We start from the raw sequence: 144,179 nt of genomic DNA, 5'->3' as shown, positions 1-144,179 counted from the left end.
ACGAAGATTATTTTACGTGCCAGGTATTAAGAAAAATTGACACTGTAGGAAGCCATCCTTATATTTTACAAATATGCTGTAATGAAGTAACAAATTCCAAAAAAAATGTCATTATATACCCCCATTTGATATTTTGATGCAAAGATAACGGACCTGTGCAGGCAGAAATTGATCGTAAAATAATTTTAAACTTCCGCAGAAAGAAGGTCAAAGTACTGGAGTCGTGCCTCTTTTGTAATACGCTCGTATATTTCACACATATGACCTGAATTTGTATTACAAACTAAAATACTGTATATATATTTGTGTAGTAAAAAAATTAAGAATAAAAATTGCTAAATTTACTTCGAGATGATCCTTTTTTTAAACTTTTTTTAAATTTTTCATCAGTTTTAACTTTTGCTAGCAAAAATTATGGGGTGGGCACCAGACTTCTATACCGGTCCTTCTTGCTTACCCCCAGGTTTACAATCGTCACATGCATCCATACATCTACGACTGTGCCGTAATGCATTTTAATAATAATAAAACAAGCTTAATTCATTATTAATTCATTAGCAAATAGCACTTTGCGTCTATAAATATTTGACGAGACGAGACGATCTTATATTACTATTTGAAATATTCCATAATTAAATATGAAAAGCGATTTTTTTACTTTTATTCGGAATTTTTATGTACATAGATACGAGTTACCCTGGCTTCTATCTAGTTTTTAAAGCATTTCTTGGATAATATATGAAATGTTGAATCTATTGTAATCTGTTTTTTGGATATTAATTAACGTAATAAAAAGTATATTCAATTTTTTTACTTTTTTTTATTTTAATGTAATTCCCTCTTGGGGAATGAAATATTTAATATTTTCATTTTCTTGGTGTAGTAACAAGGCAAAGCCCGGCGTTGGATTCTGCCATTTAACACGGAATAACTCAGAATTCGGCGAATGCTTTGTTAAACTAAAAACATTGAAAAAGCTTAAAATTTTCAAAGTCAGCTTCAATTGAAAAATAAATATTATTCAAGTTCAATTATTTAAAAGACGTCAACGGCGTCTCATTTCTAACAACTTGTTTATAAACAAAATACAAGACAGAAAAAAATATGTTAATTTTTCTGTGTCTTGACGCAAAAGCTGGGCCGTATTTTGTTTTAGCAAACAGTAACTCTTACTTTGAAGCTAAGTAAATAGTATTTGAGTACACAAACGCAGATTGTTTAACTTCACATCGGAGTGCTATGTAATAAAGAGCAAATACTACGTCAAGTAATGTATAAGCTACTATGTGGGTAGGTGAGATTGTTATTGTTTTGTTTTTTTTATCTATTTTACTCATACTGTCTCAAGGCAGTAGGGGCCAAGTGCGGCGTTAAGTTCCGTTTGCCTGGTCTGCTATTTTCGGAAAGGTAAAAAAACGTAAAAAAATAATAATAATATAGCTCAAACTGAAAGCTAGAAGTCAATGTTTACAATAGAAACCCGAGAACGAAGCGTTATGGCATTGAGGATAACCCGCACATACCAGGTTAGACAAAGGGAACTTGGGAACTTAGTGTTTTGACACTATATCTCATTGATTATAAACCAAAACTGTATGAAGTTACCAAAACTGCCAAATTGGAAAATATACACACATAAAAACCACCAAAGCATAATTAAAAACGACAATGTGATAAAACGTAATGAACTCTACATTATATTACAAGCTGAATATAAACAATAAGTTACGTTGCTTATTTTTACACCTTTTTCCTTAAAGCACGCTATTAATTATACAATTTTAAATTTATTTAGACAACCCAATCATATTTACTTTCCGGTTAATATCCATACAAACAGTTCTGGTTGATTATTTCTCAATTTAATGTGATTCGTGTATGCTATAACTTCAATGGAAATTGCTGTTAAAATATGTTTATAATATGTACTTCAATTTTGAAGTTGGTTATAATAAAGAATGAGGCCATCGTGGCCCAGTGGGATGTTTCTGATTTTAAACCTAGACTTAAATTGTTTTTATTTCCTTATTCAGGTGAGCAAAGGTCGGCGTTAAGTTACGCCATTCAATTATGAGATGTCTCGAAATGTGGGGTTCCATCTGGCTTACCCGCTATCATTTCTTATGATAGAGTAAGTTAATTTTGGAATATTATTAAATTGTTTCACATGAACCGCCGTGGCGCAGGGTACAAGCGTACGACTGTAAACGTAACAGGTAGTGGGTTCGATTCCCACTTGGGGAAATGAAATATGTAATATTTTCATTTCCTCACGGCGTGTGCCAGGTTCCCTCTGCTTATCCGGCTTATGTGCGTGAAACAACGTAATGCAAAAAATAACATACATTTATTTGAGATCGACGCCTTTAATCAAACAGTCAGCGTTGTGATAATGTCTTGGTAAATATATGTAATAGATCTGTTATAGGTTTAAGTAATTTGGAAGTGGCATTATCGAATGTTATTATATCTATATCACTTTTATTTTTATTTAATTTTATATAAATATAGCTGTAAATAATTTCTTCTCGGGCGCATCGTTTCTCAAACAGTATTTCCAATCGTTATGAACTCTATTTACATATATTAATTATAGATTAATATCATTTGTAATACGTTTTTACTCTAAGGACTATATATAAACATAAAGCAGCATTATTGAAAGCATATAGACACAGTATTATGAAATATTACATAATTTTTACGTTAAATTACTTGTTCAACTTTGCTATATATATATATGTATGTTTTATTATGATTGATATGTTGATATATACATACATCAGTCGTAATATTTTCTATGCTATATATGTAGCATATATCTATATAGATATAGAAGAGAGAGATTTCAGGTATCACAAAAGTTAAAAGTAAATTTTGTCTTCAGCTTCAAGCAGTATCCCGCATGTAGCAGGGTAGACAAAGTGAGCCTAGTGTTGAGACTCTCCGCGCCGCCACATTCTAGAGGCATTGCGTGTTAAGTGGCGAAACTCAACGCCGCGCTCGCTTTTACGAAAATATTCAATATTTCATTTCCCCAAATGGGAATCGTACCTACGACCGGTCACGCTTGTGCCTCTGCGCTACCGATGGCTTAGAGTTTTCTATATTGTGTTTTAAATTAATTAATATAAAAAAAGAATACTGATATACTAAATGCAAAATTTGAACCGTTATCTTTATTTATTAAGGCCATTCTTACCGATAACGTGAAAGAAATTAAAATAAACGTAGTTTTTAAATTACTAGTAAAGACGGAGTATTTAAGTAGCTTTGCAATAAGTTCAAGTTTTTTTGCCGAAAAACGAAATCAATTAGATATCACATACTATATACTAAACGAAAATAAATAATTTCACGTGCTTTGTCACGTTTTGTTATACTCGTGTAATTTATAGGTAGGTGGCGTACGTGACTTAACGTGACAGGTTGTGGGTTTAATGCCCTCTCGAGGAAATTAAATATTCGATATTTTCATTTAAACTTAATATGCAATGCCTCCAGAATTAGGCGAAAAATAGGGAACGTAATATCTAAACACTAGGTAAGTAACCTTTGCCAATCAGTTTGTTTAATGATTAAAGACACAGACCTTTCCTTTAACATATTCACATTAAATTATTTTTGTTTAGCTTCATATAGCAGCCAGGGTACGCACGCAGAATCTACTGTTCTGTCTGTTCAGATACTCTATTTTCCTTCTCTCGCTTTAATTTGCTAGATATTGTGCGTTCAGTTGTGGAACTTAACGCCGCTGTTTTTTCTTCCAAGACAAGTAGTGAAAATATTATTCTCGGATTCGAATTTATAATGATCCTAGAGCCAAATGTAGAGCAAACACATTAAAAAAAAATTTTTAGAAATGTATAAAAACTTAAACAAAAGATATTAACAAAAAAAATAAGCTTAAAGAAGCGTTGTGGGCTCGATTCAATTGTTTCTAAAAATTGAAAGTATTCCTTAATAATTACCAAAAGCTTCGTGACGCAACTAACACTTAACAAAGAAAATATTTTGCACAGATATTTTGCACAATATTGTGAAGTTAGTCTAGAACGCCATTACTTTTAATTTAATTATTGTAATTCCTTCTGACGCATAGAGGTGCCATTGTCGTAAATCAAAACGTTTGTCGTCATTGGCGCCTCAAGCGAGTTGATATTAAAAAAAAATATGTAGATATATAATATTTGTCAAAAATATATCATAAATCTGGTTGTAATACAAATTATGCCATAAGAGGAATTTTAAATAATAGTATTATAATAGAATTTTAATTAATATTTTGTAATAAAGTCAAAGTTTATATAAAAAAAATTAATTTCAAATGTCAAGTCGCATTTTTCGAATTATCTATTCGAGAAGTTAGGAGATTGGGGAGAGGTGTCAAAAATCAAATAATAGGACAATATTTTGAATATTCAAATATTTTGTGATTCTATGACAATCCCACTTAGAATTATTCAAGTGAACTTGAACTTCAGAGGCGTATGTAACTTGTACAAAAAATATTAAAGTATAGTTTTATACTTTAATATTTATATATTATTTGTATAGTTTTATATATTATAGATTTTTTTGTATTGATCATTCAGTCATACTAGTTCCGGCAAAAATTAGACATGTAATTCACACAAATTTCATTCAAATATCTAAATAAGAAATATATCAAAACGAGTGATAAGTTAAACTATATACATATACCGATACTCCAGATCTCAGCAGGATAAAAAAAAACTTTCATTACAATATATTAAAAAATTAAAAAAAAATGTCATAGATCAATCAAAATTTTCCATCTTCATCTGAAATTAAATCACAAGGTTTAAAAAGCCTCTCTCTTTCTCTCTGTCTCTGTCTCTCAACAAGGCCAAATTAAACTACATACGCATCTATACAGGTGGATCCTATGCATCAACATCAGGATGGATAACCGACATACTGAACTTTTGACCAGAGTGACCTTAGCATTTCGGACCACTGTCACCGTTACCGCTGGCATTCATAATTTACTAACTAATAATTGCGTCCATAACTTGTTTTAACAGTTATTAATTTTATTTTTGTTGACATATTTACTGAACCTGTATGTGTTGCTTCTTTGTAGTCTTTTGTGTTATTAATTTGATAATTAAATATTAAAATTTGTTTGATTATAAATAATAGAGCGATGTTAAAATGGAATGGGTGTTTCAAGTGCTAATTTGGCGATATTATAGCGAAAAATTACTTATTTCTAAACATCCTTCGAATTAAGGGAACGTAATTGTGTTCTTCTCCTTCTTCTTAATGTGCCTCTCCAACTAGTGAAGGTTGGCAGTCAACTTGTAATTGTACTAAAGTATTGTACTAAAGTACTTGTAAGTGTACTTGTAATAAAACCCCGAATAACCCCGAGTTGGACGCATCTCAACCCTGTATTTCTAAGTCACCTCACACTAAATGTCTAGGATAAAAAATGGCAGTGTGTAAATAATTAAATCATAATATATAAATTCTAGAATAAAATACTAATAGCCCAAAGGCAATTCCCAAGGTATCATATAAATACTAAACAATTCTATATTAACCTTTCAATATTTTAGATGACACAACCATTTGTTTATATTCCTCGTAACCTTAATTAGCACTTAGATAAAAATTAATACAGTATCAACAACATTAGTATGAATTATAATTCCTTATTATAAATAATACAAAATTGAGGCCATCGTGGCGCAGTGGCTCTAGTTTGTGACTTTAAACGCGACGATAGTAGGTTTAATTTCCACTCGGTGAAATTTGTTAATATTGTGGAGGGTAATAAGTGGCCTACGTTACCAGATCGAGGATATACAAATATTAAATACCTTCTTTGCTTGAGTGGGAATTGAACCCATGACCTGTCGCGTTCACAGCCTTGTAAGTAGTATAACTAGCCAGTAATAACTTTCCTGATTTAAATAATGGAATTATCTTATTCTGGAATTCTTTGAGGAGTATCCTGAGCGCTATAGTAGGGGCTATCAAGCAAGACCACACATCTGCAATCTTCTGAGGTCCATGGGAAAAAGTATTTACTTATTACTAGGTGGTCCTTTGGCTTTCCCCTTTTTGCAATAAAAAATAATTAAACAGTAAATTAAAAGGAACATATAATAACCCTCTACACAGATAAGAATGATTAGAATTGTCTTATATACAAATCTATACATAAACAATATTTTGAATGTAAAAACACTAGTAGTTGCAAGAATGACCGCTTCAACATAAAAAAATAAATTATATTAATTTATATAAATGACAGAAATTAATTTTCGTCTCGTTATCATTCCGTTGCGGCCTCTGTGTGATGTTTGTTTATTGCGCACAATATCTAATTAGTAAATGAAATATTATGTGAACTTTTCAATCATGGCCATCATCATGTCAAGGTGCTGGAGTGGATGGGTTTTTATTAAATTTATCAAAAGAAATATGTTGAATCGATTAACTAGTGATTGAATCGTACTCTTCTTGAAAAAAATATACTTAATATGTTAAAGCTCAAAAGCTCAAAATTTTCATTGACCGTACTAATTTCAGGAACTATTGAATGTAATGGAAAACTCTTTGAACTTAAACTATTATTTCTAGAATAGTTAAAGAAAGATTTTATAATTTTGAAGTCGGTGTCAAGTAAAACGCCTTAAAAATTAATGTTAACAATTAAGTGCAACTTAAGTTATCTGTGCTTTCGAATAAATGTAGCATTTTTAAAGATTTTTCATACTCTTGCATTGTTTAAGACGATAGAGCTATCCTTATAAATTAAAGATATAATATAAAGAATATAGATATATAGTAATAAATACATAGACATAAATATAAAATTTTGATATACTTTCTCCACTATTATGACCATCTTCCTTATTCTAATCAGCGTGACAAGTGGTCGGCCGTTGTTTGTTTTGGTTTTAAAATTAATTTAAAAACCATTTGATACAAAATCTGTCTATAGTGATACTATAGTTATTCTTAAAATTGTGTATGAACTGGCTGACTGTACACACAACGGTTATAGGTTTCCTATTTGGGGAGTGATTTTTTTTATTTCTCAACCTAGAAATCCGAAATAACACGGTGTTAAGTTCCACATTCATCTTGAAATTTCGAGGGAAAGTGGCAAACGGGTATCTTGTTTAGGTTCCTTGTATCTACCCTACTATATGCGGATTACAGCGTTAAGCTTCATTCCAGTTTATGTATGTATATGTGATAAATTCTTCTTCGATTCTGAGATATCATGCACATAATGCCTTAAGTGAAAAGAAATTCAAGAAAATACCAATTAGTTTCTTCCGTAAGCTATATAAAATAAAAAAAATATCTCATTTTTTCCATTAAAACGGCTGTTTTAATAAAAAAATATTTTTTTTTAATAGTAAATAATAAAATAATATATTTATTAAATTAATATTTGATACATTACAATACAACTTTAATCGTTAATAACTGCAGTAGTATAAACTGTGTTGCAGTTATTAGCTGATATCTCTTAAGGAAAAAAAATTATGAAAAACTAAATAAGACAGACAGTTTTTATATAATTAATAAGTATCATTGGCTGTGGTCACTTAAAATTATAGTCAGTCGTAATGAAAGAAAAAATAATTTGTTAACCTTCACCTTCTCTTAGGTATCAATAGTTCGAACGGAAGGCTTATACCGGATATCGTTTAAAATGCCTCACATTATTGAGTAACTTGTATTTTATACAAAAAAAAAATATTTTGTTGTTTTTCTTTTATTTAAAGACAAACTTCCTTTTTCAAGTAAAAATATTAAATACACACAAGAACTTCTTTCTTTTAAATGACATAATAACTTTATATAATTTTCTGAATGTTTCTAGGAGTATCAGCCAGAAATGAAAATAATTCAATTTTTTTATTTTCGCAAGTGGGAATCGAACCTTCAACTGGTAGTGTTTACTGACGACAGGCCTCACGGCAGGACTTTTAATATATTCTTTAAAATAAACTTAATAACATAAAATATCTCCAAAATATGTAAAATTTAATTGTACTTCATCATGTTTTGTATATAAGTAATAAACTAGAAGAATGGGTAATCATTATTTATATACCTTATTAGTATTACAGTGAACATATATCATACTTTACGCACAAAACTAATTTAAATATATATTAATTAAATATTTTTTTTATTCCGAAAAGCTTATATACTGACGTCAATGTATCTTTCTTTTTGATTCTAAAGAATTGAATGGCGATGTTCTGTTGTTTTTCTTTTGTTGTTAAGTTAACTTTTTTATGGCATGCATGCTTTTATTGTTCTCTAATTAAGTTCGTATCGATAAACTTCAAGCATTTTTCCTTATCGTTTTTATATATTGAAGATTTTAGTTGTAAGGCAAGATAATGGAAGAAGTTAATAATCTATTATTATTATTATTTTCATATAGGTATTTAACCTTTAACTATGGACGTGATTTTTTTATAACATACATATGGACGTCGGGTCTGTCAGACCAGTGTATTTATTGGTCATATTCCGGCTGTTTTTTAAAGGAAGAAGACAACTTTATGTTTTAATTTACATGAATAGCCTCAAATCAAGCAAAATCAATATAAATAAAATCGCTTTTTATTAAAGTTTACGCATCACAAAGATTTAAGTAACTTAAAGTCACAAATTCAGTCTTTGGCCACATGGGATGACTCTTAAGAAAATAATACTATAAAAAAAAGACAGATAATAAAATAAATATTTTTTTAACAAAATATAAAGTCTAACAAATAAAAAAAATAAAGAAATTACATCTTATGTTATAAAATAAAAATTTTGACAACACCTCAAGATAAGGTATTATTGAACGTCGATACACAATGGCTTTCAACATTGTTGGCTAACAGGACGATTGCAGTCAACATAAGTATGTGTTGTCTTTCTATATATCTTATGGGGGCAAAGTATACATGTTTTTCAAGAACCCAAAACTATTTTTTTAGCTTCATGTTCAATAAATGATAGATCAGATCGCGAAACGCGAGTCAAAGTCATTCTCAATTCTTAGAGTAGTTTAGTATACGAAAGGCGTCTTTTTATTTGATAAAGTGCTATTTTCTTTATAAAATGTCGTCGTCCAATTCTTTTGTTTGATGTTGATTATAAAGTACCGATATTTTTGTCCCTGACATGCTAGGTCGATCATTTTTTTCCATTTTATCATAAAAACTAAAAAAATTGAATCTTTTTTAGGTAAATAATATTTATATTACTAAAATATATAACAAACAATGCCAAATAATATATGATATAAAACAATAAAAACATTTGAATACAAATAATACAATTAAAATATTAAAGTATATTTTGTAATATTATAAAAATATATGGCGTTTTGAAATCATTAATGTATGGGAAACATGGACGTCGGGTCTGACAGACCCAGGCCCCGTTTAGAAAGTTAAATACTCACGTGTTTTGAACCCAGAGACACAACCACTGCTATCTACATTCATTTTGTCATTAAAACGAAAGGTACTGAGAGACTCAGTGGCGGAGGTCACCGAGAAGTGGCCGATTTGTAGAATTCGTAGAACTGTCTGGTCTGTCAGACCCGACGTCCATACTTAAAGGTTAAATGGGTTAATTAAACACGCATATTTTTCTTTAGGTCTCTGGCATATGTTAGATAGGTAAAGAAATAAAACTTTTATTCTTTTTAAAATTTTCTACTCATTTAGGGAAAATAGGAAATAATGTAAAGGTTGCTAACTTGTAATTTTTTCACTATTTATTTTTAGTTACATCGAAAATGAGTGAAGAGAGAAAAGAGAGAAGTGACTCGGTAAAATCCTAAATCTGATTGACTTTTTTGCATTCAATGATCACACGACGTCACTTTACTTTGTGAGGTCAAACAAGATATATCAAAAGTACTGAAGACATAAAAAAACAATAAAATAAAGTAAGGTCTCAAGTTTATATGACATTTCAATTGTAAATTTATAAACTTCTTATCAAATGTTCCAATCAAAATATTACTCAAAATCGAAGTTAGCAACCACTAAAAGTAAATCTATTGATTGAAAAGGTCACCCCCCATTACACTATATCATTAATATTGTAGTATTATAGTAATTAAGAAAAATATATAGAGATTTCAAGGTTAAAATTATCTTTGTCATTTACACCCTAATCAAATATGTAAATTATAAGTACATAAATTATATGTCATTAGTTCCTGACGAATCCAAAACTCTAATTAGTGGAGTGGAGCATCGTAAATCGATGCATCGATTCTTAAAAACATCAAGTTTTTGTACTGTTATCAAAAATAACCTGATTTTTAATCTTAAATTACAAATTTATAATGTTACTATGAGAATTATATTTTTGTTGTCATGTTATATTTTTAGTACTGGACATTAAGCTAAAATAATATAGATTAATTATAAAATATTATTTACTCCCGTATTCGGTAGATTAGGGTAGACAGAGGGAACCTGGGAGGCTAATGAGAAGACACTTCGTTCCCATTAAGACAATTCCGTCCCCATTATCCACCAAAATTCTGGGGGCATTAATTATATTAAATCATTATATAAATATAAAATAATGAAATATAATTTATGGAATATCTTAGTCACAGTTACGTAAACAGCTTTACAGAAATAACTGTATGTTATATAAATTTCGCTTATGTATTTTCTATGAGAGGAAAATTTGAGAAAGTATCCTGTAAATAATGATTTATTTTATAATTATAATTATCTTTATATATTTAGAAAATTCATTAAATTTATGACTAAGAACATGTATGAATATATTGGAATTACCATTATTATATAGTGTGCTAAGTGAAAAATTAAAAAAGTAAATAGTGTAATGATCATACAGTGAAATTAGAGCGGCATTAAGGTCCGCCACTCAACACAGGCAGGGTAGGAATTCCTGTAGTGGGAATAGAACCCACCACCGCCGCTTTTATAGTGGCAAGTTTTTTCCCCTGCTCTATGACGGAAAATCAATGTGGTAGTGGATAATCCACTAACATATTTACTGTTTCTGCTGCTTTCAGCATTATTACTGCTGCATGTGTCATACAATATATATACATATATGTACCATACCATACAGAACTCCCATTATATACCATACAAAACTCTTTATTCCAATTTGACCACGCCGGTGAAACCGCACGTAGAAGTTAGTATTATATAAGGCTTTAAATCTTATAAGTCAAGGCTCGATTTTATTGCGATACATTCTCACACCGGAAACCATAAAATATTTATTCGAGAAATGATCTTTTAGCTTCAAAAATATTATTATTAGTTTACTATTTACTTTAAATTATTTAATTAGTTTTTTGTGTTAGATGCCGATATAGAAATAATTAGTAAAATTTATGTATAATATACAGATCGAGTTTTATAATGAGGCTATCGTGGTATAGTGGCAATATAGACGTCATTTCGCTTTCCTACTTTTGTAAGGCGAAACTCTGAGTTGAATTCCGTCACTCAACACGAAATTTTTGAATTCGGGCAGAAAGTGCACTAAATTTTTTATGATTACTCTGGTGAACGAGATAGAGCGTGAATATAATAAGTTTTAACTAGATTTACTATAATAAGCTGAAAGACATAATTGAACTGCCTTTCCATACGGTGGTGGTTTTCTGTAAGACTAACACTACTGACATTTCTATGAAACTTGACGATTCAAAAGTGCTTCTTTTAGCCTAAACGAATAAAGAATATTTTGATTGAATGAAATGAATAGTTAATCAGTGCGATGAGTCTTTCCATTGACATAAAAAATTTAATTATTTTTATTTTATTTCTCTTTCTTCTTCTTTGTATATCTACCCTACATACATCTACAAGGAAAAGCACGAGAAGCTAGTAAGCATATCATCATAAAGAACAATTAAAATACATGTAACGTTCTACGAAATTATTGAGTTACTAAAAATAAATTTCACATGAATTATCTGTTTATTTCACTTAAAACAGAGGAAAACGTTATCATAATAATACATCTGACATATTTCATTAGAACCAGAGCGTAAATTATACTAAGAAAAATGGACACACTCGACATTAAAAAAGAAGGTTTTGTTTTTGTGTACCCAATACTCAAGCGTTATATGCGTCAGAATGTTTGAGAATCAAAGTAAGGTAAACACGCAGTAACTATTATGACTTACAAACATTTTTGAAGTCAATATTTTCATTCACTTCCATTTAAAGTTAAAAGACATCAGCTTGTTGAAATTTCATGGCCACACAATAAAAACGCTAAAGTGTATGACAATTTTTACGATTTTTTTTCATTGTAACAATATTGAGTACTGATAGGACTAGTGTTTTTTGAAGGAGGACAATGAATTATTTTAATACTAGAAAATGTATAAATATTTATTATATTTTTTTTATTTATTTATTTAAGTTAATTTGTAATTTATCTTATTTTGACATTATTGAAACTAAAGTGAATTTTAATACTTTATGAAAACTCTAAAATAATTCAATTCCCATTAAAACATTAATTTGAAATGAGAGCCAAGTTAAATGTTAAGTTCTTAATGTAAAGTAATGCAGGAGAGTTATAAGGTTACCGATTTCTGTGTTCACTCGGGATAAAATTCAAGCCCTTCAACACATTTACAACCTATTTCTAAATACAAAAAAGACGTTATAATTTTATTTACAAATCAGTAATATATGTTTTTACTTTTCTTATTATATATACTTTACACAAAAAAATATATATTTTTATGTTAATTGAAAACAGGAAATACGGAAATAATTTTAAAGTAACTAAATAGCTCGGAAATGACCCACACCGATAATGTCATACATGATTGAGATAATATCAAAAGGGTAAATTTGTATAAAATATTATACATATATATGTATAATATAAAAAAATATATTTTATGGCATATAATATGTCTTACATAATTAAGAGGTTATTTTGAGGCATAAATTTTGGCAGAAATGTTTTTTTTTTAACGGAAAGAAAATATAAAATGTGATACCTGATATACAATAAATTGTTATTACTCATACTCTTGTGCCTCCATCATCACGTTGTAATCCATGTATAGCAGGGTAGACAAAAAAACCTTATGTCAAGACACTCCGTCCTCCATCCACATAGATTGGAGATATTGCGGAACTCAACGCCGCACTGTAATGAGAATATCTCATTTCCCTGATTGGAATCGAACCCACAATCATCTTTAACAGTCAGTACAGTAGCTTACAGTCACACTGATCTCAATTTGTATTGATGACATACAGGTGACAGATAGAGATGTGAGAGAGTGAGAGAGTGTTGACAGCTGAAGTGTCAGCTCTTGTGTTGCCATATAAATGCCATAAAAAGCAAAATTATTAATTTATTAATAACTATTAACTAAAGTAACTAGAATATTTATTATACTAACATTATAAATGTGAATATAAGTCTGTGTGTGACTTCGCGGTTGAAGCTGTGACTGAATCACTAGTAAATTAATAAAAGATCTAAATTTAAAGTAAGCTTTAAAAAGATAAGAATCAATGTCTTTAAATTATTTATTTCCTCAAGGAAATGGTAAATCAATATTGATGATCAACTTTCTAAGAATTAAAAAATATATATATCAGTCCATTTGTTCTATCATCTAAAAACAGTTTAACTTTATTTTCACAATTAATTATAGTGTCAATTCTGATACAAACAAGTGATTAAAAAGCGGCATCGCCTTTTAAAAAAAATATGCAACAACACGTTTAATTTATTACAAAGACAATCGAAAGTTAAAAAAAATAATTTAAATTCATTTTTAAATATACATATTATATGTTTACAGTTTCTCTTAACTAATCGCCGTCGTTTTCACTACCGTTAGGTAGTCTGTCAACCGGCGCTATAAATTCGAGGATTTGCCTCGTTTAAAAGTTCTAACATATTTCTATTTAAATATCTGGTCATCATATAACAGTAAAATTTTAAATTTTACATCACTTTTAAATACGAGCAGTAAAAGTGTTTATATTAGGATTTAATTGGATTGGATTTGGACCTCCAGGTCATGGCGTAGGGGCACACGAGCGTGACTGAAACGTGAGGGATGTGGGTTCGATTCCTACTTGGAGGAATCAAATATTTCATATTTTCATTTTTTCGCTCTGGTAAAGAGCCAAAGTGCGGTGTTGAGTTCCGCTACTCAATATGGAATGTCTCAGAATTCGGCGGAAATTAGATAAACTTAGCACTAGGTTTCCTTTGTTTTCCTGTCCTATCTGGGAGATACAGTATTACGTTTAAAAATGTAATGTATTATATATGAGATAAAAGAACTTCATTTATCTATTATATATATATGTTGATGTAAAAAACGAAAACAACAATTGGAATTGAGTGAATTACCCTTAAAAATTAAGAAAACAGAAAAAAAAATATTAAAATAGAAAAAAAATACAAGGACATTGTATTAAAGAGCTTTTAAGTTACGTAACATGTAACTTAATAACAGTATAATATTAGTAATATTAAATATTAGCAAATGTGAAAAAATCAAACCACTATATTTTGTCATATTAGAAATAATAAAGATATATATATGACTAATTTACCTTAAATTAAGCTATATTACATAAAGTTATTTTTTTTTCTATTTAATTTTCATAACTTATAATAGCATTTAATAGAACAGAATACAAGCTATTTTGGCTGAATTATATAAATTTCTTAAAGAAACCCCCGCTGAGTGCCGCTTCTCGCTTGATTATCGAATATTACAAGTAAAATGTATCTCGTTTTACTCACAAAGCAGTTTGAAATTATGTATATTTCATACTAAGTTTCTTGACCTCTCTAATTAATTATACTCTATTAATCGTGGACCTGTTGTATATAATATTTTTATGTACCTAAAAGGTTTTCTTATAGAAAGAACTAATTTACATCGAAACGATTAATATTATATAACTTTAAGATAAATGAGGTCTTGGTGCAGGAGTACAAATTGTGACTGGAAACGAAACAGGTTATGGATTCGACCCCCACTTGAGGAAATAAAATATTTAATATTTTAATATCTTCGCTCTAGTGTCGAGGCAAAGCGCGGCGTTGAGCTCCGCCACACAACACGTAATGCCAATTCCATTCTCACACTATAGCGTGACGTTAAAAAAATTTATAAATGGACTATCCTATAGAAACACATTTTTTTCTATTCGAATTAATCATTTCTAAGATTTATAATATTAGTGTAGATGTGCTTATATTGAGGTTATATTATACGCCATTGAAAATTCGTTCGTTTGTAGCCAGTCACGTTGTCTCGTCACGGGTTATGTAAATCCACACGACATTGCAGACAGAGTGGCAGCGCCCGTATGATGGAGCACTCCCACATTTTACTTTGTAATATTGACATTTGGACCTTTAAATTATTACCTGGCGTTAATTAAAATCTTGTTCTAGATGATAATTTTTCGAGTATTGACTCATGTTTGACATATTTTTTTCCTTAAGCGTTTTACTATATGGTTTTTCCGTGGGTTCACTTGTTTTAAGTTCTTAATTATAGAGTAAATGTGTTAAGTATTGTGTGGGCTTAGTGATAAATGTGAATAAATTAAATTTATCTGTTCTTTTAGTTACTAAAATAATAATTTATGAATCTACAGCTTTTTGCTGCAATCGTGTTTTTTGTATGGATTCGTTCATATCATAGAAGAGGTTATATTTTGTTAAGCTTTACTTCGCTTCGAATGTCTTCAAAATGTCTTGATATTACTGATTTCCTGCCAGTAATTTAATCATTTTTCTCTCCGTTTTCCATTCAAATTCTAGACATTGCGAAACTCAACGCTGCGCTTGGTCTTACCAGAGCGAGGTATAAATTCGATGAATATTATGAAATTCTTTCACAGAAATGTTACCCGCTGTTTTACGCTGTTAAATTAAGTGATTAGTTTAAATGATAAAAAAATGTACCAGATCCGATGATGAACAAAAATTAAAATATCAAAAAGAAAAATGTCTAATTTGTATAAATTTTGTTATAATGTTATTTGTATATTAGTTATTATTATTGTTATCAAAAATCCTGTTTTGCTTAGCTCTATTATACCTAACCTTGGTATATAGCGTACACGTTACATAATACTCGACAGTATGGGCTCGTCAAAATATTATAATCTGTTATTTATAGTTTGATTAGTTTTTTTTATAGATTCCATGAATTCGTAGAAAATTTTTACTATCAAAAATACCTTTGTCATTTAAAAATATAGCTATTTTGGTTAATGTATTATATACTTACTACGCCACAGATGTCTACCGAAATGTAGAAAGCGGAGAAATAAAAATAATTCTTGTTCTACCTGACACTATCAAGATCTGATTGCCAGGGTTGATCTTTTGATTTAACTTTGCAAGGTCTTCAATGTCCTCGATGGTTAGTCTATTAGGAGTCATGTCCTGCATCACGTCATCCAGTCATTGCTGCTTTGGGTGTTCAGGATGTCTAACTCGAAGGATAGACATAGCAAGGTACTTCCGTGACCATACCATATCAGGATATTATAGGAGCCAAATATCCACCAAAGCAATTTAACTTCAACTTATTAATGAATTAATTAGAATTCTTAAAAAGTTTTATATTAAAATTAAAATCATTATTTTATAATATAAATAGACAGAACATTTTCACACAGTCATATAGGATTATTTTATAAATTTAATAGGTAACTAATTTATTATATGAAGATGACTTGTATATTTTCAGTAATAAAATTACGATACAACTACGCATTTGTAAAATGTAATATATATATTTATATGAAAATCTTTTTAAATGTATTGTAGTTATTTTTCAATTTCAGTTTTTTTTTCACTACTATTTAATATAAGAAGAGTATATCCCATATATGTAGGGAAGACACAGGAAATATAACGTTGAAATTCTTCGCCTTCCCGGAACTTCTTTTCTTTCTTTTTCTAAAGCGAATATATTAAAATAATTAAAAAGTGCTATCTAACTTGTCGAAAAAAATTACTGTCAGATTTCTACTGCAGCGATTGCAGATTGTAATCTTCTCATAGGTTAATTAATATTAACCTTATTTTAAACCCGTAAACACCTCATTTACTCAACTACTACACACAGTGGAATATTCAAAACAGTTGTAAAAAATATTAATACTAAAAAAACAATGAAATTTAAAACAAAACACAATATTGAGAAAATTCTTCGAATAACTTATATATAAATTATACATAAATAGCCATAAAAGAAAATATTATGTATATTTTATTAAACTTACACATGTATAATAAAAAAATTGAATTAAAGAAATGCTAAAAAACATGGTTTTTTTACGTTTTTGTATGAGTTTACTTTAGCACCTTGTTAGCCTTCAAAGGTTTGTTCGTCGTCGAGCCGATACGGCAATACCTACCGCAGCCAACGACAATATATGCGTAATATTTAAAAGTAATTTTTGGGTTCCGCATCAAAAATGATTTATGATGATGATGATGAAATCAATTACAATAAATTTACCCAATCGTACGTACATCTTATTATCGCACTTTAATTCTAATTGTTTGAGACAAAAGTGATTTATGTATGTATTTTTTGTTGTAAGTATATTTATAGATTTTTTATTGTATTTACTTAAAAAATTATTATTATTGAAGCCGTACTTCAGACCATCGTTCCTTCCCTTGTTAAGGAGGCGGAGCACAATTTGAGTTCCGTCACTCAAAACGGAAGTGTCTTTATGGGAAACGGAGTGTCTTTATATTATGTTATCTCAGGTTCATACAGCGTGAAGCTAAACAAATGATAAAATTATGTTTAAATCATATTTTTAAAGTATATTTAGTTAAATAATTACACATAATATTGAAAAATTATAAACCTAGATCGCGTCGGCGTGAATAAAAAAGAAATATTAAAAATATTTTTTTGCCTATATCTAATCTCTAGTATAATCCTTCTTAGTAAACTATTCTAGGATCTTAGTTGTCGTTTATTGCTTATTTGCTTGTAACTTGTAAATACATTACATAATTAAGACAAAAAAAACCATTCTAATAAAATAAAATATTTAAAAAGACTTAAACTACCTAAATTTTTAACGTGGTAAAGTAAGCGCAAAGTATTGTAATAAACATCTAACTCCATGTTTCACCAATATCCCATATTAAAATATCCCCGATTAATATTTGAACTCATTACTATTATATAATTTCGTCACGAGTATGATTTATAAAAGCTAGCATATGCCTATTTACTTTACTGCAATTTCATTATTTTTCCTGCATATCAGCGAAAATTGGGATTTAGTGTCAAGTCAAGAGACTCGGAATTAAAGCCAGGGCGTGGTTTTAAATTCTCTTCAGTCTTTTCAGAGCAGAGCAATAAGATGAATTCTTTCTCTGAGTGATAATCGAACTTAAACCTATCATATACTACTATATATATTAAATCTACAGCTACATTTCATAAATTACAATATTTTTAATTATTTCGGAAAGCCAGTTGACTGGCCAGTCACTGAGGTGTTGGTGTCACCAGCGCGGTAATAAATTCGATAAAAAGGGAGTGAGGAGGTGACTCAGTCATAATGAATGATGTTCCCTTCCGAATAAATTAAAAACATGACTCATTCACTATTTTAGTAAATTGATGACACCAGTAATAGGCTACGAATACACTGAAAGCGAAAAAGAGGAAATATTGTAAAATTAGTTCTTTGCTTATGGCGATAGGTTCGAATGTGCCCACTTATTTCTTTTTGTTTTACTTTTATGCTGTATCCCACACATAGTAAGATAGGCATAAGGATTCTGGTAACCTATATATTAAGACACTTCTGCAGAACAGAAGTTAGGCAGTGGACTGGAGGAAGTCAACCAAAGTCAAAACTACCAGAGCTCGGAAATGGAAATATTAAATATTTAATTTCCTCAAGTGGAAATTGAACCCACAACCTGTCTCGTTTAAAGTCGCACGCTGCACCATGACTGGCCAGTTGTGTTGATTTTACGTAAGTTTTGAAGGATTTGACATCTTAATATTAATAACAATGGAAAAGGTGAAAGAGACATTAAAATATTTGCCGTTTTATTATCTTTACCGATAACAACAATGTAAAATTTAATAAATAATTAATATTAATAAAATTATTTTAATCATTGTTTGCTAACCTCAGCTATTAGTGACTTCAAACTATATAAAATTTTCATATTTATAGTAAGAATTCATAAACATTTTGGATTATTAGTCAGGTGAAATTTATAAACTTTATTATAAACACTCAGACCATAAACACATTTACATATCTATGTACAAAAAAAATAAGCATAAATAAAAAAAATATGATGAAATACTTTCTCTTCTATTTATAATGCCTAAAAGTCACCTAGTTTTAAATATAAATATATTTTCTAAATTTAAAGCTAAATTCATTGACGTCGTCAGCCAGTTGTAGCGCAGGGAGATCAGCGTGCAACTGGGTTACTTCACGCAACTCGCAAAGCTTCCAGAACTCGGTCGCAGATGAGATGAAAATGTCTTAATGGAAACATAATGGGAAAGTACCCAGGATCTCTCTGTATACGCTGCTATATGCAGGATACATACAGCTTGAAGTTAAAAAAAATAAAAAAATATTTATTTACTTAGACTAGTTACATCACTAATAGTGATTTTTCAGTTCAAAAAATCACCAGGTACTTTAAATTAAACTATAACTTATTTCAATGAAATAATAAACAGAGAAATAGATGTACATACAGTTTTTTTCTGAATATGAAAAATTTCTTCTGCATTATTATTGGGAAAGAAGTTTTTTAAAATCTTTACCCTACTTCGTTCGTTCAAATATACTAAGTGCTTGTAAAGCTTTCAATTAGAAATATTATAATAATTACGATAAAAATATGACATATGCAAAAATAATTTATAAATTACACTTTCAATTTTTAAAATAATTTAATATATGATACGAGCGCCAAAAGTGACATGTGACAAGTGACAAGAGTACCAACAAAAAAGCGGCGAGAACTTTCTCTCACTTTCACTTCAATCGGCCTTGTCACTTATGTATGTACTTTATTATAATTGAAAACTTGTTTTAACAATCATCATATATTACAAAATATATATTAAGGTATAGCGTATCGCTTATTATCGCCAGTGGATTACAATATTTACAACTGCCGTGCCTAGGTCAATAGTTCAAGCGCATTATCTATAATTCATCTGGTTTTTAACAGTTTCTATAGATATTGTATATTACTCGTACATTCAAACGAGATAGTAAAACAGTAAATGATCTCAGTCTTTCTGAGTCATGTCTTTTTTAAAATAGTTTATCTATAAAATTTTATATAATAAAATGTTTTTTAAATCCGAAATGGCTTGTAGATCTATTGTTTGCTTATTTTATGTAGACGTAGGCAGATAATTTGTATTTCTTTTGGAATAAATTTACTCAGTTTTTAGAGGCCGGGAGAAGCAATTATTTTCTTTATAATCTCACATTACATATATATATTTTTGTTTCCTCGTTATGGTAAAAAGGCACGGCGCGGCGTTGAGTTTCGCCACTTAAAACGCAATATGTATAGAAAATTGGTGGGATATGAGAAATGATTGTCTTAACACTTAGTCTCTTGCTGACCAGACTAAAAAGATATGTTTCATTCAGCCAGCTTTTGATCATGATGATTCAGAATGATTTTCTTATACTCGTATTTGTAGTTTAAATAATATTTTAAAAGTATTTTGTTCAAATGTGTGTTTTTATATACAAATATGTATATAAAAACATTATTATAAAAAATATAGTAGCCGTAATATAAAAAATGCTAAGAAGACGTGTTGCCCACTTATGCTGTAACTAATTATATCATTCTGAAAAAGATGTTTTAAAAAAGTGTAAATTCGATAACATCGTTATTTTTTTAGGGCTTAAGAATATTTGTAATAAAAAAGGTAGTATGGAAACTAATATATATGTAGTGGAGTTCTGTATATCACTAAAAAGCGTAAGAAGTTTTTAGAATTATTTTTTCAGCTGTACGCTGTATTCCGCATGAAGCAGGATAGGCAGAGGGCGCATAGTGTTAGGACACTCCGCTTCCCACTGTCCACCGAAACCTAGACTAGCTTTGCCTCGACCAGGACGAAGAATTCATATCCTCGAGTGTCAATAGAATCCACAACCTGTCGCGTTTACACTCACAAGCTTGTGCCCAGGCGTCACAACTGGCTTCTATAAGGATGAAGTTAAAGCTTAGTGTGTTTTTGTTACATTTCAGTAGTATTTCAGAATAAAAGAAGTATTTTAATAATGGAGTTTCATTTAAAAAATTAACAGCTAGGTGTTGCCACAACGAACTTTAAAAAAAGATTGTAGTACAAAAGAATTTAATCATTTTATTTTATTAAGGAAGCACTAGAGAATCCTAAGAGTCATCATACACATCACACACAGTATAAGGAAACGTATATATTGTATTAAAATATATAAGAAATAAAAACACGATATTTTATGATTAACAAATACAAATGGTTAGTTTTTGTACTGGAGCCACAAAAACTGCGCAAAATATGCCAATAGGTCAAGACGGACCTCTTTATATTAAAGTACCCCTTTAATATAAAGAGATCCGAATCCTTGGTTTTTTGCGTTCTACAATCATTAATTAGAAGTATTTATGTCGTGACAGCGGCACAGTATACGACTGTAAGCACGATGGTTTTGGGTTCGATTCCCACTTGGTGTAATGAATGATTTGCAATTTCTCGCTCTGGTAACAAAACAAAGTACGACTTTTATATTTGAGTGTTAAGTACACGTTATATCTCGAAAATTGGGTTAAACAGAACAAAATGTATCAAAAATAGGTCTCTTTGGCCTACTATTGTTTCTGACTATATTGTATGTACATATATTATTCCTTTATTTTTTTATTTAAATTTCTATAATAACATTAGAACCTAAAATATTTTTAATTTTAAATACGAGGAGAGTGGCGAACGGAATGATATATTATTTCTATCTATCTGTTTATATAAGCATATAAATAATAAAGTTAATAGTAATAAGAATTTTCTACAGTATCGAGTGACAGATTTATAGTTCGCACATTTTGTAACCTTCCTGGTCCTATAGTGATGATGTTTTAAAAATTTATTAGTCACTTTTATGTGTAAAATTTCCATTGAGAAATAATTTAAAGACATCTTATTATTGCCCAAATATGAGAGTACCTTAAATGTTTTTATTTACATACATAAGCTGATTTTTAGCGACACAGTGTATCCTGCTTATAGCAGGGTAGCTTAAAATTACCTGGTATGTTACTCAACGCCACGTTTTCTCTTGAGGAAATGAAAATAATTAATTCCTCCGTGTTAGGGTGGAACCCACACCAATCACGTTTAGATTGAGAGGCCATCCCAATTAAGCTTTTTATCCTAAAAGACGAACTCCTAAACACAAACAAAACGAAAATTATGAAACACTGTTTAAAAGGATATCGTAGTACTACGCAGTTTGGAAATATTTGTCTATTTAAATGAACATTAAGTTTCTATTTTAGGATTCATCAGTGGTTAAATTATGATTCACATTGATACATATATGAATTTTATGTGTGATGTTATTTATATTTATATTACAAAGTAGGTACTAAAGATGTCAAGAGACCGCATTGGCCCAGCGGCACAGCATCTGTCTGTAATCGCGATAGTTGGGGGTTCGATTCTCACTGGAGGAAATGAAATATTTATTTAAATTTTTGCTTATATTTCTTCGCTCTGGTGTCGAAGCGTTGAGTGCCGCCACTCAACACGCAATGCCTCCAGAGTTCAGTGAAAAGTGAGGAACGGAGCGTCATAAAACTACCGTGCTGTGTGCGGGATACAGCGGGAAGCTGATTTTTTAAGTCATTCAGGTAGCGTGAAAACTTACATTACGAATAATTTTTATTCCAGAATAAACATTATTCGTGAAGACGACGACCTTAAATAAACGACCTAGTGACTATATTTAAAGAACATTTTCGTTGTAATTATTATCAAAAGACGCGTTTACATCTAGTACAAGCGATTAAACGTGTAAACGTGTACCGGTAAAGTTCAAAGACGTTATTGTTTTTGTATTTTGTTTTATATTATATATATGGTATGGTTCATACAATTGTAGAATCTTCTTTTTATAAATAATCTTATCTGAATAAAAGCAAGATTATATAGGAACAAAAACTAAATTAAATAGAAATAATAATGAGGGTATCGCGGTGAACACCTCCTGGTGTCTGACTGTAATAGCGATGGTTGTGGGTTTGATTCTGATTTGAGGAAATTACTTTATATAATTGTTTTTCACTTTTACCTTCTTTTCGCCGCAAAACCTCGAATTATGCGCAAAGCGAAAAAAAACTATTTTTCGCTTTTCAGTGTCAAAAAAGCATGTGAGATGAAACTACGTATATTTTTACATAGTTAAATTAAAATATATATTATATATTACAAGTAGGAAAAACAATCTCAAAGCTTTGAATATTCTTCAGTATTTTAATCAGCTTAAACACCTTTTCCCATTCTGCATTCCACTCGCGCGTGCTTTTAATAATAAATAGCTTGTAATTATCATGTAAATTTAACCATTGTAGCGTAATGTGAATGTCTTGTATCTGAAGGTTGCGTATTCAAAGCCAGCTTGGGTATTTATTTTGAATATACTTATGATAACAAAGTGTATCTTATAGTTTTTTTATTGGGAAAAGTGTATGAGAACTGTGGCGATTTTATATCACATTCTTATTATTTATTTAACTTATCGCATTTTTCTACTTTCTACTACTATATTTCGTGTTAAACAAGTGTGTGGAGCTAGAAAGGTGAAAAAATACAATAATTTGAAAGTCGATCTTTTACTTAATTGCCTATGTCGTTTCAAAATAACCTATGTATTGTATATAGGTATTTTAACTTCATACTGATATTGACAAAAAAATAACCTTTTTGTAGTCGATTGTCGGTACGTTTCTTTTTAAGGTGTTTAACATATTAATTTCCGTGTTTTAATAAGTAATATATTGATGACTAACTCCAAGCATTTCTCACTTCTACACATGAAGTATTTGTAAAGGTCAGGGCACCTCAAAGTGCGCCGTAATTAAAGGTTATTTTTGGCGATAAACATCAGTAAAACAGTTACATACGTGAATGAAATAAAAAAGCCGATGGTTCCAGTCCAAAAGACCTTGGTATGAAGGACCGAGTAAAAAGACAGCCCATACGTATATCACCGGCGGTTGGTGCATTGTCGAGTTCAAGAAAATTTCGGTTTCCTCAAAGGCGGTAAGCCCTTTATGTCCGCAATTATATCGTTTTAATATTTATTTACATGTCGTTTTGTGAATTCCGCGTAAAATTTTTATACATTAATTATTTTTGAGGTGTAATAATTTTGGCCGTGATTTACATTTTTTGTTTTGCGGCTTCACACTGTATCCCGCTCACACTAAGGTAGGCAGAGGAAACCTAGTGTTAATACATTCCGTTCTCCATTTTCCGCCGAATTCTGGAAGCACTCAATACCGCGTTTTGCCTTGACATCAGAGCGATGTATTAAAAATATAATTTCTCGAGTGGGGATCGAACCCACAACCAGTCGCGTTAACAGACATTCAGACTTCTGCGCGACGACTGGCCTCAAACGCGGAGGATAATCGTGATATCATCGGAACATCATAAATATTTTAGAAACAATTGAATTGGCTCGGAAGAGGACATTCGAGAGATATATTTACTTACGATAAATTAACTTACCCAGGAACCCGGCATTGTCTCAAGGCGGCTAAGGCAATGTACTTGTAAGAGCTGTGGAAATTGCTGATTGATGCCAAAATAAATTTGTAAACATTGTCCAATGACCATTTATAGAGTTTTTGTCAACGCGACAACTTTATTGGGATTTTTTTTTGTGTTAAGGGAAAATTTATCAGCTAAATTAAGCAACTAACTGTATTTCTTTCTTTTTGTTTATTTTTATTGGGATTTATAATATAATATATCTAGAAAATCATAATAGGGTTTGTGGAATAACCTATGGAATAAAAATTACAGGAATAGAAGTTAGCAGAACGTCAAAACCTATTTATCCTGTTTAATTCGAAAAAATAACTATTTTAAATATACCTATATATTTTTCTGTAGACCACTCAAATTGCATTTTTCTTAATGAACAAAGAAACGAAAACAAGAGAAACCAAGTAGACATTAAAATTTCTAACAACATTATCGCGTGCAGAAAAATAACAGTACAATATTCTGTGTAACCAGAGAACACAAGTTGCACACGGCAGTAAATACGGTAGCCGTCAGAGCTGTCTCTGCTAACTTTAAAGTACGGATCGGCGCAAATTAAAAGGAAAGAATTAAAATTGTGATTTATGAACGATATTATCATACAATGGATGTACTGGATTTATATGTCTTCATTCAATAATATTAAAAAAGTAAAGGAGAATTTATGGAACATGATAATTTGGTCCTCTAAATTGACAGAGAGAATAAGAGAATGTTGATCTTTTTTGAATTAACATTTAAATTGATACGTAACTGTTAATATGTGTAATGGCCGAGCTGTTCTAATTAGATGATAATAATAATTTTTTATCACCTTCTCGCTATATAACATAGCAGGATAGGCAGAGGGAACCTAGTGTTAAGACACTCGATAATGGTAACTCAACGACTGATAGAGACTGATATTACCCTATTTTATAGGAACAATAGTATAAAAACATATATAAAGCTGACAAGGTTAAATACAAATTGAAAAATGTATAAATCAATATACGATATAGTAGGTACAATAGTAGGGTTGGCCTAAAGAAATCTAGAATATTCTGCCTAATTGTAAACAATTTGATAAGAATATGGGAATGAGAATAATAAAAAAAAATATTCCTCGAAGTACGAATACAAACCATAGCATTCCACGTGTATTGTACTTGTATCATAAGAACCTGTTCCAATGATCAATAGTCACGAAATGTCACCTACTAAAAAAAAGTAAAAAAAAATAGAGCATTACATTTCTGATTTTCTTCAAAAAGAGGAATAAAATGAATGAAAAAAAAAATGAATCACTACCAAGAGCGATCCAAGAAATGTGAAACTGAACTAAAATGTAAGATATAAATCATATTACATTTTATTATTCAATTCTGAAGTTAAATATTTCTGATAATGCTATTCAGTGTAGACTCAATGGCGTCAGGTCGTTTTATATACAGCGAGTGTAGAGTTACAATATAATTTATGTTTTTATTTTAGACTCTGAGCACCTATCACTGTGTTTTATTAATTCAATTATTATTAATGTGTATTCTATTAATAAGGTTAATAACACGACAAGCAGGTATTAATAGTTGAAGTCATAATATTGATCATTTGTAATAACGTAAGCCAATCAAGGTTTTTTTTTAATTTATTTACCATATATGGTAAATTACAGCAATTATATTCATACGTACATTCTAGAATATAAGTTTATACCTAATGCGAGCATTCACATTATTTAATTATTTTGACGCATAGAAGCTGTTCTGTTCTGTTCTGTTCTTTCTATTATGGCGTTCCGAGCGTGCCAGTTGAGCACAAAATCACTTCACCAGTCGCATAGAAGCTATTATTTAATTTTCGTTTGTCAAAAAAAGAACATTTAAAAAAAGTGGCCTAGAAATAAAAAAAAATATTATAATGAGTCCTAAATTTTTTTTATTGCATTTTTAATAAAGTAATCAGAGAGATATCAAATTTTATTAACTCCACACGAAGAGACAGTATATATTTGTCATTTATAATAATAGACTTTACGATATGTACGGACAGCTGGAACAGGTTTCAAATCGGACCAGTTCTAAACGTTTGTTTTATCTAAAAAGGTATATTATGTAAATTCGTCATTCCATTTTGGTGGCATAATTCTTTTCTAATGTTAAGTAAAATGTATGATTCATAATAGACTATTTTTTTTATTATTTCATGCACACTAAGTGATTCGAGAGGTGACATTCTTGACCCGAGTCGAGTCGAGTCGAGTCGAGTCGGGTTTTGGATTTAACGACGAACCTTTAATGATTTCGGTCTAATGAACCAAATCGTGTAAAATCGTTAAAATGTTTAAATATATTAATTTCATTAACATTTATATTTGTAAAGCTTTTAAAAAGTTGCATATTACTTTAGTTTTTTTTTCCTTAATCTAATCGCTACTCTCACTTAGTAATGGTTCTTAAAAATTCACACTTACACTTTCTTTTAAGATAAATTAATATGAATCAGCGCAAATTAATAGAAATTTCCAATAATTATTACCAAAACTAAAGCTTTTCCCTCTTAAAACAATATAATATTATATAACTAAGACTTTTTATAATATAGGCATTAATTATAAAGAAAAAATAAACATTGAACAAATATATTTAAGCTTGATCGAATGTTACGCCTAGCGGAGCTTATTATAACACTTTAGTCTATAAAATACATTAAGTTCTTGTAAAGTTATTAAAAATTATACGAAAGATGGCGCCACAGTAATATGAAGAAAGCTTTCGGTTATATTCGCAGTATGCGTAGTAGATGGCACTAAAGTAAAACAATGCGAAGCCTTAGAAGCTACAATAACAAATTTCGGATCATTTTAATCGAGAATAAATGTACTATATTTATTTTAGAAATTTAAAATTTAAAATTACGATCTCGTTTTAGTTTAGCCGTAGTCATTTGAAAGTAATTCAATAACAACTACTTTTGATCACAAACTAATAATAGACTCATCTTGGAAAATATTATTATCTTGTTTTAGCTTTACATGTTTTTCACATAATGTAACACTCTTTTCAATACTTTAAGCTCAAATTCAACACTGTGTTGAGTGTTGAGTGGCGAAACTGTAGGTAGAGGCTGGCTTATAGCCTTTGTGGGGCCTTATCATTGATATAAAAGTAATGGGAAGGTAAGGTTCCAATAAAATTCATTTATGTATAAATCTATATAATTATAAATCGATATAATTTAAATTAACTTAAAATATCATTACTTATTTATTATTATTTAAAAACATATCAAATCAATTTTAAAGACATTCGACAAAAAGTGGATAGCAATTTTCTTTTTCATCGGCAACCGCTCGAGCGATAGGCGCGTGACTATTTCTCAATTTAATCATAGTATTATTATTGAGGGTTACGTTAGAAAATGTCTCTATAATAATATTATTATGGGGATGCTTAACTTTTAGTGATGGGAGCTGTTTCGCATGTCCCGATATGAAACCGAGTTCTCGACAAATCGATTCTAATTTGGATTTTGTATGGTTTTGAGTCGAATAGCATTTCGAGTACCACACGCCGTGAGATCGAACGATCACTTCTCCAATGCCGTGGCTGGAATAATGTAATATATTTAAGTATACAAGATAGTAAACGTATTTGTATGTATATTATTACAAATTATAAAAAATCTTATTTTAATTTTTTAATTATATTTTTTAACATACTTTTCGGTTTATGTCAAATATCTAACTAAGAACTCATATCAGATATACTAATTGGTAATTCTATATATTAATAAATATTAAAGTAACAAATACATAAGTAGAAAGACGATATGACTCTTCAGCTATGATTTTAAAATAAAATAAAATATAATATTTTTTTAGCTTTACTTGGCGGCGTAGGCAAAAGGGGCCTGAAAACCTAGTGTTAAGATATTCCGTTCCCATTAAGATTATTTCCGTTCTTCACTTATCGTTGATTTTTGGAGGCATTGCGTGTTAGATAACGGAACTAAACGCTGTGTTTTGCCTCGTTATCAGTGTTTACAGACACACACTTGTGCCCTTGTATCAAGAACTCAACTGAATAATAAATAACGTATAATAATCTACTCATGAGTTAAATACATACGGGGTCCCTTTTGGTGCGTTTAGTCCCATGCAAGCATTCTCATCCTCTCCATTAGGACAGTCGCGCACACCGTCACACACCATGTCCATAGCCACACAGTAGTCCTCATTACTAGATATGCCAGCACACCTAAAATATATTTTAACATGAGATTTAAGAGTTTTAAAAAGAGAGATAGAGAGAAAGAGAGCGAGAGATTTAAAAAACATTTAATTTTAATATGATAACGTAACTGAAATATTTAATGCTATAAATTTAAAGAATTCAAAGAAATCGTTCCATTTGTTTTTTTTTAACTTCAAGGTATATTAGGCACATAGCATTGTAGGCGGAGGGAACCTAGTGTGAAAAAAAGAAAAGTGTGAATTCTGGAAGATTTCCAGAGGGAAGAAATAAAAATATTAACTTTCATTTTGAATGGAAATTGAACCCTGCAACTCACCTGCGCCTTTAAAATATTTATTTAAAAATATTAATAATAATTATATTCTTACTTATAATTTTTCTTTGCGAAACATTTACAGAACATTGGATCCTCATCGCTTCTGTCATGACACTGTACGACGCCATCGCACAGCCTCGAAGGCATCACTCGCCTCAAGTAATCAGAACAGGTAGTCTGTTTCGGTTCATCTGTACCATCGCCACAGTCATCTTTGCCATCTTTGAACAGCTCCTTTGGTATGCACAAGCCGTTGTGACATTTCAATTGGCCAACTGGACATTCTGTAAAAAAAGCGTTATACTATATTTTTGCCTCTTTTTTGTATTATATATGTATATTAAATAAAAATATAAATTAGTCAATATCTTGTTACATTAATAATCCTTACTCCTACATATTACGTTTAAAAATGTGCTTAGATATTAACAAATATTTGAACATAATTTATTTAAAAATCGTCACGCTAGCCACAAAACAGAAAACAAATCCTATTAAATACTTCCATTCCAAGCTAAACAAAAAAGCACCAACAATTTTCCTAAACTTAATAAAACTCTCAAATATCATTTTCAAAGGTTCAACAAATTAAGTAAGCAGAAATCTTACCGCAGCCTCTATAATGCGGATCTCGACTACAAATCTCGTGTTTCTTTTTACAGGATTCCTTGAGCTCATCAACGCCATCCTCACAATCAGTGACGCCGTCGCAGACTGAACGCAATTTAATACACGAACCCCTTTGACATCGGACCCCTTCACAACTGTCGAATAAGTTTTCCTCCATGGAATCTGATAAGTGCTTTTCTGGAGATGAAAGAATATAAATATTAAATTTCTTATATTCAATTTTTACAGTTTTTCAAAAAGACACTTTGTGCCTTTGTGCCCCTGTGCCATGATTAGCCTCAGTTTTCCATTTTAGTCAATCAAATATAAAATTAAAGAGAAAAGTGTTAGGTGGAATTATTTTGCATTCATCTATCCCTTGAAACTCAGAAAAAGCTTCAATATGCAAAATACATTTACACCAGATCGATGATCTTTTTTATACGGTAACTAGGACATTAAAAATCGATCTATCATTACAAAACGATATGAGAAATGAAATACTACAGTTATATACATATATTACCTTCATAGAATCTTATTTCATGTTTCAGGTTCCCAATGTCGGTGGCAATGATCTTTTCTTCAAAAGCGCAATCCCCGTTAGCCTGAACAAAGGAAGCTGCTGGATACCATCCTTGCTTTGTGTGACAACTTATTATACCAGGCCATTGTCGTTGCGAGTGAGACTGTAAGAATTTTAACTAACTATAACGGTTGATGACACGATGAACGGGTGACAGACAGACAGACAAAAGGACAAAGTGACGAATGGATTGCGGAATCTTAATAATAGGGTTACGTTTTACCTTTTTGGTACGGAACCCTAGAAAAGGAAAAAGAAATCGGTTTTATAGTTTATCCCAGATATCAGGCTAGGCAGCAAATGTTTGTTTTTTAATCATTTTTTAATATTATACTGTAATTTTGTCTCAACCATTCAAAAATCTATATTGCTGATATTATGTATATTCAGAAACTCCCCATTTACATTACAATGGTATACGTATATGGATTTTCTAGTAATAAAATGAGAATTGAATTGAGAGTGAGGATCTCTGTTTGCTCTAGCCAAATTGTATGGAACTTACGTATGTATGTATTTAGGTATTTGTATGTAAATAGGGTGAAGATGCTTATAAGAAATATTCGTATGATAGAATATTAAATCAAATCACATATACAAAAGGTACTCTAAAAATGATTACATCAAGACCAGGCACAGAAATATTTTTTTTTATCAACTTACATAATATTATAAGAAAGTAATAAATTCGAAAGTGATTAATTTTTTTAATGGTAACAGAGTGTCTTAACATTTGGTCTCTATATATTCTGTTTAAACTGCTATATACCAACATTCCAACACAAACACGCATTCGTAAAGTGAAGTTCTTTTTTTTTTTTAATTTTGTTGTAATTACACGCCCGTAAAAAACTATTGCGACTAATTATTGCCATATAAAAAAATACTATTTTAAGATTATTTAAAAAAAAACTAGTCAAAAATAACTTACGTGGCAGATACTAGAGTTCTCTTGACGAACAAAACATCGATGGTGTAAGTCGCAATTATTAATTTCTTTTAGGAATACACTAAAAGTTTTATTTAGTTTATCTTGTCCGACTGCCACACATTTTTTATATTTATTATCATCTGAATGCCTAAAAATAATATTTCTATAATGATACCAATAAATATAACTGTTAATAATAGTTTTCTTTCTCATGTCACATACATAGTCAAAATCAAAGATTGATAGTAACATTTATGTGTCTCTATCGCTAGTCACTCCGTTCTCCATTATCAGATTGTTAGTTATTACATACATGCTGAATAACGACATATTTAATTGTTCTTCATATGCTTCAGGAATCGCAAACGCGACTATTGTGGGTTCGATTCCGGTAAATATTAGTAATGTATTAAATATAATATTAATAATTATATTAGTAATGAAGACGGCATTGACTTCTTCCTTCTTAAAAAATTCTTAGTCTGTATTCCATAAGTACTTACGATGACGTAATAACCATGGGTTTTACCATCGCCGAATAAGCACCTGGTTGTTTCAAATGTAAAAGCATTACTTTACTTCTATATAAATCTTTAACAGCGTCGACCTGATACACTTGCTCGTACGGACCTATTGTAGCATCTAGTGTTTTGTGTGATCCGAGAAGTACTGAAGCGTAGCGATGATTTAATCTGCAAATAGGAAAATTACATGCATTTTTACTTTGTTAAAATAAAACTAATATTATTTGACCTCATCCATTCCTTGCCTTTAACAGTTCTCTCATTTTTTTATAATAAGCTTACGAAATAATAATTTACTTAAAATTTTCTTTTATTTTTGTTATCCTCTTTAAAAAAAAGAATATCTCTTTAGCAATTTAGTAAAATTAGGACAAATACTTACGTAGCACCTTGCATACACATATTATTCACTAGAACCCACGACAGATCTATTAAAACGCCAGTGCATTTATATTTCCCATCAATATAGAACTTCGCAATCCATGGCCAGTTGTTCGCCATACTGTGTACTTCCTTCTTATCGCGTATTCCTTGACTTATAAAATTAAAATCAGTAAATAATGAATGATCACAGAATATATAAAGTGCCATACAAGTTTTAGTTATATTTGGCACACATTCCTCTTTTATTAATTCTGGGTTTGGTATAGTCCTTAAATCATCTTTTTCACTTGATCTATATGCAAAGTGTACAGGAATTTTTAAATCGACATTTCTTCTGTTTCTATCTTCTATAACATCAAGATGGAGATTGTTTTTCATATTTACGTGTTTTATAAAATATCGATTTGCGGAACTGTAAAACATAATGTATATAATATTTAGAAATTCTGGTCACATAATAGTTATTATTATTCTTCAACTAACTTTCTAACATACTTTTTTTATTGCATTTGTAAACATCTAATTTAAATAAATAATTTATAAATTTTAAAGTAATGTGACTGACCTAAATCCTAAATATCGACATATATGAGAGGCTGTTTCCTCTTGTTGAAGTATAGACATGTCGTCTCTACACATGACGTGCCATTTACTATTGTGCCTTTCCGTAACGAAACCTTCCAAATTGACTTCTGGTCTACCATTTAAATCATAAAGTATATTTATTCCATTAGACAACGTATCTAAAAAATAACAAAAAAAATATTTATAGTAGGAGAGTACTATAAGTTTAATTATATTTTTTTATTTTGTTTATACTAGTTTCCGATACAGAAATGTAATAAACTCACAACAATCTAATTCATCTTCTGCAAGAGGGCATTGCGGTATTCCATCACAAACAAACTTAGAAGCTAAGCATGTTTCACTGTGTTTACAAAGAAATTGATCTTCTTCGCAGCTATCTACAATTTACAATAATAACAAAAATATATAGAAATATAATATTATTAAAATTGTGAATGTCAAATAAAAATGTAAGAATGCAGAAAAAAATAATTTACTCAGAAAAAAAATATTTTATTATAATGTAATTATTTTTTACTTACTATAAAATACTTACAACAGTCAATTTCATCTTGACCATCAGCACAATCGAAGTTTCCGTCACATATAAGTTTACTGTCAAACGATGTCAAATAATCAAAGCAATTGCAACCTAACTCATCAGTTCCATCTTCACAATCTGCTTTGTGATCACAACGGGTACTGAAGGGCACGGTTTGGTATATCCTAAATGAAAAAATAATTTAAAAAAAAAAAACAAATAATTTTTTTTCCGCTAGTATTGTATAGTGGATTAATGAAAATTGTTCTTGAAAAAGAGACCAAAACCTAGCTTGTTAGTTTTACTCTTAATATAAAAACGTAATTGGAAATTATTTACCGTTTACATTCAAAATCTAAAGGAATACGATGTTTTTTTCTGATTTTTGCTGGTTGGAGTTCTGAAAGCGTAATAAGATCTTCTATTCTATTTATATCTTCTTGACTATCTAATAACTGATTATAGTTAATTTTACGATCCAGTTTAGTTTCAGCTTTGTCTTGATCTTCCTGAATAATAGTTGTGTTTGTTGATGTCATTTGCGTTATTTCCTTGTCAAATTCATTTAAATGAGGCAACAACCCAATAATCAGTCCTTGTGTTTCTTTTTCAGAATTATTTTTATGTATAGACATATTTTTATCTATTTTTTCTGTATTTATATTATCAGTGTTCGTTAATGCATTGAGACTTAATTCATGTTTTGTTTCATTAAATTTGTCAATTTGATCTAATTTAGGATTTGTATTGATTTTTGCATCATCCCAACGGACATCTAAAGATGGTGGAGATGTGAAAGGCAGTAACCGTTCTGTAGTTATTATGAATTCGTTGCTTTCTAGCCTAGTGTTATTTCTTCCATGTACAGAAGACATTGACTGCAATGTTTCTTTTGAATTTTCTGACATTATTCCAGACTGTTCAAACATATCATTAAAAACAGGATCGGCAGTTATATTTTCATCGAGATTTTCTTGTGAACTAGTGTTTGATATTTCTATTGTCGAAGGATGCTTAATATCGTCGTCAAGGTTATGAATATTTGGTTTATTGTTTTGTACTTTTTTATTTGCATGTTGAAAATTAGATTTATTTAAATTCAGTATTTGTTCAGACCCCTGTTTATCTCCTAAAGTAAATATTTCACTTTTAGGTGTATTTGCAAACGTTGGTTCAGCAGTGATATTTGTAATCCCATTATTTAAATAAAATTCAATAATTCCTTCAGCTGAAGTAGGCTCTTGGTTAAAAGCAGATATATTTTCATTAATATTAACTATAGTAATATTCTCTTTTATTTCTACATTATTCTTATCTTTAGTAGAATTATTTGTATTACCATTGTTAAGTATAATATCGTTTTTAATATTATTTCCATTTAAACTATAAATTTTATTGGCTTTTATACTCTCACTGGGCAAAACTTTGTTTATATTAATTATTTCTATAATTTTCTCCTTGGAATTAATATTATTATCCGAGCTATTCATTTGAACCTCGTTTTTAGCATCAGTTGTCAATGAAGCATTAGTATTTTTACCTAATTTTGATTCCATTTCAGTTTTTATACTCGCTTTTCGTGCCAGTGAGTTTTCTATAGTATTAGTTGCGATATCCTGAGGTATACTTTCACTGTCACAATTGAATTCGTCTTCTCCATCGAGACAGTCTATTATTTTATCACACATTCGTTTCTTTGGTAAGCACTTAGAAATCCCAGAATCGCATCTAAAGCCTGGACATTCTTGTTTAGGCTGGATTAGTGGTAATGTATTGGTAGCTGTTAAAAAATATATATATTAGTTTTGTATACAACAAAAAAAAATTCTAATGATATAATTTTGACATTTCAATATCTGCCAAATATTTAATTACTTACACGTGTGATATCTTATCCATGGAACGAAAAGACTGACTCGCGTATAAACACCTGGTTCGCCTTTCCTTGCACATCCGTCGCCATGACTTACTATTCCAGCAACATACCATTGCTGTGTATTTGCAGGATTTGTACATAGAAGAGGCCCTCCACTATCACCCTAAAAATCATATTAATATAGTTATTAGTTAAGTAAAATATGTAGCATAGCAAACCATATTACAAATAATCGTGGTATGTTGGGGTATCTCTGATGATCGCGTGCAAGCTATGTATACAAATTCGATTCTCATTTAAAAAAATATCATATTTTCATAATTTGATTTTTTTCACCAATTGCATAATATCCCGAAATTGGAGAATCATTTAATCTAGGATGTCTACCTTATTATATATGTAAGAAGAGCGTGAAGCTAATTTAATTTTAGAATGTTTATAATACTGTCCATATAAAATAAACATTTTATAACTTTATTTTCTTGGAACTAAATTCACAAACTTTACATTATTTTCTTACTTGACATGCATCTTTTCCGCCTTCAGCGAGGCCAGCACATATTTCTTTCCCAGCTTGATCTTCTTCGTGTTTACAATTTTCCCAAATTGGCACTTCTACTTCTCTCATATGGTCAGCTGTGTAAATAAAGTAAAATTTAAATTGCTTCCAGTGTACCTTATAAAAGAAAGCTACTTCATTATAGTCATTTGCAATGGTGATATTTCAATTATATTATTATAGCAACTGCCAGATTACTTATTGTAATAAATGTATACCTAAGAAATATCTAATGTTAATATCGTATTTGCTATGATGATTTGGCTACAAAGGTAAAACTAGCCATATTTTCCCATAAAGTAAAAGAAGCGAAAGGTAGGGCGAAATTTAAAAATTAATATAAAAAGTATCTTTGTGTATCCTCATTTCAATTTTTGATCAAAAATCTCTCCTCCTACATCTGTAGGAAAGATTTTCGCGTACATCTATACGCGTAAATCTTTTGTATTACACGACACATTTTATTGCAGTTTTCACTAAAACATGGTCATTATATAACAATGAAGTCGAAAATCATATATTTTCAATGTGATGCCGTAAAAAATATATAACTAAATTCACAAAAGAAATCGAATCAGTCGAATTGATGGTTATCAAGGTTTCCTTTTCTTACAGAAGTCGGTTAAAAAGCTATAATCGTGTAATCCAAACAAGAGAAGCAGCAAGAGGAGTACTAGTAAGCAAATACTTACGATCTGGTCCTTTCTCAATGGTCGCTCCCCATCCTACAGCAGTACAAATAGTGCCCGCCTTCGGTCCCCACATAAAATCGTTGCCTGCTACTTCAGGACTTGGTAAGCAAATAGGCCTGACCCAACGACTAAATTGTATTCCTGGCTTTACTCGTAATAGGGATAAATCATTTTTCATATCCTCTTTGTCGTAATTCTGATTGACTATAATGTGGGTCACTCTATGGTTTTGTTCTTGAGGAGAGAAAGAAAAACGTCGTAGCATTCCAACTTGAACCTCGTAATAATGTTCCCAGAATCTAAAAGCATTATGCAGCACTATTTGCTAAGAATACTTTTTTAATCTTATAAGTAATATCTATTTTATAGATTTCTAACTCAACGTAAAAAATAATATGATAAATATCACACAAATTTTAAAAGATCAAAATACTTGAAAGCTAATTGAATTAAAAAGGTGAATCTGTAAAGTTTTTAATTCAAAATCTCAATGTAAAAAAGTTGCAGAATCAAGTCATACCTAGTCATAGATCGCTTATATTTAAAATATAGTATTATGTTTTACGCTTTATAATATCAAGACATTAAATTCTAGTCTTGTAGTCCGAATTCAAAACACTGCGAGTTGAATGTTGGAACTCAATGATGCACTTTGTCTTACGTACTACTTGTACGGAAATTTGGTAATTATTAATGTCTTTTTCATTAATACCAAACCTAGAAACAAGGCATTTAAGATCCTCCTCCTACATCCTCCTAACCCACGTCGCCACAATGACCTCAAAAGATATTTTCGATCGAATATACAAATAGCAAAAAAATAATTGATTTCTTTATATTTATTCTTACTACTAAAAGAAGTAAGTGTAAATATAAAAGATATTACTTATGAACACAATGAGCGGCAGACATAATCCAATTCTGATTTACGATGACACCCCCGCAGTGGAACATGCCGTCTCTATACAATGCGACAGTCCACGGCCAGGCAGCAGGCTGACTAGGTTTCCCACCCACGACCCTGCTTTCTGCTCGTTTCTTACGAATTTCATCTATTTTGTGAAAAAAATCGAGGTAATAAATTGTAATAAAGTTTTCAAATATTTAATATTACATGTTTGAAACCTACTATGGCCAAAATAAAAATTATATATATGTTTATTTTGAATTTATGACCGTAATGTTTTATTATAAAATTAACATTTTCATAACAATTTGGATATTTATTTCCATATGCATAATACCAAATCAGTAGGTTCAATAGCAAGTTTGTGTCATTTCTTTTTTAATGTTGATTAATTTTTTAATTTTGTCTTTTTTAATGTTGAGTATAATTACAATATCTACACTAAATATTTTTAATATAAGAGAAATATAAACAACTTTCAAATTTTTCCTATCGATTTCTAGTCAGTACTTATAGCACATTTTATAAAGTCAGCAAACTCAAGCAATAAATACTATAAATAGATAACTTTTAACTTTATTAAACGTGATCTTACCTAAGTAATTCAAAAATGTTTTAGGTCTCAGGCTTTCATTTGTTACGTGTCTCTTCGTTCGATCGTAAAAGTTCGCAGGATGTGACCTTTGAAGAAATCTTTTGTTCCGACCGTATAAACGACTTTCCATTGCAGCGTTCTGCAATAAAAATGTCGTAAATTTCAATGTAAAGATGATAATAATAACTTTGTATCAAAGGTTTGCTAAATGGACTTAAAATATATACTACTATACATATATTATTTAACAAGTCAAACAGGAGATTTTAAATTTCTCATTCAATAATTATTATATGGAAAGGATAGACTTGGACAACGGAACCGGCTTTTTATTTAATTTCTATAATTTAGTAGTATAATTTAAGCCAACCATTATATCCTATCCCAGTCTTATTAGTACAAAATAATTTATCCTTTGAAAAATGAAATTTGGCATGCAGATTTCTCGATGATTGTGAGAGGAACACTAAAGGGAAAAACGAAATTGCAAACTAAAACTCGTTCCTAATAAACGTACTAAGCTTAAATACTATACCAACACAATTAAACATTATAATAAACTCGGCACTCACAGCCTTAACGAGGTAAACTCTCCAGTTGTTACCTACCTCTAGTAGCTGTGAGGCGGTGAGTACTCTCGTCCCGCACAATAGGTCGGGACAAGTAACGTATACGGCGGATGAGTTCATGCACGTGTTACTCGTGTGCACGAGACCTCCTGGCGCTGTGCTTATGTAGTTCACTTTGATTAAAGGATCTATTTGCAACACTTGGATGTAAGGTGGTCTGGAAGGAATGGATATTTGTAGTTTCTAAGGTCTAAATACAGATATATAGTTCGCACATTTTCATTCTTTTTGTTTTTCAAATTTGTTATTTTTTTTTTAAAGTTTTTATGTTTACATACGAGTATATTGATCAATTTTTTTTAGCTCACCTTATTATAAGTCCAGTTTCTCGGCGACATGCGTCATGAGCCCACATATAAGGGTTAGAACATACTGCATACCAATTGCCTTTGAAGTTTCTATGTAAGAAGCCTTCTGTGTTCGATACAGAAAATAGCTGAAATAGAAAAATAAAGAACTAGCATCCTAATGAATAGAATTGTGATTTCAAAAAAACCCCTTAACTACAATAAGGTTTCTTTTTAATGACACAAATGCTTACACTGCGAGGCAATCTAAAAAAAATCCCTAATTAACTATAAAAATTCCCAGTATTTTTTTATATTCCCTTTATTTGTATTTCGTTCTTTTTATCAACGAGCAAGGAACATCTAATTATACTAAATTTCTTATTCAGTAAAAGTAGGTTTACTTACAGGTTTTTTATGTAAGGTCGGAGCTAACATACTGCAATCAATTTCATCTTTACTATTTGGGCAATCAGGAATATTATTGCATCTTTGTTCTTTAGAAAAACAAGTACTTTGCGTGTGCATGTTTATATCTTCACAACTGAATGTACCTTCCCTACATCCTGTTTTTAATATCAATATAAAACAATTTTAAAGATTAAGAAAATGTATATAACGTTTTTATATTAATATAATTTTCTTCAAGTTTTTATTTAATAATATTTCAATAAAACGAATAAATAACTTTTAATATAATTATAAAATTTATAACGTTATTAATCAAATTAATAATATAAATAGCTTATGATCCTCATTTTATTAAATTCTTTGAATGTAACTGGAATTAACTCGAAAACATTTACCGTAGCATCCCATTTCATCTTCACCAAATGGGCAGTCAAAATAACCATCACAGATCCTCGATTCATCAACTCGTGATTTGCATGTACATCTAGATTCGTCGCTCACATCATCACAGTCAACGTTGCCATCACACCAATCTTTTTCACTTACGCATTTGTTTCCATTATCACAGGAAACAGTTCCATATGGACATTCTATTTCGTTGATTGATGAATTTGTTGTTGCTTCCTTAGAAGTAGTGTCGTATCTGTTAAATACAGAATTTTTTAAAAGAATGCCAAAATGTATATAAATGAGCCACTTTGCTCAAATACTAGTTGGATGTTGAAATTAAATCAAACGAGGAAAACATTAATAAAATAAATATGTACATATAAATATGCAGCAGATAAAATATTGCATATAAAATACACTCAAAATTAATATTTAGTTAAATATAAGATGTAATTAATTACTTTGACATAAAATTCATTGCAATTTCAATATCTTGAGGATGAGGCTTATGTTTGTGTTCTTCTACTTCCCTCGCCTGGTGGTACGGAAAATCAGGAAGTTGTCTGAAATACAAATACTTATAGATAAGTTATGTCAGTATCATCATGACTCAATGGCACAGCGTGTAAACTCAAATACTGACGCAATATGAAGCTAAAAGCTAGCCAAATTTTTTCCATCATACTTCTACGTACCAAATAAAAAGTTTTACCGTCTTTATAACGGTCAAAAATTCATACTTTTAAACTTCACATTCGGAATGAAAAAGCGTGGCGTTGAGTTCCACCACTTAACATGCAATGTCTCATAGATATGTCGGACATTGGGAAAAGGAGTGTCTTAACACTAAGTTCCCTCTGCCTACCCTACTATATGGGTAATTATATGCGGGATACAGCGTGAAGCTAACAAAATAGTTAAATAAATTTTTAAAAAATATTTTGTGAAACTTTAAAATCATGAAAGAATTTCTATTCATTGATACCAGTCAACATTAACTAACCTTGGGTATGCTGGAAGTAATGGATATTCGTGATGTGGAGCATCATATACACCTTTAAAGACATGAATAAATTATTGATTATCTAGCATACATGTAGAAAAGTGGAGCAATTAAAATAAATTGCCATACATTAAAAATGCTTTTTTTTTAAATTACCTTGCAAATCAGGGTTGCCTTGTCTCATTAAGCGGGATAACAAACAGTTATCTGAAAATTGTGGATTAGTGACGTCACGTGGATATGCCATAGGATGCGGAAAATTGGAGTGTTCAGGTATACCGTAATTAGTATCATGGTCAGGGTTCAATGAGATCAAATTCTTCATTGGTCTTAACAAATTATGTATATGAATAGGATTTGTATCTCTTTTTGATACATCTGTTGGAATATCTTCACTCATATGCCTTTTGTTCTTTTCATTCAGCACACTCTCTGTACTTCTTAAGTCATTTTTGTCATCTTCATTATTCTCATGATGATTCGAAAAATTATTCTCTGTTAAAGATTTTATTTTCATTACAAGTTCACGGCATACGTCTTTGTGATTTTCTTCATTACATAAAACGTCGTGCTCAGCTATTAATTTTTTAGCTTTTTGTATGTCATTATCTTTAAATTTTACGTGATTCAAATTATGTTTATATAAAGGTATTGTATCTCTTTTCTTTCTTTTATTTATATTTAAAAATGATTTGTGTATTTTTATTAATCTGTAGTCATTGTCCATTATAGATGTATTCTGTGACTCTTGTAGTTCTGTTGCTATAATTACTTCGGTATCTTAAAAATACAAAGATGGCAATTTAAGATGTTATATAAAACAATATATTATAATGCATGCGTAAATGATTATTTTACAAACCATCTTTGTGCAGTAGCGTAAAGATCAAGAGGTAGAGTACGACAATGGAAATAATTAACAATGTGATGGCCAGTACTTGTTGAAATTTGGAAAAGCATTTTGGACGACTCGCTCTACTCGCTCGCTCGACTCGCTCTATAACATAAAAGAAGAAAAGTATCATATAAGAAGAAAGAAGAAAAGTATAACTAAGTAGTACAAGTAACATATTCAAATGGTTTTAGTAATAGTATTTTAACATGTAATATATGTACATAATTTTAAAAACTATATTTTGCGAATCAATTTAGTTTATTCATTAATATTAAAATTATCATGTAGAAGCAATTTTCAAACAATATGCTAATGTTAAAAGTAGATACAGAACATAAAAATTTAAAGTTTACATTACCATTAGAATTCGTCTCGGCCAATCCCAAAGGAAGGAGACCGACTATTTTCTTTTCTCCTGTATTTTCACTCATCATCTAATGAAATGGAATGAATAAGTAAGCAAAGACAAAAGACAACCGACATTAACTTTTAACAACATTTAAGGAGAGAAATTAGTACTATTTTATTTTTAAGATATGAATTGAATCTAGCTTGATGGCTTATCGAGCATAGTTGGGTGTTGAGATAGTACTCGTACCTAGTTTCAAGAAAAACTGTTCCCACTTCCCTGAACTAATGACATTGCGGGTTGATAATAAGTAATTCCCTCAACCTCTAATCTATTTTATAACTCATTGAATTTACTGTGCTACTTATGCTATGAAGAAAATTCACATAATTTTACTAGTATGTGACGACTAAATATAATTTAGAAAAAGGCCTGCATATAACATATTATATGGTAAAAGTTATCAGACGACAAAGTATGATTGGTTATTTGGATTCCAATAATAATAAAATGTTCTCGTCATCTATTAATATTCATATTGTTTATTCAAGGGATAGTGTTATACATCTTGTATTTGCTGACTGTTTTTATACAAATGTCGTATAAAAAAATTGGTACCTGAAAACCTTGTACCTCAAGTAAATACAACTCCTTTATTTGAGGTACGACGTTTAAAGGAAATATATGTGGATTAAAATTTTTCAATAATATATTTCTTTCTAGTCCTAAATAAAAAATATTATATTGTATGATATGTACCTATATCCTAAGATTTTATGGTTACAACGTCGCAGGCGACTATTGCACACAGTATTTGAACCTGTACTATTATATAATGCACGTTATGTATGATTCAAAAACTTTTATACAGAAATATCAAAGAACACAAATTCTTTATATTTTATTAAGAGGAAACTGAAAAGTTTCCATAAAATATAACGAAAAAATAACTCGCAAAAAACTAATTCGCAACTAACACTCGAATAATCTATACATCAATGTTCTTATATTTAAAATACTCACATTTACTCTTGTAAATTGAAACTCTACACAGTCACCAAATGTTATCCATATTTTTCATATAAAATTATTATATGTACTGGCATATACCATGACCAAAGGCTACTGTCGCGATTTGCTGTACAAAAATTCAGGTCGTGGATTTTGTTTATGAAGACGTTTGCAAAACTGCTGACAATATTACATTGTTTTATTTTATTTAGCACACAATTACATTTTATACTTGATTGTGGTATTTGCTTTTTATTCTTATAAGTTTTTTGTTTAATTTATATCTCTCCTTCTATGGGTTCCTCATGAACCTCATGATGGAACATGCGACATTTCAATAGACATTTCAATATATTATGTATTTCAAATTTGCTATGGGTGCCCTTAAGCCTGAGTTTGGCTTGCAAGTCTCAGACGCTGTTTTGATCTTCGTCCCGACATCCGTTCTTCTCTGGTCTGATTGACCTTGACTGTGAGTCATCTGTTACTGACAAAGACTAATTAAAAAAAGATTTCACGTATATCACGTTTTCATAGCTTAAACCTAATCTCCTTACCAAGAAGACAAAGGCTTCTAGTTTTTTTTTCAGCTTTACACTGCATTTCTCAAATAGCAGGGAACCTACCCTCTGCCTAAAGGGAACCTAATGTTAAGACACTACACCTAATTCTGGAGGCATTCATTGCGTGCTAAATGGTGAAACTGAACACTTCGCTTCGCTACTAAAGCGAAGCAATGAAAATATTAAATATTTAATTTCCATAATCTTAGCACCGATCGTCTGTCTGTATTGCCGCGTACAACATTAAAAATGTAAACTTTATATTCTTATAGTGCTCGGCTTTTAAAAGGAGTGGGCAGAGCACACCCATTAGTTAATTGATGTTCTTTGATAATATTTTCTTTATGTAATAATTCTTCCATACAATAGTGATGTTTAACTTGGCTACTATCATAGATAGTATCAGTCTTATATTTAAACATCTTATAACGACGTTAAAATATCCATGTACTTGTGTAGAGAAAGGGATCAAAGCTCTGCTAATTTATAGAAGTAAATGACAGTTAAAAAATGAGTGACACGACACACACAACATATCCTGACTAAGTTAAAAATAGCAAACAAGTTTCCCCTTAGCGTCACGCTGTATCTCGCACACAGCAGGATAGGCAGGGGAAAACTAGTGTTAAGATACTCCATTTTACGCTTTCTGCGGAATTTTGGGAGCACCTGCGCGTTAATTGGCAGAACTCAACGGCGCGGTTTTCCTCGACACTCGAGTGAAGACATGGAAATATGAATTTTATATAAATATTTTATTGCCTGGAGTAGGGATCGAACCTACAACCACTCGCGTTTACAGTCAGACCTTGCGCTGAAAAAGTATTGATAAAATAATAATAAAATCTTTTAAGAAATTAGTTTATAAATCATTGCAGTAGAATCAGTCACAAAACATATATTTTTCTAACATTTTCTCAATTGTTTAAATATTATAATATAAATCTAATTATCCCACTTTTATCTATCAGTTTCAAACATTTAAACTATAAATGTATTTTAATTTAACAACAGAAATAAGACACGTCCGTATAATATGTAATTTAACTTTCATCAAAGACTTTTATATTGAAAGGATCTAAAGTGTCCAATGACATAGCAATTTTAAAGGTCGCTGTATAATTTTGGAAGTTATCTAATATTTTTTGAATAAGTCAAAAGAATATTTTTTTTATTGAAAATATTGGATTGGTTCTTTTTATTGTGTGAAAATATTGTCAGAAACAAGGAAACGTAGGTAATTACTTTGTAATAATTAATAGGTGTGGATTATGGATTCCATTTACACTCAGTGGAATGAATGATTGATCATTTCATAACTCTGGTAACACAACATTCCTTTTTATTTCCTCTAAAGCTGATGAAAGTGATAAGTAAAGTCGTGACATGTTGCTTCTAGAGTCAGATATTGTAACTCCTACTCACATTTAATTTTTTTTATTCAAGGCCATAATCTTTTTCTAATGCCTGGAAAAGTGCATATGTCCTCCCATTACCTAAACATTCTAAATCTCTTCTTCCTGGCATTAATCCCGGCTATTACCAGGGTCTGCCTTCCTACTTAACCTACTCCACTTTGCACGATCTTTTGCGTCCTCGGTGGTTAGACCATTGGCTCTCATGTCCTGCATCACGACATCCAACCAGCGCTTCCTTGGGCGTCCGGGAGGTCGCGCCCCAGGAACTGGTATAGCAAGGCACTTGCGTCCGACATAGTTCTTAGGCCGGCGCGTAACGTGGCCAAACCATCTCAAGCGACGCTCTTGGAGCTTATCCGCTACGTCACGGACCCCAAGACTACCTCGAATGAATGTGTTGCGTATGCGGTCAGACCGCGTTACGCCGCACATCCACCTCAGCATCTTCATTTCCGTGACGTGAAGCTCCTGAGTGTGCCGAGATAGTGCTGGCCAACATTCGCTGCCGTATAAAAGAACCGGTCGGACGATGCTCTTGTATATCAGCCCCTTGAGCTTGGGCGGTATTCTGCGGTCGCAGACCACACCAGTAACCTCCCGCCATTTGGCCCAGGCAGCGCTTATCCGGCCATGGACTAAACATTCTAAATCTATTCCCTTATAACCTGAAATGCCATGCCATCTAATGTTGAGAAACTTTATGTGGCTGAAAGAAGTGATCGCTATTTCGTATAAGAAATCATAATAAAAATGATTCATTAGAGTCCAGTGCAGCTTTGCTATGCCTATCCGGCTAGACCTATGGACCATTATTGTAAAATGTCAGAACCTGACAAAGAAATGAGACATGATCGGACATTGAACCGAAAACCCTCGCACGAGAGCTATCCCACTTCGCCACTACAGCCTTAATAAAACCGTATACGTATATCCAGAAGAGAGACAGAGAGATATATATTTTTTGATAAACGATATTCATTTTACTTAACATAAATATACAATAACATGTAATATTTTCTCGTTGGCCGACTTCGTCCCCACAATTTGCCACCTGCCGTGCGGATATTAAAGCGACTTGTTTTTGATGTGATGAATTTGTGTAAGTATAACGTAAGAAATGTCAGTGACACGAGTAGTTTGGATAATATTTGGTAAAAATAATAATTACTATTATATATAATAATTAATATTATTAATTATAATAATTAATTATACTTAATTATTTTTATCAAATTTGATCATTATAAAAAACCTTCATGGCACAGCCTATTACTGTAAACGTTGCAGTTCGATTGCCAGTCGAGGGAGTGAATTGTTTTCATTTCCTTGTTCTGGTAAAAGCAAAATGTATGGTGTTGAGTTCCGCTACTCAACACACAATTTCTCTGAATCTAGGAAAGTAGGGAAAGAAGTGTGTATATATCTACTAGGTTGCTTCTGTCTACCATAATTATACTCATATTTCTTTCTGACGACTGAACCTGCCAACTAATTCAAATTCAATTCCTTATTGTAATTAAAACAAAATTAATAGTTAAAGATCAAAGATTAATTCTGTATTTTCTGTCAAAACTAAGATATTGCATTCTTAATGCCGTAATTTGTCGAAAACATTATAAAAATGATTCACCTTAATTCAAATTTGAACCTCTTCCCACCTGCGAAACAAAAATTAGAACAAATATAAATATAACATTCCTAAAGCTAATATTATATGAACTGGTGGGTAATACCCCATTCTTACAATGCGCTGACCGTCACAGTCGCGCATATATAACCATATAGGCAATTATTAACACTATTTGGTAGCCATGTAGAAAATTACTCGCTTTCTTTTGCTTTACCTATAAAATAGATATCCTAGGATTTAGTTCTTATTTGTAGTGTAAACTTTATCAATGTTAGTGCAACAGGTTAAGTAAAGCTAAGTAAATTATTAGAGAAAAGTGAAAAAGATTCGTATTTCGTTTAAACAGGATTACGAATATAAACATACATTTTATTCGCAGTTGGGTAAGTAGAAACTGGATTCCTTAATACATGTATATCCATGCCTAATACTCACTTATATATAAGTAATTTAGGCATGTAATTTATCTGAAGAACTTCTAGGGGATCCAGGGTTTCTACAGTGGGCACAAGAATGTTTTAGAGTGGGCACGACCTACTAATGGATAGTCGATTTCAGACTAACGATATATCTTATCTTTTTAATTCACCAGCTAAAACTATAACATTAGGCAAATTCTATGTAATCTTGTGAAAAATAATAAAAAATCTATAACTTTACAGTTTTCACAAAACTCAACACACGTGCAGGAGATGGCAGTTATATTCTCGAAATGAATTACGTGACTTTGAAAACGTTTAAAATGAAATTCACACTTCTTATTATGGCCCTGGTGGTAGCTGCTTGCTGCGCGGAAACCGATACGGATACATATTGGAGTAAGTTTATTGCGGATTTGTGGCTCGAAGGCACAGATGTTCTGAGGATCATCTGGAGAGACTGCTCTAAGAAGGTAAATCAAATTTATATTATCACCTTCAAAAACGCCATGTTGTAAGCCCGACTGGGAGGATCGATCCTCTCGGAGGAACTCAACGCCGTTTTTTGCCTCGTTATCAGAACGAAAAAATGAAAATAATAAATATTTCAATTCTTCGAGTGGCAATCGAACCCACAACCTGTGTCAATTTTATTATATGCAATTTTTTTTTTCTCTTGCCTACATAGTACTACATATATAACAAAACCAAATGTGTACACTATAGAAGTGAAATGAAAACTATTTGTATAACAATTATTCTGTTTTAATATTTCATCTCTATATTTATTCAAGCCTTATAGTATTCGCAATAAAAATATAAAACCACAGTCAATTAATGCGAAGAGGGTGAATAAATCATATATTCAATAATTTCAATGAAACGTTTTTTGTGTCTAAATAAACTTTGTCGTTGATATTACAATATATTTTTTAAATTGAAATACTACAGATTTTTCAAGTTTGATTTTTTAGATTGACTTCTAAAACAGAACAGTGAAAGGAAAAAGAAACTGAAAATAAATAATTATATATCAAAATAATTGAAATTACCCATTTTAGTTTTTTTAACTACCTTAAAAAATAAAGTTTGTCGTCTTTTATATATTTAAAAGGAAAGTTTAATAATTTAAATCTGAAATACATATATAAAGAATTCTTTCCACTGTTGATATACGAAGGAAAACAATTTACCTCCGAGTTGCTTGTGTCTGACACAGTAATTTAATATTGTAGCCGTGTTCAAATAAAATGTAAATGGGCCTTTTTCTCTTTTTGCTTCTTTTTTACTTTGGAACCCAAAATATCTGATGACGTAAAACAAAAATAAATGTGAATAAAAATATTATTAAAAATAAATTAATTAACTGACTCTAACTAAGCACGAGGGTTGTAGGTTCCATTTCCATTCGAGGAATAAATTGTTTTCATTTCCAAGTTACCAAAAAAGTCTAACAAAAGTAACTATTTCATATTTTTATTTCTTACATAAAACTTTAAATTAATTTTAGCTAAATATAATACATATTTTAATATTTGATTACATATTTTTTATATCTTTTTGGCTTATTTATACCTACATGTAGTTTGTCATTAAATTAATATGATTTACTAAACCATTTTTATCTGAAGTTGACATACAATAAAAATAAATTAAAAAAATCTTATTATAACTTAATTTTTATGTTATTATTTTTTTATTTTAGCTAATTGCTGCTAAAGTCGTCATCGACCAAAAGGAATATTTTCCAAAATTTGCCAATTGCATAAAACGTAAAACGTTGAGAGCCCTAGACCGCAGCCTTAGCCCAGACGTAGTGCCTATCGCCGACGGAGTGAATCTCGTCAGATTTGAACTGGTTGACCAATCTGGGAATATTATACACGAAAATTATACCAGGTTAGTTTTGTTTTTTATCTTTTTTATAGCAAAGTATTTATTTCATTTTCCCGCTTTACACAGAACGTGGCGCTGAGTTCCGAGCGGACCCAAGCGAAAGCCAACGTCGAAACCCAATGTATTTCGTCTTATCGAAGCAAAAGACTGAAAATATTTTTAAATTTAACCATACCCCTGAATGGGATTCAAACCTAAATTCACTGTGCTTAATTAAAATCAGTCTCCATTATTGTACCATGATGACCTAAAATTGATATAAACGTACAATAATTATTTAACTATTGTACCTATCTGTCACAGTATATTTATTTTCATATAGTCATTTTAAACCGCGGTTAAATGGTTATGCTAAATTTGAACGATTTCAACCGCTATTAGATTATCTGTAATTATTCAAACCAACACTCAATTACATTGTTGGTAGAAGTTTCAGAAAGTTTTCGATAGCTATGTACATAGATAAGACATGACCTTAGTGGATATATATATGGCGCAGGGGTACAAGTGTGCGCAACCCAGCCATATTTTGAGTTCGATTTCCACTGGAGGATTTTATTCTGCGCTTTCTAAATAGAAAGCGCAGAATAAAATCCTCCATTAATAATACTACTAATAATTAATACTACCATTTATTAATGTCTTATTATTGTCTCATTTTTTTTATTTAAGGCGTAAACAAAAAAGAACTTAATGGAAAAAACTTCTCCTACCCGCTCGCGGGTTCGCCCGCTTGAACCGTACAACTATTAATTTACGAATCTGATTTTTTTCTTGTTTCCATAATATCATTATAAGGACAATATCTATACATAGATATCTAAAATTTTATTTAATTTAATGAAACAGTTATTTTATAGTAGATAATTTTGTCAAACAAAACACTTTATTACTAATTTATTTATGAACCGATTTATATTAAATAAACACTAAATTTCCAGAGAAGCCAAAATAAATTAGTGAAAATTGTATTTAAAACAGCTCAGCCGTTTCTGACATTACCGCCAACTATAGAGACATTACCTATGTAAGACCTATTGAGAATCTTATACCCTACTTTCTAAACATAGCATCGAACCTACAACCAACGTATGTACTCTCGAACACCCTAACTATGTTATAAGGGCGTCTATTTTTTTTATATTTATAAACATAGTGAAGTTCAATCAATAATAGTTTACAAGAGTTCAGGTGAATGCACGCGAAATAATTTGTCAACGTCAAACAAGTGGGTCTCGAATACAATTGCGTAAGCGCTCTGATTTCGTTGATGTGACGAAACGTTTAGTAGGTAGAATAAATATGCTACTTTGCTATACGTGTTTATTATAACATTTATTATTAGAATTATGAACTTACTTAAGTAAGTAAATATTTTTTATAATTTGAATGTATAATTAAAATAATATTTTATATTGAAATAAAATGAACTCAAAATGGCGTCATTTTAAGTTCCGCTATGCAGCTCATAATATCTGTCACATTCTACTCAAGTTATTTTTTTTCGCTTCGGACTCTTCTGTTGCGTGTCGAGTGGCGGATTTCAACGCCGCGATTTGTCTCGTTATCAGAGCGAAGAAATGCAAATATTAAACGTTTCGTTTCCTGGAGTCGAACGCACAACCTGTCGCGCTGACAATCGCACGCTCGTGCCTCTGCACCACGACTGGCCTCAAATATAAATGATAGTATTTATATTAACAAAATACGAGTATATGCGAAAAAATATCTTTTTAAAAGATATCCAGATAACTTTATCCAGTTTTCTACAGCTTTAGATTAATGATTTCCGGAAATTATCACCAAAATAAATTGAATACATTTTGTACAAAATTGTTGATGTTATTTAGGAAATCTAAGCAAACTTTAGATTTTATTTTGGAAAATTATATAAACTTTAGATTTTATTTTGGAATATATGAAAAAGTAGATAAAATCGCGGGCTCTGTTAGTATGGACAAAATGCTTTTAACACCAGGCGACGACGCTTGTTCGGATAATCTAATAGCTACTTTGATGTTGAAGTAGTGGAATATATAGAATATGATGTTACTCAAAAAGAAAATTACTATGTAATATGTCAGTAGAGCTTTGCCTGTAAATTCCATAAAATATTATAAAAATATTATAACGACAATGATTCCACCGTGGTTTCATCTGACAGTGTCTTCGTACACTACGTTTTCTTTTCCTACTCAGGTATATGTATGTGCCATTAAACGTGAAGGTATAACAAAAAAATATATTATATATATATATATTGCACTTAAAAAATTACATATAAGTAAAACAAAATTGAAAAATTAATATTATTCAAATTATACAAAACTATTAAATAAGAAATTTAGCTAAATTTATATGATAGTAAATATATAAAGTAAAGTATTTTAAGTAAGGATCAAACTGACAACCTCTGGCTCAGTACTCAACTGTAACCACTGACATATTAAGACAGTAAAATATAAGAAAGTTCCAACACTCTCTTCTATATTTCTCTCTTTAATAATATTCAATAGTCATTCAATTCGTTTTAGCTATGACCAATAAAACATAAGTGTATCGGAATCGCGTAAATTGAAATATGAGTGTAATACTCGCTGAACGATCCGATCCATATTGGAGAGTGGGTAATATGTTACATATATGATATATGACAAGTGTTATCATGATATCGATAATTTCAATTTTAATGTCGTCATAATATATTTGATAACTTCACATTTACTTATTGATAACTAAGCTTTTTATTAATCTACTTTTATACTAATTTTATGGGGGGTAAATCTACCTTTGTGGGGGCAATGTGACGATTCTCACTCGAATGACCTAATTTTTTTTACTTTGGTAAAATTTTGTGTAGCGTTGAGTTCCGCCAATGGAAATGTCTCAAAATCGAATGGAAATTGGAGAACTTAATGTCTTGATTTAAGGTTATCTCTACTAGTATTGTAACATGGGAGAAGACAATGATTTCTTAAGTAACATAGATAAGGTGGAAGTGAGACTTGTTTACTTACCCGGAGATTTATGAACGTGAACTTTTGTTTTAATTATATGATTTCTACTCTATAACCATCGAAGTCGCGTGTTGAATGACAGTGTTAAACGCCGCACTAAGCTTTAACAGAGTGGGAAAACGAAAATTTTATTTTGATTACACGTCTAGGTTGTGATTCAAAATCTTTCCTTTATTCTAGATTTTCTTGTTTATTTTAATTTACACCCTACTGCACCACTATAGCAAATACCTTAACAATTAAATTACTTATTTTAAGTTATTTTTACAGTACATGGTCAGAACAGGAATTAGAAGAAGGAGAATGGAAAAACCTTGCATTACAAAGAATGGCAAAAATGCTTCGGACACATGTTATCAAAATCGACTTCGATGACGTTAAAGCTGTTGATAAAGGTAAATTTACGTAGAAATATTTATATAGCAAACTTGCAGGAAGTGGTGTTTCTAATAAATGTTTAGATAGCGTTATCATCATACCGTTTATTTAACGCCTTTGGATTTTAAATGGGAAGTACCTACTCGATAGTTCGAGTGGGTTCGATTCCCACTACGGGAAATATTATTTATTAATATTTCCATTTCTTCGCACTGGTGATTAGACAAAGTTAGGTTAGGTTAATAGTATTCGGCGGTATGTGGAGAACGGAGTATCTTAACACTAGTTTCCTAGGCTCCCGCTGCCTCTTCTGCTATGTGCGGCATACAGCTTGAAGTTAAAAAAATGTTTTTTAAATATTTTGAATTACAATTGTTTGTATTAATGAAATCATTGTTGCTTCACTTGATGTCATAATCAAAGACAGTAAGTAGTTCATTTACAAATACAATTTGGTTTGCTTCGTAAAGTATTTTAAAGACTAATTAGTATTTACGCAATATGACTTGCGCTTTTTAAATTCAATTCATTTCAAGAAAGTAGATAAAAGTCGACTGATTAAGTAAATTTGCAACTATTGAAAGTATCTACGGACAGCAAGAGATAGTAAACGTCTAGTATCCAAGCATAAGTTCAAGATACTTGTTCAAGTTATTTAATAACGTGAAATTGTTTTTATTGAAATATTACAAAGAAATCGCTAAGCCTTTACAATATTTAAGAAATAAAATTCTTAATGGAAAACATGTGTTTTTAAATACAAAGCCAAAAAAAAAATGTATTTATGCCATTTTCCAAAAAAAGAACATAAATATTAATAAATTAATACAATCGACAATTTCTTTATGCTTTTCACCCTGCAGCATGCAATCTCGAACATAGAAGGGTACTTTTCCCACTTTCCGGTGCCTTTCATTTTCTATTTCTACCAGAATGAGGATTTTCTATTAATATTTTCATTAATTATTTATACCTCCGACTGGGGATCGAACCACTAACCTCCATTCCAATTACTGTACTGGTACTAACATACGCCTACACAAAAATAAAACAATATAATACGTAAAATAATAATAATTACACCTTATTATTTCGTTCGTATAAGTTGTATCTACATATGTACTCTACTCGTATATAATGAGCTCACACGCTTTGGCTTGCCTATTAGAACATAATTTACTTTGTAAGAAATTATTATACGAATATCTCAAGTTCCTCGGATTAATTTTCCACTGAATAAACAACGTTTTTGATAATAATTGTTGTACTTCGAGTTCTATCTTAATCATTTGTTGTCGAGAGACAAAATTTTGTTAAAACTTTCCAGTTATCTTCATTGCGCATAATCTCTTATTAAAATAAATCACCTTCACGCTGTATACCGCACATAGCAGGAACAGAAGGAACCTAGTGTTAAAACACTCAACATCGAAAAGAAAAGATTAATAAATAATAATTCATTCTCCCGAGTGGGAATCGAACCCACAATCGATGCGTTATAGTATGTGTGTGTATAGCCTCATAATATTAAATGTAAATAATTTTTTCTCGATATTGTGCTACTTTTGTATAAGTATTATTGGATAATTGTAACAAAATATAAAAGAGTCAATATTTACTGTCTAAGCCGTTTTAATTCGAAGAATTGTTTTTAGCACACGATGTCTCAACACATTTAAAATGAAAGTAAAATGATTTGCCAATATTCTAATTAAGTAGTACAGAAATATTTTGTCATCATTATTAAATTATTTACACTTTATAAAGACATAAAAATATTACTATTATTATTATTAATAGAAGGATAGGTAAAGAGAATCTGAGAATCTAGTGTTAAGACACTCAGTACCCATTTAGATATTTTTGTTCCTCACTTTCCACCAAATCCTGGAGATATTGCGTATATCGAGCGAGAAAATGGAAATATTAAATATTCCATTTCCTCGATTGGAAATCAGACATCCCTGCGTCACGACCGGTCTCAGGACTCTTTTTAATTATAATATCATGTCTGAAAAACTAGAAAAACTGTTATACAAATTTTGCACCTTGAATTTTAGTTGAATACAGAGGTCGACGTCGCTACCACATGATGACAATGATGATGTTTGGAATAGTGTCTATCGGTATGGTGCTCATTCCTATGGGCTTCCAATTCTTAGCTGTTCTAGGGGGAAAAGCCTTGCTCTTAGCCAAAATGGCACTTATACTTGCTTCAATTCAGGGACTTAAAAAGGTAAATATGATTTGTTGGTCAATGTATTGTATATATTAAAAATTTAGACATGATATTTATCCAAAGAAGCATATTAAGACCCCTATGATACTGGAGGAAGGTCACGTTAAAGCATGAGGACCCCTCGGAAGGTATGTATGAAGAGGTTGATGACAGTGGACGAGGCGAAAGAGGTATGTAGAGACCGTAGCGTTTGGCGCTCCGTTCTCTCTGACTATCCCGCTAGGGATAAAGCGTGAAGCTGTGTTATGTTGTGTTGATTTATTATTGTTATGATACACGAACAAATATTATAATAATTATACTTATCTACGCAAATTACGGATCTACCATAAATATTTGTTAAGAATACAAATTATTGGGCTTCCCTTCACAGCGACATTCGAACGTAATTAAATGGCCGGAGTGGGTTAATTGAGTTTACACGTAATTTTAACTGTCACTAGACTAACCTAATATGGTAAATTTAACAAAATTAAAATATATTTTACTACATACTAACACTTTAATACAAATATTCTATTTTAGGTTGACACATATGATGGGTATCATGAAAGAGGGAAGGTATGATGTTCAGTCAATTAAAACAATGCTTTTTATAAAAATCACGTTATATTTATTCTAACTTCAAGTCTAACTTTAATTCTAAAACCGAATTATTAATATCACAAACCCCCTGTGCAGCACATTTACTAATCAAATCGGAAGATAACCAGTTAACAGATGTTTTGTTCCAGATTGCTGCAAGTCCGTTAAGCTACGGCTTTTATCACTCTTTCCCACCTTACGAACATTTTGATAAGAGAAGTCGTGATGATTGGCATAATCAAGTAGATCCAACACAAGCTCATGCCCTAAATAGAATTGGAGATTTTAGTAAATATAAGATAATTTTACCAAATAACGGAAATAAAGGAAGAAGTGATGACACTATAGGAGAAAATAAGCGAATGTCAAAAGAGTCGATGCTCTACCCTAATGTATACCCTTCAAACACGCCGTTTAACCAGCAGTTAGTAGATCTTACGTCAAGACCAGGAGAAGTTCAAGCGGATTATTCATTAGATTTACCGTACAATGGGTTTCATTTTCAAAGTTCCACTCCTGTCGTTTCAGCTTGATGTATTTGTAAAGCTATTTAGTGCTCTCTACGATATTGTAACTGGAATATTTTCGTATTTAGCACATGTTTTGTATCCGAATAGAGATATTATTTATAATATTTATTAATTATTTAATAAACTATTTTAAATAAACATGTTTTTTTATTAGACGAGTTAATTGTTGACAATAAAAATATCGTTAGATAATAAACGCCAATAAGATGAAGCTGGATTTTACTGTTATTATATTCGTTTATTGTAAATCATTTAAAATTATTTATATTACAACAAATATTTCTTACATATATGTATTACAAAAGATATTCTTTTTACTTTGATCAGACAAAACCTAACGTCAGTTTCTATCCTAAAATAGGCATAAGATAGAAAATAATAATAATAATGAAACGAAGTGATATTTTCCTAGACTATTTACTTCCTGTTACGATAATTACTTTAAAAAAATATATAGATTATTACCATAATATACAATATACTATTTCCATGACTGATATGAAATTAAATAACATATACATATATTTGTCGACTCATATCTGTATATAAATATAATGTATTTAATGACCACAATAACAACTAATGGACGTTATATTTCGAACGCAATTAACGATGTGGTTTCACTTTTATATGTTTTCATTTTACTACCTTAAGCACTTGAGTGTTTTATATATAGGATAGAAGATTTAGAATTTAGTCTAGTAGGTGTTTAAAAGGCATTGTGACGATAACAGAAATCAATTAATTATATATGTTAAAAAAATCACACTTCACGCTGTATCCCGCACGCAGTAGAGTAGGCAGAGGGAACCTAGTGTTATGACACTTCGTTCTCCACTTCCCGCTGAAATCTAAAAGGCATAGCGTGTTGAGTGGGCATCGAACCCACAACCAATCTCGTTTACACTATCGTGCTACTACGCCACGACTGGCCTCTTAAGCTAAAAAAAATATGAAAATAATTACAGAATTACAGTCATAAAAAACAGTTATTAAATATTACAAAACAGTAGTTTTGATAGTGATGATAGTGTATATAAGATATGAATACTGTGTCCTACAAATTATGTAGGCCAGTGGAAGAATTGCCAAGGTATTTACGCTTACGTGTGAATTAATAAAGTATACAAATGATTAAACTATACTAGAAACAAAAATTATATATACCAATATATATTACTTTAATATTTATTAAAATGTATATTTCCATTTCTTCGCTCTGGTGTCGAGGCAAAACGCGGCGTTCAGTTCTGCCACTTAACACCAAATGCCTCCAGAATCCGGCAGAAAATGGGGATCGGAGTGTCTTAACACTTTTCCTTCTGCCCATCCTGCTGTGTGCGGGATACAACGTGAAGCTGATTTATTTTTTGTATATTTCTTTTTATTATCATGCTGTATGTCGCATGTGCAGAATAGGAATAGAGAGGACAACCAGACAACCTCCTTTTCGAAATCGGTTAAAAATGTAATAATAATTTACTACTTTAACAATTTTCTTAAGGTTCGTTCTAAATTTATTTAAACTACAGTATCTATTTTGATGCAAAATGTAAAACTTAATTAAAATTTATCGTACGCCACCAACGATCGCTCATTTCAATATTTCTTTATTGTGACCGTTCTTAGAATATTTTCATGAAAATTAACCATCTCCTTTAATTTATGTAGATGTGTAGGTGTAGTATTATATCATTAACTTTTAAATTGTACTAAGTAAAAGCTAAAATAAACAGAATATAGTATTTTAAGATGATATTTATTAAATGTAATCGATTTGCTCAAGTGGGAATCGAACTCACACTCTTTTACACGCTTGTACCCCTGCGCCACGACTGGCCTCAGCATGTTATACACTTACTAAATCATGATTTAAGAATTTGGGATTTTATTTGATTTTCAACGCGAAAATTGTCGTATTTAATAGAACAATAATTTTCTATCCCGTGGGAGTTTAAAAAAAACCTATATTTTGCTTAAGCAGCAGAATTGTTATAAAAACGGGTCAACTGTTCTGTATATTAGCCCGGACAGACAAAAAGACAAACAAAAATTTTCAATTTCATTTATACATATAGATAATTTTTAAAATAAACCCTACTACTAGAGTTCATAGTTTTCACTCTACGATATCGTACAACACCTATAAAGCACAGCCTACTTTAGTATGCACCCGTCGTAATTAATTCACAACTTTAACCGGCTCTGAGACCTACTTTATTTTCTACAGCGGTTAAAGCAAAAGGGTTCATTACAAACTCATACAAAATAAAAATAGCAAAAACAAGTGTTTCATGCATTTAAAGTTCGATTTCTCATATATGATACTTTAGACGTCTTTGCTACTATATTTGTATGTTGTCAAAAGTTCCTACCAATTATTATAAATGAATATAATATGTTAACCCCAAAAACATAATTGTTGATATATTTTAGTGCCAAACTTGAAGTTGAAGAACTTCTCAGTATGACATTGCCAACGTCCATATTCAAAACTATCGTAATAAAATATCCATTAGCTCTTCGACTGCGAATCAAACTCACTATCTCTAAAAATATAGACAATAAAAGATCTCTAGACTTCAAGCAATTATCGTTATATAGAAAAAAAAGATAAATTCACTATTTTTTCCATACTTGAAAAAAGATAAAAGATTTTTCTATCTAATTATAGGACAAGATCAAACAGCAACACTAATCGGCTTTCCGTTTCCATTCAGCGTACACAGTTGATCCAAAACTAATGAAATACGTTACAATTATACGATTTGATCCTACACAATGCGGATTATGCTACTTAAGCTTTAAGCCCTTTGTTGAATCTGGTAAGTTGGGACACTACGAAATTCCATTGAAACTCCTTTGGACAGATTTAAGATTCTTTTCTTTTTAGGTTCACGTTTTTCAGGTGCACGTTTGTACCCCTGCACCTGTACTGGCCTCATACTCATTTATTTTCATTGAAACATGGATCGACGCCACAGGTAAAATCTAGTTGTATTCCGGGTATTGACCTCGACTGTAACACAAGAAGCTTATTTTTCGTTCAATGAATTTCCATTGTAGTCCAGTTGCGGAATGTGGAGAACTTGTCTGTAATCATTTTCACAACATAAATTGTATCGCTATATTTAGTAATCTACTAAAGTATATAAATAGTAAGATGATAACACATTTTTAATCTGTTTTTATAGGTTTTAAAAAAGGGAGATATAGAAAATAAGGAGTATTAATTTTTACAGAAAAATTTAAAATCACTATCTAATTATAATTATCATTTCAATTTTGCTCTGGCTTCATGCTTTTCCAGGCAGGCAGGCGATTAGGCATAGATAATCTAGTACTAAGACACACCAACCCAAGTGGAGATCGAACCCACTACTATCACGCTTACTGTTAATTGCACTATAGCTTACGACATTTAAGATAAAATACAAATACCTCGATGTGTATAACGATTAAGTGCTAAAACTTTTCATAGGAAGGACTTCCCATAGGAAATCTGCTAAATTTACCTTTTCCTTCTCAATAATCATTATTTTCATAATATATTATTATTATTTTGATCATTATTATTTGTCTCATAAATAAATAAAATATATATTACAAATCAATAAATTCTTGTTATAATAGAACATGTGGCATATTCCCAAAAGAGATTTTTATTTGGTGGGGCACATAATATGGTAATACACCCAGCCTACGCCACCTACGCGACCATTGGGGTAAATCCCACATTGGTGAAAAATGCTCCATTTTTACCCCGAAATGGGCCTACGTAATCTATATATATAAAAGGACTTGTCCTCACTGACTGAGGTAAGACGCACGCACAGCCGTAACCGCTGTGCGTAGAAACGTGAAATTTGGATAGATATTTACTATTGTAATCTGGACATCCACTAAGAAGGGATTTTTAAAAATTCTAACCCCAAAAGGGTGAAATAGGGGTTGAAAGTTTGTATGGAAAAAAATTTAAATCAGCACCGATTTTTATAAAATTTGAAATTTAGATTATTAAAAGTATTTCATTGAATACGTGTTTTATCGTTTCCTAGAATTCTCCTCCTAAGGCTGCAAATAAGGGGTTGAAAGTTTGTATAGAAATGTTTTTAAATCGGCTCCAATTTTTATAAAATTGGAAATTCAGACTCTTAAAAGTATTTAATTGAATACATGTTTCATGGTTTCTAGAATTCTCCCCCTAAGGGTGCAAATAAGGGGTTGAAAGTTTGTATGAAAAAATCTTTAAATCGCCATCGATTTTATTAAAATTTTAAATTCAGACTCTTAAAAATATTTAATTGAATACGTGTTTCATAGTTTATTAGAACTCATCCCTAAGGGTGCAAATAAGCACGCGAAGCTGCGCGCGTCCGCTAGTATTATATATACCCCTATAGTAGTTTCATGAAATTTCTATGAATGTAAAACACTATTATATAAATATAAAACCGTAAGTGTCTTTGTAAATATTTGCTAAAGAACTATAACTACGTATACAAACACATATTTATCAATTAGATAAGTTCGCTCGTGCGTTTGATAACATTTCATACTAACTTCTATACTACGACAAAAGACACGTAACGGACACTTTTAAACTAAATATGAAAAATATAAGTTTTAATAATAGAAATAAGTTTAAGTTTGCCTAAAGGGAAGTTTTACGTTAAGTTTTAAGTTTAGCAATATGGACTCTAAGTAACTCAAGTAGAGTCCAGGCGCATATGCGCAGAACAGTCAGTGAGCATATAAAGGTAACGGGAAAGCCTGGAAGCCTCACTGGAAGCCGACGTGGCACAGTGGAAGTTTGAAATTTGGAATCTGTGAAGTTTCGTGTCGAATTTGATTTTATTATAAAGAGACTGTCATTATGAAAGCTATTATTTATATTGTAGCAGCGGTTTTAGTTTGCAATGGTATAGAAGCACTACTTTTGCCGGTAAGTTTTTGTTTGTTATTTTAATAGAATTAAGAAATATGTTTTTTTATAGTTATAAAATTAAATATCAATAATAATACATAGTAAATTTATATAAATTGAATTATAGAGATGGTTTTACACAAAAATATTTTATTTTATTTCTATAAATATATTTATACATATATTTTTTTGTCATTAGCTTAGTAAAACTCTCATTTTATGTACTAACTTTTATTAACTTTATATATTCTTTGACTCTCTGCATTTTCTTTTAAAATAAATAATTTATAAACAATAATAATAATCAATTTATCATCCAGGCTTCCGTACCAATTTCAGGATTGTAGGTTAGCAAAAAGTACAACTTATAAAAGTTGAGAAACTTAAATTTTCAAGCATTGGCAGGCACAATTTTTTTATGAATTTAACTACAAATATATGTTTGTCATATTATTTTTTTTATTGTGATATAATCACAATTTTATATTTATTTTATATAATTATATATTTCACAATATTTTTTTTATTGTGATATACCTAATCACAATAAAAAAAATAATATGATGTGATATCACATTGTGATTTTTTGTTGCTTCTTTTTTGTGTTTAGAATTTTGATATTAATTTAAGCTTCATTTCGAGATAAATAGTGTCGACATACGAACATACTAATAACAAAGTAATCCCATAAGGTTTTTGCTTTTGCCTTTTGAGATACGGAACCCTAAAACTATGAAAGAATAGAACCTTCCTCAATATAGTGATCCATCTTAAACTATGTGATTATGTGTTATGAATATTCCGTTCGGAGCATTGATAATTGTATCTGCTATGTGCGGGATGAAGAAAGAAAATTTAATATTTACCTAATTTCTTTAATTCATTTTCTATATGTTATATACACAAGTCCATAAACCCTTAATAAATAATTAAACAACTAGCCTATATTAATAAACAAATAATTTTCAATGATATCTTTAGACATTATATGTTTACTTTGCGTATGACGCGCTAAATTGATAATATTCTAAATGCCTTATAAATAAATGTGCGACACACGTTTTCCATACAATATCTCAAATATTGTTTCTTTATATTTAATCTATTTTAAGACATAAAAAATTGTCCTATAAGGGTTTCGTTTTTTCTTTTTGAGATACCGAAGCCTAATTATTGAAGACAATTTTTAATTTTTTTTAAATTAAAAAATAATATTATATTTTAAAACCACAGAAGCGCAGTGGAATAGGGACTGTAATAACTTTCTTAGATTAAGGGTTCTAAATGCATCCGACGTTTAGTTCCGCCACTGAATTTACAAGCGGAGAGCAGAAGGAGTATCATGACACTGTTGTAAAAAGCGTGAAATTGTAAAAACATAGAAAATACAATTTAACATATTAAATAATTTAAACAAATGACTACAATAACGGAATTTAACTGTTTTATTTCACACAAATCGAGTATTATTCTTTAATCTCACCCCACATATTCGATTAATTGCTTCGAATGTGTTCACAAAAGGAAAATTTTAATCTTCCAATGCTATTCAAAAATATATTAAGCCGTAAAGAGCTTAGTGGTTTTCATAACAAATAAATGTTTAATTGTTCTCATTTTTTCTCATCAAAATAAAATTGAAGTCAGTTTTTGTAAAAAACAAAATACGAGTATGTACGAAGTTAAACGTTAACAAACTTTACTATGCGTTTGTCGTTCTTTTAGTTGTGAGAAGGTAGAAAACTAACTAAATATAAAGTGAGGCCAGTCGTGGTGTTATGGGTTCGATTCCCACTCGAGAAAATTAAATATTGAATATTTTCATATCTTCACTCTGATGTCGAGCCAAAGCGTAGCGTTGAGTTCCGCCACTTAAAACAGAATAATACCTCTAGAATTTGGTGTAAAATGGGGAATTGAAGTGTCTTAATGGAAAAGGAGTTTCTTAATACTAGGTTCCCTCCGCCTACTCTCTTATATACGAGATACAATTTGAGACTAAAAATATATGAAAACACTGATCGTACGTGATGAGTTAATCTCTTGTTTTGGACAGCACATCGAGTATTCAGTTCGTGAAATCTCACCATAAAACTATAACTCCATATGCTGATAAGATAATATTCAAAGAAAACTAAATAATAGAAATTCAATGACCGAAAAAATAAAATATACCTACGTAATATTTAACTGTAATAATTTAATATTTTTTTGTTAGCTATTCGTTGTAAAACAGAATAGATACTTCGTTCCTATTCGGAGAATGTTCTGCAGAATTTTCAAAATATTAATTGTATATTGCGGCGAACCTCAACGCCGCGATTGTTGATTATGTTAGGAGCGCCAGAAATTGAAAATATTAAATAATTCAGAAATTCATTCCCTTAGGTCCACAACCGCAGTGTTTGCAGTTACACGCTTGTATCACTGTGTTTCTGTGTAACTACGTGCGTTATGGATTTGATTCCCACTTGAGGGAATGAAATATTCAATATTTTCATATCTTCACTCTGGTCATAAGGTACAGCGCGGCGTTGAGTTCCGCCACTCAATAAGCGTTGCTTGGACAATTCGGCAGAAAGTGGCGAGCGGAAGTGTCCTAATGGGAACGGTATATCTTAATATCAGTTTTCTAAGTTCCCTCTGCATATCCTGCTATGTGCGGGACAGAGCATGAAGCGAAAACTATTTTTTTAAGCTACAACTAAACCAGTTTCAGTTATTAAAGAAAAACTACTTTCCATTTTATTTCGAAAATGGACAGATCCTAATATAAAGTTCAACTAACAAGATATTTCCTTCTACAGATACTCCAGTTCGAAAGGCAAAATAGTAATTGATGTTAACGTCAATTCGATTTCGGCCTAAATTAACTACCAACAAAATGTTAACTTTGGATATCAAAGACAGTTTCACAATGTCAAGTGTTTTGTTGGTTTCTATTATTTCAAAGGGATCGGACTATTTCTTCGACAGAACCAAAATAGATGTCGTTTACATTTTGAAATTTGATAGTAAATTACGTCTTTGTAATCGACGTCGTCTGTCGTTTTAATTAAAAATAATAAGAAATAATTTGGGACCAGTTGTGGCGCTGAGCTGGGGCACAAACGTATATGTCTGTAAGCGTGACAGGTGGCGCTGCCGCTGGGGCACAAATGTATGTCTGTAAACGTGTCACGCTGTTGTGCCCCAGGTTAGGTTGGGGATTTATATTCGAGGAAATGAATAATATAATAATAATATTTTCATTTCCTATGTCTTCTCAATAGATTTGAAGAAAAGACGGAATGCAAGATCAGTATTAAGTGAATGAAGTGTCTTTTTGGGAAGTATGTTAAGTAGAGATGGAAGATACGAGATGGATGTGGAATGACATATTATACGGCAGCAAAACGTGTACATTGTGTTAAAAGGCAGTTGATGATGATAAAATTATTATTTGAAGAATTAGTTATGGATCCCCTCGTGGAACATAATTTAACTCTAAATAAGATTATTGTAAGTTTGATCTTCACCAGGAGAATGAATTATTATAATGTTATTGCTCTATTATGATGAAGCGCGGGGTTGAGTTTCGCCATCCAAGACGCAACGTCTCGAACACTTTTAGGTTATTTTTTTGTGTACTCATATTTCTTGTAGTTCGTTATTAAATATTTTATGTTAAATATTATAAGCCAAGTAAGATGAAAATGAGGATGTAAATGTTAGGTACTTCAAATTAAGCTCTACTATAAAATTCCTTATGAACTTTCAAAGCATTTGTTATTTATAAAGCCCTAGAAAGCTTACCAACCAAACGTTTACCACAACTCTAACCATAGGAAATGTAGGTAAGCGTAAGAAATGAGAAATTCTAATACCTTTTTTTTAATACCGTTTTATCATGAAATTTAACATATTCGTATTGAACCAAATACTCTTTTACACAAAATGAGATTATTCTATCACGATATTTATTTTGTAAATATGTTGTTTGTATTATCTCTTCCTCAATCTTTATTCACTCACCGCTTATCTTTATTCAAAAAACTCTGAATTTTCCTTATTGCTTTTAATATTTTGAACTGGCAATTTTCTGTGTCCTCTAAACACGCTATGAAAATAAATAATAATAATTAATGACGTCATGATTCAGTGGCGTGGACTGTAGGTACACGTGACAATTACGGGTTTGAATCTTTAAATAATTTTAATTTTACGCCTTATTTACTCATTGTATTCAATATTAGGAAGAAAGTAAGGAACTGCGCCTCAATACTACGATATCCATCTGCTGTAACGAAAATATTTTTTTATTTAAACCCTAAAAAGACACTACCATAGAAATAATTTTAAAATATCGATATATAACACCGATTGCGGATTTAAAGGTTAAAAAGATTAAAATTTTACATATATGTTTCGTTTATGCAATTTTTATTTTAAAACAACCAATGTCACATAACAAGTCGAACGATTCGCTTTTCAATAGCGCGCTAACAAGCGATGACTTTTTGTAAGCTTCATATATGGAATATGAGGAAATGCAACAAATTAATTATTTTTGTTAAATGGATATATGTCAAAATTAATGTGTGCGTGGGACTGTAAGCGCGACAAATTGTGGGTTCGATTCCCAATCAAGGAAAGGAAATATTTAACATTTTCATTTCTTCGTTACGGTATCGAAACCAAGCGCGCCGTGGAGTTCTACCACTCAACACGCAATGCTTCTAAAATTCGGAGGTAAGTGGGAAGCGGAGTGTCTTAACACTAGACTCCTTCTACCTACTCTGAAATTCTACTCTCTACTTTACTCAGAGGTGAGAAAATAAATTCAATCATACCAATAACTTTTATCCAGCCTCTATATTTTATTATTAAATGAATTTTAAATAATGTACTGTATATAATCATTTAAATTTCGACAACTGCACTAAATAAAATTATCGACGTCATCATCATTTACGAATTTAACCTTTTAACCATTTTCATTTCTTGACACAATTATATTTCACGAGTTGTATTGTGCATTGGATCCTAAATCTGATTGAATTCAAATAGTTATTTAGTTATTTATATTCTCTAAGTTTTTATGTCTGCCTATAAAGAAAAAACACAAAATATAAATTAATATTCTCAAAAAATACGTTACTCAGCATAATTATATGACAATTATATTAGCAGCGTAATAAAAAAAAATTGTAACAGTAACAAGTGATCCAAGATGAAATATTTTAAATATAAGATCTTCAGAAAAATTTTCGTCTAAAATTAGAAAAACTTGACATATAATTACTTAGTAATTTTATATTAAACACGAACTTAAACTGATTTTACAGCTTTTAAATATATTTGTAGTTCTATACAGTGAATAGTAGGAAATTTAAATAAAATCTATCTTATAAGCTCTTACTCAAATTTCCTAGAGTGGGCGATGGTTGTCCGATAAAAAACATCGTAAAGTTTAAGTGGCCATTGATGACAAAGGTTAAGAAGGAATATAAGTAAGGAATAATGCTTCAGTTATGTAAAATGAATTATAATATATATGTACTTTATAATTTTATAGGACTTTTCTATTATTTAAACATATAACTATTGTTTTAAAATCATTCCCCAAAGAGCAGAGTACGCAGAAAGAACCTTGCGATAAGGTTTTCGGTTTTTTAAAGTAGCTTTTAGTATCTAAGTTTATATTAAAAAAAGAATATTATATATTTTAATCACATCTACAACAGCCCATATAAAAAAAATGAATAAACAAATTAAAATATAAATATAAAAGGTTAGCGTACTATTAATTGTTTCAGTTATACGTGAATGAATCCTAGTTATCTTATACAGGGTGTCACATTTTTCACCGCTAATAATCTTGCCAACGACCTCCCCGAGGGTTCCCGGCTTGAGGATATTAATTAAGGCGACAGCTCTAGCACATCTCGTATAATTGCACGCTTTACGTGCTATTTTTTTTTTTTTTTGTATTTGTAGCTTAATCAACATGATAATAAATTATAAGCAAAAAACCATTTTTAGAAAAAGCTTTTATTTAAACTCTTTAAAAAGGAGAAAATAAAATTTGTCTTTTAAATTTTAACTATCAACTCATAAGCTCATTGTACACAATTTATATGATCATAAAAGCTTGTCGCGCGATTTACTTGTAAACTAAACTAGTGCTAATTTAATTATGTAAAATCTGCTAAGTTTCAATTTTTAAAGTTTCAATTTAATTAAATATTGATTAACGCGACAAGCTTTTATGATCATATAAATTGTGTACAATGAGGTTATGAGTTGATAGTTAAAATTTAAAAGACAAATTTTATTTTCTCCTTTTTAAAGAGTTTAAATAAAAGCTTTTTCTAAAAATGGTTTTTTGCTTATAATTTATTTTTTCCTTTTTAGTTACCACTGGCTAGGTTTCTCACACTAGAGACATGTACCACGATTCCTCCTCTATGGTTAGGAATGCTGTTGGCGATACTAGACCCTTCCTGATTACAGTGGGGGTTCACCAGGGCTGGACTCTTAGTCCGTTCATATTCAATGTAGTGCAGCCTCCATGGCTGATGATGTATGCCGACGACATAGCACTCATTGACGAGAACCGACTGACGCTGGAGCGTAAAGTGAACCTCTGGAAGGATACGCTTGAGAACGGCTGTCTTAAACTAAATGTGTCGAAGACCGAGTACATGGCCTGCGGGAGCCCGGACTCGAGCACGATCCTTATAGGTCCTGAGCCAGCCGTTAAGTCAGAAAAGTTCAGGTACCTTGGATCCGTTATGCACGAGTCTGGAGGCATCGATCACGATGTCCATGGCCGGATAAGTGCTGCCTGGGCCAAATGGCGGGAGGTCATTGGTGTGGTCTGTGACCGAAGAAAACCGCCAAGCTCAAGGGACTGATATACAAGAGCATCATACGACCGTTTCTTTTATACGGCAGCGAATGTTGGCCAGCACTATCTCGGCACACTCAGGAGCTTCACGTCACGGAAATGAAGATACTGAGGTGGATGTGCGGCGTAACGCGGTCTGACCGCATACGCAACACATTCGTTCGAGGTAGTCTTGGGGTCCGTGACGTAGCGGATAAGCTCCAAGAGCGCCGCCTGAGATGGTTTGGCCACGTTACGCGCCCGTCGAAGAACTAAGTCGGATGCAAGTGCCTTGCTATATCAGTTCCTGGAGTGAGACCTCCTGGACGCCCAAGGAAGCGCTGGTTGGATGTCGTGATGCCGGATATGGGAGCCAATTGTCTAACCACTGAGGACGCTAAAGACCGCGCAAAGTGGAGTAGGTTGAGTAGGAAGGCAGACCCTGGCAATAGCCGGGATTAATGCCAGGAGGAAGAAGGTTTCTCACACTAGATGTCATATTATTTTTCTAATTATTCTCGGCAAGCCCTTTCATTTGATACCCGTATTGCAGATGTGCATAAATAATAACTATTCCGCCATCTTAGATGTTCCGCCATATCGGATTTAGAAAAATGTCACATTTTTCGAGTTACTCTCAACGAGCCCTTTCAATAGATATTCATATTGTAGAAGTAGACTAAAATTACCTATTCGGCTATCTTGGATGGTCCGCCATATTGGATTTAGAATGACGTTAGATTATTTTTCGAGTTGCTCTCAATGAGCCCTTTCATTTGATATTCATATTGCAGAATTGTAAAAATAATAACTATTCGTTCATCTTGGATGGTCCCCCATATTGGATTTAGAATGACGTCACATTATTTTCCAAGTTGCTCTCAAGAAGCCCTTTCATTTAATACCCATATTATAGAAATGCATTAAATATAACTATTCCGCCATCTTGGGTGGTCCGCCTTATTAGATTTAGAATGACGTCACATCATTTTTCAAGTTGCTCTTAAGAAGCCCTTTCATTTGATACCCGTAATATACAAGTGCATCAAAAATAACTATTCTGTTACTTTGGATGGTTCGCCATATTGGATTCAGAATGACGTTACACTATTTTTCCAGTTACTCTCAACAAGCCCTTTCATTTGATACCCATATTATAGAAGTTCATGAAATATAACTATTCCGCCATCCTGGATGGTCCGCCATATTGTATTTAGAATGAAGTCACAAACCTTATCGTGCATTGTCATCCAAACCAATCGTGTATACAAAATTTCAGCTCAATCGTACGAACATACCTTTCATTATATGAAAGCACAAAAAACTTGAATCGTGTCGATTCTATTGGATTTCAAGTGATGTCACATTATTTTTCTAATAGTTCTCGGCAAGATCTTTCATTTGATACCCATATTGCAGAAGTGCATAAATAATAACTATTCCGCCATCTTAGATGTTCCGCCATATTGGATTTAGTATAACGTCACATTATTTTTAGAGTTACGGTCAACGACCCATTTCATTTAATATCTATATTGTAGAAGTAGACCGAATAGATACTCGGCTATCTTCAATATCCTCCTTATGGGATTTAGAATAACATCACATTATTTTTCGAGTTGCTCTCAACGAGCTCTTTCATTTGATACCCATATTGTAAAAGTACATTAAAAATAACTATTCCGCCATCTTGCATGGTCCGCCATATTAGATTTAGAATGACGTCACATATTTTATCGTGCATTGTCATCCAAAGTAAACGTGTATACAAAATTTCAGCTCAATCGGTTGACGATATCTACTTCAAAATTGAGCTCTAAGATTTCACCCGAACCCACATACATACATTGCAAGTTAAATAAAAGCTTTTAAAATTATTATTGGTTTTTTTAAATGTCATATTTAAAAGAAAACATTTGTGGCTTGATGAAGAATCGACTTGCGCTCGCGCATAGGTCAAACCGGTCGGTCAGTCGTTTCTTGTAACACACGCGAAGCGCATGTCTCTCGCTTGCTTATATCGCTAACGCCACGTGCTTCATTATTTAACACATAGTACACACATTCTATACTGGTGACCCCTAGTTTGGACAATGTCTGTCGAGAAAACGGTGAAAAGCGCAACCGGACCACGCCCGGCAACCAGTGCTGGGGCACGGTCGATAGAAAATGTCGATGTGTTTCGTGTTGGTGTCAAGGTGCCACCATTTTGGCCAGAGGAGCCAGATATATGGTTTGCTCAAGTAGAAGGACAGTTTGCGATATCTGGAATTACTAGTGATGTGACTAAATTTAATTATGTAATTGGGCATCTCGATAATCAACATTCCAGGGAAGTGAAAGATATTATCGTAAATCCACCACCGACGGAAAAATATGAAAAATTAAAGTGCGAATTAATTAAAAGATTGAGTGCTTCGAAAGAAAATAAAATTAAACAATTATTAATGCACGAAGAGCTTGGGGACCGAAAACCTTCCCAGTTTCTGCGACATCTGCAAAGCCTGGCAGGATTAAATGTTCCCGACGATTTCTTAAGAACGATATGGATAAGTCGTCTGCCACATGGTATTCAGACAGTGTTAGCTGGACAAGCCAGCACAGCTTCACTCGAAAACTTGGCGGATTTAGCTGACAGGGTGAATGACCTCGCCTCATCTACTCCAAAGGTAGCCACCGTTAGTGAAATACCAGGATCTATCGTAAGTGACTTGGTGAAACAAGTGGCAGAACTGCGCAAAGAAGTACAGAGACTATCGATGGGTAGAAATAGCCGAAGCCATTCGCGTTCGAGACCGAATCGTACATCCAGACAGCGATCACTCTCAAATTACCGCAAGTTCCCAATTTGCTGGTATCACGATAAATTCGGCAGTAAAGCTACAAAATGCGTGCGACCGTGTGACTACAAGCAGTCGGAAAACTCGAAGGGCAGTCGGTAATGGCGACTGACGATTGCCTTTCATCCTCCACTGGTCGCCTGTTCGTCACGGACCGGACTTCAAAGATGCAGTTTCTGGTTGACACTGGAAGCGACCTGTGCGTTTTTCCAAGATCGGCAGTGCGTGATCGTCGTGCTCGAAGTGACTATAATTTGTGTGCTGCAAACGGTTCCACTATAAATACCTATGGTTTTATTCATTTAAATTTAGATTTTAGTTTACGTAGAATTTTTCCTTGGCGTTTCGTAGTAGCGGACGTCACAAAACCAATTATTGGCGTAGATTTTTTAAAATATTATAATTTAATTGTAGATTGTCGTCATAAAAAATTAATTGATAATTTAACTTCTATTTCTGTTATTGCTACTGTAATTAATTGTAATAATATTTCTTCAGTAAAAGTGGTAACAGGGGAGTCGCAATTTCATAAAATTCTTAATGAGTTTCCACAAATTACACGACCAACTGGCATACATAAAAACATTACGCACAACACACTTCATCACATACACACGACACCAGGCCCCCCAGTTTGCTCTCCACCTCGCCGCTTAGCACCAGATAAACTGAACATTGCTCGCAAAGAGTTTCAAGCTATGCTGGCTAATAGCACAGCTAGACCATCTAACAGCCCATGGTCCTCTCCACTTCATCTAGCTCAAAAAAAGGACAACGGATGGCGTCCGTGCGGTGATTACCGCAAATTGAATGCCCGTACCGTGCCTGACAGGTATCCAATAAAGCATATTCACGATTTTACGCATAACATATCAGGTTGTACCATATTTTCTACTTTAGATTTAGAAAAAGCTTACAATCAGATACCTGTCAGCCCCGAGGACATTCCGAAGACTGCCATCACGACACCTTTCGGTTTATTTGAATTCCCGTTCATGACATTTGGACTCCGAAACGCGGGGCAGACATTTCAGCGTTTCATCGATGAAGTTACTAGGGGGCTGGATAATGTTTACTGTTATCTAGATGACTTCCTAATATTCTCACGCACTGAGGTTGAGCACGAAGAGCACCTACGCCAAGTCTTCACAAGGCTTGAAAAATATGGTATCTTGGTGAACACCTCCAAGTGTGTTTTTGGTGTGAAGGAAGTAAATTTTCTAGGTTATAGCATTACAGCGCATTGATGTAGACCCCTGGATAAAAAGGTCCAGGCCATTCGCGAGTTTCCAGTTCCATCTAATGTCCGTCAGTTAAGAGCATTCCTGGGTATGCTAAATTTTTATAGAAGATTTCTTCCTCAGGCAGCCCAAATTCAATCTCCATTACATGCACTACTTACAGGGTCAGTAAAAGGATCTAAACCTGTCACGCTTACTGGGGAACACTTAGCAGCGTTTCAAGCTTGTAAAGACGGCCTTTCTAACGCCGCTTTATTAGCACACCCAGACTGCAGTGCAAAACTAGCTGTAGTTACTGATGCTTCTGATAGGTCTCTCGGTGCAGTACTGCAGCAGTTCAAGGAAGGTGCATGGCAACCACTCGCCTTTTTCTCCAAGAAGTTAAGCCCATCGCAGGTTAAATATTCGCCATATGATAGGGAACTTCTTGCCATTTATGAGGCAATTAAATATTTTAGGTATATGCTTGAAGCTAGGCATTTTGTTGTTTATACCGACCACAAGCCGATCAGTTTTGCGTTCCATGACAGGAAAAATAACTGTTCGCCGAGGCAGTACCGACATTTAGATTTTATATCTCAATTCACGACGGACATCCGCCACATATCTGGCAAGGATAACGTGGTTGCTGATGCCCTGTCGCGAGTTGAGGAATTATCAGAGCCGGTGGACCTCAAGGTCTTAGCTGAATCTCAAGTAGATGATCCTGAGCTTAGCAAACTTATATGCGGAGAGTCATCACTTCGCCTCAAGCAATTGAGAATTCCTAACTCTCGAGTAGACCTCTTTTGTGATGTGAGTACATCTTCAGCTCGACCTTTCGTCCCTAAGGACTTAAGAAAAAAGTTGTTCGACAGTCTTCATAGTCTAAGTCACCCTGGTGCTAACACAATGGCTAAGCTAGTCGCCGAGCGATTTATTTGGCCTGGAGTACGTAAAGACTGTCGTGAATGGTCCCGTCAGTGTGCGGCATGTCAACGTGCAAAGGTGAGTCGCCATGTGTCATCTCCCTTAGGCACTTTCGATCTACCTCGCGCGCGATTTGCCTTTATTCACATTGACATCATAGGACCTCTTCCTATCTCACAGGGATATCGCTACTGCTTCACTGCTGTGGATCGTTTTACCCGCTGGCCGGAAGTCACGCCTATGGCGGATATCACGGCTGAAACATTTGGGAAGGCGTTAATATCCTGGATATCCAGATTTGGATGTCCTATGGATATTGTCACTGATCGCGGGCGACAGTTTGAATCCGCACTTTTCCAATATCTTGGAAAAATGATCGGATTTAAACATCGTAAAACAACCGCGTATCACCCAGCTTGCAACGGGCTAGTGGAACGATTTCACAGGCAGTTAAAGGCAGCAATAATGTGCCACGCAGATACGAATTGGGTGGATACATTACCATTGGTATTACTTGGCATACGTAGTGCATTTAAAGATGACCTCCGGTCATCATCCGCTGAGCTAGTTTACGGCGAGCCATTGCGTTTACCTGGAGAGTTCTTCCAGGCCGCAGCTCCCCATTCCACGGATTTGCCGGAGTTCACTTCACGTCTTCGCCAATTTGCCTCAAAGCTGCAGCCCTCACCAGCTGCGCGGCATAGCAAAGGCAAAATTTTTATCTTTAAGGATCTGTCTTCATGTACTCACATTTTTCTTAGGGATGACTCTTTACGTGGTGCTTTACAACCACCTTACACCGGCCCCTACGAAGTTCTAGAACGTGGTGACAAAACATTTAAAATATCCATAAAAGGTAAAACCGTGACAGTATCAGTAGACCGCATCAAACCAGCCTACATACTGTCCGATCCTTCTCCTAATCCTATTTCCACGCCTACTCCTAAATCCAATCCTGATTTTTATTCCAATCCTCCCATTCAAGATGGCTTAAAGCGAACTCGCTCAAATAGAATTGTTCGGTTTCCCGATTATTATCGCCCTTGACAGTCTCTGGTGGTGGGTGGTGTGGCTTGATGAAGAATCGACTTGCGCTCGCGCATAGGTCAAACCGGTCGGTCAGTCGTTTCTTGTAACACACGCGAAGCGCATGTCTCTCGCTTGCTTGTCGCTCGCTTGCTTATATCGCTAACGCCACGTGCTTCATTACTTAACACATAGTACACACATTCTATACATTTAATATTTATTTTAAAAAAACTCAACTTATTAAACAATTTTTTTTTCATATTTACTTCAAGATGTAAAACTTTTAAGTGAAATGTTCCATATAAGCTAATAAAAGAAAAATATTTATATAGAAGCTTTAATTTACTTACAGTTTGATATAACTGGAAAAGCTAAAATATGACTCATTAGAACTTTTATAAAAGTTTCCTATTTTTTTAACAAACTTGCCATATCATATTATGAAAGTTGAAAAAAGAATTTATTAAACGATGAATATTGGCTTCCTTCCTTTGTTATTTCAAGAACATTTTATTATAAAGAATGAGAATGTTCTCATATGTTTGTTCTATGAGAAAACAAGTTTACTAAGTTAATTAACCGTTGTAAGCAAAAGTTTGAGATTAAAGCACCTTGTGGTTTACTTATATAATATACTAGTGGACCCGGACGCGGCTACGCCTGCTTGAAATATAAGAATATAATTTCTATAGAAATATAATTTCAATCTAGATGAAATGCTAAAAGTGACTATTATATTTATTTTCATAAGGATGAATATCAAAATGACGCGGTAACGAACGCGGTCGCGTAGCGACGACGGTTGTTATTAACATGGCAGAATAAATTGCATGTCAAATTAGAAAGTATTTTAATTTATTAGTATATATGTGTAATGTAATATTTTATAGCCTATAGCACTTCTGAAGAATGCAGCTTTCATACAAAACAAAAACAAAGTAAATCGATCCAGTAGATCCAGAGATCTTAGCGTTCAAACAAACAAACAAACAAACAAACAAACAAACAAACTCTTCCGCTTTATTATATTAGTATAGATGAGTATCGATATAATATTATTTTTTCAACTCCCGCTACGTTGATATTTTTATGTCTTCTAAAAAAAAATTATCCCGCACATGGCAGAAAAGGCAGATGAAAATTCGGAACCCAGTATTAGGACACTTCGTTCCCAATAAGGCACTTCCGTTCCCAACTTTCCGCCGAATTCTAAAGGTAATTCTAATTCTTAAATACCCCGATTTCATACTTAATCCTTTAAAAAAAATTAAAACATGTCAACGGTCCTATCACAAACTGTTTTATTTGCTAAGCAACAAGAATATGTCTAACCAAAGGAGCTGAGTGATTTTAAAAATGTATGGAGATCCATACATTATGTCATATCAGTTAACTCCAACATGAAATTCCTTCTAATCCCTCCTCTTTAAGGGTTGTTGTACATTATAAATGCGGGTTCCAGAACAGGACCTAAAATTTTAAAGCAATACAAGATCTGTTACGAGGATATTTTCTTGAATTATCCTTAAATTATAGGATATATAATTAATTATATTTTTAAATAATTGTTGAGGCCGATCGTGATTATCCTGCACAAAAAATCCCTTATAATTTCCTAAGATTCAATTAAACAAACTCTTCAATTTTATAATACTAGTATAGAAGTATAGATATGAAAATATCGAATGGTACAGACAAAATGTATGTATATTTGATGATCGCCAAACATGCAAATACTGCCAACGTCGATCGTGAACTCCATTTCTGAACAATTATCTCTAGTATGAACAAAAGCATATTACTAGCCAGCTGTGCGCTCTAGGCCTGTATTGGGTACAGGTTATTACACAAATATAAGAGATATTTGAAACAGTTATTATTTATTTTGTTTTTTCAGCTTCAATTTTTTATATGATACAGAAAACCTGGTGTAAAGACACTTCGTGTTCGCTTTTATTTTTAATCCCGTATCATTGCACGTTATATATCGGACCTCAACGTCACACTTTGTAATACAAAGGGAGGAGAAGAAGAAGAAGGGAGAGAGAATGATGCACAAAAAAACATATTTTTACTTCAAGTGGAGAACGAACCAACAACCATCATGCTCACAAATTGATTACACTAACTATTGTTTAACAAAAATATTTTATATTACCATTTCATATTTCTTAATAAAGCTAAAATGTCAATGAAAATCTTTGAAGCCCAGCCGTATGGAAATCTTCAGCTTTATATAAAAACGTAAATAAATATTCATAAAATATTACTTTCATATTATTTTAATATTTAGTTTTGGAAATAAATATATAAAACTGTATTAAAAGCTACCTTTAAGTAGAAACAGAAAGTATAATTTAGTATTCACGTCTTCACGTTATTGTATTAACTAGTAGGAACTTAATATCAACTTTTTTTTTTAAATTTGATTAATAGTTATTTTTTTAACCTTTTAAATGGACAAAAAATGATATCTCACCAGGTTCTCTATGCGTACACCCTGATTCAAGGAAAACATTAAAAAAAAAGCTATAAGAAATTAGAAATAATGTCGTTGAAGCCGAACATAAAATGCACTTTCGTTGGCTTATGAAACTACATCACCCGAATCCTATTCACACGCTTGCCACGTACCCTTGCTACAATTGCTGAACCCTTACAATACAAGTTACTTAAGGAAGAATATATTTCGTTGAATTCTGTATATATATCTGATGTTATGTAGATTTTATGATAGTTTGCTTTTTACAACTATTGCGTAGGAAGCTAGCACAGCTGGGGTGTGTCTATAGATACGAGTACATATTTGCGCATATATGTACTTAACTCACGTCGTCTCTATATATACTAATTCAACATTTCAATTCATCAAAATTACTATGAGCAACGCCGGGAGATAATTTCTAACTAATAACTTATCTTTAGAGAGAATCACATAGATTAAGTAGACAAAGGAAAATAATCATCAACTTAACAAGGGTCGATTGGAGAGCCATCAGCGCCCTTACAGGTGCTCAGCGGACACTCAGTTCAAGATAAGTCGTTTGTGTGATAGCAGCCCTCGATGATTCTCAACGAACTATTCCTTTTGTATTGAGATTAATTAATAATTAATATTGAAAATAAATGCAGATTTTTTTAATTATTTGCTATTTTTTTCAGCTTCCGTTATATTCCACATATATAAGGGAGAACTTAGTGTCAAGACACTTTCCACTATTCACTTCATTTTCGCTTTCCCCATTTTCCGCCTGAGACCTTCTGTGTTGAATAAACGCGACGTTCCCGTTAGCCTACATCCAAGATATTGGTACGAAATCCTCGTTGGGCGGAACCGACTCCCACAAGACCAGGTTTTTAATAAATAAATATATATTAATTACAAATATATATGCAGGGTTGGAGAGGACAACGGAGTCAGGCACCTTCTTGGTTTTCAAGAGTACGGCGTTTTCCACTTCCCACACATCGTATCATTGATCCCAATGAAGGTACGAATATTGTTTAATTTGTTTTAATCCAAATTATTGTAAGTTTATAGTAAACTAGTTATTTTCTGGCTCTACTTTTATAACCACCTACACAAATATAAAGCTCAAAAAAAGAAAATGACTATACAACTAATATTTTATACTTCCATAAACAGATTGTTTCCTAGTAACATCTGAAGAGGGCGAACTCTTCTTTAAATCGCCGTCAGACGAGCCAACAGTGTGTGGTATCTACATGATAGCCGAGCCTGATAAGCGGATCCAGGTCATATTCAACTACTTAGACGTGCCCTGCGATAATGGCGGCTTAGTCGCGGTAAGTGCTAAAACTTAAAGCTTATAGAAGGCTAAAAGCTTTTAATATTATGATAGTCTCATAATGGTCATTGAATTTATATTATAGTAAAGTTTATTTAGTGTTAGAATGTGTCGTAAACAAGCATTTGATGTCATTTTTTGACACAGGGTCAACTTCTTCAACTTCTTTCTATCAGGGCTAAAGCAATTTAATATAAATAATAGCAAAATCCATAGTTAAAATTTTATTACCATAACATTTTCATATTTTAATCCAAACAACGTAGACAAAGTTGATGAGTTGCCTTCTTCGAGATAGATGATTTCCAATTAGCGAATCAAATTGTTGTTTAACGCTAACTAGATTGCAGTTAACTTCGTCATAATTATTTCTTTACAAAGTTATCTTCGTCCAAGGCAATCATTTTATAGTGAAAGATTGAGAAGTTATGTAATATCTTATTTTTATTCTTAGAAAGCCTTTTTAACTTAAGAATTGTTTACTTTTTAATATTAAAACATTTTTTCTTTTTATACTCTGTATATAAATATCATCAAAATAAAACAATAGGCAGTTAACACAATTTTTAAAATCAATATCACTGTAAGTTTTCTTTCTTTTTTATATTTGACTTTTTATTCTAATATGCAATTCTACCAATCTACGACAAAATGTACGATATATATTTAAAATTCCGTGAGGCAGAACAGAAACGCAAATAACTATGAAAAATATTATGGAAGAGGCTTTTTATTGAATATGGATGTTTGTACGAAAGGCTCTACACATTGACATGTAGAGCCAGACACGGCTCCCATGTTTTTTCCAGAAAAATAAAAAAATATATTAAATCTTGATTAAAATAGTATTTTACATAAAAACCCTAACACTAAAACGATACAAATACGATTCCATTTCAAGTGAAATAAACTTAAATCAACAGAGCACGTTCGTTATTTGGATAGCACTAGTACTAGCACTACTAAACTTTTACTTTTATTTTACCATTTCGTCATGAAATAGTACTGAAATTCCGAAACGAATAAGAAAATGTATTAAATAGAAACTTTGATTAACTCATTCGTTGTGGGAGCTATTTTTAAGAACTTTCAGCTGGTGCAGTTGAGGTTGATTTAGGCCCAACTTGAAATTTTCTGTACGGCAGTTGAGGCCTTACAGCTTCAGTCTTTAATAGTTTGGTAAATGTGGTATAAAATGACCAAAAACGTGATACGATGTCAATAAATAAAATTTTGGTCAATAAATTGTGTGGGTTTGTTTTTAATACATATCGCCCCGGGTTTTGACACTTAGTTTTTGTATACGTTATTACATATAATTTAAGTTTTCGATAAATTTCTTCTAACATTTAACATTTATTTTATTTCAATCCGTTCATAATTAAGAAAGTTAAAAACTATTTTAATCTATTTTTGACAAAATTTCTATAAAATTACTATTTTATTAAATTGTTTACAATGATAATTTTTACCATTACTCGCTTCTAATTTTTTTTACTACCAAAATGACAAAATAAATTTTCAATAAATATTTATTTTTAGTGGATAGATGGCTGGGAGCTGAACGGGCAGGTATGGCCAGCGGAAGCCTGGGATGACGACAGAGTGGTGGAGTCTTGTGACAAGCGACCCCAACGGAAACTGGTGTCGCGGCAAAATGCAGCTCTAGTGCAATATCGTGTACCTGCCAGGGGGAAAGGATTTGCTTTAACTATACGACATCTAAGGAACGCGAGACGTAAGTATTTTTATTACTGATGGTTTTTTTTGCCTCGCTTTTCCTCGTTACCAGAGTGAGGAAATGTAAAAATTGCATTTTTAATTTCCTGGAGTGGTAATCGAATCCATAACCTGTCGCATTCACAGCCCACGCCCGTGCTCCTGCACCACGCCTAGCCTCAAAGGACCCATTCTGTATAATAATAATATTATGTAAACACATATTAATATTTTATATTGTAGATGTTCTGTAAATATTTTCTTTCAAACAAAGAATATCTCAAATTACACTAGGTGCTATCTGCGGCTTCGCCCGTTTGTCTAAAGCAATTAATAAACAAGAGTTCTGTATGTCACTTAACACATTGTAAGTGCCCAAGATAACACTGAGCCTATAAACAATGGGTTATACCGAAATGATTAATGTAAGATTTTTTTCCTTTCGAATCAATAGTTCCCGAGATTAACGCGATTTTCTTACAAAAATTAAGTCCAAGTCCTAAAGAGAATATAATTGAATAACTAGTATACACTGTAAGGCAAGGAACAAAACAGCTGACTAAATAGAAAGATATTACTATCAAATCTATATAAAATTGTATTACCAGCATCACAGCACGATAATTCAATAACAATTCTGTGGTACACTCGTACGTGACACCTGACGTTGTAACGTAAAAGTTTGGATTTTATTAATATTGTGATGAATGATTTAGTCTGTGTACTAGTAAACTGATGAAAATTTATATTTTCTATTGTAAGTTAAAATGAAAATTACGTTTTTTTCTAATATGTCTGAATCCCGCACCAGGGTAGGCAGAGAGAATCTGGCAATGTAGTGTTAATGCACTCCGTTTCCGTTTAAACATTTTTTTAAGATTTTTAGATTTTCTTTAATTTTGCTTGTAAATATTGTAGTATTTAAAAGAAGTGACTTTCTCGCATAAATGCTATCCCGCGGGGATTCCGGGATAAAAAATAACAGAAATCATAACTAAAAAGATATAAGATAACATTTTGGTTATCTTATCTGTCTTAGCCACGAGCTACGAGGTCTTTTATTTCTAAATTTGTAAGATATTTTTCAGTACCACTGAAGCAGGAAATTCTCGGACAATAAATAAGCACGTCCCACCCCGTCTCTTATGTTTACTCAACAAATACTGACAGAATAACAATTAGAGTTTGTTTGCGGCGGTGTAATTGTCCATAATGACTTTATTCTTATTTCCCCTATTTGTGTAATACTAAGAGTATTCTTAATAAATGTTATTTATCTAAGAATCAAACGAAAATTAATACAGGTTATAGGCCAGTCGTGGCACAGGTGCAGAAAGTGTGGCTGTAAACGCTACAGGTTGTCGATTCGATTCTTACTCAAGGAAATTCAATAGTATTCGGTGAAATTAGTTATTCAGGCATTTCGTGTTGAGTGGCAGAACTCAACGCCGCATTCTGTTTCTTTAGCAGAACGTGGAGGAAATAAAAATATTAAATATATTCTTTCGAATGAAAATCGAACACACAACCATCATGTTTAGAGTCACACGTTTGCGTCATGATGGCACATATTATTACTAGTTTATTTCTTGCACAGCCTGTAACATCATGCTGTTTGGATCCGAGGGGGTCTACACACTGAGGAATCATGGTGAAACTAGCAACTGCTCTCTTCTTGCCGTTTCACCAGCGACTGTTCGTGTATTGGATCTTAATATAGGACAGGTTATAAAGAGGGGCAGTCTGCTGGATGTGGAAACAGGGACCTTACATCATGTAAGTAATACATTACTTTTACTAAGATTTTGTTGAGAAAGTAACTTTGAGACCAGTCGTGAGGCAGGTGCAGAAGAGTGTAACTGTAAATGTGATAGATTGTGGGTTTGATTCCCACTCGAGGAAATTAATTATTTAATATTTTAATTTATTCGCTCTGGTGTCGGCGTTAAGTTCCGCCTCAGCACGCTATTGAGAAATCTGCCATAACTTTGGAACGGAGTAACACACAACAACACTAGGTTCCCTCTGTCTACCTTGGTGTATACAAAATACAGCGTAAAGCTAAAAAAAAATGAGAGCAAAAAGAAGTTAAGCTAAGCTTCACGCTATATGCCATATCATATATCACTATATCGCTATATACCCTACAGCAGGGGAGCCTAGTATTAAAACACTCCGCTCTCCCCTTTCCGCCTGATGATGGGGAATAGTAAATATGTATGACTTCAAGTAGAAAATCAAATATTCATTTATTTATCGATAATCCTAATACATATTTATAATCAAGATTTACTTAAAGTTCATGTTTCAAGGTGTAATATCTTAACCAAATTGTATATTGATTTGAATATAAAAGCGTTATTTCGAAGTCCTCCATAATATTATCAGATCAGTGTCCATCGATTGAAATTATTTACATATTGTAATTTTTTATGAATAATTTATATAAAATATGTTAGACATTAAAATGATGTTTTAAAATTTATGTTGTACATGAGACAAATTTGGAAAAAATATAACTTTTTTTTGTTCTTTCAACCTTCCAAGATATCTCAATTAATAAACAACTTTTACACCAATTTTTATGTTTTTATATTTAATTTTTTGTTATTTTTTAAAAGCTTTTTTTATTCTTTGACTGTCCTCAGTTTCAAATTTTAAATAAGGTACTGTTATCAAAAAATACCTTAGACACTGCTATATCAATGTTGTAAATAGATTATAAATTTTGTCTGCGTACATGTTTTTTTTTGTTTCATTCTATCTTGCATATAATTAATATCTATACCAGTATCTAGGGTTTCTATTTATAGTTATAAATATATCAAATAAAACAATCACGACTGGCTTGGCGCAGTAGGATGGCGTCTGTAAACGTGATGGTTGTGTATTCAAAGCCTTAATGTCTTCATAAACCCTCATCCCTATCTACCCAATTATAATAGTAATCAAATTACATCTATTTCCTTAATTTTAAGCAGAAATTCTAAAATATTTTTACGCCATAATAATTCATAAAATGGGATCTGGTGCTGTAATACGATATGTTTGAGGGAATCAGAACATCTTTGCGTGGAAAAATCCTGTCATCTTTTAATATTCATTAAAACGCTTTATTAAAGAAAGGAAGAGCTTAGCGGCCCACGCCAATATCTACCTTAATCTTTAAAAATAATATTGTATAAAATATTTTACCTAAAAATATTGTTTTTGAGGAAAAAAACTATTTCCCATCCTTATCTATATAAAAGGCGTTCAGCAAACAATTCATCAATATAAAACTAGTGAACGGAACGGAAATTTTTATATTAACTTTTATAGTAACCTTAATTGGGTCCTTTAGTTCCTTTTCTTATCGAAACTAAGGACGATGGTTGTATAATATAATTTTGAAGTAAATTTTGGTATGTTGTGGAAGTTGTGAGTTCGATCCCCATTTGATTGAATAAGTTATTATTTATTAATATGATCCTGGCGCCAAGACCACCTGCTACCAATTTTATTTTATTAAAAAAAATATAACAAACACTTATAAAATATTTTGCTGCAATAAATCGAAGGAAATTACAAGTAATAAGCCTCCACCAAGTATAACAGCACGAGCAGGCCTAGCCCAGTTAATTAAGTGATGTGTACACTTTGTCCAGTGCACAAAGCGCGGCCTCGCCGACTTTGCGGACATCGGCGGCGCGAGTGGCCTCGATAACACCAAAATGGAACTCTACGATAGCATATGTGGACTGGACTCCAACGAAGGTAAATTTGTTGGCCTTTTTTTTAAGAAAAATATTTAGCTAAATTTTTGTTTTTTAATCTTTACGAAGCAGTCGTCGTGATTATAGTCTAGTCTAGTAGATAAAACGGTATGTATTCAATTGTATAGACTAGTAAATCTAATGCAAATTATTTAAGAGACTTATATCAATAAACTTATAACAGTTTATAACTTTGTCAATATATCGTAAGTTATTTATTTAGAAACCAATATGGATAAGTTAATATTAGAATTACTTTAAGCAATTCTAATATTAACTTGTCCATATTAGTTTCTAAATATAACTTATATCAGTAGGCCTTAATCAGAAAAATAGATATTTGGTTACATATCCATACAAATATTGACAACAAGTTTTTTGCTTTATATGAACATTTTATTATAGAATTTACATCTTATACTTAATTCTAAAAAATATTTTTATATAATATTTATTTTACGTATTTTCTCTATTGAATTAGTTCTTACTCTGTAACCAACAGAACTCCAAAAAGACCTAACTTGGAAAACCAATAAATAAATTATCCATTCAAAAACAATTTCCATTCTTCTTCTCCTTTATAATAATAACAGTGACATTTAACCACAAAATTCTACCACAAATTCAAAAAAAAAACTTATGTAATTCAATAATGTTTAAAATGTTATTCAATTTTTGTATTCAGCCAGTTTTACCGAAGACCGATAAAAGCTCTCAAACGTGAATCACTTGCAATCGAATCATGTCATTGTAGATAAAAATGGAGTCAATTTGCCGAACGAAATTGAAAGTGCCCTTTGACACTACGTCCGGGAAGATTAGGTTCCTTTTCATAGATTTTTTTTAATTTGCCTCATAAAAGGAAGGTATTGGTAGATTAAGAATAATTTTTATATTACGTAATAGTGCCTATATAATAATTATTTTTAGAAGCCTTAATAGCGAAGTCCACTTGGGGGAATGAATTGATCATTATATTTAAACTGTTTTCTCCCTTCCCCCCAAGATACCGTAAGGTAGACTTGGGACAAAACTAACAGCTGGTCGAAAACTAACATTTGCTCGCTCGCGGTGTTAAATTACGCCACTCACGCAATGTGTCTACTTTTTTATATTAAAAACTCTTTATTTTCGTAAACCGGTCGTATCGATCATTTTTGATTTCATCTTATTGAGCTATAATATTCAGAACTAAGTTAAATAATAATTCTATAGTATTGTTTTGAAATAAAGGTGCTATACTGGCAGGTGACAAGTGTTTTGTGAACGCAAACTACAGTATTTGAGTGCAATTCTAATAGTGTTTCATTATAGAGCATATTGTTTCAAATGCATTATAAAATAAACAGTTGGAACTTGTTTTTATGATTTGTACTTTTAATTTATGTATTTTTTGATATATCTATATACGATCATGTTCGTATTGGTATTTTACTGTTAGTATTTATTGGAAGACACTGCCTAGAAGCCACTTTTCACATATTGTAATAAGCATTCCAGGGGGTTCCGCTGCCAAATATTTATATTAGAATCTAATAAACTACTTATATCTTTTTAGATTTTAGATTTTTACGCCAAGCAACATTTAAAGACATAAATAACTACAGAATACCTCGATTGCTCTCGATTTTAATTATATTAAAACAAATATGGTATAAAAAATTACTTTATTTTCAGCACATCGTCCAATCCTAGTAGCATGTGAAGACACCGTCGTCCGACTGGTATCTAGTGGACGATACCAGAACTCAATCACCCTAGCTTTTACTCCACTCCCCCTGGAACATTACGAGCACGCCGATCTCATCTGTGGCATTAACGATATATAAATAACGGAATTGGCATCGATAAGCAAAAAAAATATTAGAATTAACGGTTAAATTTCATTTTTGAAATAACAGTATTGATAATTAATTAATTATTATAAAAACTTTCAGGTAGTAAAGTATTAATATATAATATTAACGTGTACTTTGTAATTGTTTAATTGTAGAAGTACTCATAATTGCATACTTGTATCTAGTCAATCGGTGAAAATAGGTTAACCCTAACCACCTATTAAATTAGTTTATATTGACAGTTTGTTTTATTTCATATATGTATTTCTTTAGATTCACAGTGTATTCTAGAAGATATAGAAGAGTGGGCAGAGGGAACATAGGAACGTAGTGTTAGGACACTCCGTTCCCATTATGACATTTCCTTTCTCCACTTTCCACCGAATTCTTGAGGCATTGGGTGTTGAGTAGAAAATGTTAACGCCGCGCTTCGTCTAACATGGCAATGAAAATATTAAATATTTTATTTCCCCGAGTGAGAATGAACAACCGTCGCGGTGAAAGTCATACGCTTCAACCCGGGACACATGGCATAACATAAACAAGACAACGCGATGGTTATTGATTTCTTTCACACTTGGGGGAAATAAATGATTGTAAACTCCCCTCTTTTTATTATAAGCAAATTGCGGCGTTTGGTTGCGCTATTCTGTATACAGTATACGTATACGCAATGCTATTAGTACGTCATGGGAGAATAAAAAAATATTTTTTATAACAGTACAATCTTTGAGACGGTTATATAATAATAACTAGTGGACCCGGACGCGGCTACGCCTGCTTGAACTATAAGAATATTTTCGCGTCGGTCATACTGTGCCGCCCGTTTCGAATCAGTGACTTCTCCCTAATTATTTATTAGATTGTTATACAGTAAACTATAATTTCAATTCATCTAGATAAAATGCTAAAAGTGACTATAATATTTATTTTCATAAGGATGAATATGCAAAAGTCACGGTAACGGTTGCGTAGCGACGCGACGGTTGTTATTAACATGGCAGAATAAATTGCATGTCAAATTAGAAAGTATTTTAAAATATATTAGTACATATGTGTAATGTAATATTATATAGCCTATAGCACTTCTGAAGAATGCAGCTTTCATACAAAACAAAAACAAAGTAAATCGGACCAGTATAACCAGAGATCTTAGCGTTCAAACAAACAAACAAACTCTTCCGCTTTATTATATCAGTATAGATTGGCAAGATGACAGATGCTTAATATTTCCTTATAACTTTTTGAAGCCCACGCAAAAGTCGTGAATGTCGAAGTAAATATATCTAATTTGAATTGACTTCTTTTGAATTCTTTCCAGCGGCAAGCGACGACACTTTTTGATGAAATTTAAATTTCCGATACGAAATTCATAAACTTTTATTAATATGTTTTAGAATAATTAACTTACGAACAAACGGACCAGGAACATAGAAGACCTAGGGGTGAGAGGTGCAATAGCGATTTTTTTAATAATTTACTAAAATAATAAAAATATTAAATATTTAATTATCTGAGATTTCATGGGAGTTGAACCCACAACCATCGCATTTGCATCGCCTTCTATTCTCATGTATATTATTATCCATATTAGGTATATGCCCATATAAGCCCAACCAAAAAGCAGAAAGAAATAAAAATAAATAATACCTTCTTTTAGAGTTTCAGTAGTAACCAATGAATTTTGTTATATTCATATCTTCGCCAAAACCTAACTTCAAGTTTCGTCTATGAGACTGTTTAAACGAAAATGTTGAAATTAATTTAAAGTGAACATTTTCTTACACAGAAATCGAACTTGCAACCATAACGCGTGCTTGAAAATTCAAACACAGCTAAACGATGACGTTACTAAGTTTGTTTGACATAATATACCTAAGCCAGTACTCAAATGCATGCAATTTGCTCTTTAGATTAGCATAGCAAGTTTAACGCAAATTTACTTTTAGTTAAGAATTTTAAATTATATTTGAAAACAAGTTTCTTCAGTAAATATAAAATTAGCTTTTTAGTTCTACCTACTTTAAAAATTCATTTATAAAATGAAAAAATCTAAAGAAAAGCACAAAATGATGTATTGTTAGGACATCCTAATGCTAAAAAACAATGTTCTTCTCTGTTTTCTAATTTAAAATAAATTGTTATGAATTTTATATGGAGCCATAAGGTGCACTACAAGCGGAAGTTCGAATCCCACATAAAGGGATAGTATATGGGCCAAAAAATGTTCGTGAGAGAGTCAGTACCAATGTCTCTCCTTCATATGGAATAGGTGGATACGAAATGTCTTTTCGACAAGCAGCACACCTAGCTTAATAAATTGCGTTATTGCCCACCCTTGTGTGTGCGGGATAAAGCGTGAAAACGTGATTAAAAGCTATTTTTATATCTAAGATTCAGTTTGCGTGTAATACTTGTACAGTTGTAAAGCAATTAAAGTAATAAAACTTTGTATATCGACTTTGGTGAACTTTTAAACCCTTTACGTGCTTAATTTCAGGAAATCGCTTCTTGAACAACGCCTACAGTGCAAAGTCAATGTCCTCTGACAACTTTCTATCGTAGATTAACAAATTATATTTTCATTTCCGCCGTTGAGTTCCGCCACTCAACACGCAATGTCTTCACAATTCGGTGGAAAGTGGGGAGCTAACACTAGGCTCACTCTGCCTACTGTACTATTACTCCAATGCGGGATACAGCGTGAAGCCAAAACTGTTTTACTAAGTATATCTCATATTTTTACTTATAAATATTCTTCGAGTAATTACCAGTATTTATTCTTTGAGTAATTATGTACCGACAATTAATAAATGATATTTATTACGTTAAAATATTTAATATATTTGAACTATTGTTATCTATGCACTTCTCTATCTCATAGGTATTTATTTCATTGATACCTTTACTAAAAAAACCATTCGAACTGAGTGACGCAAACAGAAAAAAACTGAAGAATAAACAAATGAATGACGGTAAACGAAACACAAGTAAGTACATATGTAAATAACTATATAAATTTGAATTCGGTATTCCTGACCAAAGAGGATAAATTTGTGATTGAAGTGGCCAGTATGACAAACTGCCAATATCACGTGTAAAGACCTAATATTAAAACGTTTTTTCTTACATAATTTTTATTTAAAAAAATCGTATTTTTTTCGCTAAACAAAAAGGTTATACAAAAATTCTCACAATATATACGTTCACTTAAAAGAAAATGAAAATAAGTTTGCTTCATACATTGATATAAATGAGTGCAATTACACTAATCAAGAAAAATGAGGCACGAGTAGGTGTGTTTGTTTTTTTTTGTAAAGGACAAAAACAAAAATGATTTAAACAATTTTTTACTTGTTTAAAAAGAAACTGCTATATATTATCCCATTTATATATATGTACATGTATGTAGAACTTATGGTCATGCTTTTATACTACGGTTGATAATACAGTGGGTGTTTTTAGCTCCACCCAATTGATTATTAAACTTCCTTCTCAAATCTTCCTCCGATTACTTACGTATTGCCGTACATTACATCGTACTTAATAGATATAATTTTTTTAAATGGAAATCGAACATACAAGTAATATATAGTCAGCACATCAGTTGAGCATTGTTCATGCAAACAGAAGGTAATCACCGTCAGTTTTTTTTTTTCAGCTTCAGCACCAACCCTGTAGTCTGCGTGACAGAGGCAGAGTGAACTTAGTGTTAAGACACTGTTCTCCACTTTCTGCCGAATTCTGAAGACATTGTGTGATGAGTGGCAGAACTCAACTTTATATTTTTGTATTTGTACATTTATTATCAAATGTGTTTAAAGATCTATTAGCTGTTTGTTGCACTCCATTACGTGTAACTAAGTTATCTTTATTTTACGTTTAAAACATATCATCGATTCATGTAATTACAATTTATTTAATAGCACTAATTAAAATCACCGTCCAGGATGTTAAATAAAACTAAAATGTTTAATTAAAATTTATTGAATAATTGTTTGAATAAAGATATGTTATTTGATATTTAAAGCAAACAATTATAACTATGATCTAAAATATTCTGATAAAAATATTTGCTTCGCCTACAAATGGAATAAAGTGCTCGTGTACAGTCAACGCCATATTTTTTTAACAAATTATTTTACTTTACAATAAAAAAATTATTTAGTTTCAAACACTAAAAATAATATTATTTAAGTAACCATTATATAATATAGAATGTGATCTAATTTAAATATCAACCAGTTAATAGGAGCTATGTTTAAGTTTATCAACGCTATATAAATACGGCGATGACTGTACATTTTCAAACAATTATATAATTGATACCTATTTTCTTCATATAATAGAATTTTCTATTAACAACTAAATAGGAAGAAATTATTTAATTTAAAAACTTGGCCTACTCCACTGTTCTGGATACAGTTTTAAACACAGTCAATTTAAAATCCTTAGAAATGATAGAGAATAAAATATATTTTAGTCAATCAATAAAATACGAAATACTTCTGCTTCTAGTCAATATCGAATTGATAAGTTTTGTAATTTTTAAACCATGTATATTATAAACTGTCCTTTAATGGGATATTAATACAAAATTAATACATAAGTTACTTAGGTGTATTTTTATTAGGTAATTATAATTCCATGTGTTTATTTGTATTATATTTTGACTAGACATATTAAAATTTTCACCAAAAAAAAATATAGTTTTTAATAATAATAAGTATCGTAGACCAAGTTCTAATATAACAGAGATATATCTAAAGCGTCAGCGTACATTGAAATCCAAAATTGTTATTCTGATATTGTCAATGTCATTTGCATTTCAGATTAATATGTATTTATATGCACACCGATATGTATACATTACATAGCACCTAATTTAAGCAATACCTACATACAAATGTAAAGACAGTGTTATTTATTATTAATGATAATCATAAAAAATATATTATAGTTTTATCCATAAAAAACTAATTTAAATATAATTCGAAAAGAAAATTAGGGATTCTTAAAGGAAATTTTGTTTGAGACGCAGTTGTTTGCTTTTACTGTGACTTACTTATACGAAAATTCAATATAAATTTAATCGTGTATTCATTTACAAAAAATCAATTATCGTAATTTTTTTTCATATATGTATATTAAAAACAATATATACATACATTTTACAGATACAAAATAATTATTAGGAGTATAAATTGTCATTGTAACTTATGTAATCTATGTTATAATGAAAGTGAAAGATCTTAATCTAACCAATCGAAAGTAAATTTTGGGTTTTTTTTATAAATTATAAAACAAATAACTAATTCTCACAAATATTATTTATGTTACTTAAAATGTGTAATACAAATTATTTTTGAGAATATTGTAAAAAAAATTAGGTCACAGTTCGCCTTATGCTATTCCTACGCCTCCCTAAAAACGTCAACATCAATTTTTGCATAACATATATAAAGCACACAAATAACATTAAACATTTAATTTCTAACAAACAATACTCTTTCTAAGGAACTACACATTTATTATTATCAGTATGACATATTGTTGAATTATATGAATATAATGTCTGTATTTTAGATAAATAATATACAATGTAATTGTAAATATGTAAATTTGTATGATTTAAATGGAAAATTGTTTAAAATAAAATATGTTATTTTCTATTACAGTATAGAGAAACAATTTATACTAATTGAGTTGCTTCTACTTCTACCTTATCAATTATATAAAGTTCTATGTATACTAATAGTTCTAGACTATACACTGAAGTGGAACCACCATTGGAGTGTGCAAAAAATGCCATGAAAATTAATGTCTAAGTATTTTATTTATTATATTATGCAATTTAATTAACTTTATTAAATTATTTTTTAAATTTAATATAAAACGATTTAAAAAGAATACATGAAACTAGTTTTAATTCACAAACAACGCAACAGATTTACTCTAAACGCCAACAATTGTTCTTATAATTATTATTCACAGATTATACATATAATAAAGAATATTACGTCAATATTTTGTTAAAATTAGTTTAGGCCTGTACAAAATAAATCTACACATACATATACAAGACCGGAAATAAAAAAAAATTGCATTAACATGTTTAAATTAAGCTTTTATGTATCTAATGAAGTATTGGAAACTAGTCAATATGTCACTATGTCAAGTGTTGCCAGTTATTAATATTTATTTTCATTATTAATTTACAACTAATTAAAGCTATCCCATACAACTTCTCAAATTGTGCTTAATTCGACGAAAAAGCGAGATGGTGCCTTGTTATCATAACTATGTTACTTGAGAAGGACTTCCCTGAAATACTATTCAGTGGACAGACGCCAGTATAAAATTACACTACAACGTGCTCTCAAACAATTAATAAGACGTGGATTACTATATTTCATTTAATACAGATATATAAGTGAACTATTAAATAGGTACGTTAGTACCTAAGCACGAATCATATATTAAAACTCAAAAGGGAAGGATTTGGGCATATGAGATCAGAAATTACTGCAAATTATGTAAAGTCGTCTGTCTTGTATGTATTCTCCATTCAATTAATTCTATTCATTCATTCAATAGCTAATAACTTGTTTGTAATTAATTTTATCTGATAAAAAAAAATTATAAATTTAAACTAATGTTTCACAAATTAAAATATATTTGTTATTCCATAAATTAATAACCATATAAGAAAAATCTAATAAGAAATAGAGAGCCGACCAATTTAATAGCTTACTTATATAAAATTATACATTTTAAATAAATCATGGCAACACCAAATGGCACATAAATAGTGTGTAAAACCATTCTATTTCTTTAAACTCATTGAAGATAGTAATTGACAATCGAGTATAAATCTATCGCTAATACAGATTGAGTCATATAAAATATTTATAGCAATAATTTATTATTATTATTAAATGATAAAAACATAATGAATGTAAAAAATAAATAAAATATTACCATAGTGTAAAATAAAAATAAAATTGACATTTATTTTTATTATTTTTTTCTTTGTAAAAATTCTATTCGCTGTTGACTGGTTAAGATTTTAATTCCATACGACCCATATCTCATACAAATACCATGTTTTAAATTTTATTAAATTCATAAGATAATTTTCTCTTAAAGCATTTTTATGCTACAGAATACTGCATAGTTAAAAAAAAATTGACTGTCTAATATTTACTGATGTTTTCTAATTGTTAATTAGTATTAATATATTGATGTTTGGTTAAATTAGTCTTTTACTGGTTATTAATGTTTTTATTTAATACAACTTTTCCTAATTTCATTTTCAGAATATTGATAATATGAGTATGTATGAAAATTTGTTTAATATTAAACTGATTGAAGTTTATTAGAAAACTTTTTTTTTTTCAATAAATATCTTTAAATATTTTTCCACTATAAAAAGTCTTTGCTATAATGGAATGCTGTACTGAGCACTATATGTGATCGCTTGTGGTCTAAAGAATAGTTACCTCGTGTAAAATGCTTTACGTGATTCAATATTTAGAACTACTAAAATCTAAGGTATAATATAACCGTTCCATACATACATAGAAAACTGTATCATTTGGATACAGCGACCTAATTTAGAAGGATTTATTTACAAAATATAGAATTATTTGTTTTGAAGTCATAAGAATTTGATATCATAAGTAGTGGTACATCGCACCTCGTAGTACGAATCGATAGCGCCCTAAATAGTAAATATATATACTGATAAAAATTCGTCACAGCGTACACTCCTATAAATATATAGATATAATATAAAATTCTAAAATCGCCCTACAGATATAGATATGTATCGTTTGCTATCCAAGCAGAGGCACACATTGATATGTTTAGATAATAATTTCAATGCCTTAAAAGCTGAGCATCGCTTCAATAGTTAAAGCCGATGTTAAACTCTAGTTAACCTAACACACAGTTAAACGATCGGGGATTCCCGAACTAAATTTTATATCCAGGACCAGGTTTATGGGAGACAGGGGCTTAATCCGTCTTCAAATTTTATGAAATACCCCCTTTTTTTTCAATTTTTTTATATGTAATTATTATTTATTAAAAAATCCATTCATCGTCTCTTCGTGTCTCTGACTCCTGCCCTGTCCTGTCACTCTCCACGATACCTACGAGCTACAGGTAAAGGAACATCAGCTACTCACTTAAGCACTACATTCCTTACAATTAAATACAGAGATTATAAAATATGTTTTTCTTATTATAATATAAAATGCAATTTTCGCTATTATTTCCTTGCTATGGGACTATAAAATAAAACTATAACAAGATTCTTAATAATAATAGCATTTGCAGTGTCAATACCTAATTTCAAAGTTCCCGTGCCGTTCAATAATAATTTCTATAAGATTTTTCATAATATTAATTTTAAATATAAATTGTTGGCTGTTTATAGCGCGATTGTCATCGCTAGTGTAGTTAAAAGTACGATGGGCAAGGTAGTCCCCGCTACGCTTGAATACGGCCCAGTGACGGCCCCATCGCAAGGTACGTGTTCCAATTCTGTAAAATAACAAGGATCATAATTATTAAATAGAAAACTTAAGTTATGTATATTTTTTTAAGTAATGAAAAAATAATGACAATAATTAATTTATCCTTTAATAAATATGATTTATTAATCCTAACTAAAGACTAAAACATATATTGTCATAAAGATAGATAAAACATCACTTAATGAATGTTAATTAAAATTAATTACTATAACAGTTCAAGACATTAAACGATGTTACGGTTCATTAATTACTGCACTAAATACAATTTATAGACTTAATTTGTAATAATTTTGGTACTTTTGGTAATTTATTAACACGCCTTTATAAATGTAATTAATAAATACTTAGTGCCAAATAAATTAAAATAATCTAATTATTGTTAAAAACGACAAAAAACTACACCACGTGATTAATGGATGGATTATAGGTTGGATGTAATGGATTATAGGTTGGACCAGTTACACATAGTTATAAATATATAGGAATTATATTAAGAAATTAATATTTCCATAGAATTTCGTAAAAATTACAAATATTGATTACCTACCATTAAGTTTATTCAGGAAGTCATTCCAGAAGGCGCAGGCCGAGGCGCGCGGTCCTCGCGGACCGGCCGGGCCGCTCGTGCCGTCTGCCGTATACGTGTAGTAGTGTGGCGATGACCGCGAGTACAGTGGCCACTTCTCATCCGGCTTGTGGGGTTTCCTGTAATGTTCGATAGCTTTTTAGTTTTTTTTTTGTTTAGGAACCTTAAAAACCTTTTTTTTTTATTTTTTTTGGAAGTATTTAAATAAGATTATTATAAAGTAAGACGAGCCCATGGTTGCGCTGTAGGATAGCAACAAGCTTGTTGAATAGGGAAAACGTGAAAATCGAAGTAATGTTGTATTCAGCTAGAAAGTTAATATAATAATAACTTGATTTTATTGGCAAAAAAAATTTTTTTTTTCTCAATATTAAAATTATTTATATTTTTGACCAAACGTTTAAAAAATCATTTAAATACAATTTTTCTGCAAATGTCCACCAAACTCACATTCATTTCTTATATGTATTTGACTGCCAAGAGTACTACAAAGACTTTAATGTTTCAATGTGAGATATATATAAACAAAAGTCTTAACTTAAAAAAAATATATTGAAACGTATGATTGTAGTTTATAGTACCATTGACCTTCAAATTGAAATTTGAATAAAAAAAGAACGTGTTCAATTGAAATATAATAAAAACGTACATATTTTTTTAATGCATATACTTACACACGAATTTAGTGGTTATAAAAAAATATATAGATGAGTTTGACGAGGCTTGACTTAAGTACCTATCAAATATTTAAACTTGCCTTATTTTTTATATTATTTTTTGGTAGGCGAGCTTAATAAAAAAATGTTATATTTAAAAGTAGTAAATTATCTTTTTTATCTTTTATATTTTCTCAGCTTCACAATATAACCCGGATATAGCAGGGTAGATAGAGGGAACCTATTATTAAGTGGCCCCGTTCAATTCTTTCCGTCCAATTTTCGAGCATTCCGTGTTGTGTCGTTTTTTGCCAAAGCGAGGAAAATTAAAATAATTGATGCCCCCAAATGGGAATTGAAACCACAACCGTCAAGTTTTCAGTAAGACTCTGTGCCGCTGGGGTATAATGACCTCAGGACTATGTAATTATACAATTTTTCACTACGATATCGCTTTCCGTGTAAAATCAGCTAACATCACATTTCTCACTGCATGAAGAGAAATAAAAATTTCATCATGCCTAGTATATTAACTCACTATCACACGCTACAATAAACAGGTTACTCACACTTTAATTGGAAATTGCAAAAAAAATTATAATCGAGCGAGGTAATGGATACAGAACAAGTTTTAAAATGACAAAAAGCGTATTCAATACTAAGAAATCATTAGTAGTTAGTGTTGTCAACAAAATATCCTGGATATTTCTTCTTAGACTTTATTACGAAGATTAAAGATAATATAGACGACTTCCGTTGTTTATAGATTTTACCAGAATTTTATTATACTATAAATTATATACCAAAGAATATATATATATAATATTTAAAAAAAACAACCTTTACATATTTTGTACATGTTATTGACCCTATACATACCTAATAAAGAAATTGATACAAAAATTAGTATTACTCAAAGTTTCAAGTTCTCTAATAAAAAATGACAACAAAAAGAAAAGAAAATACTTTCACAAACAAACAACTAGAAAAAACGTCAACACAAGAAAATCTAATCAAAATACAAATAAAACTTTGAGAATAACTGAACCAACTAACCTAACCTTTAAAGAGGAAGGCAATACTTAGCACTTACCCAGTTAACGCGAATCTGGTGAACGACTGCATGATGTGGGCGGCGAGATCGCGCTCCCGATTGTGGTACTGCAGGGACATGTTCAGAGGATGTCCGAATACGTATTCCATTTCGTCACCATGCATCACGCCCATCCATTCTCCCCACAGACTTGTGGACGTACGCTGGAAATTTTAAAAATAATCTTTAAATATATAATTAGCAACTTTGATTAAAATAAAACTAATCGGTTTCTGTACATAGATTGTTTTTTAGCTTCACGCTGTTTCAAGGTGGGCAAAGGGAACCTGGGAACCTAGTGTAAGACACTTCCGTTCTCCACTTATAATTGAGAAATCTATTATTGAAAACATGTCCCAAGTAATATATTAAGTAGGTACATAAATGTTACAAAATATCGAATTTATTGATATTCCGTAAAAAAATATCTATTTAGAAGCTGGGTCATATGCATTTATATTACTTAGCTTCTAAGAAAAGAGAATATCAACTCTGCGATAGAAATATATGAATTTATATAACTTTTTAAAGTGATTTACATGTTATCGTTACATAAAATCTGTACGTACTGTTGTTACAATGCTTCTTTATTAATGTTAATTAATTTTATTAGAAAGCTTAATATGTTTACGTTCACACTTGCCGGAGTATTTGATAGTAAAGTTTTTTCTAACCGACTTTAAAGGAGAATATTAGGAATTGGCACCAACTTCAAACCTATTTAGCATATTTTGATAAAAAAATCTAAGCTAACAGTGAAATAAGAAGATTTACGGATTTATATGTTACAATATATCAACCCACCTACGAGTACTTTTACATGAGTAATGTCGTTGTCAAAATACGCCTACAACTTTGAAGTTCCAGATCCGTTCTAACTTCAGAACTTGTCTACTCCATGTTTAGCTAATAACTTTGTTTGATATCACAAATATTATGTTAACATTTTAATGTATATTTCATGAATCGGTGATTAAGTTACGTCGATACACCCACTGCGGTTGAATGTCAAAGAGTAGTTTGTTTTAGAAAATCTTTAGCTTGTCAGGTCTATTAAGCAGAAATATAATTATATTATTTTCAAGAAACAATAGATATTTACTTGCCATAAATATTGTTAGAAAGAAAAACATTTTTTTTTTAATTATACGTTACATTTATTAGTATTACAGTGTGTTAGTTTAATATATTAATATAATAGCATTAAAAATTATAAAGCTTATTCGGAGTAGTCTCCATTGACTGCAATACTGTCCTTTAAACGGTGAGGCCAGTTATCAATAGCAGCATGGACTCTTTCTATGGAAAAATTATTTACTGTTAATCGTATGGATTGTTTTAGGGATTCCAAATTGTCATGGCTAAAGAAAAAGGTTTACACGCTGGAACTAATCATAAATCATAATACAGTGGATTCAGTTCAGGATTGTATTCAGTCAGTTTTCAGTTCTGATACAATCCGGAACAAAATATTGCTCAACTGTAAAAATTTTATCATCTGTAATCATTTTTTCTGTGACCTCCCTTTGCGGGCCTAAGTAGGAGGAATGCGTAAATTAATTTCTGGGTGTGGGTTTCTGGGAATAATAAGCTGAATATATTTCTGGGTCAATTTTAATCGAAATGCAAGGTGAGGTGGGGAAATTGCACTGGCTTAGTTTCTATCATTATTGTGTCCTTTTTTGTCAAAATATACTTTATTTTGAACACATAAATTTTTATCATTCTTATTTTTTGCATTTTGATTACTTGTAAGAACTAAGAGTTCAAAGTTCAAACTATTAATGACTTGTTTTACAGAATGTAGACCATGCTTAAAAATAAACTGTTCTTGATATAACAAGCGTCAATTTATTAATAATACATTTATTTCTAATATTAACACAATTTATTAAAACGAAAAGTATACATGCCAAAAAGATATACAGAGATAGCATTCGTTTCATAATATGCAATTATTATGTAACAGAATTCCACATATTTTAACTGTACGAAAATATCGTGATAGAAATGGAAACTTTTGTATGAATAGTATTATTTTTATCAATTTATATCATCAATCTCATTTTGTTTGGACAGTTTTATACAGCATTTGACACGTTTATATTTAGAGAATTTTATTTCATATGTACACTTAGTTGATTTGATGTTCAAATAAGTTTAAATTAATGAAATGTTGATTATTAAATGAATTAGAGATTTTAATTAAATTTTTTTTTTGAGGCCTCCGTGGTTCAAAGGCACAAGGGTGTGAGACTATAACACGTCGGCTGTGGGTTCGTTCCTATCTCGAAGAAATGAATTGTTATTTATTAATATGTTCATTTCTTCGCTTTGGTAACAAGGCAAAAACCCGGCGTTAAGTTCCGCCAGTCAACATGCAATAATACCTCGAAACAATCGGCGGAAAGTGGAGAACGGAGTGCCTTAACACTAGGTTCCCTCTACCCTGCTATGTTCAGAATAAAACGTGAAGCTGATTTATTACAGTTTAAAATACGTTTCGTTGATTGCACTGGTGTATGTCACAGGATACACTATTATTCCGGCAGGGGACGCAAATTGGCATATACTATGTATATAGTACTGTATATTTATTTTATAAACAGGATATATTGAATTTAATTGAATCTTAATATTTTTTCTTCAATTGCCTGACGAGATAAAGCTAAAAGAACATAGTATTAAGATACTTATTTTATCATTCTTGGGGGAAATGAAAATTGTAATTTATTGCTCCAAGTAGGAATCGAACCCACAATCATCAATTAACATTTTGTAATACATTTATAATTTTAATTCAAATAAAATTTAAGAATTCATATATTACAATACTAATACTATATTATTTTTAACTAAAACTTTTGAAACAAAAGCATTTAGTTGTTTTCTTTATACCATTACATATAGAAAAGATAGATAGTCATAGGTTACTATAATGTCTTAACCTTATAACACCGTGTACTGGGGATGCCCTAGTTTAAGTAAAGTTTAACTTATTTTCGTCTACATTAGGTTATTAGGCAGAAATAATTAAAACTACCAAGAAATGAAAACTTAAAATAATACTCGATTGTAAGTCTACTATTTATAAATTATATACGAGTGAATTGAAACCAGTTCAAATTATGAAGATGGTGAAATTGAAAAATATTTATTGACTTCATCATACAAGTCGTGAATTCAAACATAGAAAGTAAATATAACATATATTTTCCGCCCAATTTTCGAGACATTACGAGTTGACTGGCAAAACTCAATACCAGAGTGAAGAAATGAAAATAATTGAGACCCCCCGAGTGGGAATCGAACCCACAACCGTCGCGCTTACAGTCAGACGCCAACGCACGAGCACAAACGAGCGTACGGTTCACCTGATGGTAAGTGATCTGATGGTAAGCCTGTTGCACTCTTTTATGGTGAGGGTAGGTATACTTTTTGAAATGTCGCTTCGACTTAAAAACACCACCAGAACCGCACAATAATGGTGTGCCATATATCTAGATGGTGGGTATTGTATTTAAGCTTGTAACGTTACTATGCGAGTACCAAGTTAACCTCTTAAAATTTCCCCAAAAGTATATGTAAATAACTTAAATTTCTATATACTTATAACACTTTTAATATTTCAAACTATCCTCCATAATAAAACACAAAGTCGATAAGGTAAATAAATCATTAATTTTTGCTAAAACTGAATGCAGCGCACAAAAATAGTGCCAACAGGTCACGGCCCGAAATAGCTCGTTAATCTCGTAACCTTTGATCTGCAAATGGCTGACCGTGCTTAAATTATTAGACCTACATTTCTTGCGAATGCAACTAATAAAAAGTCAGCTTCACACATTGCAGGGTACATAGAGGGAACCTAGTGTTAAGATACTACTATCCCCACTTTCCGCCGCATTTTCGAGCATTGTGAGTAGCGGAATTCAACGCCACGCTTTGCCTTTGCCAAGTGGAAGTATAAATTTAAATAAATATTTTATTTCCTCGAGTGGGGATTGAACCCACACCCAGTCGCGTTTACAGTCACACTTTTGTGCCACTATGGTATAAAAAAACTTAAAGTTGAAAAAACAAAATATGTAATAACTGTTTCAAATATCTCTTATATTTTGGTGCCCCTGTGCCGTGACTGCCTCGATTACGTAACTAATACTTCCTGCATACATAGAGGTTATAGCAGATTCAAATATATATCATAGTTATATTGAAAATATAAAATAAATTAATTTTTAAAATCATATGGTAAATAAGGAAAATTTTAAGGAGATAAATACAAACATTTATTTGGTGGTTTAAGAAAAACACTCTCGTGGGAGAACTGTCTTCATTTATTTATCAATTGTACATCGTTTCGTGACGCTGTATTACGCGAATAATTTAGAAAACATTTATATAGGGCAATAGGTGATCATTAAAAATTTACATACAAAATTTTAAAAAATATCTATAAAGTTAACAAGACAAATATTGCCCTATATGTTAATAATTAATTTAACCTATAATATAACAGCTAATTTTAAAAAATCAACAGCAGCATTCCGCCTCTCATCACGCAATGCCTCTAGAAGTTGACGGAAAATGGGGAACGAAGTGTATTAACACTAGCTTTCCTTAGCCTGCTCTTTTATGCGAAATACAAAATAAAACTGAAAAAAATTCAAACAACAAGTGATTAATCATCTCATTTATTATACATTCCGTACTAAATAAATTATTTGAGAATTCAATTTCTCAAATATATTTCCACGAAACCTTATTTACAGAAAAAAATTGCTGGAATTTTAACATTTTCTAAACGTGTTATCAGCCCCCATTTATTTACCAATTCGGTAAACTTATTAGAAGATTCGGGGTCAATGATGAGGAGTGAGGAGTGAGGAGTGACCTACTTAGAAGCATTCTGTTAGCGTTTTGTCGAATCGTGAGTCGGCAATTTGGCTCTGTTACCTTCCTGATTTATTGCAACCATTTATCCCATTCATTCATATTTAGGTCGACCGTTTAAGCTTAAGTGAAAAATGTTCTCGTTTTCACAAAAAAATGAATTATAATTGTGGAAAATATTTTTTTAAAAATTTTAGCAATTTTTCTTTGTAATAAGAAACAGAAGGTGTGTCAAATATATGATTATAATGAATTAAATAAATATGTTAAGTGCACTCGTTAGTCAAGGGAAACATTGTAGGTTTGATTCTATACTGAAGCTAATATTTCTGTATTAAACGATTTTGAGGCCATATAGCAGCGGCGTCTTATTGGAACACGTTTATGGGTTCGATTTCTTCTCAGGGGATTAAATTTTATGTAGCGTAGCGTTCGTCCACTTAATTCGTAAAGTCTCGTAAATAATCTCAGAGGAAAATTGGAAACTACCCTGTCATCTACAAGACAGTGCTAAATTCAAAAATACATATATTCCAAAAAAAACTGTTATACCGGTTTGTAGCACACTACGTATATTTAAATTTTCTAGACATTATAAATTATACCAAAAAAATTGCCGAAATACTTTGTTATTCTATTTTACTTGAAATCAATTACAGTTTGTTAGAAAACACTTGTTTGTTTGTAAGCCGATTTCCTTCTTTAAGATGTTCTGTATAGAGAAAGCTTCTAGCATCTAGATGCATAATTCATCGTCTATTTTCTCCAATTTTTCTTTCCAATATAGAAACAAATACAGAAATATCACAAAATATAATGCAATAGATTTTAAATTAGGTATTAATTGAAGAACACTAGTTGTTTTATACCAGAAGTCGTCTTCAAGTAAGATAATCTAAAGACTAAGTAAGTGACTAGAAATTGTTATCGACAATAGAAATTATAATTTAACATTTAAAAATAATATGAAACTTATATACATATGTTTTACTAAAAATTTTAAGCATAGCTCGAATACCGGGTCTTTAAATATTACTTGAGAGACCTCCCCGGAGTAAACAACGTTAGCGAAGGCTTTTCATACTTTGACTGGGTTACTCGTATACACAGCACTGCAAAATCTTTTTAATATTACTAAATGCTTTATATTTTGGAATATCCAGAAAATATTTAGAAATTTTACAAAGCGGAGAATATCTATACAGAAAACTGGAACCTAAAAATGTAAAATTCTCCTTGCTTAGAATAGCTTTTAATTTGCCTTTACGGAAAACTAAAATGTAGGGGCAGCTCTTCTTTTATCCGTATTTCATAGGTTTTTTAATTTGCTTTCAATTTTTTATTTAAAATAGCTATTTATATTGAAGTTAGTATATACACTTTCACTATTTTAAATAATCATGATTTAATACGATTTTTTTTATGAAGTAGGTATTCATGTACCTACCTGTCTTTGATTTAGGGAACCTAGTGTTAAGAGACTCTGTTTCCATACCTTCAACTTTTCAAGGCATTGCGTAGAGAGTGGCGGAACTTAACACCGCGCCTTTGCCTTGGTACCAAAGATAAATAATAATTCATCTCCGAGTGGGGATCGAACTCACAATCATCGCCACGACGCGACGGCCGCGACGGCTTCTAACAAAATAGTTAGAAGAAGAAGAAAACAAAATTAATCTATTATTGCTTTGTAAATGCATTTTATCACTTACAGTATTCAAATATACTATTTCAAATTTTACTATTTAACTAGCTAATGCTATTACTTTGACAAATAGAGCTATTAACATATTGTTTAACGTGTATAGTAACGCTAAATAACATATTATAATAATTGAAGGCTAGTTCGTTCACATATTATGGCTTCACGGTGTATCTCGCACACAGCAGGGTTGGCAGAGGGAACCTGGGAACCTAGTGTTAAGACACTCTGTTCTCAATAAGATAGTTACGTTCCCCACTTTGCCGCATTCTGAAGGCATAGATATGAAGATGTTAAATATTTCAGTTCCTCGAGTGGGAATCGAACCTAGATCCTGTCACATTAGATCTGATTTTTCCATTATGCCATGGAAATGATAACTCAGATATCAAATAACTGCAGATTTAGAGATTGTTAACAAAGTCTGTATAAGCTTCAATTTCTATCAATATTTATTCAATTACACTTCAGATTTATACAATCAAGTCTATTTAGGTACTATTGGATTTTTAAACTGGATCCCAAGAGAAGTTCTATATTAGTTTTTAGTTTGTATGTGTTTTTTTTAGAAATGAATCGTGAATCTTTAATGTTGAGTATTCTTTTAAAGTGGGTATGGAAGTGTCTTAATGGGAATAGAGTATTTTAACTCACAGGTTCCCTCTGCCTAGCCTGCTATATGCAAGACAGCGTGCTGCTAAAAAGTTATTTAGCACTTGGGTTCCCTCTAACTACTTAGCCACATGAGATATATAGCTAAAAAAACGGTGTTCATATCAAAAGTCAAAGAGTTACAATATATACAAAATATAGCATCAAAAAAATGGAATCCTTGTAAAAATTAAAAAAAATAATCAGCTTCACGCTGTATCCCACACACAGCAGGATAGGCGGAAGGAACCTAGAGTTACGACACTCCGTTCCTCACTTTCCGCGGAATTCTGGACGGAGATCGAACACACAACCAGTCGCTTTTACAGGCACACTTTGAGCACATGCTGCGCCATGACTGGCCTCAAATGGAAACTCTGTGTGTAGGTACTTATCATACAAAAGCTAGGCAAGGTTATTTGTATCTAAAACACGACTAGACTTAATTATTATCTTCATTATTTCATACAACATATTTTAATAGAACGTGCCCGGAGTTACGGTCAGCTTTTACAATTTGCGGATAGTTTACTTCGAACATGTATATGGGTAATTTATATATATATTCTTTATTGCACATGTAAGAAAAAAGTAACAAAACAGTTAAAAAGATATGTTTACAATGGCGGGCTTATTTCTGAAAGAAATCTCTTCCAGCCAACCTATGGAAGTGGATGAGTGCCAAACAGCGGAATAACAACACAGTGCAATCAAAAAAAAAATATTAAAATATCAGAAAAATATATATATTAACTAACACATTATATACATAATACATACTACAATATATATACATACACACATATATATATACAAGTTATAAATATATGATTATATATACTATTAAATCGACTATATATACATATACATACATATATAATACATACATAATATATACCCATACCTACATACATATATACATATATATTATATATACTAGAAACACTGATTAAAGCTATGTCTAATTACGTTCACTTTTAAGCAAATGTTTTTTAAGTTTGGATTTAAATGAGTTTATATTTATATCTAATCCCAGTTCAAAGTTGAGTTGATTGGGGCCGTCCTGGCGCAGCGGCACAAGGGTGTGACTGTAACACGACGATTGTGGGTTCGATCCCCACTCGAAAGAGGTGAAATATTTATTTATGTTTATATTTCCATTTCTTCGCTTTGGTGTCGGTGTTTGGTGTCTCAGGTGATTTGATAAAATGTTCTAATGTTTCCGAAAGCAAATAATGTGCGATAAATGGTGGAATTCAGCGCAGCACTTTATTTTTAATAATAATACTACCGATATTTTTTAAAATAAAATATTTAATTAATAATGGTTTTATACATTTATATTTAAAAATAGTATTAGCAATACTTTTAACGATATTTAAAACCGAAACTTTTTTACAGAATAATAATAATGATTATTAAAAATCACCTTCAAATAAACCAATATTTTACAAATCGAAAATAGGTCGAGTACGTTCAATCTAGGTCCAAGACTTACTTGATTGCTCTACAAAAGGATGAGAATACTCCTGGGTGAATCTGCTAACAATGTGTGGACATCGTTTGAATTGCAATTGTGACGCACATTCCCATAAGTACAAATATAGTATAGGCCACAAAGGCCACTTTTATGCTTTTAATCATTTAATGTTATTTCAAGAACTAAACCGCATTAATATTCATATATTTTTAACGTCACAGTGCTCACACACAACAGGGTAAGCAGAGGGAACCTATCGTTAAGAAACTCCGTTACCCATTTACCGTAATTCCTACTGGAAAAGAAAAAAAAGATTTTTTATTTTACATCTTAAAATTCAAGCATATAAAGTCGACGACTAGTTTTGTTGCATATGAGACACTATCACTAAATTTGCTCTATTCATTTTGCTATATAAATGCGAATAATATTTATTTCAATGCGTCCCGTTGAGGTCGTCGTAGCACAGCACGCGACAGGTTTGGGTCGATTCCACCCGTGGGAATAAAATATTAAATATTTTAATTTTCTCGCTCTGGTAACAAGACAAAGCGTGATGGTGAATTATGCGACACAAATCCTCGAGAATTCGGCAAGCTCCTTGCCGAATGAGTGAATAAGTGTCTTAATGGGAACAGAGTGTCATAACACTAGGTTCCTAAGTCTATCTTTGTACTGCGGAGTACAGTGTGAAATTAAAAAAAAAACATTTATCCGAATCTTATTTCCAAGATTGAATTAAATTGCTCCAGATAGAGTCCCAGTAACAGCTTTATAAACTAGTAAATGTCTTTGATAATAAAAATATGAAAAGCTCAAGTTCAATTATTTTTCTGTAAAGAATTTTGAACTCTGCCCCTTAGCACGCCTTTAGTTTGGGTGAAAAGCAGAGAGTCTCTGCACTAGTTTTTATCCATCCACCAATATGCGAGAGAAACATAAGCGGTAACTTTAACTAAATATAATAAGTGTTCTAAAATATACATTTTTTATTGATAAAAGAAAAAGATTTTTTATTCATAGTACAAAAGTAACTTAACGCTGCATAGTTTATGTTTTAAATGAATAAATCAATTCAGTTTCAAAGGTAGCTCGATCAAAACTGTTCTAGGGCACGTTTCAAAAAAGTCTATCCAGCCGCTTAAAAAACATCAGGCCTTTTGTAGTCGACTTTACAAGTTTGAGCGATTCGATTTGTGTGATATTGAAGCCTTTTTATTTAATATTTAGAAGCTACTATATTCTACTTTATTAAGTTGGTAACCAATTTCAGGATTGTAGGTCAACGGGAAGTATAATAATAGACAAACTTAAGTTTGCACTCATTTTGTTTAAAATCAATTACAAATATACAAAAGTTTGTATTTTTTTTTTATGAAATACTTATATTTTTTCTGTTTTTGGATTTTTTCTTTACTTATATTGAAAGTTATTACTTCATAATAAGGGTTCCGTTTCTAACTTTTTTACAAAACCCTAAAAAAAAGAGAACAGACACTGGTCATTGCGGTCGGTCATAGGACATATTTTTTTATGAAAATAAAAAATAACTTAAGTATATTTATCACAAACATCAATACTAGAATTAAATGACCATAAAATTTGAAAAAATCATATAAAGATTCCTATAAAAAAATGTAGTACAAATGTCTTTTCCCATATAAACACATAATACATAATAGTACAATACCTCGCTTTGTATTTTGTTGAAGTGTTTACTTTATAAATTTCTCTGCAGACGTTCTCATTTTCTCGGAGCTGGAGCTGACAATTCAACGGTATACTTTGTTACTATAGTTTTAATTATTAAAATGCTTTCAAGAGGGGAAACATCTTGATTTAACCTGCTTCTGCCTTCTTGGCCTTGTTTTTAATAGAGTGCTCGTAGCCTCTCTCGACTCGCGAAGTACATAATATTCTTGTTATTTACCTTTTAGATAAAGAAAATGGCTTAATTGATATTGATATTGCTCTCTGTTTTATAACTGAGTTTCAGTTTCAGGCTTTAGTTATGTAAGTGTGAAGAGCTGTTATATATTTTTTTTTCCTTTGGTTAGACAACGTACGGTGTTAAACTCTGCGATCAAAAACGCATTGTCTCGTAACTCGTCTCTTTTCCTATTCTGGACGATCTTGGATAATATGCGAATATTAAAAAGAAAATAATATGTTTTTCTAGAACATATTTTGCCCTTTCGGTGCTACGCGAGGTTGCAGGCGGCGGTGATCATTTACCACCAGCCAGTGCGCGCGTTTGAATTGTCTTTTCCATAAAAAAGTTTAAAATGTATATTTCTTAATATTTTATTTAATGACTGTTATTGAATCTTCTTTTCTGTTGATTATGGTGTTGCCAGTTGGCACTGACTACTTCATAATTATCACCTTGTATGGAAAATATACTAAGAAGGAACTACGGTAAGAGATAGATAGGGAAAATGCATGTTATAAAAATCGAGTTTTAATTTTATTTTTCATATACCCACTATAAGAGTGACACTTTTTATTTTTATTTAGCACAACTTAATGGCTATGAAACGTTTAGCTTAAATTCAAAAAGAAACAGATTATTACAATAACTGATAAAACCCACACAACTTTTGGTTCAATACACGAACATTTTATATGAAAAAAAAAAGGAAACAAATTCATTTAACAAAAGCGCGAACGTATTTACATTTTTATTTGAGAAAATATCTCCCGCGGGGGAGGATATCCTATCCTCATCAGCATGCATGTTAAATTCATATTTACACTGGCTTAAACTTTTTTAAATGGGAATGTACTGATTTTGAAAAATGTAAAAAATACGTAACGGTAATTTCTGTGCTGTTTTCTTTTTTAGAGGAAGTGTTTAATTATTAATAAAAAAAAAATATTTTGGAGCATGTATGCTTCACGCTGTATCCCGCACATAGCCTAACTCTGAAGTCATTGGGGTACAAACGTCACTACTGGCCTCACACTGGACTGAATTGGACACGTTATACTTATTTATAGTTATATTTGTACTTTCATATAAAATGAGTGCATACGCCCGTAATCTTTATGTTTATTTACTGTGAAATCAAAACCTATAGAGTATTTCCCTTAGACCTACAGTCATGAAATTTGGCAAGAAGTGAGAACTTGTAATATACACAAAACAAAAACACTTATCAGCTTATCATTAAAACGGAAATTTATATTTAAATTACTATAAAAAGTATTACAAACTTAAAATTATAGTTAATTTCATAAATAATAAGTGCATACACCTGCAAACTTGAGTTTACCAACTTTTATAAGTTGTACTTCCGATTGACCTACAAACCTGAAATTGGTACGGAACCTCGTGACATTGGCGAAGTGAATAGTGCTCAACTGACACGCTCGAAGCGCCATAAATAAAGAACCGAACCGAACCGGTACGGAACCCTCAATCCAGACTCGCACTTGACCAGTTTTTAAACCCACTACTACATTTTAAGCTTTCCACATGATGATGCAAACGCATTTTTCATTCGCCGACATTGCATCGCGTGCCTGCAGAAGGCATTCTTCAACCTACAAAGTTCCTGGTACTAATTCGTGGCGAGATCCGGCACACTATGTTCACTACTTGACTTACCTTGTATGTAGTACCTCATGTCAGTATAAATCCATCAATGGTAGATTACACAACTGTAGAAGATTTTACCATTTCATTTTTCAATTTAAAGGTTTCAATTACGTTATTAGATTTTGTGGAACTCATTTGTTTTTTAAGTTTCTAAGTATGGGTTATGTTATTTTTCCAATTTAGGTCAATTGATTAAAGTAGCGTTTGGCTGATGAAGGGTAAAGGATAGATTCTTACATAGAGATTTTTTTATAGAGAGTAGGTAGAGGGAACTTGGGAATATAGTGTTAAGACACTCTGATGCCATTAAATCACTTTCGTTCCCCACTTTGCTAATAGGAAAATTATAGTATTTAAATTATTTAAATTTCCTCGCTCTGGTAGACAAAAGGCGGCGTTTAGTTTCACCATCTAAAATGTAATATCTCCAAAATAAATGAAAAATAGTAATCACAGTGTCTCAACACTAGTTTTCTATTCTCCTACTTTATATGCGTCAATAATAACTTAATATAATTCTCCAAATATAAGAAAATATAAAGAAATATAATCAATTTCCTACAAATCAAATACATTACAACCATTTTCCATTCACCTCTCGCTACCAAATGTCCCAGCATTTCAAAAACTAAACGAAGCCTCTTTACGAGAGCCCTAACATTTGGTTCGTTAGCTAAATTAGCGCGTTAACTCAGACCGGTCTCTCTGGAGAGGTTGTAGACGGAAAATTCTTTAACATTTTTTTTACAAGTATTTTTATGGTCACGTTAAGTATTTAATGCTTTTTTTTTATTATAATATTTATTTAACTCAAGGCTAAGTTGTAATATTAGTATTAGATAGGTAAGTAATTAAATAGTATGTAAATTGTAGTATTTCTTAATTGATTTTTATATAATTTAGTTATCGGTCGTGACGCAGAGGCACAAAGTATGCTGCAAAATCGGCTGGTTATGGGTTCGATCCCCACTCGAGAAAAGAAAAAAAATATTTATTTAAATTTATAATTTCATTTCTTCGGTCTGGTGTCGAAGCAAAAAGAGCGGCGTTGATTTTCACCTCGCAACTCGAAATGCCTCCAGAATTTGAAAAGTGGGGAACGGAATGTCGAACGAGATTCCCTCTGCCTACCTTGCTGTGTGCTGTGTATCCAGCATAAAGCTGATTCATATCATTTAGTTTATGGTATAGTTATCTACAGCAGTCTCAGATTCAAACTCTGGTTAAGCCATGAACATTTTGGTGTGGCTCTTTATCTATGGATATTTAGTATCATTTTAGTCTTACACAAATTGGGGCTTTTACAATATTATTTACAAAAAACTAAAATAATTATTAATAATTATGATAAATACTTATATACAATTAAATATAATTTTCACTTGTCCATATAATATACACATTCGTACATATAGGTAGAAATGTACACATTCTATAAGATTTATTGAATTCGACGCACAGTTTGGGGTCACCAGTGCCGCTAAAATGATAAAAAAATATAACTCCGACGGCTTCTTGACGCCTTTGCGGCTGACAGCTATATTACGTGGGATCGTGAGATGAAATAAGATGATTTGAGGTAAAAATGTGTTATTATAATAACGCAATTACCTACACTTCTCTTTGCGGTTGGTGTTAGCTTAGAATATCCAGAGGTTTTAAGACAAAAAATATATTTTCTTATAAAAACTGAAATTACGGCGTTTTAAATACGAAGATAGGTACTTCTTTTTTTGTAAATGTAACAAAATACTATGTTTTGCATATACAAATAAAATATAAGAAAATGGATGAAAACGCAGACATTTTTCATCGTCCTAATAAAATCTACTAAACATTTTTAATAAAATATCGACATGCTTTAAAAAAAACAATTGTACTTACATGTGTAAAGTAATAGTAGTACACATTCACTCCAGAATCGGCCAGAATCTCCGCAAAGTAGTTGGTGGGGCACACGAAGAAGTAATCGCCGACGACGTCAGCGATCATCTTCTGGTTCAAGTAGCCGTCGGTTATTTCCTCCCAGTCTGTATACTAAAAGAAATAATAAATAGAAATGTTTAATGTGTATGATGAAAGTCAAAATTAAATTAAATCAGCTTCACATCAGTATAGGCAGAGGGAACATAGTGTTAAGACACTCCGTATTCCACCGAATTCTTGAAGCATTAAGTGTTGAGTGGCGGAATTCAACGCCGCGATACGCCTCGCTACCAGAGCGAGGAAATTAAAATATAAAGTATTATAATTTATTATTATTCAACCGAGTTAAAATCGAACCTACGACCGTTTCGTTTACAGTCGCACACCCAATAACAGCTTCAACATTTATAACTAAAAAAATATAAGCAATCTAATTATTCTAATATTCTATTCTTATAATCTCTTATATCGATATTATACGTTCATATTTTAACTTTCCTCTCATACATATATATGGTGGTAATGTCCCTGTAGAGTTAACTCATTCCGTGAATCGAATAACGACTTCCCATTTTAAATTGCCAACTCTGATGGAAAATGATACCTACTCGTGTATCATTAATGCGAGTAATTCAATTTAATCTGTTATATACTTGTAGATATTTTCTTTTATAATAATATATTTTTAAATCTTTATCTTTTATCCTTTTCTATGGTATTTTATTATGTTTTGTTAATTTTTAGTATAATGACAAATTTATTCGGATAAAATTCGGTTTAAAATAAAAATGAATTTGTTTTCAGCTAGATTTCGATGGAACACTATTATTAAGACACTCCGTTCTCCATCAATCCTAGGTATATCAACCGGGTGCTATGTTCAGGATACATACAACATATAAATATGTGTTTTCTTTTACCAAATATTTTAAAAGAACTCACAATTAAATTAAATAAACTAATATAAATTTAACTTGTTTAGTATTTATATCTAAATCCTCACATAATATGTTATTTATAACATATAACAAAAATCATAATATATACGTATACCTAACGAACTTTATAATCCCTTTTGCTTTCCAACTTGGAGAAGTTACGTGCCTTTAATTATTGAAAAGCTAATAACGTAATAATTAACTTTTAGGAAGGGTCCTTCCAGATAATTACATTGAAACCGCAATGTAATTATAAAATGATTGTCAGTTTTCATTATCTTTTTTTTTCATTATAAGTTTTAAATCATTTCTATTTTAGTCTTAAAAAGTATTTTTTTAGCGTCACACTATTTCCCCATATAGGAAGGTAGGCAGAGGGAACCTGGGGACCCCACCCACTCTCCACCGAATAACGGAGGCGGAGGCATTACGTGCTGAGTGACGGAACTCAACGCTACGCTTTGCTTCTATACTAAATAAAGAACTGGAAGACTCAGAAATATAAAAGAATATGAACAAACTATCATAAATAATACATAATATCAATGAAACAATCTTACAAGGCCGTACACGTAACAACGTACGTACCTAAAGAAATATAAATACAATGGATCTATAATACCTGATAGTAATATGAAGAAGGTAACAATTTATAATTGAAAACGGATCTAGCCAGGCACCTGACGCCTGCGGCCAGGCCTATGTTTTCAACTTATATAAGAAACACCGCGCCTTAAGAGCAAATGTCTTTGAGACGTCCTAGACGAACCAATTGTCATAAATTATGATAATCAATGATTTTTTTTATTTTTTTATTATCTGTTCTTTTTTTAATAAATATTTATTGACTTAAATAAATAAGATAAAAATCGTAGCGCAGTCTTAACAATATTGTTAATAATAAATAACAAGATAAACTGATAAATGAAAAACCAATTTTGTAAATTAAGCATATAAATGACGAATTCCAAAACTTCTTCTCTATTCTCTGCTTGAATTCGAGACTGAAGTAAAGTGAATTGACACTGTCTCCTCTTTTTTGATGTGGACGATAAAATAGTACAAAGCGGGAAATAAAAATGTCCGAGTGGGGATCGAACCCACCACGTAAGACGTACACCATGTAAGATTTTTAATAAAATTAAATGTGAAATCAATATTACAGTAGGTAATTTACCTGAAACACGATGGCTTCCCTCTTGATTTTCGAGAACTCCTTGAAAATTGTGTCAATAATCTCCAAGAACTTTTCTCTCTGTAGAAAACTCGGACCATCCTTTTCGAAATAGTCGAGGAAGTCGTAAAGCAGAAAATATGTTCCTGAAAGTAAATAACAAGTTATAGGTATCATATCTTATACAATACCATGAAATATTTTATTGGATAACCTCATATCTAATAAAATATTTTATACAGTTCTTCTTAGATATATATTTTAGAAATTGAAATATAAGTAGAGAAATTTGATATTGTAATATTATTGTTTTAGTGAGGCTCTGTGTGTCTATTTCCCTTTTTTCACGTTGTGTCCTATATAAAGTAAGGTCAGAGAAAACATAGAGTCAAGACACTGCATCGTGAAATGAGACTTAATATTAGACTTTGTTACAAATGACAATAATTCATTTCACTGATTAGCTTTCGAACCCACAAGCACCAAAGCCTCCGAGATTCATCGGGAAAAAGAAAGCGGAAATATCTTAATGGGAAAGCACTAAGTTCCCGAATTCCCTCTGCCTATCCCGCTATGTGCGGGAAACAGCGTGTAGCTGAAAAAAAAGTAAAAGCAACCTTTAACCTTTAAACTATGTCTCTGAGTAACACAACTAAAGTTGATAACAAGCCTTGTTAGCAAATAGGAAACGTTGAAACATTTCCAAACCAATTATTCTCTTATGACCTCCTCAAGTTGTAAAAGTTCCTGCTGTAGGTATTTAAATGAGTAGAGTGTTAAAGTTTATGATGAGCTAATTAGTTTTAAAGATAAGATTAATTAAATCTTTATTATAATGCAGTGTTTTTTGTATTTTATAGAAAGATTTACATAGCAGCTTCACGCTATAGCCCGCTTAGCAGGGTAGGCAGAGGGAAAATGGTGTTAAGACACTCCGTTTACTATTTTCCGCGTGTGCCTTTTTCAAGACAATATGAGTTGAGTGGCGTAACTTAACGCCGGGCTTTGTCTTTTAATGAAGAGAAATGAAAATAAATCGATAATAATAATAAATTCAATATAGGAGTCTCAACACCAGGTTCCCAGATTCCCTCTGCCTACCCTGGGGTACAATGTGAAATTAAAAAAACATTAAAAATAGACAACCAAATAGAAATTTAAAGTTAAAAACTGGAAGCCATATATATAGGTATATCCGTACCTAAAGTAAATAAAGACCAAGAAAATTCAATTTGAATATGAAAATTGTATCTTGAAAATGACATTGCGTGTCTCGTTTGTTTTCCATTACGTACATTTTCAAATGTTTTACTGAAAATTTTACATATAAATACTAAAAGGCATGTTGATCGCGGCCATTTAAATGAAACTTGGATATTAATCTACGCTTTTTGCGATATTACGATACAATGTTGCTAAGTTTTATTAAATGAAATTACATGTGGAATTAAAACAATGATTTCATTATGAATCCATTGTTAAGATACTTTGTTAGCCATTTTAATCCCCGCACGAGATATTGCGTGTTGAGTTTATTATCCCTGAGAATCGAATCCACAACCATCACACTTACAGTAAGACCGGTGTAAGAGCGGTTCACACGGTGCCGTGACGCTTCATTAAATACGAGGCAAAGAGAACCTGGGAACCTAGTATTAAGAAACGCCGTTCTTTTTAAGACACTTCCATTCCCCATTCCCCAAAATTCTGGAGGCATTACCAGAGTGAAGAAAAGAAAATATTAAATATTTCATTTCCTCGAGTGGAAATCGAACCCTGTAGCGTTTATAGACGCACGCTAGAGCCCTGCGCCATGACCTCCAATAAATACATATTTTTTTTATTAATACGGAACTAAATTTTAATTACTAATTTTTTCACATACATAACGCGAAGGTCACTGTTTATATTATCATAGCACAAGCGGTGCTGAACGAGCACCATAAGTGTCTTCATTAAAACATGCTTGGCATCGCTTGGTGCGCTGAAACGTGCTTTTCTAATATATTATTTTATTCTAATGTGTCATGGTTTAAAGCTAGAAGTAATGAAATAGCTTTTACAGTTGTAAACCGTAAGATTATTTTTTATATAAAAAATATAAGTATAGGTATGTTTTTCAAATTGACGCCTTTGAACATTCCATTTAGTATCTAAGATTGATGGCCGACGGAGAACAGAATAACTGCTCACTAGAATATATTTAATAAAAAATAGTAGATCTTAAAACATTTTTGGAAGAGTTGAAATATTTTAAAGTATTTTCTGAAGAAACAATTAGATAGAACCTTATTCTTAATTAACTTTCAACATTTTAATTGCATAGATCAAGATATATGTATGGGATTATATCAGCTTTATAGTTTTACCCCAGTTTCTGTTGGTTCGTTACAGATCAAAGGCTACTAGGCTTCACTAGGCATTCAATGCCGAAAGCATGTTGAAAATTTTTTACTCCGATATTTTCACCGGTACTAACATTTAACAAACATTCCATCCATTACTCAGTAAAAAAAAATATCTAGATTTTAGTCATTTATTTTGATTTTGGAAAACTTAGCAAAACGTCTAGAGCTTTTAAAAGAATATTTTGTTACAAAAGAACAATTAATTAATAAGTAACTTTGTATAAGAATAATATATTGTGATATATTACTTTCTCGGAAAATAGCTCAATCAATTAGTGGAATCAATGTTTTGGTTAGTTAATGCTAGCATTTATGTATGTGTATAATAATTTTATCAAAAAAACTACAGGCCACTGGTGCAGTGGAATAGCGTCTGATTGTAAACGCATTGGTTGTAGGTTCGATCCCTATCCGTAAGAGAGACGTCGGGATGGAGAGAACCGCGGGAGCAGAAAGAGTCGAAATGTACTCTCTGAGTTCTAGGGAGCGAAGCCAAGTCGTTACTTTTTTTTTTAATAAAATTTCAAAATACATAACGTTTTACTGGTGGAAATCTAAACCTATTATCTTTAATTTCTTCATTTCTCTTTCGCAGTGGAAATCAGGTTTAAGTAATCAATCTTAACGAAATAATGAACAAATATCTAACAAAGACTAATTTGGATCGTCCAAACTGTTACACTAAAACACGTAAATAACTAATTAAGGAAAAATACTATCTAATTTCTAAGATGAAAGTTTAAACGTAAGATATATATTATTTTATCTAGATGATAAATTATATTTAGGTAATATAACGATGGAAAACTAATCTTTTTGTTCAGCTTTACGCTGGTTCCCGCATACAGCAGGATAGGCAGAAGAAACCTAATGATAAGACACTCCTCTCTCCACATTCCGCAAGACATTTCGTGTTGAATTGTGGCATTCAACGCTGCGTTTTGCCTTATTACCAGAACGAATCAGTTCCATTCCTGAGTCAAATTAACTATTATCATAAATGGAAATCGAACCCACAACTATGCCGACTATATGCTATTTTAATGAGTTTCTACCGAAACCATTCCCATAAACCCTTTAATAATAGATTACTATCGACGGAAATCGTAATTGACTGTCAGAATATGGCAGACGAGGACGTATCGCCGGATATTTGTATTAAAACGTATGATACAATGATCCATTGTAAAGCAAAGGGTTCGATAAATACCAATATTATTTTCTAAAGGATAACAATTGTAGAGCAAGGTGGATGCCGGCCGACGTTTCGTAGAAATTGCTCTTACGAATAGATATATAGGACAAGCGTAGGGATGTGCCTATATCGATTAAAGTTCAATTAGTTATCTGTCTACAACTAAGTATTGAAAAAAAATAGTATAAACGGAAAGAAAGTAAGTGACCCGCTATAAACCATGAAAACAATCAAATATCTAGTAAAATTAAATAAATAAAATGTGATAGTAAATTATTATTTTCTTTAGAACTATGTTATTACCATTTGTTATTACTGCATCTAATAACAACTTAAAAAGACAATTTCCATCGCAAAGTCTAGTAAAACTTATGAAAATAAGACAATAAGGAGTCCCGAGCGCCTGGCAACCCTGTCCCCACCCGGGGGGGTACCCAGGGGGATATCCACCCTGCAACCTAGCTACGTGGGCGAGTCTGTAGTACTTGGTAGTACGGCGACGTGAAATTCTGTTTACGTGGTATTGCGCACGCGTGGTCTTGCCCCCTACCCCCTAGGCGTGTATGCAGACGACCTCGAACTCTATGCCCGATATTGATATGTCACGCTTTATGATAAAAACAAGGTGATAGAGGTTATGACAAGTTTGAATTTGATTTTTTTTATTTTTAATGTAACTAAGATTTTACTTGACTTGAAAAAAATATATATGAAATAAAATGTGTAACTTAGTCGGCACTTGTTAGTACTTAAATGTTTAAATCTTATTTCAAAGTCGAGTAAAATTTTATTTACATTGCATTGCAGTAACATGCAATCATATGTGTATGATGCAAATGATTGAAACAATGCTATAATCAAAGATTTTTTTAATAAGACCAATTATATTCTATAACAATAGCTTGAACAATTAAATGTAAAATGGAATAATAATAAGGAAATACTCCAATAATAATAACGTTTTCAATAATAATTCGTATATTAAATGTATTTTTGTATTAATTTAAATTTAAAAATGTAAAATTAATTCTTTATTCCTCTTTGATACTAAAAGTATTGTTGATACCGTACATAACAAATAAAAACCAAACAATGAGATATTCCACCCCGCTTCGTCGTTTACGAGATATTGTTCGTTTACTCGACGATATACCTATTTTTCACGGGATAAATACTGTAGTGTAAACAAAAATCTTGAGAATTTGCGGCTACCCTCATATTATAATGTACTATGAAAAATAGCTCTTCATTTTGTTTATATATACAGACATAGTACTAAGAGCAAACATTTCTGGACAGTCCTCGAGTATAATGTAAACTCGTACAATGAGGCTGCATTTTAAATTAATTAGATGAACTTGAATAACGAAATTATAAAATATATGCCTGTATGTTTAATGGTTAATAGTGAGTAGAATTTTTTTGCGAAATATAAATAATTAACTTAAAAAGCTTTTATTCCAAAAATTTTAATATTTTATAGTGATTTTGACAAAAAGTTGAAAAAAAGCAGTCAAATTACAATTTTTTTATTAATTTTCAAAAGAATTATTATTACTGAAACTGAGGCAAAGCCACAGACCGTAATAATTTGTTTTGATTGTAACACTGATACGATAGCAACGAGCCACTTAGTCACGTCGCCTCTTACTCTACAAGAAGCTAAGATTTATACCGCTCATTTGTTAGATGAATAAATCTCTTTCTTTTGCTGCTGTCTGTACTCTGAGAACTTTTCTGTGAGTGTGTTTGCTCTTAAGGTAATCAGCAATTAAAATAAACGTTCGTAATGTTAAGAGACAAGTTAAGAGGTTATTTTAACTGAAAGTTTTACTATATTTTATTATGCAGCTTCTAAATTAAGAATAGTATTTTTCATTTTTTAAGTCTGATATTTGTAAAAGTGTCAATTTCAGTATGTTGAAAATTCTACCACATTCTTGATAATATTAGAAATTATTAAAAAATATTATAACAAACATACCTTCATCTTGATTGCTTCCGAGTAAAACTTCTTCATTGTGAAAATGTCCTTCTTTCATCATTGTGTCTGGATCTTTTGGTAAAAATATACCATCAACGGTTGGAGCCGATGGAAATCCTAAAATACCAGTATAAGAATTCCACTGCTGGACAGAAATTGTCTTAGCGTCAACTCCACGCATGCAATCCATCACTAGGCTTGGATCAGCAGCTAAGAGACTGCTGTTACAGTTGCAGTCATCGACGAGAACTTTGCCTATGTCTTGTGCTCTCTCTCCTGTCATCCAACTCCAAGGGGCATTGAGAGTACCTGACTGTAATATTCCTCTTTTAAATAATCCTTTCATTTCAGGTGATAGCATATGCAAGCTTACACTCCCTCCACCTGCTGATTCGCCAAATAGAGTTATCAATTCAGGATCCCCACCAAAAGCACGTGCATTGTCTTTAATCCAACGTATTGCTAATTGCTGATCCCACAAGCCCATATTTCCAGGAGCTTCTTCGCTTCCAGGTGAGAAATATTTATTTAAATACAAAAACCCGAAAGCTCCAACCCTATACTGCATCGATGCTACTATAACATCACTTGATGAAGCCATTATATCTGCTTTATACAGGTCAAGTGTCGCGGTTCCACTCATATACCCTCCTCCGTAAATCCATACTAGTATAGGCACTTTCGGCCTTTCCGCGAGAGGTTTGTCTTGATGATGACGAACTCGTAAATGTTGTGGCACCCATATGTTCAAATATAGGCAATCTTCTGATATGTTAGTATTAGGATTCCACATTTCCTCACCCTCAAATCCGGGGAAATATTCATATCTTTCTTGATAACAACTATTAGGCATAGCGGTAGCTTCAAGGACACCATGCCAGGGATCAATGGGCACTGGTTTTCGGAATCTCAATGGCCCTAGAGGAGGTTTAGCAAAGGGTATGCCAGTAAAAATATGTACTTCGCGGCCCATCACCGTCTTGGCATAGCCCTTGACTAGACCACTCTTTGTTTCAACGATGAGTGGGTCATTGTGAAAATTCTTTGGTGTAGAACTAGTTGTGGGTGTAGTCTGCGTCGTCGACGTCGTGGTGTCGTGATGGTTCGCCCACGATCGTCCCCATACTCCCGAAACACAACAAAAACACAAAAGTAATTTCGTAACTACAACTTTGCAACTCATTTCGATTTCTTCTTTCTTCACTTTCTTAACGAGACGTATGTAATCGGAAGTAGTCCGCCAACTTTATTAAGTATTTGTTAAAACACATTTCTATTTTACTACAATTCTGTTTCGCGCGTTCACATTCCTGAAACAAAAGGAAAGGCATGTTAGCATATTCACTTGAAACATTTTCGCGTGCCAAATTTGTTTATTTGCCTTAAATGGACCTGAAAAGCCTTACGTGTACGTACTTCAACGTATAATGATGTTGTATAATATTCGTACTTATATAAGTATGTCTTGGTCTCTCACGGTTTTCATTTTATCTTACGTGATGTATGCTTAGTAATAAATTTTATATCATATAATTTATTACTAAGTTTGATACTTTTTGTAGCTTGACACCGCATCACGCACATACGTAAGTAGGCAGTAGGAACCTAGAAATACACTCCTCATTCCGTTCCCCATTTTCTGCCAATTTCTTGAGGCATTGCAGGTTGAGTGGCGGAACTCAACGCCCCAACTTGTTATCAGAACGAGACAATGAAAATATTAAATATTTGATTCCCCCGAGCGGGAATCGAATCCAACCGTCGCGTCTACGGACACACACTTGTCCTTATATAGAGATTTAACCAAGTAAATTATAACTTAAGTGTATTTTAATGTATGAATCATTACAATTTAATACCCCTCTGTTTCTATTAGCGTTGAACAGAGATAGATAGTTGGTGGAACCTTTACGCGGATCCATTAGATGGGTTGAAATCGAACGAGTTTTATTGGCGGCGAAATGGTAAATCAATCACAATGAAATCGCCCGACTCCGAATTCATTTCTTTAGTAGCAATAGGTTAAATTGATGTTTGGGTTACACAGAAAATTCTGGTAAAATAGCTAATAGACTTAGGTATTATTTTTATAATTTAGAATTTATTTAGAATATTATAATAGTCTGTAATATTTTACATTGTAATGAGAATAAATAATTCAGAAGATAAATTTTAGCTAAACTATTATTTTTATTAGCTAAGTATATTTGCATTACGTAAATAAAATCCGATATATTTATAAGAAAATATAAATTTTGTTATGTTTGTTCAACTTTCACACAAAAACTAATGAACGAATTTAGATGACTTTGATCAACTGATGGACGAACGGATTAAGATAAATTTTGCAGTAATATAAGAAACATATAACAGTATAACAATAACTACGAATTTGTTACAAATTGTAACAATAGTTACAATTTTATTTAATTTGCTACAATTTAACAAAAAGTTTAAGCGGGCGAAGCCACATTTGGGTCGCTAGTGTATCATATATCATACACAACTGTTAGTCACTTTCATTTGTCCAGGCAGACGAAGTCGCCGCCAAAATCTAAAAGTGTAATAAAATACTATTCTTTAAAAGAACATTTTTCGTCTAGCAAATCTTCCTCGCATTCAACAGATTGCCGATCGGTATCTATTAATATGTATGTGATAGCCAGTTCGGAGTTGGACCTAAAGCCAGCGGGCAATCATTATTTCATCGGACGTCCGAATCGTTCACCGGGGAGACATTACATTGTTCCAGAATTCGATATAGAGTCGAATGAATATTGAATTGTTGCAACACCTAATACAGGGTGTTCTGAAAGGTTAAACTGTTTATCGTTTGAATGTGAATGTTGGTAGATTTTTGTTTTTATATTTTAAGAGGATTAATGACAACTGAAGAGTACTTTTTTTACATTTTTTAGTGTTATTCTAACTTAAGAAAGAAAAATATTTTCTGGAAAAAGAGGAAGAATTTGAACTTAGAAGGATTTGACCCTACGCCTTTTGGAAACCGTCCAAACTCTCAATATTTCCACAAATTGGAATCGAAGCTGCAACCGTCGCGTTTAAAGTTAGACGCCACATCTTATAACGCAAAGATATATTTATACTAAGCTTATACTACTGTATCGAACGAACTCGGTTTAAAAATATTTTTCAAATAAAATAATCTTAAATACTCTCAAGACTATATATATAAAATAATTGGAAGACGTGATTCCATTACAAATTGAAGTGAAGTTCTTTACCTAAACATATTTAAAATGAGTACGTAACATAGTGCTTTAAGTGCAGTTTCTATTCCAAAAGGAAACGTATCAAAGCGTGCTGAAGTGTACAGGCAGAGGTGATTGCATTCCTACATAATAGACACGCCATCTAGATCATATTTGAAAACATTTTATTTTAAAGTGTAGGTACCTAGAAGATACTTTAAAGAAAATTCGTTAAATTAAAGAGGCACAAGAGTGTGGATGTAGACGCGATGGATGTAGATTCGATTCCCACTTCGCGAAATGAAATATTTTATGTATTAATTTCCTCGCTCTGGTATTAACTCGACTACTTTAGAAAATTGCTACAATTTAATAACAATCTAAGAAGTTAATGAGTCGTAAAATAATGAAGCTTAACGAGAGCGTTGATTGCATGTTGAAAATGAAAATTTATTATCCCCGTAAAACAATTGTAGCTTCACGCTCCTTCCGGTAATAACCACAGGTTAGGCAGAGTGAACATAGTGTTCACACATTACTGTACACTCCGTTCTCTCCACTTTCCGCCGCCGCAAATTATCATATAAATAATTCTCTCCCCTTACGTCCTCTTCCTATTAACTGACAGACAATATACAGACGAAACTACTAAACAAAGGAACAATAAATTTCACATTTAGGTAAGTTAGGCAGTGCAAGAGAGATTTTTTTAAATATCCTACGTAACAGGAACGGGAACGGTAACACTAGAATTTTTGATTATACATCTTAAACTCCTCCCGAAGAAAGGTTCGTACGTACAAACTACTAACATATGTACGAGTATATCCACCATTAGAAATATTAAAGCATGGCATTAAAAATTCTCTTAGCCATAACAAATTCAGTTCATGCAAGGAAAGTATATCAAAACAGCGTTCGAGATCAGCTCTCCCGGGGGGACTGTCTTCTGTAAATTAACTTAGAGCATCTGTATGCATACTATCGTGTGTTGTAACGAGATTTAGGCCCTACGGATCCTTGGAATTTGGCCCATCCTAAACTTGCCAGGCAACTCTGTCCATATAGGGAGAGTTTGTCTGTGAATTTTAATCGCTATAGTTATTATACAATGACTTCTTGTAAATGGAAAGTGAGTGAATGTTTATGTGATAAGTGTGGGTTCGATTTCTGTTTGGTGATGTGTTTCTATTTGAAATATTTTCTTTTTATATTAATCAGATTTAAAGATTGGTGAAAAGTGAAGAATTTAGTGTCATTTTAAAAAATGCGTAAATATACATCAGATAATCTCAATATGAATAAATATATAAATCAATTTTATTAAAAGAAAAATAACAGCACATAAATAAATAAAGAATTATAATATATATACAAAAATTTTAATATATATACACAAAAAGAGACACCAAAACTAAAAAAGACAAAAACTACCCTCCTTAAAAGGATGTCCTCAAAAAGAAACATTTACAAAGTAAGCTAATAGAATCTTACGAAAAGAAAAAAGCGGTAGGTAGGTGGGTAGATACCGCGATGGGGGGTGGGGGGGAGGCAGGCGGCGCGCGCCGTTCGATAAATCGATGTGGGTACAATGCTATGCGGCCTTGGACGCCTGCAGCCAAGACACACCTCCAAGTTCAATGCCAACTAAGGATATGGCATCCTTAGACATAAATTATAAATCTTAAGTAGATTTTTCCTTATAGTGACTTGTTTATTTTGTTTTGTTTTGTGATGAAATAAAATTGTTATATGGAAATCGAATATTAATTAATTATGGAAATGAGAGAATATAAAAATTTTAGAAATATATTATTTGTTTACTTTAACTTTAAAAGTACACATAGTTGAAAAATAGTGATATTTCACTTAATTTTTTTTATACTCTTGAAGCATAAATCATATTTATTTTGTAGTGAATACACTGATATTATTTTTTTTAAGTATTATTCCACACTAATGTCTCTTTTCAAAGGGCCACTGTTCGTAAAAAATATTTTCGTTTGTGGCTGAAGATATCCCTTCTTACGAGCTCGAATTCAAAACGTGCTACTATTTCGTAAAATTTATATAAGTTTTCTAAAATAAATATTATATATTTTTATTATTTTATTACGATGAACGTTCTTTGCCTTTCAAATCCTTTAGAGATCATGTGCGAATTTTATCTTACGAGTCCAGACTTCGCAGAATTAAGAATCGTGAAGGACCGATGTCTCTACTTGGAAGATATATAAGAAAAAATATTATTAGAGGCCTTTATTAATGTAATAGAACCAAAAAGAATAATTTTTAATACTATATGTTTTATATACTTTATTCTGTAATCAAATGTACCTAGTCCCTTATCTACAATGACCAAACCCAACGACCGCCACAAAACATATGATAATGATTATTCGAAAACCAAAAGAAATATCTTTCCCTCACAAATTGAATGCCTCCCTCCCTCTTCGTGACAACTAAGTAATTGATAGCCCTAAAGGGAAATTCTGGGCAACGATATTTACTTTGGAGAGAAGCGTTAGGCGTGAAAGAGGATCTTGGGTATCCGCTGTGACACTTGCTCCTAATAATTATTGTTTTAACTGTATAGTGGATGTATGGCTGCAATTGCTTTGTAATTTACTACGGAAAATAGCTATTTCGTATTTTTGTGATAATTATTGTTAAATGAGAAACTTTGCGTGCGGCGTTGAGTTCTGCCACTCAACACGCAAAGCCTCCAGAATTCAGCAGAAAATGGGGAACGAAGTGTCTTATCACTAGGTTCCCTCTGCCTACCCTGATGTGTGCGGGATACAGCGTAAAGCCGAGAAACTAACAACTAAGTTAGTACGAGAACTAAGTTGAATTTACACCACGGCAACACAGCTGGATCGAAAAGTATATACAACAAAAGAACTGAATTTTGTTAAACAGAGAGTGAAGAATGAAAGTACTTATTATATTTTCCTTGTGTAGGTAATCGGAATCAATGGTCGTGAATTCAAATTAATTTAAGATTATATTAATTTAATAACATAAATTTTCTCTCCAGTACGGATAAACAATTAGCGACATTAGATTCCATCACTTACGGGCTACGAGTAATGAGTGTACAGAGGAAACCTCTTATCACCAAGTTTTCAATCTGCATATCCAACTTAGTACAGAAAATGTATGATAATAAAATTAAATACTGCAAGTAGATATAGTACGTATTACATATATTTAACGGTAGTGAGTTCGATATCCACTCAAAAAAAAATGTTACATAAATGATAAAATAATTTTAATTTCCCAGTAAGTTGCGCCACTCACAACGCCAAATATATGGGGAATAATGGAGAACAGAGTAAATTTACACTAGATTATCTCTGCCTACTGCTAAATGCGAGGATAGCATAAGGAGGGTGAAACAAAAAGGTCATGTGGTCCACCTATACGATATTAATTGTGTAGCTTGTCGGTCAGTATCCGGAATACTAGCACGAGCTCATAAAATATTAGCGCTCTTCGTAACTATTTAATAAGCGTACTAAAACGATTGTATATCAAAGCTATGTATCGAGGACACTGTATTTTGAATACAAGGTTGAAATATTTATTGATTAATTAAGTCATAGCTTAACAGGATAAGTGTGTTTTAGTTTAAAGTTAAAAATAACTATAAAGAAAAATAAAGTATGTACAACGTATGAGGAGTACCTCACAGCACTACAATTTCCGCCGAATTCTGGAGGCATTGCGTGTTGAGTGGCGGAACTCAACACCGCACACCGAAATCTAAATTTATATTTCAATTCTTCGAGCGAGGATCGAACCCACATCCGTCGCGTTTACAGTCAAAGGAAAGTCCAAGTCTAAATTCTAAAATATTGTTCATAATTTTTACTTTACTTTTACAGCTTCAGCTATTTACATTTCTTTTTTTTTTATTGATTTTTATTTCATTTTCTCGTATGGGGATCGAACCCACCACTTATCGCATTTACAATCGCAAGGTTGTGTCTGCACCACGACTGGTCCCAATTACATATTTTTGAAAACTCCGTAATTTAAACCATTTCAAGTAGTATAGCGAGCTAAAGCAACTGGAAGTAATCTGAGCGGTATCGATCCTCAAATTAGACTAGCACCGCCACTTAATTGACCGCCTTTGTTTCTGAAATATCAGAGAGGTCTCGCCTCTCCGCCTCGCAGCACTGGCTACCCCCCCTTCAACGTATAATTACCATCTTTGGTATAATGTAATTGAGTAACTTTGAAATTGATTTGTGAAAATATTTTAAATGTGAAGTATATAAATTGTAGGTCAATTTCATATAGTTCATTATGTACCTTAATGCACCACCTTATTGCAACTGCAATATATTACACTCCTTTTTTAACTAAAAAAAAGTGAATGGAATCTGGAAATGGAACCTAGTGTTAACACACTCCGTTCCCATTAAGATACTTCCGTTACCCACTTTCCATCAAATTCTTACTAACCTCAACATTGATGATTCAAATTATAGACAAAATAGCATTTTTAAAAATAATACTTTACAAAAAGACTAAAACTTGAACTATGTTAAAAAAGAGATTTTAGTAATTGTTAGTCAATCTTATTGTGTATATTTAGAAATGGCAATTTACTTTGTATAATGTATTTAGTTCCTGTTTATATGAAATTGAGACAGCAAGGAGAGGACTGTGCCAGAATTTAAATGTGGTTATCAACAGCAACCGTAACCATAACTGCGTTATATGATAACGAGATCATAACAGTTAATATTAATATTGAAGGAATCGCTGCCTTAGTTGGTATGTAGTCAAAACTACATACCTACGACTACATATGGTAGCAGTGGACTAGATTTCTATTTGAAGAAATTAATCTTTATCAAAAAGGTTAGAGATAAGTTTAGAGAGTGACGGCCAATAGGTAAGTAATATACTAAAATGGAAAATACTAGAGTATTTTTTAAAAACATAGTAAAATATCAATAACTTTCTAAATAATATAAGATAAACGAGTTTAATTTATCAATTGCAATTTCCTTACTTCAATGCTTTAGAACCCAAAATAATTTTTAATACATACCTTTTACTCGAGAAATTGGTTTAAACTGTAGTAAATAAGAGCGGAAATATTAACAGAAGCATTACTGGGTCATCTATTCAGCAGCACAGCTGGGTCAACAACTCTGTAACTGTATAAAATATCTAAAATGCTGAACTGAAAGAAATTTTGCAATTGTAAAAGGTAATCTACGATCTACTCTCTGCCTCTATATATAAATATAGGCTATTTCGTAAGTGAGTGACAGGCAAAGCGACACAACTAATGGACTTAGCTAGTTGAAATTTGGCATAGGATTTCCTGAAATTTCTTCTAAAACTGGATTTTACAATTTATTTCCTAAAGTCCCAAACGAAAGTTTACAATATAAATAAAATTCTGTGACATAATATGTGTTATTATAGAATGGAGAGTACGTCTGTTACACGTAGAATAGTTCCACTAGAAAGATATCAATATTATCGAGTATCCTCAGAAGGGAGTTCGTTTTGCATGAAGCGCTGTAGCGTGCGATATAAAATGCAGCTAGTGGTCCTCGGGGGCTCGTAAAGCAGAGAGTCGTATCGATCTACAGTTACTGATTCACGTCTGTGACAACGTTGGGATTTACTATTGATAATGCTGGAATAAAGTTGCTAGTGTTTTCTTTATTTCTTTCAATTTCTATGAATATTTAAATTATTATTTTGAATGACAATTTCTTGTGGCCATGAAATATTGTGGTATTCTAATATAATAAGAGCGAGTAACAATAAATGTGCTATTTTTTAGAGTTCCATACTTCATTAAAAAACCCGGAATATTTACAGGGTTACATTTTTGTTCATCTGTCATCACCATTAAAATTCTCGAATGCGGGCGGAAAACACAGAACGGAAAAAAATTAAGCCTATGTGAGATAAATCGTGAAGGTAAAAAAGTAAGTAGGTATATTACTCCAGTAAAAAACTAAAAATGTAAAAGAAAATATTTTTTGCCTTAGTAGACATTAAGATATGCCCGTACACTGATAGGTCACGCAATGGTGTTTAAAGTGGCTCTTACATTTTAAAGGTTTTTATGAGGTCTATAAACTGCTGAGTTATTTTTTCAGCAATATTAAAGCTGTTTTCGAAACAAATAAAATTTACAGCTCACTGTAGCGTAGAGGTCATTTGTCATAGTTTCAGAACCTTTTTTAGCGTTCCGTACCTCAAAAAGTAATAATTGGAACTCATATAGGATCACTTTGTCGACGTTTGTCCATCTGTCAAGACTATCACGCAGCAGCTCAAGCTGAAATTAATTTCATATATTAAGGTCTATGGTCCCTTAATGCATCGAAAAATGCAAGCTTCTAAATCAACTAAATCAAAAGATACGAGCATTTATGAATAGTTTTTCCTAAATTTGAATGAAATTCCTGTGGACCATGGACCTACAGTTATGAAATTGGCCACTAAGAAAGACCTTACAATACGAATAAAGGAAATAATTCAAATTTATAGGAAAAAAATCATACCGCATTGACCTACAATCCTGACATTGATATGAAAGTGTATGGGAATCGTAATGGAGTCCGACTCGCACTTAACTAGTCTTATTTTCAAACAATTTCCACAGTTTAAGATTTAAAAACATTGTATATTATAAAGAAAAATATTCTCAAATATTCACAAAACCATATCAATGAAGACGAACTATTCCTAAAAATGTATTATTAACCTGAACGTGTAAGACCCCTGAAGCACAAAAGCATATGCACATTGTTGAAATAACCTGTATGGATTTAGAACATGTATTTTAAGCTTAAAACGTCCTTTAGCGGAGACTGAAATAGAAACAAGGCCACTGCCGATAGGAGGTCACCACGTTATGTATATTTTATAATAACCCCCGACGAATATTGTAAAACTTGCCTATTGAAAAGTATTAAACTTTGCGGAACTAAGCGGAAGTTATATTCGGTAGCGTCGTTGTACGATTTCTGCTTATATAATATACCTAGCTTTTTCCTGCAACTTCGCCCCTGTAGCCAAATGGAAATATTTGAGGCTATCATGCCGCAGTGGCACATGCGTGTGACTCAAAACGCGACAGTTGTGCATTCTATTCCCAATTGGGGGAATTAAATATTTAATATTTTCGCTTTGGTAAAGAAGCGAATCAAGGTGTTGATTTACGCCACTAAACACATAATGTCTCCTAAATCGGCGGAAAGTGGGGGACAGAAACCGTACCATGGTTTATACGGGATACAGCGTGACGCTAAAAAATAATAATAATATCAACAAACAAGTGTAATAACTAGCCAAAAATCTCTAAAAAGATCCAAGAAAATTACATAATTTATCTAAGAATTGCTTAAATCGTTACAGCTTTTAATGACTCGCCTCTTATCTCTTTAACATTAGTACTAAACTGAGATGATGAGGAACTAAGAGCGCTGCTAATTAACTACCTAAGCTACCTTAGTTATTTTTTTATAGTTTTTTTTGTAGCTTCACATTGTAATCCGCACATAGGAGAATAGGCAGAGGGAACCTGGGAACCTAGTTTTAAGACACCGTTCCTCATATTCTGCCGAAATCTAGAGGCATTCTGTGTGCGAAACACAACACCGCACTTTACCTTGCTTTGCATTTACAGCCACGCCTGGCCTCAACACATACATCTTGGTAAACAAAGTTAATTATGGTACTATAAAGCGCAACGCACTCCAGTAAAGTTGAACCTGGCCATTACCTTACATGCAAGATGCACTAACAAAACCAATTTAAAACGTTGTTATCTTCCTTTTGTAGCAGTTGTAGAGGAAATAGTATTTTAATGATAATAACTATAAAACTATTTTGCTATAGTAAAACATGTTTCTGGTTGTAGCTTTAAATTTATGTATATAATAAATAAGACTTCAGTTTTTGAGTGACTGACAGACGACCCACAGAGAAACCTAATGGACTTAGAAAGTTAAAACTACCTCGTAGCAGTGTACTCACAGGTAACCTGGAAACCTTCTGTTCCTCTCTTTCCATCGATTTCTAGAGGCACTGGGTGTTGAATGGCGGAACTCAACACCACGCTTTGCCTCGTTAGCATAGAAGAAATGAAAATATTAAATATTTCACTTGCTCGGGAGTACTCCTACGCCACGCCTCCAATGCTTTGAGCTTCCCACCTAATCTCACATTTACGATAATAGACAGAAATAACAAAATGTAAACTCTCCGTTCTTTTCTTTGTACCTACTCGAATTTGACGCAAATATTAAGATAAAATTTTACCTTAAATAATTCTTATGTCATATACCTAATATACGAGTATATAACTTATTAATAAAATACAGATAATAATCTAAACGAATTTCATATTAATAAAATATTTTACAACATCATTAACCCCCATTTACATTTAATTACAGTATAACAGTAAAGCAATCTAGCTATTTACCTCTAACTGAAATTACCGTACAATTAACAAAGACTATTATTGTTTTGAATTTCGTTTGTCAAATCACGCAATAATGGAAGCAAAAATCTTGAAATAAAAATAAAATGGAAAATATTATAATTTTTTTATAAATTTTAGGTCAGTTCAGTTCATTACTTCTGGCACTTCAAGCACCGAAATAAATATTCAATTTTCTTTTTTTTATAATAGATATTTCTTCTTTTTGTTTTCTTTATGTAAAGAAAGGTATGGGTGCTCGATTTTTCTTATTTTCTGTTTCTTCACGCTGTATCCTGCATGTTGCAGATTACATAGATGGAGCCTAGTGTTAAGACACTACGCTTCATCACATCTAAACTAACATTTAAAAGCTCAAGAGTTTATTTGGTTGAACGCGATAACCTCAGGAACTACTGGTTCCAATAGATTTTTTTTGTATCGTATTGTATATTCTGATAATCGTTTCAATGTAACCCACTATTCCTGCTATCAAAGTTACCAGAATTTGTCAAAATCTTTATTATTTCTGTTTGAAAAATGACTGAGGCCACAGGTAAGAGCGAATATATAATAATATGATATGAGGTAATAATTAGCCCAAGATGTCCCATAGAACGACCTCGTGGGGTCCTTGACAAGTCTTCGATATTTCTAACGGCCTTGTCTTGAGTGAGTGGGAGCCTTATTCTAAATGACTGGTGACGGTTGATCACGCAAGTGCAATAAAGTAATATTCCTTTTTATTTCGTTCTTCATATTACTTTATTTGTGGCTTTTGAATTATTCTAAAGATTATATTAAAAGCACAGATCGTGAGGCCAGAAGTGGTTCAGGGGCTCAAGTGTGTAAACGCGACAGAAATGTCAACAGAATTCAGCAGACAATGGGAACGGAGTGTGTTACTACACTCTCCCTCCCTCCATAATTAGAGATTTAAGTGCAATTGAACTAAAAATGAATCTTTTTATTTATTTACATGTTCCAAATAAATGCCCTGATAGTAATTTACTTTCATATATTCGAATAGTATAGAAGTTTCGCATATACGTTGTGGCAAACTTTCCCTCTTATTAAATATGAATCAGTCGATATTGGTGTAAGTATAGTAGACAAGGGCGAGAACTTTAAAAATAAAATATTTGTAATAGACTGTAAATGTTGAAAGACATAGATTTAATATTTTTATTACAAACAATATATAATGTTAGTCAATTATTTCTGAGGTCGTTAATTCGATCCCGATCGATAATTATTTTCAAATTATCTTCAATTTGACGTTCTGGAAAAGTGGAGAACAAAGTCTCTTGATACTTAATTATCTATGCCTTTCTTGTTATGAGACATAAAGAGTAGAGTTAGAATAATAATCTTTTTACTACTGAAATCACAATAATAATCAATAATTTTGTCTGTAAGAATATTTTTTATTAAATAATTACATAAAACCATATTTCGCGGTCTGATGGCGCCTAATAACGTGAGGTTCCGCCCACGTCGTTTCGTTACAGTCAAAGATAGAAAAACAGTATTACTTATTACTTTGACTACGTTGCGAAAAATCGAAAATTCTTCATATTTTTACAACTAAAATAAAGAAAAAAAATAGTCAATTAAATAATTTTATTTACATACATATACTTAGCTTACGTTGGCTATAAAACGTAAAATCTAATTTCTATCCGTTTCCGTAAGAATTTCGGAAAATCCTGTCTAAGAGTTTCCAAGGACCCCCCAGGAAGGAAGGACATCGTAAATTTCAGCGTTCTACGCTGTCTAAGCTATTGGTTGTCTGTCAATCAGTCAGTCAGTAACGCAAAAGTTTCATATTTATAGATTAAGATAAAAAAAAATCGACAATCAAATAAATAAAATTTTATATTCATATATGATATAATAATACAGGAGAAAAAAAGAGGCATCGCAATGGAATTTTATTTCGCGATTCCATTAAAGTCACTGCATGAATGTCACGTATCAAAAAATTGATATCAAACAAGGACTATAATAAAGCGCAATTTATATTTTACATTTTACAATTTCCAATTAAAATGGACGTTCAGTGTTTGTTTTCGTTATAAAGGCTGTTAAATTGTCTTGTATATAAAAATATTTTATTTTATATTATAATATATAGGAATGGTTAAATACATAAATAAATACATATATATATATTTTAGGGTACCTCGAAAGGATGAAAGTAACCCTTATAAAATCACTTTGTTTTCCGTTCGTTCATCGGTCTGTCAAGACCCTTTTTCTCAGGAACGTTTGTTTTCTGTTTCACGCTGCCGTATGCGTGTGAGTAGGCAAAGGGAGCTTAGTGTTAATATACTACGCTCCCCATTTTCCGCTGAATTCTAAAGAATTTAAATGGTGGAACTCAACGCCGTGCTTTGCCTTCATACTAGAGCGAACATATAAAAATATTATATTTCATCGAGTGAGAATCGAACTCACAATCTGTCGCGTTTATAATCACACCCTTGTGCCCCTGTGCTACGACTGACCTGTTGCGACATGTGTCTTTATGAAATCTATAAAAAAACATGAAATTCTAATTCTTGAAGCTCTATTTTCTTATTAAAAATATAATAAAACTAAAGATAATATCTTGAACTTATCAAAGACTTTAAAGTTATTTTTCAAATTGAATATGTATCTATCACATAATATAGATATGCAAGGGTGTACTCCCTTCGTTGTTCTAACTTTAGAGTACCTTTCCTACGAGGGGGCACAAGTAAAGTTTCTATTTATATCTCACATAGGATAAAAGTAGAATAATGGCGATAAAAAACAATAACAGTATAAGGACTATAACAATATCAAATGTAGCATAGACAAGGAAAAGTGGAAATGATTATGTAGGATAGGTCGTTCTATGTACAGCTATGTACGAAGGCCGTTATGAGGCAGGAGTACGTAACCGTAACGCGACGGTTATGGGTTTGATTCTCATTCGAAGATCATTGAAAGTGGGAAACGGACTGCCTTATCACTAGGTTCTTCCTGTCTGTCCTGGTATATACGGTATATAGCGTGAAGCTGACAAAAAATGTAGAAAGAACATTCGCGTATAATATTGTATATTAAAAGAAATAATTATTTTATAATATTGATTTTAATGAAGAGTTAGTTTAAGGATTACAGTTTTAAAAAATCTCACGTTGATAAAGACTAATATAAGACATGAGATAATGAGCAAATGAAAATTCTAGGACCAACTGACCTACTAGAATGCTCATTAAGAAACCTATTCGCTTATCTGACCTCCTTTTAAACAAATGAAGATGATTTCCGATACTAATCACACAAGCCTTGCGTGAAAAGCTTTCTTCTTGAACTTAGTATAGACTCAACAGAAATATAAAGATATACAAACTAATTAATTAAATATACCAAATTTAGATACTTATAGAAAAAACAAATTTTCCAAAAAAAAAACAAAAATATTTTTTAAATAGTGTATAATTTAACCCTATTATCTCTATACAACACCTACATTTTATAGTATTTGCCGAGTAAATCTATTAATAATCCTCATTCATTGACCGATTTTGACCCATTTAGATACCCCATTGCGTGCTGGGTAATAGAACCCAATACTGTATTTTCTACAAACCGGGAAAACCACTCCTCTGAATCGAATTTGATAGTTCAACTAACAATAATTTCTGGTGAGTTTTTATATAATAGATACGCATTTTTCATTTAACGCCGCTCGTGGCATATGCGAAGGTTAACGTGATAGGTTGTGGGTACCATTCCCGTAACAGGAAATGAAGTATTTCTATTTCTTTGCGCTGGTAACGAGGCAAGGCGCGGCGTTGAGAACCCCCACTCTACACGCAATGCCTTCGCCCGGGTGGAAAGCGGAAACGTATCAATGGGAACGGAATATCGTAACACTAGGTTCCTACATACCCTCTGCCTATCTGTTATAAACAGCTGAAGCTAAAAATCTATCTAAAGCTAAAAAAAAAAATATATATATAGAAGTTTATAAGTTTCATTTCTATCTATTTACATTTTTCTTCATTGTGTCTTTTTTACTATCTTATTTAATTCGAAGAGAATTGTATAAAAGGTTCCAGCGACGATAGCTACGAAAGTGTCACAAGGGTAAAATTCTTTTTATAGGTCTTGAGTTGCGTGCGAAAACATTCAAACTACGATATAAAGTGTTAAAGTTAAATAATAAATATACTTATGCCCAGGCTAGAGAATGACACAAGCGTGTAAAACTGCCTCGGTGCGTGTCGAACACACCTTAGTAGGCTTCCTCTGTTTAATATAGACAATCTTTCAATGGTTTCTATTGAGGACGTGCGACGAGAGGATAAAAATATTCATATCCGTATCCGTCTACGCAGAAACAGACGTAATGTGTTTTAAATTTGTTTTTATTTATTTGCGGTTGAATAGGTTTTAAGCAGTAGCAAATTAAATACCATGCAAAGAAGCTACATATATAGTGGGGTTAAAACATGCTTATAAAACCCCATACTATGTTTAGGTTCCCGTTAACCTCAGATTTTTTTTTTTAATTTATTTATAAACAATAACTTGGGTTGACAGTACTGTACGATTCTAACTTACATTTAAAGTTGATTAATAAATATGCTAAGTTTATTCAATATCCATATTTTACTTTCATCCTAATAGCCTTAGTTAGGATCATCCCTTAACAGTATATTTGTATTTACAACGACAAATCCCATATTGTCGTTAATGTTGCTTTAAGCTAACGTCAATAGAAACTATTATATAAACAACAAAATGCCTAAATACATTACACCCACGTGTGTTTGCCTTTAATAATTTATTTGAGTTATGTATGCAAATGACCTTTGATAATTTACCTAACTTATATATAATTTACAAACCCCGTTTGGATGGGAAATTATTATATATACATATAACAAATGTATAGAAATTCAAAAGGACATAGTTAAAACAATTATCGTCGAGAACGTTCACATTTGAACTTTAAAAGGGAACACGCCTCAGGCTTTTCTCCTTTAGCTTCCAGAGAACTGTATGAAATGTTGAAAAAAAAATAGGTCACAAAAATACTCAATTGAATTCATATGTTTACTTCTTATTAGGGTAATGAGAAGTAAATATTATGTCAACTTAATATATTAAGATGATATTTTGTATTTAATTTGTAGCAATTAGTATATTTTTGTTGCTTTTTCCATAAGTTTAAATAGATAGATATATAATATGTAATATTATTAGTAAATGTGTGTATTCTAAAACTTTCAAATTCATTAGAATTTAAGAAATAAATATATAAGTTTTTTTTATTCTTTTTCTGCGCTTTGCCGTATTACCAAAGCCAAGAAAATTGAAATATTAAATTTAATTTCCTCGAGTATGATTCGAACCCACAATCTGTCGTGTTTACATTCACACTCTAGTGCACCTATGCCACATCTGTCCTCCATATATGTAAGTATCATAAAATAATTATAAAAGTTCGTAAATTCCAAATCAATATAAGTACTTAATTGAATTTATTTTAAACACACACATATCAATGATCGCTAAACCACTATATACAAAACTATGTGTGAGTGTGTCTACCAAATGTTTCATTGGAGAAGTTTTATTGACCATAAAGATAGCTGGAAACGGCCATTAAGTGGATTAGAATTAGTTTGAGTAGAAAACCAAAAAAAGAATAATATTGTTGCAGGTGATTTATATAGGTATCTTTAGCTTCATGTTAGGTAGGCAGAGGGAGCCTAGTGTTAAAACACTCCGCTCCCCACTAGTATGTATGCTGTGCTTTATATATTTATTATTAAATAAATAGAAGAAAGAGTCACAGACATAAAGATTTCACGAATTTCATACATTATAACGAAACATAAGACATTCCATCACTCACAATTTTTCACACAACTTTTCGACTATACAAGAAACTATGACAAAATCATCATGTCATAAAACTATATATTTTCTCAGTAAAAGCAGAAGAAAAAAGAGAAATTTAACGTTAAAAAATATTCCGTTCACGACTACGCAAGATTCTGACAGAGAATTAACTATGATTTACGACTTTTATGAGCCCTCTGCCCTCACTGGGGCTTATTTGCGTGACTTTAATATGACAGGACAGTTTCGCTTTGAAAACTGTAAGCAAGATCAAAGATTAAAGGAGTGTACCTACTTTTGATTTGAAACAGCCTTATTGAAGTTTAGCTTAGAAAAATATTAGTATAAACATATTTAGCTTTGGAAGTTAGTGTTTAAAGGGTAGTTCAGGTTTAAAATATGGAATAAATTTGTTTTGTTGTTTTTTATCTATATTTAACCTAGCTTCTAGACATTTTTGCAAATTTCTTATAAATTTGTGTGTATTGAAAATTTACAAATAGCTTCACGGTGTATCTCGCACATCGGGTAGGCAGAGGAAACCTAGTGTTAAAACACTTCATTCCCCATTTTCCGCCGAATTGTGGAGGCATTGTGTTTTGAGTAGTAGAACTCAACGCCGCGCCTCGACACCAGAGCGAAGAAACGAAAACATAAATTTAAATAAATAAATCAACGTATATAATGTCGGTATTGTAAGTAATGTTAGTTTAATACCATGACAGTAACCTAGATTCTTGATAGTAATATGTCAAATTATCACTTCGAAGCGACAGTTAATGGCAGGTGACACGCAAAATTCATTTAGTAGAGACTGTAATATAATACGTATTAAACTGTGATATCCTTCTTTTGTATCGATTGTGTACCAAATGCGGGATACCTACGAGAGAGAGAGCAGAGAAAATAGTGTTAATACTCTCCGTTTTCCACTTTTCTTCCGAATTCGAAACACAAAGTTTATAAAAAAGAATGTTCACGATGCCCTAGAATGGTAATAGATTTAAAATATTTATACTCGTATTTACATTTTTTATCTATCTGGAAATAAAGCTTCGTTAACTTTTTCCATATAGAACAATATTGATAAAATTATTTAAAATGTTAATATCAATCCCCTTCCTTTATTTAGCCTGCAAGTTGCAGGATATGCTTGGAAATAGATCAAGTTACTTTGTATTTGTAGAACTTTAATGAAAACTAACTTCTTTGTAGGTTTAACGTAAGCTTAGAAGTTAAAACTACTAAGATTTTAAAGAAAGAACTTATACTTTAAGGATATTTTTTTTATTACGTAAGTATCTGTTGAAGCTAAATATCAATTCTGATTTATTTTTGGTTGAATAACGGTACTCAATCCCACACTTAGCCTCTTTACGAAACGATTAATAAAAACATTAAATATCTCCTCGAGTGAGAATCGAATCTACAACCCGTCACGTTATATATTTAGGTAGGGGTATTTACACAGTAGAGTCTTATATATTAAATAATATATATTTAATAATATATATGACTCTTTCGTTACTGAATAGTTGAAAAGATATATTATGAAAATTTTTGAATGATGGATGGATGCGAATGTCACATTGTGTTTCAGTATAACGTATAAAATTCACAAAGGCTTTATATCAGTGACTCTTTCTTTTATTTATTTTATTTCTTATTTGAGATTTACTTTTGTTTTATTTGAGGTAATGTCTTCAATTCTGGCGGAGAGTAAAGAAAGGAGTGTATTTATTATTTAGAAAAACAAGGCCAACTATTGTAGAGTCATCTGATGGTGAATGATCACCTACGCCCACGACTTCACCAGAGAAACTACACCGAGGAACCTCTTAAGTTTTATAATTTTTTTAAAACTAATTTTACATAATATTTACATGAACGATAATTAAAATTTACTTCTACATCATTTACACTATAACATTTTTTAGCTTCACGCTGTAACCCGCACGTAGCAGGGTAAGGGAGGAGATCCAGGAAACCTAGAGTTGAGACACTCCGTTCCCCATTAACCAATAGCCAAACTTTTGAGGCACTGTCTGTTGAGCGGCGGATTACAACGCCACGATTCACCAAACCTAGGAAATAAAAATATTAAATATATCATTCCCCGAATGAGAATCGAACATACAACCTTCGCGATTATAGTCATTCTTGTTGCCCTGCACCACAACGACCTCTTATTATATTAATGCGAAAATTATATTGTTAAAACTGAGAATCGTCTAACATTTTTGCTCTTAAAACCAATTTACTTCAAACGCTTTGTAAAATAACGACGTACTCGTAGTACCCACGTTTCATTAAAGCACAATCAATCATCTCTTATGAATGATTGAAGACTTCCGTGGCGTCTTTGGTGTACGTATCCTATATATGTATATACTGTACTCGTAGGTACCAAAGTAAGTGCAGTCAAATCTTGTATATGAGAAGAGAGAGAGAGAGAGAGAGAGAGAGAGAGAGAGAGAGAGAAAAAGGTTATAGTGATGAAGTGTGACAGCATCTGACAGTAAACATTATATTTTTTGAAAACAATATAATTATATACTTTATAAATGTAGTATTTTTAGCAGAATAAAAATTAGCTTACGTTATTTCCTGACAATTATAAAAAAATGTAACACTAATTTTCAAAAAACTTCAAGCTGTATCCCACACATACATATAAGCAAAGACAACCGAGTGTCAAGACACTTCACACGCCTTTCATTTAATTAAAAAACTTTTATACATTAAAGTTTGTGTATAATCAATCACAGCAAAAAATTATCCATACCTATATTATAAATTCGAAAGTAACTCTGTCTGTCCGTCTGTCTGTCTGTCTGTCTGTCTTTTACGCAATCAGGGCCAAACCGCTAACTTAATTGTGATAAAATACTCATATAGAGATACTTGAGGGTCCCGGGATGAACATAGGATACTTTTTTTCTCATATTTGTAATATTTTCGATATATATCAATATATTAAAATACATAGTAATTTGACATGCAATTTATTCCGCTATGTTAATGACAACCGTCGTTGCTAAACAACGATTTGCAAAGTTTGTTGTTAGAAAACATAACCCATAAATATATTTAATAAATATTTGTATAGTTCAAGCGGGCGTAGCCGCGTTCGGGTCCACTAGTAATTTAATAAAAATCGAAAATATCAAAAATTTTAGCGCACAAACCGGAGAACCACAAAGCTTTTTTCCATTTCAGTCGAGCTTTTCTCTATTTACTTCAAATATAAAGTGGAACGAAACGAATCATTAATATTAAAATCGCTTATGATTAATTAATCAGCATCGTGTTATTGATGAACGGTCTGTTTATTCCGTAGATTGTATAGCATTCTCGTATAATAATAATAATATTGATAATTATTAAAACATTTGGCCTAGATTATATTATATTATAATGTAGAAAAATTAACATGTTTAATGTATCGTGAATTTGTATTATGTTTCAACAAATTTTAATTTCTGAATTGAATTTAATTATTGAGTTTCGAAATGATTATATGAATTTTTCTTTTTTTATCAGTTTCCCGCACATAGCAGGATAGGCAGATATATATAAATTTAAATATTTCCTTTCCTCGAGTGGGAATCGAACCCACAACCAGTCGCGTCACACTATTGCCACCTTGGGTTCATTATATAAATCTATATAAAAATAAAAATATATAATGCTTAACGTTGACTATAAAATATATAAGAAAGCCATATAAAAAGAATACTAATATAAGTACCTTATACAACAAATAATACGATTGTCTCGGCCGACCTCTCTCCACCGTATCAAAGAACTTGAATATTATTCTATTACGAAACCCTTTTATTGTTATGGATTATATATAATATGTTAGTAGGTCTGTCTATTGACAAAAGTGAAATATGGAGAAAAGAAAATGGTTTAAAAGCTTAGAATTTGTGTTAGTCGAATTAAAATCAGCCTATAGAAGAATGGGGACGTCGTGGTGAAGTGGGATATCGACGTTTGTGGGTTCGATCCTATTCAGGGTAATGCTTTTCAGTGCTGAAATATATTGCGGTGTTGAATTCCGCCACTCAACACGCATCTCTTAAAAAATTGGGCGAAAAGGTCTACGGAAAGCATCATAACTATACTTTTTATATAAAAAAAAGGATAATATTACTTGTAAATATGAAAGTTTTCATTCCCCCAAGTGGGAATCGAACTTACAACCGTCGTACTTACAGTCGCACACCAACACACATAGTCGCACATAACACAAAATTCCGATATTAATAAATTAAAGGGCACTAAAGAAAAAGAAACACTCCAAACGCCATTTTAGTAGTAATTTTACTGTCATTTTTAATTTACATTTGGTACCCATCCAAGTAAAAGAGCACGCGAGCTAACAAGAGCTTTTAAGAGCTCACTCTTAACAAAACTGTGTCACCACGGAAATTAATTCACAATTTTGTTTTCAATCAAGTAGTTTTCGATTCGATTATGATATTTTAAATATATGTAAACCAATTTGGTACAGTCAAATATTTTGTTTATTTATTGATTTCAGATTCACACTGGATCCCACGTGTAGAAGGGTAGGTGGAGGGAGCCTAGTGTTAAGACACTCTACTTCCTTCTTTCGGCCAAATTCTGACGCATAGCGCGTTAAATGATAGAACTAGTCGAGTCTCGTGGCAACGCTACGCTTTGCCTCAACACCAGAGCGAAGAAATGAAAAGACATTTCCTCGAGTGGAAAACGAACCCCCAACTTGCCACAGCCACACGCTTGTGCTTCTCTTATTTATGATCAAAAGTATCTTAAAATACAACAAACCAACTATAAAAAGATATATTTAAATGTCAGTATGTATATAAATAAGTTAATTATAAAATCTATGATTAATACTGTATCAAAGTTGTGAGGCGGCAGTGCCCACGAAAAACTACTGACCTGAAACAAGTCTATTTATAGAAAGGATCAAAATGAACTCCGTACAATAAATTCAGTGCGATACGCCCACGCCGTTGTCCCGAAAATTTCTCCGCACGATAATCTAATGTGATTTGTAATTGGTTAAGCATCTTCACCGCAAATAGTAAATATAGGGTATATAATTAACATCCTTTAAATGAAGTATTTAATATTCTTATTTCTTCGCTCTATTGTTGAGATAAAGCGCGGCGTTAAGTTTCACCACTCATTATGCAATGACTCTAGAATTTGGCAAAAATTGGGGTATCTTAAAAAAAAAGTAGGTTCCATCTGCGTACCCTGCTACTGCGACGTTTAATTAAGATAAAAGTATCCATATTGTTATCTAAGACTACTTTTGTTGAATAAAAATGGAAACACTAAAGTCTATAACTCCATTAAATGAAGTTAAAAAATCTCATTTTTTCCTGTTTCTGTGAGAATTTCGAGAAATCCTGTTTTTGTGCTCTTTTACAATACTCTACAACATGTACCTACGCGCCGCGAAGTATAACTATGCGTCAGTCATCAATAACGGAAGAATTTTATATAATACATAGATAAATATATGTCATAATAAAACCAAGTTCTTTGAACGAACTCGTTTTTTTCCAATATTTCATTTTCCATTAATTTTCCAAAGTGGCAACTTTGGAATTTTTTTGCAAAAAAAACCATCTCCACATTCTTCTTTTATCTTCTTAAATTGCAGATGAAATGTGAAAGGTGAAGAATAATCTTTCAGCAGCCTATTCCAACTTTTTCTATATAAGCTTGTTATCATCCCAGTATTTATGTAAATCCCGTGAGGGTTACGACCACGCTAATTTAGAGAATCACAAAATGAATTTCAATGCGGTTTTCCCTATTATGACTTATACTTTATAAGAAAAGTTAAATTTGTCTTTATTATATATTGTGTCTTACAGAGGCCTTGAATGTTAAAGAAGCTGTAAATCTGGAATCAATTGACAATAATTACATATAGCGTCTTTGGCAATGTATATTTCCTTAAGATGAAAGAATATAAGAAAAAACGTCTTAAGATAAATAACACTTTCATATAAAAAAATATTATCCATACACATTTCTAACATTTTGTAAGCCGAAATACCACTCTTTTCGTAATTCTTCACTAATTTAATAAGTTTCATTTAGTTTATATTTGATTCGAAGAATTCTGGCGGTAAGCGATTTCGATTGCCACTTGCCAGAATACATTATTTTCATTTTCCCGTTCTGGTAACACGACAAAGCGTGTTGTTAAGAATGTCATACAATATTCTTGGTGATGTTATCAGACGCAGAGGGAACCTAATGCTAAGACCCCTTTCCTTACTTTCCACCCAGTTTTCGGGACTTGCGCCTTGTTACCAGAGAAAGAAAATAAAATAATTAATTCGTAGGAATGGGAATTGAACCCACCACCGTCAAGTTTACCGTCAGCCACAATGCTGCTGCACTACGATAGCCTCAAAGAAATGTTCGTATATTATAGCTAAAATAAACTGCGCCGTAGATGTCAGAAGAAGTGTCGGTTCGAATATAACGCTATAAGGAATATTGAATTTTTAGTATAAAAAAAGATTTTTATATTTGATATAAAAAACCACGACATCAAATTCCAAAACCTTTTTTCCAATCACGAAACGTTTGTAACAGGTATAAAAGTAAAAATATTTTTCAATATTGTACGTATGAACGTTATACCAATAATATCGATTTGACCTACTCTTTATAAAGATGAAATGACTGAGCGCTAACGCCTCCCTGGATCGGGCGACATCGACCAGTGATGTGCCTAACTCTAACTGCATTGGACTAGGGATGTGTGTAATGTACACTATGTCTTTTTATTATTAATCTGTGTAATTTTTTTAAAGATAAATAATAATCTTATTAGGTATATTTAAAATTAAGGTGCGTATTTATAAATCGCTTTCAAGTTGAAGATCGGTCTTGAGATGTCGTTTTCATTCATAGATATCAAATTTATCAACGAAAACGTCATCTCAAGATCGATCTCAGACTTGAAAGCGATTTATAAATACGGGCCTTAAAGTAGTATTTACATTTTGCAACAACATCTATGAGAGTTAGTTATAAGCAGAGAGTATAAAAAACTCGTTCTTATTTTCATCTAAATACAAATAATATAATCATTATAAAGATATAGAATAAAATAATAACTTCAATTTGTTACCAAAATAACGTCCAAAAAATACCTTATACATTAAAATTTGACGAAAACATCGATTCGAACCCACGATCAATGCATACGGTCAGAATAACTGCGTTAACATGGCGCTATAACTCCTTAACCGGCTTAATTACAGACATACATACATAGATATCATATTTTGCTTTATTTTTTCGTGTTTATAATATTAAAGACGGGCTTCCCTATTTAGAATTACAGCTGTGAAGCGGGCTGCCCTCTGCTCAGCGTGAGACTTAATTAAATTATTTGAATGAATCCGACGCTTCCGCCGCCCCGTAGCAAACCAATGCAGGATATATCAATTGCCGTTTCAAAACAATATGCTTCTATTGTTTATAATAACTATATACTAACATCGTAAATATAATATAGAAAATTAACTAATATAAGTTAAAAGATTTAAAAAAATACTAAAGCTTAATTTAAATACATAAAAAAAATAAAAAAGTAAAAAAAAATCTAAGCTCTCACAAATTTCTGAAGATGCATAAAAAACATTGACCTTGAACTACAGGTGGCATAATAACTCGTAATAAGCGCTCGACTTGCATAATTAGTAAATTTCCATATACGTACATAGTAATTAGATATGTGGGACGAAGTTGGTGAACTTGGCTATTATGTAAAGGGTAACACAGTTTATGTATGGTTCACGTACACTCGCGTTTGTATGGGATTTTAGAGTTTCAAGAGATGTTCACCCACCGGCGTTCCAGAGAATACTGAGCTTATACGCGAACGCGATCGCGTTAGAGTTGCTAGAGTATATGGTCGGATCTTCCTTTTTGATTGTATTATTACTTGTGTATTGTTTGTATTGAAATATGTTTTTTTAAGGAATTTGTATTGAATATTGCTTCTATTATTTCATTTATATATTAAATAAAACAAGATGTTTTTGATAGTTCATAAAAAATCCATACTCTATCTACATTTTCTTTTTGTTTAAAACGATATATATTTAATCTTATAATATTAAAAATAGATATAAAACCTTGATGTTTATATTTTATCAAATAGCAAAATTCCTAACTATACTCCACCCAAATAAACTATTTAAAACGTAAACATAAAGAAGCATTTCAATCATATTAATAAACATCATAATAAAATTACCCTAAAAAGTGGTAAATGAACTGTGCAGGTATCATAAAGAGTAGATGATCATTCTCCCGACAACCGTTCCCCGGGAACCCTATACATTGACCCGTCACTATATAGCGTTATACATTTCGATATATTCATTTACTTCACCATCCAATACCAGCTATGTTAGAAGGAAAAATATTTAAGTTAAACATAATATTCAATGGATTTTAAATAAGAAAATAATTAAGAAAACAATCCAAATGTTAAAAGTACTCAGTTTCCGTAGAGCAACACCTCGAAAACGATTAAATAATAGCAGATTCGCGGTTGTAGCGTCGGTTTGTTCGTGAAGTTGTAACGATTTTAAGGCCATGAAATGGGGCACGAATTTTATTGTAGACCAATTTTGTTTGTTTCGTTTCGCAAAATATATTAAATTTTAATTAAATTCAGAGATTTGACTTGGAAGATATTTTTAAGTATATATTTAGCTATGTATAGCATAATTATATAAAGAATATATTTTTGTAAATCGCCATTCCTCTGCCTATCCTGCTGTGTGCGGGATACAGCGTGAAGCTGATTTGATTTGTTTTTTTGCGAAAGAAACTAAACTTTTACGTAAAATATCTATAACCTATTTTAATCTGCAAGCCTCCCCCTATACCTAATGGCATAACAATAACTCCGTCTTCCTCCACTAT

General features: G+C 31.7%; 5 protein-coding genes across 5 annotated transcripts; 3 read left to right on the top strand and 2 right to left on the bottom strand.

Moving 5' to 3' along the window:
* Positions 1-28,161: 28,161 nt before the first annotated feature.
* On the bottom strand, positions 28,162-43,311 carry ndl (serine protease nudel). Its single transcript, XM_085187061.1, has 27 exons — positions 43,202-43,311; positions 42,188-42,263; positions 41,797-41,931; positions 41,091-41,714; positions 40,935-40,986; positions 40,393-40,494; positions 39,937-40,184; positions 39,539-39,696; positions 39,152-39,279; positions 38,823-39,000; positions 38,215-38,353; positions 37,599-37,764; positions 36,713-37,011; positions 35,982-36,097; positions 35,465-35,624; positions 33,925-35,365; positions 33,601-33,770; positions 33,329-33,442; positions 33,043-33,220; positions 32,476-32,889; positions 32,073-32,261; positions 31,570-31,717; positions 30,579-30,741; positions 30,053-30,250; positions 29,496-29,727; positions 29,002-29,130; positions 28,162-28,479 (listed from the first exon to the last, which is right to left on the bottom strand). Exons 2-27 carry the CDS (start codon positions 42,261-42,263, stop codon positions 28,170-28,172), a joined length of 6,267 nt encoding a protein of 2,088 aa, XP_085043187.1. The 5' UTR covers positions 43,202-43,311; the 3' UTR covers positions 28,162-28,169.
* A 3,649-nt stretch (positions 43,312-46,960) lies between these two features.
* Osi23 (DUF1676 domain-containing protein Osi23) lies at positions 46,961-55,947 on the top strand. Its single transcript, XM_085186954.1, has 6 exons — positions 46,961-47,183; positions 47,463-47,692; positions 48,925-49,118; positions 52,403-52,527; positions 54,571-54,746; positions 55,484-55,947. Exons 2-6 carry the CDS (start codon positions 47,513-47,515, stop codon positions 55,865-55,867), a joined length of 1,059 nt encoding a protein of 352 aa, XP_085043080.1. The 5' UTR covers positions 46,961-47,183; positions 47,463-47,512; the 3' UTR covers positions 55,868-55,947.
* A 4,485-nt stretch (positions 55,948-60,432) lies between these two features.
* Positions 60,433-85,041, top strand: LOC146538071 (corticotropin-releasing factor-binding protein). Its single transcript, XM_085187163.1, has 7 exons — positions 60,433-60,809; positions 77,079-77,172; positions 77,328-77,488; positions 79,033-79,228; positions 80,807-80,985; positions 82,857-82,965; positions 84,642-85,041. Exons 1-7 carry the CDS (start codon positions 60,741-60,743, stop codon positions 84,791-84,793), a joined length of 960 nt encoding a protein of 319 aa, XP_085043289.1. The 5' UTR covers positions 60,433-60,740; the 3' UTR covers positions 84,794-85,041.
* Positions 69,586-71,202, top strand: LOC146538072 (uncharacterized). The gene has a single exon (XM_085186873.1). It carries the CDS (start codon positions 69,756-69,758, stop codon positions 70,602-70,604), a length of 849 nt encoding a protein of 282 aa, XP_085042999.1. The 5' UTR covers positions 69,586-69,755; the 3' UTR covers positions 70,605-71,202.
* Positions 85,042-88,773: 3,732 nt separating the features above from the next.
* LOC146538070 (acetylcholinesterase-like) lies at positions 88,774-143,100 on the bottom strand. The gene is made up of 7 exons (XM_085187424.1): positions 142,963-143,100; positions 117,633-118,942; positions 112,049-112,191; positions 109,892-110,044; positions 95,681-95,844; positions 93,893-94,050; positions 88,774-93,352 (listed from the first exon to the last, which is right to left on the bottom strand). The coding sequence occupies exons 2-7, from the start codon at positions 118,813-118,815 to the stop codon at positions 93,240-93,242; spliced, it is 1,914 nt and encodes a 637-aa protein (XP_085043550.1). The 5' UTR covers positions 118,816-118,942; positions 142,963-143,100; the 3' UTR covers positions 88,774-93,239.
* Between the last annotated feature and the right edge of the window lie 1,079 nt (positions 143,101-144,179).

This window comes from Heliconius melpomene, chromosome 6 (genome assembly GCF_056956725.1).
Source record: "Heliconius melpomene rosina isolate 202511_hmr_F chromosome 6, ASM5695672v1, whole genome shotgun sequence".
NCBI classification, from domain to species: domain Eukaryota; kingdom Metazoa; phylum Arthropoda; class Insecta; order Lepidoptera; family Nymphalidae; genus Heliconius; species Heliconius melpomene.
The sequence above is the reverse complement of the archived record's forward strand: the minus strand, read 5'-3'. Positions and strand labels throughout refer to the sequence as shown.

What these genes read in the sequence shown, in the direction of transcription:
- ndl (XM_085187061.1), bottom strand. Translation starts at nt 42,263, where the DNA reads ATGATGAGTGAAAATACAGGAGAAAAGAAAATAGTCGGTCTCCTTCCT. An exon ending in ATGTGTATGCAAGGTGCTAC is followed by an intron (nt 32,262 to 32,475) that starts GTAAGTATTTGT and finishes TCCTATTTGCAG; the next exon opens with ATTAAATCATCGCTACGCTT. An exon ending in TCCGCATTATAGAGGCTGCG is followed by an intron (nt 29,728 to 30,052) that starts GTAAGATTTCTG and finishes CTTTTTTTACAG; the next exon opens with AATGTCCAGTTGGCCAATTG.
- Osi23 (XM_085186954.1), top strand. Translation starts at nt 47,513, where the DNA reads ATGAATTACGTGACTTTGAAAACGTTTAAAATGAAATTCACACTTCTT. An exon ending in GGAGAGACTGCTCTAAGAAG is followed by an intron (nt 47,693 to 48,924) that starts GTAAATCAAATT and finishes TTTTTATTTTAG; the next exon opens with CTAATTGCTGCTAAAGTCGT. An exon ending in CAATTCAGGGACTTAAAAAG is followed by an intron (nt 54,747 to 55,483) that starts GTAAATATGATT and finishes GTTTTGTTCCAG; the next exon opens with ATTGCTGCAAGTCCGTTAAG.
- LOC146538071 (XM_085187163.1), top strand. Translation starts at nt 60,741, where the DNA reads ATGAAAGCTATTATTTATATTGTAGCAGCGGTTTTAGTTTGCAATGGT. An exon ending in ACATCTAAGGAACGCGAGAC is followed by an intron (nt 79,229 to 80,806) that starts GTAAGTATTTTT and finishes TTTCTTGCACAG; the next exon opens with CCTGTAACATCATGCTGTTT. An exon ending in TGGACTGGACTCCAACGAAG is followed by an intron (nt 82,966 to 84,641) that starts GTAAATTTGTTG and finishes CTTTATTTTCAG; the next exon opens with CACATCGTCCAATCCTAGTA.
- LOC146538072 (XM_085186873.1), top strand. Translation starts at nt 69,756, where the DNA reads ATGTCTGTCGAGAAAACGGTGAAAAGCGCAACCGGACCACGCCCGGCA.
- LOC146538070 (XM_085187424.1), bottom strand. Translation starts at nt 118,815, where the DNA reads ATGAGTTGCAAAGTTGTAGTTACGAAATTACTTTTGTGTTTTTGTTGT. An exon ending in GGGAAGCCATCGTGTTTCAG is followed by an intron (nt 110,045 to 112,048) that starts GTAAATTACCTA and finishes TATTTCTTTTAG; the next exon opens with TATACAGACTGGGAGGAAAT. An exon ending in ACCAGATTCGCGTTAACTGG is followed by an intron (nt 94,051 to 95,680) that starts GTAAGTGCTAAG and finishes CGAACATTACAG; the next exon opens with GAAACCCCACAAGCCGGATG.